The following is a 115455-nucleotide window of genomic DNA, read 5'->3' on the forward strand; positions in this document are numbered from 1 at the left end:
GAACCATCTTGTGGACTGATGAAAGTAAAATTGTTCTTTTTTGCTCGAAGGGCCACAGATAGTTTGTCAGCCGACACCCAAACTCTGAGTTAAAGCCACAGGACATGATGAAGACAGTGAAGCATGGTGGTGCAAGCATCATGATATGGGCATGTTTCTCTTACTATGATACCGGCCTATTTACCGCATACCAGGGGTCATGGACCAGTTTACATATATCACAATACTTGAAGAGGTCATGCTGCCTTACACTGAAGAGCAAATGCCCTTGAAATGGGTGTTTCAACAAGACAACAACCCTAACCAAAATTTTGTTTCCACTCCAACAAAATGGAGGTTATGGAGCAGCAAGTCCAATACCTGGACCTTAGGGTACATTCACACGACCGTCCCATTTTTGCAGTCTGCAAACAACGGTCCTGTGTTTCAACGGATGCATCCGTGGGACATCCGTGTGACAAGCGCATTCCTTCCGTTCCATTCCATATACGGTCTGTGTGCCTTTTTTTTTTGCGGACCACAAAAACACGGAAGGAGGGTTACATACAGTCTAAAAGTAGAAAGATAGATAGATGAGAAAGACATATAATGTCCCACTCCACTGAATTTTGTAATCTTGCACCCTTTAGTGCCTTTGATGTGGCACTAAAGGGTGTTTAGCCTGGTACGTGGCCAAAAAATAAATAATTAAAAAAATTATGGGGTGCCCCCAAATTGGATCAACAGCCAAGGTAAAGAGGACAGCTGTGGTCTGGTATTCTCAGACTAAGGAGGTCAATGATTATTGGACACACCCCAGCCTAAAAAAAAGCAGGCCGAAGCTGCCTCAGAAGTGGCGTATCCATTAGATGTGCCAATCCTGTTGCTTTGCATCAGCTCATCCTGTTGCCCTGGTGCAGTGGCAAATTGGGTAATATATGGGGTTGATACCAGCTGTATAAGGTCTGCTGGCATCAAGCACAGATTTAAGTGATGTCATGGCATCTATCAGATACCCGACATCACTAACCCAGTCAGTAATGAAAAAAATAAAGGACAAACAAATTTTTATTTGAAAAAAACAATTCCCAACACATTCCCTCTTTCACCAATTTATTGAAAGAAAAAACAAATCCGGGTCAGGTGTAATCCAATAAGAGTCTCCTACGACGATCCATACTCACTGTCACAGTCAGTGAAGAACAGAATGTTCCCCATTGACTGGGAGAGCAGTGTATTGACCTGAGCTAACATCATTAGGTCAGGCAGGTCACGGCAGGGCATGGCAAGCGCCGACGTCGTGAGGTTAGCTCAGTTAATTAGCTGCAGTGATGAACTGCGCTGAACCTCTGATGTTAGAGCTCATAACTGAGTTCAATGACCGCAGCGTTGGCATGAAAAGTATGGCGAGCAGCCTGTGATCTCACCGGTACTCACAGCCTCGGGCTGCTCATGAGACTTGAGGTGATATGGCTGCAAGCATGGAACTCAGTGATGACAGCTGACGTCACGAGTTCAACGGACTTCATCAGTACAGGTAATGAACTTTGCTAACCTTGAGACGACAGCGCTTATCGTCCCCTCAACTGCTTACACACTGCTGTGAGCCGTTGCGGGGCTGGCGGGGAGTGTGAGACAGACTGCAGGGGCACCGATAGACGAAAGCCACACAGAAGTACTTCCGTGTATCTTACGGGGATTTTGCAGACCCCTTGACTTGTGTTGTGTCACGGTCCGCATTTGCGGAACAGAATTGGATATATTGCATAGTAATGGAATGGACATACGGACACCAATGTGTATTTTTATCAAACTGATGGCACACAGAAGTACTTCTATATGGCATTCTATCCTACACAAAACACATTGAAAAGATGGTCTTGTCAGTAGGTCGGCAAAAAAAGGAACTGAGCAGGACAAACGGAATAGTGGTCTGAATGAGCCCATGATCCAATAGAACACTTGTGGGGTGACATCAAAAATGGTGTTTCTGAGGCAAAGCCAACAAATGGAAATAGATTATGGGATGTAGTCAAAGCATTCTGGGCTGGAAAAAGAGTTGACAGGTGTTAAAAATATACTCTTAAATATATTTTTCTTCAAATACGTAAAAGCGCATGAAAGAAAGAACTCCAAAAATGTAAAAAATAAATGTATTTTATCTATTTAAAAATGGTTGCCAGGGTTCAGTTACAGAAAGGAAAAATAATATACTTCATTAGCTTACGGAAAATAGTTCATTTAGTCCATACTGATCAATAGAAAATCTTCATCCATCTCTCCTTGGATTCTGAATGGCAAGGCAGGGGTGATATACCGTAGGCTTCTCAGCATGTGTTCATCTTGCCGCCTGTAAGCATTCTGGGACAGCTGACGACGTGCAGGAGCCGAAGTAGCCCCCTCCATCGTGTGTTATATGACAACTGTTCAAACCATATAGGGAAATTACTGCTGGACGCATGTCACATGGTGTAATCTCTAGAAACTTCCAAATGATATATATATCCTTCCATGTCAGCACTTATGTATATTCAATATGGATATTTTAATATTTATTCCTTATGAGAACTTTATCAATAAACTATGCCCTCCAACATAAACAGAACTGTGAACATATATGTCCTACTATAAAATATTTGATAACTAGATGTATTAATTTTAATGTTTTTACATCAGGTGCCAGTGACGCACCCATGGGGTCGGGTGCTTACTCGTCACCATGCCACGGTTCTTCTCCTGGGACGCCACGGTGGCCTCGCCCGGCGGTGTCAATAAAGCTTTGGGATGGGGATTATGGGAGTAGTAGTTTGTGAAGCCACCTGTGGTGTGAGGACAGTTATTAGCCACCGCTGCGGGATTGCTTCTCTCTTCTGAGGTGGATGACTACGCAGCTCAGATGGTACAGCTCTCCACAGGCAGAGCTATGCCCCAGGGAGGATGATGGCGGTAGTAGTCTCTGTCGATGCAGGAGCGTGATACTGGAAGTTCCAGCAGAAAATGGATGACACAGATGATGCAGTTCAAGGTCTTTTCTCTCTAGTAGCACACCGCTTTTGGAGCACCGGGCTACGCTGTGATGGGCTTCGCCGATCCCAGATACTTCGGAGGACGAGGCCGGTGTTTCCTTCTGTGCCTCACCTTTAGATGTTTTCCCTCCACCCCAGCTCCTGGGCCGTGAAATGGGTCACGGGTGCCTTCCACACTCCCCGCGTACCCTGGAATTCCCTTTCTTTCCTAAGAACCCGGGTTGAGCCTCCAGCTCCAGACCACGGGCCCCTGTCTGTTCGTGTCTTTGCTTCCTGGCTTGTCTGCTTCTGAGTGTGACCTCACACGGACAGTGTCTGGTGCTGACTGCCTATTGTGTGTTAGATGGCTCCTCGCTTCCCCTGTGGTTGCCTTGACTCCCGGGTCCCAGAACTAGTGGGCATGAGGTCCCATACCTCGCTATGGCTACCCCAGCACCTACCCTAGTCCGGTCCTAGTGGCAGTTCTCCCGTGTATATGTGTTGGTTGAATGTGATGGTGGTTGTTACTGGTGACGAACTCCTCCGTATCCATGATGAATACTGGACCTTAAGTGAAGTGCAGTACACTGTGGTGCCTGAAGCCGCAGGGGCGCCACATCAGAATTTGGTGACTATGCAACATAGATGGGAAGCAGTTCTAAAAAAATGGTTATGTAGCTAAATATTACGTTAGGGATTCACAGTAAATGCCCGGGTTAATAACTGCTGTTAACAAAATAGAATGTATTAACATTCCCGGGATAGAATGTATAAATAGAATATATTAACGCCCGGGATAGTAACTGTCTCTCTGTTTCTCACCCATTCTCTGTCTGTCTCCCCCTCTGATATATCTCTCTGTCTCTCTCTCTCTATCTCTTTGTCTGTCTGTCTCTTTCCCTGTCTGTCTCTGTCTCTTTCTCCGTGTGTCTCAATCTCTGTCCCTGTCTGTTTGTCTATCTATCTCTGTCACTTTCCCTGTTTGTCTCTTTCCCTGTCTGTCTCTTTCCCTCTCTTTCCCTGTCTGTCTGTTTCCCTGTGTCTGTCTGTCTCTTTGTCTGTGTCTGTGTCTTTACCTGTCTGTCTCTTTACCTGTCTGTGTCTGTCTCTGAAACTGTCTTTCTCTTTCCCTCTCTTTCCCTGTCTGTCTCTTTCCCTGTCAGTCTGTCTCTTTGTCTGTGTCTGTCTCTTTGTCTGTCTCTTACCCTGTCTATGTCTGTTTCTTACCCTGTCTGTGTCTGCCTCTTTCCCTGTCTGTGTCTGTCTCTTTCCCTGGCTGCATTGTGACACGCCAACATTCCATATAAAGGCGTGGCTGCGCATTCTTCTGAAGTTCTGGTGCACTGTGGCTCCCAGCTCCATTCGCTTTAATGGAGGCAGGTTTTTTGGCGAATAACTGTAAAGAGCGGGGTTAAAATTTCCCCTCAAAACATAGCCTATGACGCTCTCGAGGTCCAGAAGTGTGAGTGTGGAAAATTTTGTGGCTGTAGCTGCGACGGTGCGGATGCCAATCCCGGATATACATACATACACACATTCAGCTTTATATATTAGATATAGGCTCTTTGGAAGCTGCTAGTGAGTGACCTCATGCGCTCAGCAGAATAACCCTATATGGTTTGGACAGCTGCATATATAACATGCACATGTCGAAGCTGAGCCAGAATCTATCCAGCCCATGCAAGATGAAGTAACACATGCTGTCAGGCCTACAGTATCTAAGGCTTGCCTAACCATTCAGGAACCAAGGAAAGATGAATGAAGATTTCTATTGATTTTGTAAGAATTGGACTATTATTGAACTCTTTACGTAAGCTAAGAAAGAATACTATTTTTTTTTCCATTCTGTAACTGAACTGTAACTTTATTTTTTGGCAAACCTTTTACTAAATATAAAATATATCTATTTATTTTTACATTTTTTTTAAGTTCGTCTTTCATGCGCCTTATCACGTATTTGAAGAAAAATATATTTAAGGGATATATTTTAACACACTGGTATTTTTTTTTAACAGCCAATGTTCATTTTTTTATATTTTCTGTAAAGTAGTTAAACAATCTATAAATTTCTCGGCATGTTTTCATTTAGAAAACAGTATGCAACATTCCCAATGCATGGAAATAAAAACTATTATAACAATTTTGGCCTTAACTCATGTTAATAAACACATTATTATTTTGAGCACAACTGTACCTGGAAGGAGCACATACATTCTAGTGTCTTCAATAGTGAATTAGCTAGAATGTACAGGCTGCAGTCAGGACCTGGAAGGAGCCCGTATATCTGAAATCCTCAGTAATTAGACTGTGAACCCTCGCAGGCAGGGTGCTCTCTCCTCCTGTACCAGTCTGTGTCTTGTAATGTTCATGATTATAGTGCTTGTTTTTATGTATACCCTTTCCACATGTAAATGGCCATGGAATAAATGGTGCTATAATAATAAATAATAATAATATACACCTGGAAGGAGCCTGTACACTTTAGTTTTTTCAGTAAAGAGTGTATTGCAATGTACGGGCTGCAGTCAGGTCCGGGAAGGAGCCTGTGTATCTGAAATCCTCAGTAATATACACCTGGAAGGAGTCTGTACATTCTAGCGTCTTCAGTAGTGAAACAGCTAGAATGTACAGGCTGCAGTCAGGCCCAGGAAGGAGTCCGTACATTCTAGCGTCTTCAGTAGTGAAACAGCTAGAATATACAGGCTGCAGTCAGGCCCAAGAAGGAGTCCGTACATTCTAGCTTCTTCAGTAGTGAGTCAGCTAGAATGTACGGGCTGCAGTCAGGACCTGGAAGGAGCCCATATATCTGAAATTCTCAGTAATTAGACTGTGAACCCTCGCAGGCAGGGTGCTCTCTCCTCCTGTACCAGTCTGTGTCTTGTAATGTTCATGATTATAGTGCTTGTTTTTATGTATACCCTTTCCACGTGTAAATGGCCATGGAATAAATGGTGCTATAATAATAAATAATAATAATATACACCTGGAAGGAGCCTGTACATTCTAGTTTCTTCAGTAAAGAGAGTATTACAATGTACGGGATGCAGTAAGGTCTGGAAAGGAGCCTGTATATCTGAAATCCTCAGTAATATACACCTGGAAGGAGCCTGTACATTCTAGCGTCTTCAGTAGTGAGTCAGCTAGAATGTACGGGCTGCAGTTAGGACCTGGAAGGAGCCCATATATCTGAAATTCTCAGTAATTAGACTGTGAACCCTCGCAGGCAGGGTGCTCTCTCCTCCTGTACCAGTCTGTGTCTTGTAATGTTCATGATTATAGTGCTTGTTTTTATGTATACCCTTTCCACATGTAAATGGCCATGGAATAAATGGTGCTATAATAATAAATAATAATAATATACACCTGGAAGGAGCCTGTACACTTTAGTTTTTTCAGTAAAGAGTGTATTGCAATGTACGGGCTGCAGTAAGGTCCGGGAAGGAGCCTGTATATCTGAAATCCTAAGTAATATACACCTGGAAGGAGTCTGTACCTTCTAGCGTCTTCAGTAGTGAAACAGCTAGAATGTACAGGCTGCAGTCAGGCCCAGGAAGGAGTCTGTACATTCTAGCTTCTTCAGTAGTGAGTCAGCTAGAATATACGGGCTGCAGTCAGGACCTGGAAGGAGCCCATATATCTGAAATTCTCAGTAATTAGACTGTGAACCCTCGCAGGCAGGGTGCTCTCTCCTCCTGTACCAGTCTGTGTCTTGTAATGTTCATGATTATAGTGCTTGTTTTTATGTATACTCTTTCCACATGTAAATGGCCATGGAATAAATGGTGCTATAATAATAAATAATAATAATATACACCTGGAAGGAGCCTGTACATTCTAGTTTCTTCAGTAAAGAGTGTATTGCAATGTACGGGCTGCAGTAAGGTCAGGGAAGGAGCCTGTATATCTGAAATCCTCAGTAATATACACCTAGAAGGAGCCTGTACATTCTAGCGTCTTCAGTAGTGAAACAGCTAGAATGTACGGGCTGCAGTCAGGCCAAGGAAGGAGCCTGTACATTCTAGCGTATTCTGTAGTGAAACAGCTAGAATGTACAGGCTGCAGTCAGGCCCAGGAAGGAGTCCGTACATTCTAGCTTCTTCAGTAGTGAGTCAGCTAGAATGTACGGGCTGCAGTCAGGACCTGGAAGGAGCCCATATATCTGAAATTCTCAGTAATTAGACTGTGAACCCTCGCAGGCAGGGTGCTCTCTCCTCCTGTACCAGTCTGTGTCTTGTAATGTTCATGATTATAGTGCTTGTTTTTATGTATACCCTTTCCACGTGTAAATGGCCATGGAATAAATGGTGCTATAATAATAAATAATAATAATATACACCTGGAAGGAGCCTGTACATTCTAGTTTCTTCAGTAAAGAGTGTATTACAATGTACGGGATGCAGTAAGATCCGGGAAGGAGCCTGTATATCTGAAATCCTCAGTAATATACACCTGGAAGGAGCCTGTACATTCTAGCGTCTTCAGTAGTGAGTCAGCTAGAATGTACGGGCTGCAGTAAGGTCCGGGAAGGAGCCTGTATATCTGAAATCCTCAGTAATATACACCTGGAAGGAGCCCATATATTCTAGTTTCTTCAGTAAAGAGTGTATTACAATGTACGGGCTGCAGTCAGGTCCTGGAAGGAGCCTGTATATCTGAAATCCTCAGTAATATACACCTGGAAGGAGCCTGTACGTTCTAGTGTCTTCAATAGTGAAACAGCTAGAATGTACAGGCTGCAGTCAGGCCCAGGAAGGAGCCCGTACATTCTAGCTTCTTCAGTAGTGAGTCAGCTAGAATGTACAGGCTCCTTCCAGATCATGACTGCAGCCTGTACATTCTAGCTGCTTCACTACTGAAGAAGCTAGAATGTACGGGCTCCTTCCTGGGCATGACTACAGCCTGTACATTCTAGGCTCAACCGCCGCACACTAGATATATGGCTGCTCTGTGCTTACAGGACCTGTGATGATGTCACATGGAGGGGAGGAGTCAGGGTCACATGATCAGCTCCTCAGGTATGCAGGGCTCTGCTGTGCTGGTTGTCATGGTGCTGGATGAGGGGAAGTTTATGTGTGGGGTCAGGAGGGGTTTACAGTGTGGATGTAGCAGAGCCGTGTGTGTACGAGGTGTACGGAGCGGAGCCGTGTGTGTACGAAGTGTACGGAGCAGAGCCGTGTGCGTACGAAGTGTACGGAGCGGAGCTGTGTGTGTATGTGGCGCCCCTGAGTACATCAGGGTTCCACAGAGTACTGCATCCTTACCCAGGGTGCAGGGCCTATGCCCCATGGTTCCAGGTTCCTAAGAAACCAGTGTCACTACCAACAGAACCAGAAATCCCGATCAACACCTCACATCATGACCTGTCAGACACACCAGTGGGTTGGTCTAGCTGGAAAAGGGCCTGTCCACCTAGGGGTCTTCCAGATCAGAGCACAACATAAGTAATAACCTATACTAAAATGGATTTTATTTCTGTCCAACACTGATCACACATTTTTCCACTCCACATTTGTCCTGTTTGTCCCAGGAGTCCCACTTCTAGGGGGAGATCGATTGCCGCCTTTCTCTGCACCATGATAGACATTTGGCTCATAGCGCAATGTCGGGCAAACACCTTCTTTCACAGAAGTAAATCTTGAAGAAAATCCCTCACAATAACTATTGCACGGACGCTGCAAAGATCCACAGATCTGGAATCTTCAGACTGTTAAGCCTGCTTTACACCTTTCAATTGCGTGTGCGATCTCGTATGCGATCGCACGCGCCCCCATTGTTTGTGCGGCTCGTGCAATTTGTTGCATGAGCCGCACAATCGTTCAAAAGCTGTCACACGTACTTACCCGTCCATACGACCTCGATGTGGACGGCGAACATCCACTTCCTGGAGTGGGAAGGACGTTTGGCGTCACATCGATGTCACACGGCAGCCGCCCAATAGCAGCGGAGGGGCGGAGCTGAGCGGGACGTAACATCCCGCCCACCTCCTTCCTTCCGCATTGCCGGGCGGGAGCCGCAGGATGCAGGTAAGCTGCAGTTCATCGTTCTCGGGGTGTCACACACTGCGATGTGCGCTACCCTGGGTACGATGAACAACCTGACGTTCAATTTTTCAGAAATGAACGACGTGCATGCGATGAACGTTTTTTCGTTCAATCGCAATTGCACGCCGCTGTCACACGCTACAACATACCTTACGATGCCGGATGTGCGTCACTTACGACATGACCCCGCCGACACATCGTAAGATACCTTGTAGCGTGTAAAGCGGCCTTAATCCTGATAAATGTGATTATCAAAGAGAAAATGTTCATTCTAATACGTCATTCAGAGAATTTCAGAATCAGAAAATGAAGAGGAGGAAGGAGAACCAATAAGAAGGATATGAGAAGATCTCCAATACGGAAGAAGAAAAAATGAACTTGACGATGAATGAATTTATGGATATTTTATGAGTGTGTCCCGCTCTGAGGAGACCTCTGGTGAGTCTGGGATCAGAAGGTCACAGCACCTTATTGTTCACAGGTCTACAACTTGATTTGAGTGAATCTACTTTCTTTTAGTGCTGTAGGGGTTAAGGATTCTTTCCAATCTGGCTATCCTTTGTAGCCTTAATCTCAGGTACATCTCTTATGTGACCACTTCCCTTCAATATAAAAAGTCACGTGTTTTGCCATTTGATGCCAGTTATAGAGTCTAATTCTATGCTGACCTCTTTGGAAGGGGCCTGTGTCTGAAAGAAGCTGAGGAGTTGTGATTATTACTGCTGTGGTGTTTAGCTGCATTGGTACAGTTTTATATTGTTTTTGCTTTCTGTGTTTATTTTTCCTTTATCTCCTTTACCTGTTGTGCTACTGCAGTGATGAGACTACTGCTGGCTGTCTCAGTAGCCAGAGTGAATGAGTGCCTAGGCACGTGATAACGACAGGGGGGTGAAGGACCCGTGACATTATGGAGCATAGAGTATAGACACGGGTGAGTTGTCTCTTCTTCCTATCATCAGGGCCTTCCTTTTTTACCATTTCCATTGTTACCCTGGTGTTATGCTGCACGCTAGGTTTCTGTACGCTCTGGCGTGACATAATGTTGTGGTTTTGATACCAACTGTCTAAAGGCTACTTTACACACTGCGATATCGGTCCCGATATCGCTAGCGTGGGTACCCGCCCCCATCTGTTGCGCGACACGGGCATATCGCTGCCCGTGCCGCACAACATCGCCCACAGCCGTCACACATACTTACCTGTCCGGCGACGTCGCTGTGACCGGCGAACCGCCTCCTTTCTAAGGGGGCGGTCCATGCGGCGTCACAGCGACGTCACTGAAACGTCACTGAACCGCCGCCCAATAGCAGCGGAGGGGCGGAGCTGAGCGGGACGTAACATCCCGCCCACCTCCTTCCTTCCGCATAGCGGCCGGGAGGCAGGTAAGGGAACTTCCTCGTTCCTGCGGCGTCACACGCAGCGATGTGTGCTGCCGCAGGAACGAGGAACAACCTCGTTACTGCTGCAGTAACGAGATTTGAGAATGGACCCCCGTGTCGCCGATTAGCGATTTTGCACGTTTTTGCAACGATGCAAAATCGCTTATCGATGTCACACGCAACGGCATCGCTAATGCAGCCGGATGTGCGTCACGAATTCCGTGACCCCAACGACTCCGCATTAGCGATGTCGTAGCGTGTAAAGCCCGCTTTAACGGTTAAGCAGATCGGAGTCCTGCACAGATGGTTAAAGTTTGTCAGTGGCATTTTTTTGCTGATGATAGAAATGTTTCAAGTCAGACTTAAGGCCGCTTTACACGTAACATCCCGCCCACCTCCTTCCTTCCTCATTGCAGGAGGCAGCAGGTAAGAGGAGGTTCCTCGTTCCTGCGGTGTCACACATAGCGATGTGTGCTGCCGCAGGAGCGACAAACTACATCGTACCTGCAGCAGCAACGATAATTGGGAATAGGGGGGCATGTCACCGATGAGCGATTTTGAACGTTTTTGCGACGATTCAAAATCGCTCATAGGTGTCACGCAATGACATCGCTAAAGCGGCCGGATGTGCGTCACAAATTGCGTGACCCCAACGAGATCGCATGAGCGATGTCGCAGCGTGTAAAGCGGCCTTTACTCTAGTAATAAATTTACGTGTAATTAATTTGAAGGATTCTCCTCTGAACAAAAGACCATTGTAATGCTAAACTAATTGGATGAGGATCGTAATTTGGAAGAATTGGTGGGGGTCATGATGTTAAACCAAAGGTCTCAAACACTCATTATTATGCAGTAACATCTCGCGTACCATCATTAGACATGTTCCAGAATATGATAGAAAAGGATCAGTTGGCTCTGCCCCGTTATGTCTCCTCCAATAAAAATAAAATAGTATATAATTTAACAAGAAATCATTATATTGCCATCTGTAAACTAAAAAATAACAACTATTTGGTTATACGTAAGTCAGACAAGGCGGGATGTATATAGTGCTATTGGATGCCTCTTTATATAAAAAATGAGAATATGACATTTTGGAAAATAATACTACTTACCGTAGATTGCAATCAATCCAGCTGATGTCTGTTCTAAATCGTTATACAATATGTTGGTTGGCGGTTGGTTCTCTTTAAGATTCCTTCCTCAAATGCTTCTATTTTGAGAAATGTAGAATGGATCCATAGTTGTAATCCCTTAGTGTATGGGGTTGGAGAGAATATTCTGAGCTTCCTTATATAGTCATCCATGTTTTGGATGACTATTCCATCCCCCTTGTTGGCTTATAGAGTTACTATATCTGAATCATTGCAAAATAATTTTAGAACATCCTTTTCTTTTCCATGTAGGTTATTTTGGGAGTGTAATATTTCTGATTTTATTGAACTCTTCGAGCACCAAGATGAGGAAAGTGTCCAAAAAATGACCTTCGCTTTCAAGGGAATAAAAGCTCAATTTTGGAAAACATCAATATGTAGTCTTGTGTCATATAGAAATTACAAAATCCATAAAGACTCAACAAGACCCCTATACAGCTGACCCTCTCCTTTGGAAACAGGTAATTAAAGAGAATCCTCTAGCAGGTGTGAAGCCAATCTCAGCTTGAATTTACAAGAATGCAGAAAAGGACAGATTTATGAATGGTAGAGTTAAGAGCAGCAGTTGTACTGAAAAATAGCAGATAAGTTCAAATAATTTGTTTCCCCTTATAGAAAATACAAAGTAAGGTATAATGAACTGTATTGATATAATAGATATGAAAGTCATATGTTCGAATTTGTGATAAAACAGAGAATGCAAAGCATCGTTTCACATCATTGGGTTATGGTCGGGGTCTCACCCAATAGATATGGACCACATAGATGAAAATATCTATGCAATGTCTCCTATCTATGAACAGATAAAATCGTGACAGGAAAGATGCCAGAATATATCCCCCTTGGGACCTCCAGGGATGGAGATATTGTAAAAGTTGGGAATCTTATCATTTTCTAAGATTTAGACACATCCTATCGTTATCTGAAGTCCAGCCTTTTATGAGTCACCAGAGGGGAAGTATGTGGGTGTAACTTGGGTTAATAAAAAGCTGATGCCAATTATGATCCTTGTTCAATGAAAGGAACATTGCTGTGTGGGATTGTTCCACGTTCCTTTGGAGTCCTTCCCTCCAGAAATCTGAAGGAATTTCTGTGACCCAGGTTCATTTATTTTCTTGCTTTATTCCCTTTTATTTTATGTAATTGTATATACTGTATTGTTTTCCCCTTTGCATCATCTTTTGTATATTTTTATAAATACTGCCAACTTTTCAGATTAAATATATAACATTTAATAGCGTATGGCTTTGGGATGTGGTTTATAGATTAACCCCTTCATCCCCCAGCCTGTTTTCACCTTAAAGACCAGGCCACTTTTTGCAATTCTGACCAGTGTCACTTTGACAGGTTATAATTCTGGAAAGCTTCAACAGATCCCAGCAATTCTGACATTGTTTTTTCGAGACATATTGTACTTCATGTCAGTGATAAATTTAGGTCAATATTTTTTGCATTTGTGAAAACTTTGGAAATTTGGCGAAACGTTTGAAAAATTCGCAATTTTCAAAATTTGAAATTTTATGTCCATAAATCTGAGAGATATGTCACACAAAATAGTTACTAAATAACATTTCCCACTTGTCTACGTTACACCAGTGCAATTTTCGAAACAAAGTCTTTTTTCGTTTTGAAGTTAGAAGGGTTCAAAGTTCATCAGCAATTTCTCATTTTTCCAACAAAATGTACAAAAAAAATGTTTACCACATTTGGAATGACTTTGAGAGGCCTAGGTGACAGAAAATACCCAAACGTCACCCCATTCTAAAATCTGTACCCCTCACACTGCTCAAAACTACATCCAAGAAGTTTATTAACCCTTTAGGAGCGTCACAACAACCAAAGCAATGTGGAAGGAAAAAATAAAAATTTTACTTTTTTACACAAAAATGTTACTTTAGCCATAAAATGTAGCATTTTCACAAGGGTATCAGGAAAAAATGCACCATAAAATTGATTGTGCAATTTCTACTGAGTACACAGATACCTCATATGTGGTGGAAATCAATTGTTTGGGCGCACGGCAGGGCTTGGAAGGCAAGGAGCGTCATTTGACTTTTCAAACGCAAAATTGTCTGGAATCATTAGCGGATGTCATGTTGTGTTTGGAGACCCCCTGAGATGCCTAAACAATGGAGCTCCCCACAAGTGACCCCATTTTGGAAACTAGAGCCCTCATGGAATTTATCTAGATGTTTAGTGAACACTTTTAACCCCTGGAGGCTTCACAAAAGGTTAGAATGTTCAGCCGTGAAAATATATATATATATATATTTCTTTACCACAAAATTGTTATTTCAACTGGGTAGTTTTTTTTCCCACAAGGGTATCAGGAAAAAATGCACCATAAAATGTATTGTGCAATTTCTCCTGAGTACACAGATACTTCATATGTGGTGGAAAGTAATTGTTTGGGCACACGGCAGGGCTCAGAAGAGAAGGAGCGCCATTTCACAGCAAAATTGGTTGGAATTATTAGCGGATGCCATGTTGCGTTTGGAAACCCCCTGAGGTGCCTAAACAATGGAGCTCCCCCACAAGTGACCTCATTTTGGAAACTAGACTCCCCCATGGCATAAATCTAAATGGGTAATGAGCACTTTGAACCCTCACGTGCTTCATACATTGAACCATAAAAACAAAAAAGTACTTTTTTTGCAACAAAAATGTTATTTTAGGCTCAATTTTTTAATTTTTACAGGGGTAACAGGATAAAATGGACAGCAAAATTGTTGGGCAATTTTTCCTGAGTACGCTGATACCTCATATGTGGCAAAAAAAACACTGTTTGGGCGCACGGCAGATCTCCAAAGGGAAGGAGCATCATTTGACTTTTTAAATGGAAAATTAGCTGGAATTGTTAGCCGCACCATGTTGCGTTTGGAGATCCCCCTGATGTGCCGAAAACAGTGGAGCTTCCCCACATGTGACCCAATTTTGGAAACTAGACCCCCCCCCATACAAAAAAATTAGTTTGGCGAAATAAAAAATACAGACGTTAGTAAAACAAAATAAAAAATGAGCGCCTGCAATTGACACTAAGGCAAGTGCCACACGTGAGAGCGATGAACGAATCTTGAATCGCATCATCCAGCACAGCAACACACTCCTGTCTGGAAGAGAGCGACCGTGCCGGATGATGCGATGCGAGACTCATGCATCGATCTCATGTGTGGCACTGGGCTGACCCTTAAAATATTCAGTAAAAAATACTGTAGTTGACGATTACTACAGTATAATTTTACTGGCCCTAAACTAAGTTTCTTTGTATTTCCTTCTTAGTTTACAGAAAAAAAATCAGGACGCACGCACGGATGTGCTGCAAAAGGGGGGGGGGACTAGGTGAGCTGGAAAAAAGGATGGATGGAGGATGGAAGAGGGCGCAACGGATGCAGGAGTGGCGGAGGATGGGGGGATTGTGGAAGGGGAGTGAGATGTGAGATTGGGGATAGCTACCTTACAGGATGGATGTAGGCGGCAGGATCACAGCAGATGGAGAAGGCAGCAGATGGAGGAGGCAGCAGATCCGAGAGGGGGCAGCAGATGAAGAGGATGGGAGAGCTCGGGCAGCAGATCGGGGAGGGGCGCAGCGGCTGATGGAGTGCAACGGCAGATGCAGGGGGGCAGTGGCAGATGCAGGGGGGGGGGCAGAGGCAGATGCAGGGGGGGCAGTGGCAGATGCAGGTGGGCAGTGGCAGATGCAGGGGGGCAGTGGCAGATGCAGGGGGCAGTGGCAGATGCAGGGGGCTGTGGCAGATGCAGGGGGGCAGTGGCTGATGGGGGACAGTGCGGGAGCAGATGCAGGGGGAACGGCGGCAGATGCGGGGGGGGCGACGGTAGATGCAGGGGGCAGTAGCTGATGCAGGGGGCAGTGGCAGATGCATGGGGGCAGTGGCTGATGCAGGGGGCAGTGTCAGATGCAAGGGGGCAGTGTCAGATGCAAGGGGGCAGTGGCACATGCAAGAGGGCAGTGGCAGATGCAGGGGGGCAGTGGCTGATGCAGGGGGCAGTGGCTGATGCAGGGGGCAGTGGCTGATGCAGGGGGCAGTGGCTGATGCAGGGGGCAGTGGCTGATGCAGGGGGGCAGTGGCTGATGCAGGGGGGCAGTGGCAGATGCAGGGGGGCAGTGGCAGATGCAGGGGGTAGTGGCAGATGCAGGGGGCTGTGGCAGATGCAGGGGGGCAGTGGCTGATGGGGGACAGTGCGGGAGCAGATGCAGGGGGAACGGCGGCAGATGCGGGGGGGGCGACAGTAGATGCAGGGGGCAGTAGCTGATGCAGGGGGCAGTGACAGATGCAGGGGGGCAGTGGCTGATGCAGGGGGCAGTGGCAGATGCAAGGGGGCAGTGTCAGATGCAAGGGGGCAGTGTCAGATGCAAGGGGGCAGTGGCACATGCAAGGGGGCAGTGGCAGATGCAGGGGGGCAGTGGCAGATGCAGGGGGGCAGTGGCTGATGCAGGGGGCAGTGGCAGATGCAAGGGGGCAGTGGCAGATGCAGGGGGGCAGTGACTGATGGGGGACAGTGCGGGAGCAGATACAGGGGGAACAGCGGCAGATGCAGGGGGGGGGCGACGGTAGATGCAGGGGTGGCGATGGCAGATGCAGGGGTGGCGGAGGCAGATGCAGGTGGGGCGACAGCAGATGCATGGGGGGCGACGGCAGATGCAGGGGGGGCAGCAGAAGGAGCAGTGCAGCGGCGATGCAGGGGCGGAGCAGAGCAGGGGCGGAGGAGAGCAGCGGCGAAGGAGATGGAAGGCGGCGAATGATCTGGGGCAGTGGCTGCAGCGGTGGATGATCGGGAACAGCAGTGGATCGGGGGCAGTGACTTACCGATAGTCACCCACCCTCAGGGATCGTTCTCCTCAGCTTCCACAGATGGGCAAGCTGAGGAGAGCGATCACCTACAGATCTCCGACCCCAGATCCACGGTGATTAGAGAGATCGGTCACAAGGCCGATCTCTCCAATCAGAGCTGGGGGAGGGTGCAGCAAAGGTCACCCAGCTCCAGCCAATGATCAGTGCTACAGCTGCAGTGATCATAGCTGGATTTCAATGATTCAGTCATTTTCAATGGCTGAAACATTACACTGGCTGTGATTGGCTGTGCGGCGTTTGTCAGCCAATCACAACCTCCATAGGTCCAGGGAGGAGACACCACCCCTCCTGAGGTCAGGTACAGGTCCTTTCCTTCCCGAATATATATATCCGGCATGGGGCTTTAAGTACCAGGGCACCATGACGGATGTATCCGTCAAAGGTCGTGAAGGGGTTAAGAGGAATAAAGCTACCTCAAACGGGTGTCCAATCGACCTTGATAAGCAGAGACTGATTCCAGCGATGTGTCACTTCCTTGGCTGCTTGCTGAAGTTTTTATAAAAATCATTTTTATCTGCTTAAAATCTACCATTTCTCAAAATGCTGCTGTGTATAACCCCACTCACACCACTGATTGGCAGCTGTCTACAATGAGCATAGACAGGAAGCTGCCAATCAGGGGTGGGGGCAGGGTTATACAGAGCTTATGGAGATAGTCCTTAGGTGTCCGGCAATAGAAGGTCACAGCGTTTCGCTGCGCAACATGGTTCCTAACTTTCTATTGTTGCTGCTGTCAGTATTCAGTGTACTAGGTAGCTCCTCTGTTGGGTTTTTATCCTTTTCCCTTTAGGACCCAAGGGAGCTCCTTTTCCTTCAGCTGCTAATCATCTGTATTTCCCCTTAAATACTCATTTTCTCTGGACTTGTGCCTTACATTATCCTGATGTTTAATTAAGGGGCAAACATTTAGTGACAGAATCCCATTAAATTCACAAAACCCCAGCATAGGTATCATAAATGTTACTTGCTCTTCACAAAGAGATAGCTCTCTTTCAGTTCTGGTCTCTTCTACACCCATATTATAAACTGTAATAAAGGTTTGTGGGCAGAGACGAGCGAATCTAAATAGTAAAGTTCAGTGTTTATATCAAACGCTGATTTTATAGAAAAATCAGTGTTAGAATTCAGAGTTTTGGTGCTTTATGTATCCTAACTACTCGATCTAGCATCGGTGTGCTCGGGTACGCTCGGTGTTCGGCCCAGTGCGAGCCGCTTGCAGTGGTTGAACGGCTTTCACTGGGGGTAAAAACATCGTTATAGAATGTAGTGTGTAAAAGGGAAAAATCCGCCCTCCCTCTCTCCCTCCCTCCCTTCCCCGGAAATACTGTTTATAGCCGGTTGCATGTGGGCGAAAACTCAAACTGCCCAATGAATGAATTCTAATGGGGTTCAGGTCAAGTCCAGGTCCCGAACTGAACCTTATCTAAAGTCTGGCTGAAAAAGCCGAACCCAAACTTCAACGGGTCCGCTCATCTCTATTTGTGGGTAGCCCCACAACAAAAATAATCACTTGGATAGCAAACATATAAAATCCTTTTGTTTTTTGTCCATTATTACAATGATCCTTTGAAAAGGAACCATTTTTATAACATAAGGGGCCTATTTTATGCGGAGGCCACTCCTGATTGATGAAGTGGTGAATGCCTCTTCATGAATCTGGAGTGTGCCTCCTTGTGCTATGCTAGAAATATTACTCCCATCAGGGACTGGAGTGGGATTTCTGGCATAGGGGTACAGCTCGTCATGAATTAAAGGAGCTTTGCTATCACGCCCCATCCCACCCAAGCTCTGCCAATTTTGTAGTGAAAATGCCAAAGGCCACCAAAATTTCGCATGAATCTGAATTGATCCAAATTTTTTAGACTTTTCAAAGCTTGTATGACAATTTTTTTGGCATAAAAGCTTTGATAATTTGAGACCAGAGCATCTTAACTAGAGATGAGCGAGCACCGTAATATTCGTAATCGCTACACTCGTAACGAGTCGTAAATTTGTTCCGAATAGCGAGTACAATGCAAGTCAATTAGAAAAGCGAGTAATTTTCTGCTGGACCCAAGAAAGAGGTCTGGGGACCTGAGTTAAAGGCTGAAATGGATGGGGAAGGGATGAAAGTGAATGGGGAGAGCCTGGAGCATGCATTTCTGACTCACATATGGATTCTGATAATGAGGATGTGACAGTATTACGCCACTTAGTCTCTCTCGCTGTCTCTCCGCTTCATACTCACCGATCACAGGTGCCGCGCGGCTGTCACACTGCACCTGCTGCCTCTCTTCTTCCCTACCCGCTTATTAGCCTCATCACATAATCACTGCACCCGCTCATTAGCCTAATTACATATTTACTTCTTCACCCTGTGATTGGTTGCAGTCAGACCCACCCCCAAGCTGAGTGACAGCTGTCAGACTGCGAGCAATCACAGCCGCCGGTGGGCGGGTCTATATCGTACAGTAAAAAAAAAACGTAAAAAGCCGGTGTGCGTTCCCCCCAGTTTTGATGCCAAGATAAAGCCTCGCAGCTGAGGGTTGGTATTCTCAAGCTAGGAAGACCCATAATAATAATAATAAGTTTCATTTCTAGTGCGCCAACATTTTCCGCAGCGCTTAACAATTAAGAGGGGACATGTACAGACAATATGAGACAATACAAAATAACAAAATTAAGATACCAGGAGGAGTGAGGGCCCTGCTCGTAAGCTTACAGTCTATGAGGAAATAGGGGAGACACAAAAGGTGAATGGGGGGGGAGAATAGCTTGTCATATATGGTCCAGCCATCGATTTAATAGGGTATTCAAAAGCAGTTGCATGAACCCGTCGGTGAAAATGTATACAGGTACAGGGGACAAAAACTGGAAGTCATTATTTGAAGGGCAGAAAGGGACTAGATTAGATCAGGGCAGTGAGGTGATAGGCTAGTCTAAAGAAATATGTTTTTAGGGCCCGCTTAAAGGTGTGGATGTTGGGAATTAATCGGATTGCTCTTGGTCAGGGGTCCCCAAACTACGGGCCGCATCCGGCCCCTGGAGGCCATTTACCCGGCCCGCATCACAATCTCCTTGTGTTATATCAATTGTAAGCGCACAGGCGCTTACAATTGAAATAACCCGCCAAGCGCTATATGGGAAGTCTCGTTCCTGTGTAGACGCTCGTCGCTCGTCGTCCAGACCTAGAATGATCACGTCATGACGCACGACGTGCTCATCTAGACCTTACAGCCGAAGACAGAGGAGCCGGGACCACAGCGCGGGAGCGGCTGCAGTGCTAGGTAAAGTGTATTTTCACTTTTTTTTACTGGGCATGGAGGAGGATCAGAGAGCTGGATCTATATGGGGGATTGATGGGACCTATATGGGGGAGAGCCGGACATATATGGGGGAGAGACCTGGCCCCATATGAGGGAGACTTTGTCGCGGGCGGGGAGGGCGCCGCCGCTGCGCTCGCTAACGCTCGGGTCCGTCGCTGCTGCTATGGCTGCTTGGTGGCTCGAGCGGTGGGCCGGATCCGGGGACTCGAGCGGCGCTCCTCGCCCGTGAGTGAAAGGGGGTAGTTTGGTTTTGGGGATTTGGTCCGTGACGCCACCCACGGGTTGTGGTGAAGTTGGGCACCACCGCTGCTGGTAACGGGGATCCCGGGAGCGATGGCAGGGAGCAGCTGGGATGTTGTTTTCCCCTCCGTGGGTAGGGGTTGGTTGTCCCGGGGCTCGGTGAGGTGACGGGGAGGCAGGGTTGGCAAGGTACAGGGTTGCTTGGACTGCGCAGCGCGGTGCCGGATGGCACGGTAGTACTCATCAGCCACAAATGTACACAAAGTCTCTGGTAAACCAAACGGCTGGATGGACGGGTCCCGCAGCCGGCTGCTGTAGTTTCTCCCGGACGGTTGGTGGTGGCTGCCTTTCCCCTCACCTGTGTGTATGTTTGGTCCCGATGGATTCCCACCGCTAACCCGCTCCCCAGTGTGTATATGTGCCGGAGGAGCCCTTTTGCCCACAGGCTCTGGCCCATGGAACTCTAGCTGTGGCGGTAGCTGTATTTCCTTTTTTTTGCTGGTTGGACGGTTGCCTTCAATCGGATCTTGGCTGTTAGGAAACCCCTGGGGTTCCGGTCACTGACGGATTTGACCTCTAATGGCGACTCCAAGCCTGGTCGGAGTCCGTAGGCCCTGCCTGTGTGTGCTGGCTTCACTTCGCTCCCCAATTCGGTACCGGCGGGCCACCGCCCGTCCCCGGTCCTACGGTTCCGCGTTGAGCTGCCTCTCCTGCAGACGGCCACCACCGCCTGCTAACCTTGCTCTTGGTGCCCGGGCCACACACCCGGACACGGTCAGTTTGCTCCTCGACTACCACTTCACTCCTCTCTCCTTCACTTCCCTAACTGATCTCTCTCTGACTTCCTTTTCCCGCCTCCAGGACTGTGAACTCCTCAGTGGGTGGGGCCAACCGCCTGGCTCCACCCCACCTGGTGTGGACATCAGCCCCTGGAGGGAGGCAACAAGGATTTTGTGTCTGGCTGATGTGCCTGTCTCGGGGTGGGGGTGCATGTTGTAGTACCTGTGACGACCTGGCTAGTCCAGGGCGCCACAACTGCATGGGATCCTATATGGTGGAAGAGCATGGGACCTATATGGGGGGGGGGGCGTGGGACCTATATGGGGGGGGGGGCGTGGGACCTATATGGGGGAAAGAGCTGGCCCTATATGAGGGAGACTGCATTGGACCTATATGGGGGAGACTGCATGGGACCTATATGGGGAGACTGCATGGGACCTATATGAGGGAGACTGCATGGGACCTATATGAGGGAGACTGCATGGGACCTATATGGGGGAGACTGCATGGGACCTATATGGGGGAAGAGCATGGGACCTATATGGGGGAAAGAGCTGGCCCTATATAAGGGAGACTGCATGGGACCTATATGAGGGAGACTGCATGGGACCTATATGGGGGAGACTGCATGGGACCTATATGGGGGAAGAGCATGGGACCTATATGGGGGAAGGAGCTGGCCCTATATGAGGGAGACTGCATGGGACCTATGAGGGGGAGACTGCATGGGACCTATATGAGGGAGACTGCATGGGACCTATACGAGGGAGACTGCATGGGACCTATATGAGGGAGACTGCATGGGACCTATGAGGGGGAGACTGCATGGGACCTATATGGGGGAGACTGCATGGGACCTATATGAGGGAGACTGCATGGGACCTATATGGTGGAAGAGCATAGGACCTATATGGGGGGGCGTGGGACCTATATGGGGGAAAGAGCTGGCCCTATATGAGGGAGACTGCATTGGACCTATATGGGGGAGACTGCATGGGACCTATATGGGGAGGCTGCATGGGACCTATATGAGGGAGACTGCATGGGACCTATATGAGGGAGACTGCATGGGACCTATATGGGAGAGACTGCTTGGGACCTATATGGGGGAGACTGCATGGGACCTATATGGGGGAATAGCATGGGACCTATATGGGGGAAAGAGCTGGCGCTATATGAGGGAGACTGCATGGGACATATATGGGGGAGACTGCATGGGACCTATATGGGGGAGACTGCATGGGACCTATATGGGGGAAGAGCATGGGACATATATGGGGGAAAGAGCTGGCCCTATATGAGGGAGACTGCATGGGACCTATACGAGGGAGACTGCATGGGACCTATATGAGGGAGACTGCATGGGACCTATGAGGGGGAGACTGCATGGGACCTATATGGGGGAGACTGCATGGGACCTATATGAGGGAGACTGCATGGGACCTATATGGTGGAAGAGCATAGGACCTATATGGGGGGGCGTGGGACCTATATGGGGGAAAGAGCTGGCCCTATATGAGGGAGACTGCATTGGACCTATATGGGGGAGACTGCATGGGACCTATATGGGGAGGCTGCATGGGACCTATATGAGGGAGACTGCATGGGACCTATATGAGGGAGACTGCATGGGACCTATATGGGAGAGACTGCTTGGGACCTATATGGGGGAGACTGCATGGGACCTATATGGGGGAATAGCATGGGACCTATATGGGGGAAAGAGCTGGCGCTATATGAGGGAGACTGCATGGGACATATATGGGGGAGACTGCATGGGACCTATATGGGGGAGACTGCATGGGACCTATATGGGGGAAGAGCATGGGACATATATGGGGGAAAGAGCTGGCCCTATATGAGGGAGACTGCATGGGACCTATAAGGGGGAGACTGCATGGGACCTATTTGAGGGAGACTGCATGGGACCTATATGGTGGAAGTGCATGGGACCTATATGGGGGGGCATGGGACCTATATGGGGTAAAGAGCTGGCCCTATATGAGGGAGACTGCATGGGACCTATATGGGGGAAGAGCATGGGACCTATATGGGGGGTGGCATGGGACCTATATGGGGGAGAGAGCACACGTGTAGTGTGCATAGGGATTTTCATCGTTTTTCTTATAGTCCGGCCCTCCCACGATCTGAGGGACAGTGAACTGGCCCCCTGTGTAAAAATTTTGGGGACCCCTGCTCTTCGTAGTATGTTCCAGAGCTTAGGCGCAGCTCGTGAGAAATCTTGAAGACGGGAGTGGGAGGTTCGAATTGTTGAGGATGTCAGTCTTAAGTCATTAGCAGAGCGGAGGGCACGGGTGGGGTGATAGACAGAGATGAGGGAGGAGATGTAGGGTGGTGCGGAACCGTGGACAGCTTTGTGAGTGAGAGTGATAAGTTTATATTGAATTCTGTAAGGGATAGGCAACCAGTGCAATGACTGGCAAAGAGCAGAGGCATCAGTGAAGCGGTTGCAGAGGAAAATGATCCTGGCTGCGGCATTCAGAATGGATTGGAGAGGGAAGAGTTTAGTAACAGGGAAACCAATTAGTAAAGAATTACAATAATCCAGGTGAAAATGAATGAGAGCGACAGTAAGAGTTTTTACAGAGTCAACGGTAAGAAAAGGTCGAATTCTTGATATGTTTTTGAGGTGGAATTGACAAGAACGAGCAAGTGAACGAATGTGGGGAGTGAAGGCGAGATCGTAGTCAAATATAATGCCAAGACAGCGGCCGTGCTGCTGCGGCGTAATTGTAGAGCCACACACAGAAATGGTAATATTGGGTTTCGGAAGGTTAGGAGAGGGAGGAAACAGCAGAAGTTCAGTTTTTGACAGGTTCAGTTTTAGATAGAGGGAGGACATGATGTTGGAGACAGCGGACAAACAATCGGTAGTATTTTGTAATAGTGCAGGGGTGATGTCAGGAGAAGATGTGTACAGTTGGGTGTCATCAGCATAGAGATGGTACTGGAAACCAAATCTGCTGATTGTTTGTCCAATAGGGGCTGTGTATAGAGAGAAAAGGAGGGGGCCAAGGACTGAATCCTGAGGAACAGCGACCGTAAGGGGAAGAGGGGAGGAAGAGGATCCGGCAAAGGATACAGTGAATGAGCGGTCAGAGAGGTAAGAGGAGAACCAGGAAAGAACGGTGTCCTTGAGCCTGATAGAGCGGAGCATAGTGAATAGGAGCTGGTGATCCAAAGTATCAAATGCAGCAGAGAGATCCAGGAGGATCAGCAGGGAGTAGTGACCATTAGATTTAGCTGTTAGTAAATCATTAGAGACTTTAGTAAGAGCAGTTTCAGTAGAATGTAAGGAGTGGAAACCGGATTGTAGAGGGTAGAGGAGAGAATTATCTGACAGCGGATTAAACGGGAGTGGACCAGACGTTCCAGGAGTTTGGAGATGAATGTGAGATTAGAGACAGGTCTGTAGTTAGCGGCACAATTTTGGTCCAGAGATGGTTTTATAAGTAATGGGTGTATGCTGGCATGTTTGAAGGAGGAGGGAAAGACACCAGAAGAGAGTGAGAGATTGAATATTTTAGTTAGGTGAGTGGTGACAGCTGGGGTGACAGATTTAAGGAGATGTGAGGGAATAGGGTCACTGGTGCAGGTAGTAGGGCGAGAAGATGCTAGGAGCCTGGTGACTTCTTCTGTGACTGGATCAAAGAGTGAAAGTGAGCTAGATGAAGTGTAGGAGGTCAGACAATGTGTGGTGTTATGTGTGGTGTTATGAGCCTGGGAGGAAATTTCCTGGCGTAAATGGGCAATTTTTTCTTTAAAATAATTGGCCAGGTCATCTGCACTGAGGTTGGTGAATGGGGCCAGAACTCTTGGTCCTAGGAGGGAATGGAAAGTATCAAAGTGTCGTTTAGGATTGTTGGCTAGAGAGGTGATGAGGGTGTTAAAGTATTCTTGTTTGGAGAGGTGAAGGGCAGCATTGTATGTTTTGAGCATAAACTTATAATGGATGAAATCTTCGGCTAGATTGGATTTTCTCCACAAGCGTTCAGCGCACCTGGAACACCGCTGGAGAAAGCATGTTTGCAACGTGTGCCAGGGCTGCTGCCGTCTGTGCCGAGTTGCTCTGCGTGTAGCAGGTGAAGTTTCATCTAGGGCGCTCTGTATGGTTTCATTATAATGTTTTACAGCAGAGTCAGGACATGAGAGGGAGGATATTGGAGCCAGTGATGACTGCAACTTCTTCAGAAATTTCTGGTTGTTAATGACATGTATATTCCTATATGGGAGGTAAGTGGAGGTGTCCTGAGTGGGTTGACAGCTCTTGACCAAGAATGAAAGAAGGTTGTGGTCAGAGAGTGGGAGAGGGGAGTTAGTGAAATCATGCACTGAGCAGAGACGGGAGAAGACCAGGTCCAGCATATTCCCACCTTCATGTGTAGGAGAGTTAGTTAGTTGTGAAAGGCCAAGAGAGGAGGTTAGAGATAAAAGATGAGTGGCAGCTGGGGAGAGGGGATCATCAATGGGGATGTTAAAGTCCCCCATGACAAGAGTGGGGAGGTCACAGGCTAGAAAATGTGGAAGCCATGTGGCAAAATTATCCAAGAACTGACTTGTTGGGCCTGGAGGGCGATACACAACTGCTACTTGCAGGGAGAAGGGTCTGTAAAGCCTGACAGTGTGGACCTCAAAAGAAGGGAAGATAAGTGAGGGAACAGGAGGGTTGACCTGAAAAGTGCAGTTTGAGGAAAGCAACAGACCAACACCTCCACCTGATCTGTTGTCAAGTCTAGGGGTGTGAGAAAATTGTAGGCCACCATATGAGAGAGCAGCAGCTGCGGTGGTGTCTGTCTGCTGAATCCAGGTCTCAGTAAGAGCCAGGAGGTTAAGGGAATTGGAAAGGAAGAAGTCATGGATGAAGGAGAGTTTGTTACATGCTGAGCGCGAGTTCCAAAGGGCACAGTTAAAAGAGACAGAAAGTATGCAAGGAATATTAATGAGATTTAGGGGTTTTCTGAATATGCCAGGGAAGGAATTGAGCTTACTATTATAAGAAGGTCCTTGATTAGGTGCAATATCTCCTGCTAAAAGGAGGAGAATAGAGAGAGTGAGCATATGGATAAGAGATTTTTGAGAGTGTCTATTACGTTGCATGGTGGGTGTGAATGGATCTGGATGGTTTATAATTTTGAAAAGAGCATGAGGGCAGTACATAGGAGAGGAGAGAAGGGCTGATATAGATGGAGTGTACTGGGTGTGTGAAAGAGCAATAGAAATGAGGAATTGAAGCAGCTAGCATATAAATGGTACAAATACATAGGGTGGAAACATGTTGCAATACACCAAAATGTGTAGCAAGTTTGTTTCATTGTTTTGCATGCCTTACCTGTCTCCTGCCCTGTACAACTGCCATGAATAACTGCTGTGCACTTATTAAAAAAATCTGCACAAATGCCCCCTGCATAAATGCTTACCCTTAGCTAGGTTTACTTATATAGTAAGGTTTGTGCTTAGATCTCTGTCAGTTTAGCACGTTAATCAATCATCTAACTTTAAACAAAAAGAGGCAATAAGTTGTAATAACAACAAACATGCTTGTATGCTAGCAGGATCATAAACCTCAGGAGCAAGTGGGATGAAATTTAAACATCCAAGAAAAAGCTCAGTTGCAAATAATGATATATACCATTTCATTGCTATAAGCAGAAAGCGGAGTTAGAATTCAGCAGATGAGAGATGAGTTGATTATATATACCTGTATGAAGAGATGAGAGATGAATGTTAGATTCATGCCATGAATAACTGCTGTGCACTTATTAAAATCAGCACTTGTTTAAAATCTGCACAAATGCCCCTGCCTTTAAACTAACTTCTGAATGTTCTTTTCAAAATTTGAAAACCAAAACAATCCATATTCTAGCTGTGGCCTTACAAGTGATTTATAAACAGGTAACAATACGTTGGTATCACAGGATCTAATCTCTCTTTTTATACACCCTAAAATCTTGTTTACTTTTTCAGCTGCTGCCTGACATTGAGTACTGCTGCTCAGCTTATTTGTATCCTGATTACCCAAGTCCTTCTCCTGCTCTGTAGTCCCGAGTTTACTTCCATTTAATATATATGCAGCTATAGGATTTCTCCATCCTATGTGCATTAATTTACAATTCTTAACATTAAATCTCATTTGACAAGTGTCTGTCCATTCTGACATCTTTTTAATATCCTACATAGTTATCAGCAAAGATTGACACTTTAATATCAATCCATCCACAAGGTCATTAATAAAGAGATTAAAAAGGATCGGTCCTAGCACAGATCCCTGCGGTAACCCACTGCTTACTATAGCCCATTTAGAGAATATACCATTTATGACTACTTTTGTTTCCTATCTTTTAGCCAATTCCTTACCCATGTGCATATAGTTTCCCCTAGTCCCTGCTTCTGGAGCTTCAATATAAGGCTATTATGTGGTACAGTATCAAATGCTTTTGCAAAGTCCAAATAAATCACATCAACTGCTTTACCAATATCCATATTTGCACTTACCTCCTCATAGAACCCCAACATGTTAGTTAGACACGACTTATCTTTCATGAATCCATGCTGTCTGTCAGTTATTATATTATTTTCTGCAATATATTTTTACAAATTATTGGATAGTAGTTGCCTGGATCCACCCTCTTACCTTTCTTAAATATTGGTACCACATCAGCAATCCTCCAATCCTGAGGAACCAATCCTGGTACAAGCGAGTCTAAGAAGATGAGATACAGTGGTCTGTCAGTTACTGAGCTCAATTCACTCAATATTCGTGGATGAATGCCATCTGGCCCAGGGGATTTGTCAATATTTAATTTACTCAGATGCAGGCCTACTTCTTCTTGTGTTAAAATAATATCAGGTGGTGAACTTTGATTTTTGACTTGTTGAATGCTCCCTGGAACAGTCTGTTCCTTGGTGAACACAGATGAAAAGTTACTGTTTAATATCTCAATCTTTTCTTTGTCTGGTTATTATATTTTAAGGAACCCATACCATCCTTTGTTTTCCTTTTGGCATTAATATATTTATAAAAAATGTGAGATTTATTTTAATGTCCTTGTCCATTTTTGTTTCAGTAGCTAATTTTGCTTGCTTGATTTATTTTTTACATTTCCTTTTGAGATTCTTATACTCCTGAAATGCTATTTCTGTATTCTCAGCCTTCAAGATTTTGAATGCCATTTGTTTTTGTTTTATTATACTTTGTACTGTCTTATTTATCCATAGAGGTTTTGTTTTTATTCCTAGACATTTTATACCAGAAGGTATAAGTTTTTACAGGACTCTAGGAGTATATCATTAAACTTACCCTATTTATGTTTCGTATCCCCAGTAACCATGACATTGCCCCAATCGACACAATTAAGTTTTTCCTTTAATTTGTTGAAATCAGCTTTCCTAAAATTCTAGGTTTTAGCATTTCCCCTTTCAAATGCTCTATTGAATAATAATTTGAAGCTTACCATATTATGATCGCTGGTGCCCAAATGCTCCCAGACCTGTAGATCTGAAATTATAACTGGTCTATTTGACAGGACCAGATCTAGCAAATTATCTCCCCTCGTCGGTTCATCTACCATCTGAGAGAGATAATTGTCTTGAATTGTAGATAAGAAATTACAGCTTTTAGCACAACCAGAAGATTCTATGTCCCACCGAATGTCTGGATAGTTGAAATCCCCCATAATAAGAACCCGATTATTATTATTATTTGTTGCTTTTTCAATTTGTTGCAGGATTTTACCCACTACCTGTTCAGGTATGTTAAGAGGCTTATAGCAAACTGCAATTAGCAGCTTTCCGTTATTCCCCTCCCCATGTACATTTTCTCATACTGACTCTACATTGTTGCAGCTCCTCACAATGTCATCATTGAGCACAGGTCTTAGGTTAGATTTTATAAATATACCCCTCCACCTTTTTTGTCTTTCCTGTCTTTCCTGAATGTAGTATAACCCTCTACGTTTGTCACCTAGTCATGACTCTCATTCGTTTTCCGTAATGCCCACCACATCATAATCCATGATTGACATAAGAGTTTCCAATTCATTTTCTTTGCAAGACTATTTGCATTTGCCAGTAGATATTTAATACTATTAACACATTCCTTACTCCTTGCCTCCCTACTTTCCTTGCATGTCCCAGCCCCTCCAAATCTTCATTGACACCTACTGTCTCACTGTCTCTATCTGCTCTATCTATCCCTATTCTGTCTCTTCCTAGAAGCTATGAATCCCAAGCGCTCTAATTATCAGTCCCTTAGATAACTGTATGCTTGTACTCACACTTCAAAGCATCAACAGTTTTAAACGTCACCAGAAAGGATGACTTGTAGGAAGACCAGGAGAAACGCTGTAGTTTTCTTCTAGAATCTTGTATTAAGCACAAAGTAAAGGCAGGTGAAAAGGAATAATCTGTACAAGGTGTACACATGTGTCTTCAACAATGATTCCTCTAGACTAAACTGAGGAAGAAGGGAGGAGCATTCTGTACAGAAGCCAACTAAGGGAGGAACATAGGGACAAACTTCATACAGTCTAAATCTACCTAGTAACAATAAAGGAATTTCCTGATAGGAGGAAAAATACGCAATGCAAGAAATACTGTATATACAACAGTTTGTTCCCATTCATGGGACACAACAATCCCCTTATTTGCTCCACTACCCTCCCTCCCCCAGATCCTGGTTTAAAAGCTCCTGCATCCGTCTGACCATTTTCTCCCCCAGCACAGCTGCACACTCCCCATTGAGGTGCAGCCCGTCCCTACCATAGAGCCTGTAGCCAACTGAGAAGTCGGCCCAGTTCTCCATGAACCCAAACCCTTCCTTCCTGCACCAATTTATAAGCCACGTATTTATCTCCCTAAGCTCCCGCTGTCTTTCTAGTGACGCTCGTGGCACCGGTAGTATTTCTGAAAATACCACCTTGGAGGTCCTGGACTTCAGCTTCTCTCCTTGTTCCCTGTAATCATTTTTAAGGACCTTCCATCTGCCTCTAACTTTGTCATTAATACCAATGTGCACCATGACCGCTGGGTTTTCCCCAGCCCCACCCAGTAATCTGTCTATCCGACCCGCAATATGCCGAACCCGAGCACCCGGCAGACAACACACTGTTTGGCATTCATGGTCTCGGCGACAGATGACCCTGTCTGTCCGCCTAATTATAGAGTCCCCTACCACCAACATCTGTCTGGCCTTTGCTGCACTCCTATTTCCCTCCTTCCTACAGCAGTCGTTCTCCTGGTTGCTAGTAGCAACGTCCTACTGTAGTGATCCTAGTCCTGGGCCTGCATTCCTAATATCAGCCAAACAGGCATATTTCCATGTTGTGCCAGATCAGGACTAGGCTCCCTGACACTTTTCCCCCTACTTCTTCTTCTGTTACCCAGCTACCTACCTCTGGGTCCTGACCTTCCCCTCCTCCACCCTCCTCCATAGCACTGGCCCCAGCCAGAGCCGCTCAGTGAGCTCTAAACTCCTCTCCAGGTTTGCAATGCTCCTGAGTGTTGTGAGCTGCATATTTAGATCAGTTACCTGGGCTTCCAAATATGTAACACGCTGACATCGAGTGCAGACATATTCACCCTCCAACGGCTGCTCAAGGCAGGCATACATCTGACAAGACACACACCTGGCAGCATTGTCCATGGAGCCGCTATTAAATGGGGGTGAATAGTACAGATAAAAGCAAAAAAACAAAGGGAAACTTGTAAGGAAAACTCCAAACTCTGCTCTTGTGTCACACTATGATATTGTGTTTAAACTATGCACTTACCGGCCCCCTCAGACTTTACTGCCCCTCACAAGCTCAGTGGCCCTCGCTTACTGTGGCTGAGGTAAATAGTTCTGCTCGTACACACACGGCTCCACTCTGTACACGTTGCACACACACGGCTCTGCTCCGCACACGTTGTACACACACGGCTCTGCTCCGCACACGTTGTACACACACGGCTCTGCTACATCCACACTGTAAACCCCTCCTGACCCCACACATAAACTTCCCCTCATCCAGCACCATGACACCCAGCACAGCAGAGTCCTGCATACACTGAGGAGCTGATCATGTGACCCCTGACTCCTCCCCTCCATGTGACATCATCACAGGTCCTGTAAGCACAGAGCAGCCATATATCTGTGTGCGGCTCTGCAGGTGGAGGTAGGTGCAGGGTCTCTGTTATTGTGGGATCATTTTCATATTGTTTTGTACATGCAGTTTAACCCCTTTATGACCACCATACGGAGTAAAACGTCAGTAGTGAAGGGCACTTCTTATATATCTCCGTATTATAATGGCGGTAAGGTAACAGTGTATACCGCCTCCCAGCGTCGGATAATCTCCGGGGTGTCAGCTAGCAGGGGTAGCGGAGACCCTGGAGATCACGATTCGGGCTGTTTTTCCGCTCCCCGGTCACGTGGTCACTGGTATACACTGGAGAATCGTGATCACATTGCAGAAAAAGGAAGGGTCGGTAAATAATGATTTATCTCCCCCTGATAAAACATGTCACATGGGAGATAAATGTCCTCCCTCGCTGCCCCAGTGTGGCAAAGTGCCCCCCACCCTCGGTCCACCTCCCCCTTGCCCTCATGATCACCTAACATGTCCACCACATGTGTTGCGCGCCGGCTGCACGCGTCCTCCTCCACTGATTTCTGCCTCATCTGTTATGTCCCCGGACCCCTGACATATCAGATGAGGCAAAAAAAGTCATCCCCGGTCCCCTCGGTACCTCTCTTGCAGCGTCGATTCCCCGCCACTCCTGCTTCTCCTTGTCATCAGAAGAAATGTCAGCCGCATGCGCAGAGCAGCTCTCAGCCAGCTCTGCACACAGTGACACTGCGTTTATTGCAGCTCACACTGCCGTGCTGTGGACCGTGAGAGCGTGAGTGCAGTATTCTCAGGTCACAGCAGCCACACTGCTCACATGGAGTTCCTGAACGCCCAGAAAATGGAGGATACGTTCACTGAGTGTGCCCCCCATATTCTGGAATGAGGATACTCTGGTCACTCTGTTGGACCGGTGCAGTATGAGTGCAGTATTCTCAGGTCACTGCAGCCACACTACTCACGTGGAGTGCCTGCTCTTCCAGAAAACGGTGGATACGTTTCCTGAGCGTACCCCCATATTCTGGAAAGTACAGAATCGTCATGGGTCCACCAAAATGGATTGCAGCGGACCTGATTTTTTTTCTTTTCAATAAATTGGTGAAAAAGGAAATGTATTGAGGAGTGCTTTTTCAAATATTTTTTTGTCATCTTCATTTTTTTTTATTACTGACTGGGCTAGTGATGTCAGGTATCTGATAATGAGACTACAACAAAACTGGGTGGTATCCAAATAGTACCAGTAATTCCATATTTGTAAATAAGTCAAATATACACTGTGTGCAGAATTATTAGGCAAATGAGTATTTTGATCACATGATACTTTTTATACATGTTGTCCTACTCCAAGCTGTATAGGCTGAGAGCCAACTACCAATTAAGTAAATCAGGTGATGTGCATCTCTGTAATGAGGAGGGGTGCGGTGTAATGACATCAACACCCTATATAAGGTGTGCTTAATTATTAGGCAACTTTTTTTCCTTTGGCAAAATGGGTCAGAAGAGAGATTTGACGGGCTCTGAAAAGTCCAAAATTGTGAGATGTCTTGCAGAGGGATGCAGCAGTCATAAAATTGCCAAACTTTTGAAGCGTGATCACCGAACAATCAAGCGTTTCATGGAAAATAGCCAACAGGCTCGCAAGAAGCGTGTTGGTCAAAAAAGGCGCAAAATAACTGCCCATGAATTGAGGAAAATCGAGCGTGAAGCTGCCAAGATGCCACTTGCCACCAGTTTGGCCATATTTCAGAGCTGCAACGTGACTGGAGTATCAAAAAGCACAAGGTGTGCCATACTCAGGAACATGGCCAAGGTAAGGAAGGCTGAAAAACCACCACCTTTGAACAAGAAACATAAGATAAAATGTCAAGACTGGACCAATAAATATCTTAAGACTGATTTTTCAAAGGTTTTATGGACTGATGAAATGAGAGTGACTCGTGATGCGCCAGAGGCTGGATCAGTAAAGGGCAGAGAGCTCCACTCTGACTCAGACGCCAGCATGGTGGAGGTGGGGTACTGGTATGGGCTGGTATCATCAGAACTTGTGGGACCTTTTCGGGTTGAGGATGGAGTGAAGCTCAACTCCCAGACCTACTGCCAGTTTCTGGAAGACAACTTCTTCAAGCAGTGGTACAGGAAGAAGTCGGTATCGTTCAAGAAAAACATGATTTTCATGCAGGACAATGCTCCATCACATGCATCCAACTACTCCACAGCGTGGCTGGCCAGTAAGTGTCTAAAAGATTACAAAATAATGTCATGGCCCCCTTGTTCACCTGATCTGAACCCCATAGAGAACCTGTGGTCCCTCATATAATGTAAGATCTACAGGGAGGGAAAACAGTGCACCTCTGGGAGCAGTGTCTGGAGGCTGTGGTGGCTGCTGCACGCAATGTTGATCGTAAACAGATCAAGCAATTGACAGAATCTATGGATGGTAGGCTGCTGAGTGTCATCATAAAGAAAGGTGGCTATATTGGTCACTAATTTTTTTGGGGTTTGTTTTTGCATGTCAGAAACGTTTATGTCTAAATTTTGTGCAGTTATATTGGATTACCTGGTGAACATAAACAAGTGAGATGGGAATATATTTGTCTTTTATTAAGTTGCCTAATAATTCTGCACAGTAATAGTTACCTGCACAAACAGATATCCTCCTAAGATAGCCAAATCTACAAAGACCCCACTCCAACTGCCAAAAATATTAAGCTTTGACATTTATGAGTCTTTTGGGTTGACTGAGAACATAGTTGTTGATCAATAATAAAAAAAATCCTCTGAAATACAACTTGCCTAATAATTCTGCACACGGTGTATATGTGTGTGTATCTATATATATAATTGCCTTATTCTGTCTGTCTGTCTGTCTTGCTCCAAAATTGTGTCCTTACGGTGACAAACAGCGGATTGGCCGCTCGCCTCGCCTCCGCCCCCCGCACAGATTGGCCGCTCGCCTCGGCTCCGCCCCCCGCATGGATTGGCCGCTCGCCCCGGCCCTACGCACGCATCGCCAGACATAACCTTGCGCTGCTGGGATCGTGATGGAGCCGGTGTACGCTGGTAACCATTATACACATCGGGTAACTAAGGTCCCTTAGTTACCCGATGTGTATCATAGTTACCAGTATACACCGGCTCCGTCACGATCCCAGCAGCGCCAGACATAACCTTGCGCTGCTGGGATCGTGACGGAGCCGGTGAACGCTAGTAACCATTATATACATCGGGTAACTAAGGTCCCTTACTTACCCGATGTGTATCATAGTTACCAGCGTACACCGGCTCCATCACGATCCCAGCAGCGCCAGACATAACCTTGCACTGCTGGGATCGTGACGGAGCCGGTGAACGCTGGTAACCATTATACACATCGGGTAACTAAGGTCCCTTAGTTACCCGATGTGTATCATAGTTACCAGTATACACCGGCTCCGTCACGATCCCAGCAGCGCCAGACATAACCTTGCGATGCTGGGATCGTGACGGAGCCGGTGAACGCTGGTAACCATTATACACATCGGGTAACTAAGGTCCCTTAGTTACCCGATGTGTATCATAGTTACCAGCGTACACCGGCTCCTGGTACACATGTGCAGGGAGCCGGCATTATACTCCTCTCCTCTCAGGACTACTCCTCTTATTATAGTCCTCCTATTATACTCCTCTCTGAGTAACATTAAAATTGACAAATCACCAGGCCCTGATGGCATTCACCCTCGGGTATTAAGGGAGTTAAGTAATGTGATAGACAGGCCTCTATTCCTTTTATTTAAAGACTCTATAGAAACTGGGTCTGTTCCACTGGATTGGCGGCTAGCAAATGTGGTACCAATATTCAAAAAAGGGTGCAAAAAGGAACCTGGAAACTATAGGCCGGTAAGCTTAACATCTGTTGTGGGTAAAATGTTTGAAGGGTTTTTAAGGGATACTATTATGGAATGTCTCAATGTTAATAACTGTTTAACTCCATATCAACATGGATTTATGAAGGATCGCTCCTGTCAAACTAACCTGATCAGCTTCTATGAGGATGTAAGCTCTCACATGGACCGAGGAGAATCATTGGATGTCATTTATCTCGACTTCGGTAAAGCATTTGACACTGTCCCACATAAAAGACTGCTAAGTAAAATGAGAAAGCTTGGGCTCGGGGAAAATGTGTGTAGATGGGTAGGTAGCTGGCTTAGTGGTAGAAAACAAAGAGTGGTTATTAATGGTGCATACTCAGATTGGGCCAGGGTTACTAGTGGGGTGCCACAGGGGTCTGTATTGGGCCCCCTACTATTTAATATATTTATTAATGATCTGGTGGATGGTTTACAGAGTAAAATATCAGTATTTGCAGATGATACAAAACTATGTAAGGTAGTTAACACAAAGGAGGACAGTTTGCAACTACAGATGGATTTGAGTAAATTGGAGAATTGGGCTGAAAAATGGCAAATGAGGTTTAACACAGATAAGTGTAAGGTTATGCACATGGGAAGGAGAAACAGATGCTACGATTACTTACTAAATGGGAAACTGCTGGGGAAATCAGACATGGAAAAAGACTTAGGCATCTTAGTGAATAAGAATCTAAATTGGAGTGCCCAGTGTCAGGCAGCAGCCACCAAAGCAAATAGGGTGATGGGATGCATTAGAAGAGGTCTGGGGGCACGAGATGAAAACATCATTCTCCCTCTGTACAAATCACTAGTCAGACCACACTTGGAGTATTGTGTGCAATTTTGGGCGCCGGTGCTGAAGAAAGACATTACTGAACTTGAAAGGGTTCAGAGGCGGGCTACTAAAATAATAAATGGAATGGGTGCATTACAATACACGGAAAGGTTATCAAAATTAGGTCTATTTACTCTAGAAAAGAGAAGACTTAGGGGAGACCTAATAAATATGTACAAATATATCAGAGGGCCATATAGAGATCTCTCCCATGATCTGTTTGTACCAAGGATTATGACAAGAACAAGGGGGCATTCTTTTCGATTGGAGGAAAGAAAATTCCTACATAAGCATAGAAGAGGGTTCTTCACGGTAAGAGCAGTGAGGCTCTGGAACTCTCTTCCTGAGGAAGTAGTGATGGCCAACTCACTAAATGAATTTAAGATAGGAATGGATGCATTTCTTGTTAGCAAAAGTATAGAAGGTTATAAATAGCATAATCTTACAGGTAGATAGAAGAGCGACCTAGATTATTAGAGGAATGGGGGGGGCTGCAATACCAAGACAGGTTATTAAACTTGGGGTTAGTTAGTTAGGAAAAACAAAGGCTTAGGGGGATCTAATCACAATGTATAAATATATGAGGGGACAGTACAGAGACCTTTCCAAAGATCTCTTTACACCTAGGCCTGCGACTGGAACAGGGGGGCATCCGCTACGTCTTGAGGAAAGAATGTTTAATCATAATCACAGATGAGGATTCTTTACTGTACGAGCAGTGAGACTATGGAGCTCTCTGCCGTATGATGTTGTAATGAGTGATTCACTACTAACATTTAAGCAGAGCCTGGATGCCTTTCTTGAAAAATTTAATATTACCAGTTATGTATATTAGATTTTATGACAGGGTGTTGATCCAGGGAACTAGTCTGATTGCCGTATGTGGAGTCAGGAAGGAATTTTTTTCCCCATTGGAGCTTATTTGACACATTGGGGTTTTTTTGCCTTCCTCTGTATCAACATGTTAGGCTACAGGTTGAACTAGATAGACTTAGGCGGGCTTTGCACACTGCGACATCGCAGCCCGATGCTGCGATGCCGAGTGCGATAGTGCCCGCCCCCGTCGCAGCAGCGATATGTGGTGATAGCTGGCGTAGCGAAAATTATCGCTACGCCAGCTTCACACACACACTCACCTGCCGTGCGACGTCCCTGTGGCCGGCGGCCCGCCTCCTTGTTAAGGGGGCGGGTCGTGCGGCGTCACTGTGACGTCACACGGCAGGCGGCCAATCGGAGCGGAGGGGCGGAGATGAGCAGGATGTAAACATCCTGCCCATCTCTTTCCTTCCGCATATCCTACGGAAGCCGCAGTGAGGCCGGTAGGAGATGTTCCTCGCTCCTGCGGATTCACACACAGCGATGTGTGCTGCCGCAGGAGCGAGGAACAACATCGGACCGTCGCGTCAGCGTAATCATGGATTACGCCGACGCTGCACCGATGATACGATAACGACGCTTTTGCGCTCGTTAATCGTATCATCTAGGCTTTACACACTGCGATGTCGCATGCGATGCCGGAAGTGCGTCATTTTCAATTTGACCCCACCGGCATCGCACCTGCGATGTCGCAGTGTGCAAAGCCCGCCTTAGAGTCTCCCTTCAACCTTAAAAACTATGAAACTATAATGGGAGAACTATTATAGCATGGGGGATGGAGCACATGGGGGTGCGCAGCATGGGGGTGGAGCACGATGGGGGGTGCGCAGCATGGGGGATGGAGCACGATGGGGAGTGCGCAGCATGGGGGATGGAGCACGATGTGTAGTGCGCAGCATGGGGGATGCAGCACGATGGGGGGTGCGCAGCATGGGGTATGGAGCACGATGGGAGGTGCACAATTCCCCCCAAAACACACAAACACCGCCACACACGCACTGCACAACACACCACACACACACTGGGAACCACAAACACCGCCCTACACAGACACCCACACACACAGACAACGCCGCACACACACAACACCCAATACACAAACACCGCGGCACACACAAATATACGCACATGCTGCACAACACACACATTGCACAAAACATACCTCCCCCCAAAACACACACACCCCACACCCACACAAACCGTGCAACACACACACACAACGCTACAGACACACAGCGCTCCACAAACAATGCAACACACACAATGCAACACACAAACAACACCGCTCTCACCCCCCGCCACACCCAGAACATGTACAGCGCCCTACACAAACACTTGGTAACTACACACAACAACATCTATATATATAACAAAAATCATACATTAACTACACAATACGTAAATTCTAGAATACCCGATGCGTAGAATCGGGCCACCTTCTAGTGTGTATATATATATATATATATATATATATATATATATATATATATATATATATATATATATATATATATATATATATATATATATATATATATATATATATATATATATATATATATATATATATATATATATATATATATATATATATAATCAGCAATTGTGTGTTGGGAACTTTTTTTGTTGCCATGTTTATTATAATGAGATGCTGCGGTATTGTTAATTCCATCTGGGATTGCCTGCATCCTCTCCCTATATTGTTGGCATTTTTTCTTCAGGAACCCAGCTTTCTCACTGCTTCAATATGTGCGTTTAATTTTGTTCATCGTAATTACATGCATAGATGAATGTTTGGTTTATTGGGTGCTATTGATTTAGATACAGGAGACAAGTATTACATCTGTTGTCTCGTCTCTATCTGTATAGGCTGGGTCTGTATCAATACATCATTTATTGTATACTGGGGAATTATCCTTGATGTTATATTGATTTTTGTGAGAAGATGCAGTTGTGTATAATCCATTGTCATGGAATGATTTTAAATGTTTTTAACCCTGTACACACATGATTTTGATACAATAAAAATGTAATCTTTTGCACATGTTAATTCCAGCATATATTTGACTTATTTACCAATATGGAATTACTGGTGCCGTTTGGATACCACCCAGTTTTGTTGTAGTCTCCATATGCTAGCTATCTGGCACAGAATTCCTTGTAATTATAGGTGGTGCTCATATTTCCCCTCTTCTTTTCAGTCAGGTATCTGATAGACGCCATGACAATACTAACCCCAGGGATTGATGTTAAGTGACATTACACAGCTGGTATCTATCCCATATATTAAGTTTGCCACCGCACCAGGCCGAGGAATGAGCTGGGGCGAAGCGTCAGGATTGGAACATCTAATGGATGCGCCACTTCAGGGGCGACTGCGGCCTGCTAATTTTTGGCTGGCAAAGGCCAAATAACCATGAACCTTCCCACCCTGAGAATACCAGACCCCAGCTGTCCGCTTTACCGTGGCTGGTAATCCAATTTGGGGGGACCCCCACATTTTTTTTTCTAAATATTTATTTATAAATAATTTAAAAAATAAACAGTGTGGGGTGACCTCCAAATTGCATCACCAGCCAAAGTGAAGCTGATAGGTGGGGTCTGCAGCTGCAGCTGTCTGCTTTACTCTAGCTGGCTATCAAAAATGTTGGGAACCCCACGTCGTTTTTTTAAGTTATTTATTTTTTGGCCAACTATAAGGCTAAACACTAAAGATGAGCGAGGTTCAAGGCTCGCCAATTTCATGTTCGAGTGACTTTGGGGGTTTTTCGAGCTCGAGCTCTTTGCTAAAAGCTCGACAGTTCAAGTTACGTTCGAGAACAGTTCGATCACCAAAAGCGTGGCTTTTTACAGCTACAGTGTGCAGGGAGCCATCGCTGGCAGCCTGCGGTAAGCTGGTAACCAAGGTAAATATCGGGTATCCAAGCAAAGCGCTTTGCTTAGTAACCCGATGTTTATCCTGGCTACATGTGCAAAAATCCCCGAAAGCCACACAGAAGCACTTCCGCGTGACTTCCGTCGGATGCCGCTGCAGTCTGCATCCCGCTCCAGCTCCAGCCCCGCAGCTGCCCGCTCAGCAGTTCCCGCAGCTGCCCATGGCTGCTGTCACTGCAGTGTCAGCATATGCCCGCAGTGTACGGTGTCCGCGGCTGCTGTCACTGCAGTGTCAGCATATGCCTGCACTGTACGGTGTCCACAGCTGCCCACACTGCAGTGACAGCAGCCGCGGGCATGACAAGCGCTGCCGTCAGGAGGTTAGTGAAGTTCCTTACCTGCGGTGATGAAGTCCTGCCCTCCCGACGTCAGCGCTGTCACTGTCCTCTATGGCCGCCGCTTGTCACATCTCCTCTCGCTGCTGACCCGAGACTGTCACTAGCACTAGCGGTGACGTCACAGGCACCCGCGATACTTGGTTGTGAAGGCGGCAGTCATTGAACTCAGTGACAGCTCTGCTATCAGGAGTGCAGCGATCACCGCAGGTAATATACATCGCTATCCTCCTGACGGCAGCACTTGTCATGCCTTGCAGTGACAGCTCTGCTGTCAGGAGTGCAGCGATCACCGCAGGTAATGTACCTCGTTATCCTCCTGACAGCAGCACTTGTCATGCCCTGCAGTGACCTGGGCTGACCTATTGATGTTAGCTCAGGTCACTGTATTGCTCTCCCAGCCAATATGGAACATTCTGTTCTTCATTGACTGGGACATTGACTATGGTATGGATCGTCATCGGAACCCCTTGGATTACACCAGACCTGGATTTGTTTTTCTTTCTAATAAATTGGTGAAAGAGGGAATGTTTTGGTGAGTGTTTTTTCAAATAAAAATGTGTTTGTCGTCTATTTTATTTTTATTACTGACTGGGTTGGTGATGTAGGGTATCTGATAGACGCCTGACATCAAGAACCCCAGGGCTTGATGCCAGGTGACATTACACATCTGGTATTAACCCCATATATTACCCCGTTTGCCACCGCACCAGGGTAACGGGATAAGCTGGAGCGAAGCAACAGGATTGGTGCATCTAATGGATGTGCCACTTCTGGGGTGGCTGCGGCCTGCTATTTTTAGGCTGGGGAGAGTCCAATAACCATGGACCTCCCTAGTCTGAGAATATCAGACCCCAGCTGTCCGCTTTACCTGAGCTGGTGATCCAATTTTGGGGTACCCCCTGTGACGACATAGACTCTCATGGGTTAAAGTTTCTTAACATTCAGCCAGACTATTGTTCTTATGTGTGCTAAGTCATGTTTGCTTCGCTATTGCTCTCCAGACTTTTCCAGTAATCATTGTATTGTAGTTGTGTATTGATAATGTAATTACCTTAGTAGCCATTGTCTAGTCGGTGACTTGCCGACTCTATGTAGATATACTGAGTCTTTCTATGCACATCATTTAAATGAACATTATCCATGCAGCTTGAAATTCATCCAATGGGAGAAGCAATCTTGTCCAACCAATCGATGAGGACGCAGTGTATCCTAAGGGAAGGTTATGGCTATAAAAGGGACTTCTTTAAGCCACCAGGGTTGATGAAGGTTGATGGATGCTGATGGATCCAGTCTAAGCTCTTTGGAGCTGACTAGAGGATCAGGAAATCTTATGGCTTCAATCTAGGGACTCCGGTCCCGGTTGGAGACCATATCCACAGCCTAGGGATTTCGACTCCGGCTGCCAGGATTTTACCATCAAACCAGGACTACCTAAGGAGGACACTCAGGTTGGGACAGTTCAGTCACCTGTTACAGACTTTGCAGACCTCAGACAGCTTGGAACCAGTGAGGCATGGACATTCTAAATCCCTGGTGAGCCAGCGGAAGGGTGAGACTCTGTTGCCTGTTACATTTGTGTGTTTTGCTGGTTATGTGTTATGTGCTGTTAATTGTTTGGGGATCCAATCAAGTCTAATTATTGTGGTTTCCTCACCCTGTGTTGTCTGAGTAGTGTTACGCCCACGGTTAGGGAGGCCGGCGTTCAGTTGGGATGAGCCCTGAGCCACGCTGTCTTTCTAAAGGCGGCGGGTTTTAGTGGACGAGAGCGCCCACTGAGCCCCGTGTCTCCACAATTGGTGGCAGCGGTGGGATACTACTCAGCCTGGTTTACCCAGGGGAGCTGCAGCGGACTGGTGTTTTCGGACACCGTCCAGGGCTCAACAACCAGGGAGGCACATAAGCATACCCAGCAGGCCATAGGGGAGGCATTCAGGTTTCGGACGCTGCCATGTCCAACCCCACCAGCTCAGCCATGGGACAAGGACAAGAGAGGAGTTACGACCGCTGCAGTTAATGGATGCTACAGGATCTGTGCCAGAGGCGAAAGATTATCTACTGGAACGCTGAGACTCGGTCAGTCTTGATCCAGAAATTAGTCCGTTGGGATGCCCAGAATGATGCAGAGGACGATGAGGATCCCGTCGATATTGACCCAGAAGATTTAAACTATGTGCCACATCATGGATCTAGTGACAATCGGAAATCGACTTTGTCCAAAATGGCCCAAACCACAGCGTTGTTGGATGCATTGGGGCCTAGATCCTCAAGAGAAGAGAGGGCTTGGGTTATGGAATATGTTTATGGGATTCCAGCTGCCGTACTGCTAGCACCAGCCGGTCGAGAAGGATGGTCCCGCTACCCAGCAGAAGCTGCACCAAAACAAAGAGGCCGCATGCTTGGAGCCCATCTGCCAGTCCAACCAGTCAACATATGCCGAGATGAACCAACGAGACCTCAGGAATGCTACTCCCAAGAAACAACAATAGCTGAGGAAGTGGTTTATCCAGTCCACACCCTACAGCAGGTCGGACACCGTACACCAGCCAACCTCCATCCCTACATCCAGACAGTCAAGGTCGGTGATATACAGGCTCAGGGACTTCGATACATTGGATCTTCCATCACTCTGGTAAGCCCAGTTATTGTTTCCCCGGAAGACCCTGTACCGGATTCCCAATTATCCATCTCCCTGGCTGAGGGCCAGCGCTCAGACATTCCTCTGGCATGTGTACAGTTGGACCTAAGGACTGACCAGGGAGAGGTCGAGGTGGAGATTGTGAACAGCCTCCCCATACCTGTCATTGTGGAGACTGAGCAGAGCAAGGCTGATGTGGAGCTTATGGACACCGTCCCCACACCAGTTATTTCGGGAAAGGACCAGGGAGAGGTTGATGTGAGACTTGTGAACAGCCTCCCCACACCTGTCATTGTGGAGACTAACCGGAGCAAGGCTGATGTGGGGCATATGGACACCGTCCCCACACCAGTTTTTTCGGGAAAGGACCAGGGAGAGGTTGATGTGAGACTTGTGAACAGCCTCCCCACACCTGTCATTGTAGAGACTGACCAGAGCAAGGCTGATGTGGAGCTTATGGACACTGTCCCCACACCAGTTACTTTGGGGTCTGACCAGGAAGAGGTCCATATGGAGTTTATGGACAGCCTCCCCACACCTGTTGTTTCGGGGACTAGCCAGGAGGACGTTGAAGTGGGGTTCATAGATGGCCCCACCAAGCCTGTTGTTTTAGATCCCACTCAAAGGGAAGGGAAAGTGGGGCTTGTGAATTACCTGCTCACACCAGTCATTTTGGAGAATGACCTAGGACAAGGACTATCCAGTCAGTTTGAAGCAGCCGTCACCCACCTCCAAGCCAAGCAGGACCCTGATGTGGATCTTTCTAACATCTTTTCCAGGGATGGTTTGCATTCCCGGTCTCCATCATCCACTTCTGAGCCAAGAACCGTGAGTAAGCCTAACCACACTGTGGCTGTTGACTGGGGGAGGATTGATAGTGGGAGATTTGTGCAGGCCCAACTCATGAACCCCACCTTAGTGCTTGTCCGCAATATGGCTGCTCAACTTGGGGGAGGTAATCAGAGGGAGGTGAATAGATGCGAGCCTCTGTTGCTGACCTCACCATTAAAAAGGACAATGCCGTCAAGAGGAGAAGGATGATCGAAAGCCTATCATGTCTGGCTAATATTAAGAAGGGGGAGGAATGTGACGACATGGACTCTCATGGGTTAAAGTTTCTTAACATTCAGCCAGACTATTGTTCTTATGTGTGCTAAGTCATGTTTGCTTAGCTATTGCTCTCCAGACTTTTCCAGTAATCATTGTATTGTAGTTGTGTATTGATAATGTAATTACCTTAGTAGCCATTGTCTAGTCGGTGACTTGCCGACTCTATGTAGATATACTGAGTCTTTCTATGCACATCATTTAAATGAACATTATCCATGCAGCTTGAAATTCATCCAATGGGAGAAGCAATCTTGTCCAACCAATCGATGAGGACGCAGTGTATCCTAAGGGAAGGTTATGGCTATAAAAGGGACTTCTTTAAGCCACCAGGGTTGATGAAGGTTGATGGATGCTGATGGATCCAGTCTAAGCTCTTTGGAGCTGACTAGAGGATCAGGAAATCTTATGGCTTCAATCTAGGGACTCCGGTCCCGGTTGGAGACCATATCCACAGCCTAGGGATTTCGACTCCGGCTGCCAGGATTTTAACATCAAACCAGGACTACCTAAGGAGGACACTCAGGTTGGGACAGTTCAGTCACCTGTTACAGACTTTGCAGACCTCAGACAGCTTGGAACCAGTGAGGCATGGACATTCTAAATCCCTGGTGAGCCAGCGGAAGGGTGAGACTCTGTTGCCTGTTACATTTGTGTGTTTTGCTGGTTATGTGTTATGTGCTGTTAATTGTTTGGGGATCCAATAAAGTCTAATTATTGTGGTTCCCTCACCCTGTGTTGTCTGAGTAGTGTTACGCCCATGGTTAGGGAGGCCGGCGTTCAGTTGGGATGAGCCCTGAGCCACGCGGTCTTTCTAAAGGCGGCGGGTTTTAGTGGACGAGAGCACCCACTGAGCCCTGTGTCCCCACACCCCCACGTGTTTTTTTTTATTTATTTAATTTAAAATAACAGCGTGGGGTGCCCTCAGTTTTGGATTACCAGCCAAGGTAAAGCTGCCAGCTGTGGTCTGCAGGCTGCAGCCGTCTGCTTTACCCTAGCTGGCTATCAAAAATAGGGGGAACCCCACGTCATTTTTTTTTTTTTTAACTTATTTATTTTTTTGGCTAAATACAAGGCTAAGCTCCCCTTGGTGCCACATGAAAGGCACGAAAGGGTGCAAAATTACAAAATGCAGGCGAGTGGGACATTATGTGTCTTTCTGCCATTATAATGACATAAAAGACTGATATGAAGTGTGTGTACAAGCACAAGAAAATCACCAGAGCGCTCTACGCTGTGAAAAGCAGTAGAAAATGGCACTGGAGTGAACATGTGACCGCCTCATGTAAGTTGAAGCTATGGATCCTGGGTAAATTTATGTATTTTCCCTCCTTCAGTTTTTTTGCAGTACGCAAAAAAACAGAAGGCACACGGATGACAAACGGATGACATACGGACCGTATACGGAACAAAAACGGATGCCACACGGATGCATCCGTGAAAAAAACGGACCGTTTTTTGCGGACCGCAAAAACGGATCGGTCGTGTGAATATAGCCTTATTCTGATCTACCGTTTATGAACAGCAGGCAGAAAAAAGTGAATAACGCCCCCCAGCGTCAGAAAATCTCCGGGGTTTCAGGGGGTAGCTGAGACCCTGGAGATCATGATTCAGGACGGTTTTTCCCATATACCGATGATCACGTTACAGTAAATGACAGCGCCGGTAAAAAATTATTTATCTCCCATCTGGCATGAACAAACATGTCAGATGAGAGATAAATCTCCTCCACGGTCCCCTCCGGTCCCCCGGTGTCGCCAAAGTGCCCCCCTGACCCCATCCCGGAAATCCAAGATGGCCGCGCGCACAGCAGCGTGCCAGCCGCATTCACCCTACTCCTCTGATTTCTGTCGCATGTGTCATGGCAAACTCCTCCCCAGGCCCTGCCAGGTCACCCCCTATAACACCACCGGTGTTCCCCGGTGTCCCACGGTACCTGTGCAGCGTTGATTCCCCACGGCCCCCTCCTGCACAATAGACGCCGCAACTCAACTTCCTGTGTTCAGACACAGTGAGTGCGGGAACCATGCATATGTAAGCAACTGCAATGCCCTGCTCATGAGGTAAGGAACATAGTTTATCAGGAGAGCTATACTACATTTCCAAATGGAGGTATTTGATTTTATAGTTGCCCTGCTGAACGACTACCAAACATGAAAGTCCGTTATACGCCACAAGAAAACATATCTAAATAGCGAGCTCTGTTGTTTAGTATTCATTCAGCTGAATAACTGGACTTAAAGGGGTATTCCATCTCCAAGATCATATCCCCAATATATAGTAGGTGGAATAGCAATAATATCAGCAAATACCAATATTTGGAAATGTGGAATAGTTCTCCTGATTAGGCATGCCCTTACCTCATGAGCAGGGCATTGCAGCTTTGGTAGCAACAGTTACAACATGGACTCTGCTGCTGTGGACCCGGGGAGAGTGGGTGCAGATTCATTGCAACCACGCTCCTCACATGGAGGGTCTGCACTCCTAGAAAATGGGGGATACGTTCCCTGAGCGTGTCTCCCCATATTCTAGACGGTCCAGAGTCGTCGTGGGACCCCTTTATTTTTTTTTCCTTACAATAAATTGGTGAAAGAGGGAGTGTTTTGGGGAGTGTTTCTTCAAATACATCTAGTGGATGCGCCAATTCTGGGGCGCCTGCGGCCTGCTATTTTTAGGCTGTGAAGGACCAATAACTATGGACCTTCCCACCCTGAGAATACCAGACCACAGCTGTCCGCTTTACCTTGGCTGGTGATCCAATATGGGGGGACCCTACTTTTTTTTTGTAATTATTATTATTTATAAAATAATTATAAAAAAAGAGCCTGGGGTGACCTCCACATTGGATCCCAACCACGGTAAAGCTGCCAGCTGTGTTTTTCAGGCTACAGCCGTCTTCTTTACCCTAGCTGGCTATCAAAAATGGGGCGACCCCACGTCCTTTTTTTTTTAACTATTTTTTTATATAAAAAAAATTAATGGGCTTCCCTGTATTTTGATTGCCAGCCAAGGTAACACCAGGAAGATGGGGGTGGCAACCCATATCTGTCTGCTTTATCTGCGCTGAGAATCAGAAATACCGTCGAGCGCTACGTCATTTTTTTTAATGATTTATTTTTACAGCACTGTGATGTCAGGCAATCAAAATACAGGGAAGCTCTTTTTTTTTTTTAGTTATTTAAATAAATAATTAAAAAAAAAAATATATGGGCTACCGCTGCATTTTTTGTATTGCTAGCTAAAAGTAATCCAAGCAGCTACTAGCTGCTAACCCCCACTGCTTGGTGTTACCTTCACTGGCAATGGAAAATCCAGGGAAGCATTTTTTATTTTTTTTGCCAAAAAACTACAAAAAAAATATTTTTGTATGGTAGCCAGGTACAGCAGGCAGGTACGGCTGCCCCTAACCCCCAGCTGCCTATTTGTACCCGGCTGGGAACTAAAAATATAGGGAAGCCCTTTTTTGAATTATTTCATGAAATAATAAAAAAAAAACGACGTGGGCTTCGCCCCATTTTTTTGTCCAGCCAGGTACAGCTAGGCAGCTGGGGATTGGAATCCACAGCACAGGTTAGCCTGAGCTTTCTGGGCCCCTCTGCTGCGAATTGAAGTCCGCAGCCGCCCCAGAAAATGGCGCTTTCATAGAAGCGCCATCATCTGGCGCTGTATCTAATTCCAGCTGCCCTGGTGACGGGTGGCTTGCTGGGTAATAATGAGTTAATACTAGCTTTGTTTTACAAGCTAGTATTAAGCCAGAGATTCTTAATGTCAGGCACGTTTGACCCGGCCATTAAGAATCTCCAATAAAGGGTTAAAAAAAAAAAGACACCACACAGAGAAAAAGTACTTTAATAGAAATAAATACACAGACACACTTAGAGACTCCATGTTTATTAGTCCCTGTCAGCCCTCCATGATCCATGGTCTTCTGTCTTCTTTCTCCTTCAACCCATGCAGCTCTGCTCCATCAGCAGCACTGCATGGGAGGAAGACGCTGCTGCTCCCCGTGCAGTCTATTCACTTTGTGAGTGAGCAGAGGCTGCTGGCTGTAAGCGGTGACATCACCGCTGACAGACGGGTTACCATAGCAACGGTGCTCCGATCACGTGATTCCCGATGCCGCTATTTTCCGGCTGTGACAGCTAGTCCCTGCATGTGGCTGACTCTGTAAAGAGCGCCCACATGCAGGAACGGGGAGTCGACCATGTGCCAGAGCATTTCGCCGGTACACGGACATGCTCAAACGAGCACCGCGTACCGGAGAGATGCACTGACAGGACCTAGCATGACGTCATAGCCATGTGACCAGTCTGTAGCCAATGAGATAATAGACACGTGACTGGTCACATGCTATTTTGACATCACGATAGGTCCTATCATCAGTGCTGGTTACCGGGAGGATGCAGCGATTATCGGAAGGAAAAGCGGCGGGATACAGAGTGCAGGATGCGTCGCGGGGACCTGTAAGTATTATGGCAATGTTTATTAACTGTATGTGTACATGTATAATGTGTTTTTATGTGTTTGTCTGCCATTGGTTTCAATGGGGCTCCAGAGGTTCGTCGAACGGTTCGCCGAACCGAACTCGAACGGAGCCTCCGTTCGACGAACCAACCAAACTCGAGCCTTCAGAGGCTTGCTCATCTCTACTAAACTCCCTTTAGTGCCACATGAAAGTCACTAACTAAACGGTGTCAGCTTAGAATATACAGGGGGGTGGGACACTTATATATGTGTTTTACCTCTATCTATCTATCTACCCATCCATCCATCCATTCATACTAGCTTTTTAGGCTATGTGTCCATGATCAGTGTTTGCAGCGTTTTGGATGCAGAGTGTTTGGACTGCGTCCAGAACGCTGCATTGTGTAGCACAAGTGCAGTGGAAGGATTTTTGGAAATCTCCTGCCCACTGTGCTTCTTCTCTCTGTAGCATAAACTGACTTGTGGCGTGGTTTCCTGAGCCTCAGCATGTTAATTGTTTGCTGTGGAGATAAGAGTGTTCTCTGCAGTGACAATATAGCTAAGGACCGCAGCGCACTGAACCCTGATTGTGGGCATGGGCAGCTGCGTTCTCCTGTGGACAACATTCATATCTCTACAGGAGGGCTGGCACTGCGTCCTAGACACAGTGGCGCAGGATCATGGGCACATAGTCTAAAAGTGAGAAATTTGCTGCTTCAGCGACATTTTTATGAACTACCTGTGGATTCAAAATGCTTACTATACTCCTGATTAAAATCCTTGAGGGGTCTAGTTTCCAAAGTGGGGTCACTTGTGGGAGGTTTCTGCTGTTTAGGTACCTTAGGGGCCCTGCAAATGCGACATGGTGAAAAAACAAAAAGCTAGCACTAAATGTGCACTACAGCACTAGAAAATTCCAACTGTACTTATTATAAATTTGAGATTTTTGGCAAAAAATTGCAATTTCTTGAGCTACCCCGCCACGTCACGGCAAATCTCTATTGGGGCAGTCCTACGCTAAAATATTTTTATAAAATGTGCCAAACGGCCTCACATATGAAATAGCAGAACTGCTCTTAGCAGCACTCACCTGGTCTATTTCAATCCCGTACTCATGACTGAGTCATGGCTGTGGGCGGGACAGGTCCAAGCAAATGCTGCATGAAGTAAACAGTCTGTGGACAAAGCCTGATGACTGAATGTGAACAGTCACCAATCGCCAAAATCTAGATAGGTGGGATATATATATATTATTTTTTTTGGGGGGGGGGGGTTTACAGGTTTTTAGCAACAAAAATAAAACCAATATAATACACTGCAGTGTGGAGCTAAGATGTGAATACACTGAAAAGCACCAACAAAAATGGTAAAACGTGGCATCGAAGGGCGTTACGGAAAGGGTTAATGACTCCACACTGTATTGTGATTGTTTTACATTTGTTGTTAAACCTGTAAAAAAAAAACGGAAAAAAAAATCCAAATAAGAAACCGACTTCAGCCCTGAATAAGAAACTGGACCAATAAGAAACCAACTTCAGCATCGAGTTTTTATTGCTGATATTGAGCGATACTGGTGAGAAAATAAGGGAAATGTCTGTTTATTACCATATACCGTATTTTTCGGATTATAAGACACACTTTTCCTCTCAAAACTTTGGGAGAAAAATTAGGGGTGTTTCTTAAAATCTGAATATAGCATCTGTGTGGCCGGTGGTTGGCATCTTTGTGGCTTGCGGCGTGTATCTGTACGACCGCCATCCTTGTAGCAGGCAATGGCAGGCATCTGGGCAGCCAAGGACGGGGAGTACTTCAACTAATAGTGCTATTGGTGCCCAGAGTCGCCGCATGCACAGATGGAGATCTCAGCTCAAGCTGTCATTAGCGCAGGTGCCGCCATTTCTTTGAAGCCCCAGTGCAGAGAAGAGCAGAGCCCGATGCCCCAGGAAGAGCAGAACCCACAGTACCAGGATAGAGTAGTGCCACAGCCCGCAGTGAGTATCTGGGTCCTCCTCTGCACCACCCGCAGCATCGCCTACTCCAGCACTGCCCTTGCCTCCTGTGACCACCGCTGCCACACCCCTCCGGTAAAACACCACCGGGTTATAAAACGGACCCCATGTTTTTTTTCTTATTTTTTTTCTCTAAATTTGGGGTGCGTCTTATAATCCGGTGCATATTAAAAAAATGAAAAATACAGTATATACCCTGCAGCCCCCTACAGTGACTGACAGCCGCTCAGCATTAGAACCTGCTGTCAGTTAGTACCGAGAGCACGTATACAACCACTGATCACTGTATACTGAGCAATAACTAAAACCTCATCGGGGCCATCCCTATGACTGAAAGCCGGACACTGTCATATTATATGTTTATTATATGTTTATGACCACATGTAAATATTTCTTAGCTATTTTGTAACACTTATTATTTTGTATATGTGGCTGTTTTCTTTACCTGATTGGAGCTAATAAGATTTGGATTGACAGTGGTATATTCCTATAGTTCACACATTCGGGGGGAGGGGGTTAGTTCTGTATTTAAATATTTGTTATTTTCATCTTACTTCCCTTATAACTGGGGCTGATATAATGACTCAGCAGTGATGACATAACCTCTGTGTATGAGGGAGAAGGCACCATCAGTTTTTTCGACACTGTTTCCATGAAATCCTGAAAATAAGCCCTAGTAGGATTTTTGGGGCTTTTTTGAGTATAAAGCCCTTGTTCTGTCCTCCCTACATGGGCCCTGAGGCGTGTGAAGCTTGACAGGCAGCTAAACCTTTATCCACCATAGCTTAATAAGGAGACTGTTGCTTGAAGTCTGTTTTTATTACACATTGCTAAATGTGTTTGGTGAAACTAGGACCTGAACTTGACTTAAACTTCATTTGAAGTCATTTAAGAAGTTGTCCAGTTACCAAAACTGTTTTTTTTTTTTTCTGATAAATCTTGCTAATATGTGCCCCTCAACACATCTATTATGTTTTTTCAGCAAAATTACCTTTCATTGTGCACTAGCAGCACATGCTCATTGCTGGCTCCAGCTCTGATGGGGTTAATCTCTCCTCTGACTTCCTGTGTTCAGTTCCTACAAGTCCCAGAATTCTTTGTGGCTCTAGGGCGGTGTCTGGCTTATCTAACACACCCATTGTGTCTAATACACCCACTCTGCTCTCCGACCAAACCCTCCTCCCTGCCTCTTCCCAGTGGATGTGCACTCAGAGAAATCACAGATACAGCAGCAGCTCTACACAGCCAGGGGAAGAAAGTGTATGTGCGCGTATATACAGTGTGTGTGTATGTGTGCGCGTATATACAGTGTGTGTGCATATATACAGTGTGTGTGTGTGAGTGTGTATGTGTGTGTATGTCATACTCACCTGTCTGCAGGGTCCCGGTGCCATGCCTGCTTCCAGCCCCTGTCTCGGTCCCGCCGCTTCGGCTGTGTGCAGTCTCCCCGGTGCATGCACGAAGCTTGCAGGACCTGGCCGTGGATCACCTGATGCAGTCACCTGACGCATCAGCTGATCGTAGTCTCGCCGGCTTTTTCGCGCCCGGCCGGCTATCAGCTGATTCTGCCGTCAGGGGACTTCATCAGCTGATAGCCGGCAGCTCCTGTAGTGATGGGCCAGGATCAGACTCCGCTCCAGGAGCTGCCGGTAATCAGCACAGACGTGAGTATTTTTTTTTTTTTTTTTTTTTTTTGCACTGATGCATCAGCTGATTGTATAATCGGCTTTTATACAATCAGCTGATGTATGATGTGATTCACGTAGTTTAACCTGACACATCATCTGATCGCTTTGCCTTCCAGCAAACCGATCAGATGATATTGGATCCGGATTGGACGGCGCGGGACCCTAACCCAGGATTACTGCGGAGGGGGGTTTATTTCAATAAAGATGGAGTCACTAATTGTGTTGTGTTTTATTTCTAATAAAAATATTTTTCTGTGTGTTGTGTTTTTTTTTTTTTTTTATCATTACTAGAAATTCATGGTGGCTATGTCTAATATTGGCGTGACACCATGAATTTCGGGCTTAGGGCTAGCTGATAATATACAGCTAGCCCTAACTCCATTATTACCCGGCTAGCCACCCGGCATCAGGGCAGCTGGAAGAGTTGGATACAGCGCCAGAAGATGGCGCTTCTATGAAAGCGCCATTTTCTGGGGTGGCTGCGGACTGCAATTCGCAGTGGGGGTGCCCAGAAAGCTTGGGCACCCTTCAATGTGGATTCCAATCCCCAGCTGCCTAGTTGTACCCGGCTGGACACCAAAATTAGGCGAAGCTCATGTCATTTTTTTTTTAAATTATTTCATGAAATTCATGAAATAATTAAAAAAAAAAAAGGGCTTCTCTATATTTTTGGTTCCCAGCCGGGTACAACTAGGCAGCTGGGTGTTGGGGGCAGCCCGTACCTGCCTACTGTACCCGGCTAGCATACAAAAATATGGCGAAGCCCACGTCATTTTTTTTTTCTTTTTGGGTAAAAAACTGCATACAGTCCTGGATGGAGGATGCTGAGCCTTGTACTTCTGCAGCTTCTGTCTGCTCTCCTGCATACACTAGTGAATGGAGGATGCTGAGCCTTGTAGTTCTGCAGCTGCTGTCTGCTCTCCTGCATACAATGAACATTTTGAATAAGGAAATGACATCAGACCTTTTTTTATTTTTTTCATCAACAATCTTTAATGGCATTGTGCACTGATTAAAAACGCAGTGAGCAAAAACGCAGCAAAAAAGGCACCAAATCGCGGCAAAAACGTGACATGCAGCACCGCAGGTGACAGAGCAGAGCAAGTTGGTGACATGCTCTGCTCTGACACATAGTGTGCTGCATGTCACTGTATCCACTCTGGGACTTGTTGTGCAGGTGACCGGATGATACATGTCACTAACTGCCCCACTCTGTGATTTCTGCTGCATAGTACCAACTGTATACACTCTCACCTGCACAACAAGTCCCATAGTGAAGACAGTTAGTGACATGTAGCATCCGGTCACCTGCACAACAAGTGCCAGAGTGGAGAAAGATAGTGACATGCAGCACACTATGTGTCAGAGCAGAGCATGTCACTGTCTCCACTCCGCTGACCTCACAGCCCATACACGCTGCGATGGATGCAGGGGGACACAGAACAAGTAATCGGCCGACACTGGAGTCATCTGATTACTTGGGATGAATTGAGCAGTAAAATGCTCTGGTGCTCGATGGGCGAAGCCCATGCCGATTTTTTTTAAAAAAAATTCATTAAAAATAAAAAAACAAAAAAATCACATTGTTTGTGGGCTCCCGCTGCATTTTCTGTTGCTAAGGGTAACCAAAGCAGCTACTGGCTGCTAGCCCCCGCTGCTTGGTGTTACTTTCACTGGCAATAGAAATGCAGGGAAGCATTTTTTTTTTTATAAAGGTTTTTCCCTGAAAACGTTTTTAAGAAAATGACGTGGGCTTCGCCATATTTTTGTATGCTAGCCAGGTACAGCAGGCAGCTACGGGCTGCCCCCAACCCCAGCTGCCTAGTTGTACCCGGCTGGGAACCAAAAATATAGAGAAGCCCTTTTTTTTTTTTTTTTATTTCATGAATTTCATGAAATAATTAAAAAAAAAAATGACATGGGCTTCGCCGAATTTTTGAGTCCAGCCAGGTACAACTAGGCAGCTGGGGATTGGAATCCGCAGTGAAGGGTGCCCAAACTTTCTGGCCCCCCCGCTGCGAATTGCAGTCCACAGCCGCCCCAGAAAATGGCGCTTTCATAGAAGCGCCATCTTCTGGCGCTGTATCCAACTCTTCCAGTGGCCCTGGTGGCAGGTGGCACGCTGGGTAATAAGGGGTTAATACCAGCTATGTTTTACCCGCTGGTATAAAGCCCGAGATTCTTAATGTCAGGCCAAGGTTGACCTGGCCATTAAGAATCTCCAATAAAGGGTTTAAAAAAAAAAGACCACACAGAGAAAAATACTTTATTAGAAATAAATACACAGACACGAAAGGGACTCCATGTTTATTACTCCCTCTCACCCCTCCACGATGGAGAGATTTCTGTACTGACCATGCCAGGAGAGAGCGAGGGAAAAGAGAGAGAGCGAGGGGGGGGGAACAGAGCGAGGGGGGGGGAGAAGAGAGCGAGGGGGGGGAGAAGAGAGCGAGGGGGGAGGAAAAGAGAGCGAGGGGGGAGGAAAAGAGAGCGAGGGGGGAGGAAAAGAGAGCGAGGGGGGAGGAAAAGAGAGCGAGGGGGGAGGAAAAGAGAGCGAGGGGGGAGGAAAAGAGAGCGAGGGGGAGGAAAAGAAAGCGAGGGGGAGGAAAAGAGAGCGAGGGGGGAGGAAAAGAGAGCGAGCGGGGGGGAAAGAAAGCGAGCGGGGGGGAAAGAGAGCGAGCGGGGGGGGAAAGAGAGCGAGGGGGGGAAGAGAGCGAGGGAAAAGAGAGGGGAGAGGAGAGAGGGATAAGAGGGGAGCAGAGAAGAGGGGGAAGAGGGGAGGGGGAGAAGAGTGGGGGGAGAGAAGAGAGTGGGGAAAGAACAGGGGGGGGGCAGAGGTGCTCTGTCACCAACTGTCTCCACTCTGTGACTTGTGGTGCAGGTGACAGAGTGCAGACAGTTGGTCCCATGCAGCAGGACAGATGGCAGAGCACAGCGGTGACATGCCTGTCAGTGTCTTGCTGCTGGGAGGAGCACACGATCACACTGCCCGACACCGGCCGCTCTCCTGACATCGCAGCAGAGCGGGCGGGTGGACAGTGTGATCACATACTTACGTGCAGGGGGGGATTCAGCTGAAGAAACCCCCCCCTCACCATCTGCAGGACGCCGGTGTGGCGCCCCTGACCTGGTCAGGCACCACTGAGTACTGCACCCATGCTGGGGACAGTACAATACAGGTAATCCAGAAGGCTGACCGAGGTGTGACTACACAGGCGCATAGTGATCAGGTCTCACACATGTACCTTTGAGAGGACCCCTGGGGATCCCAGGAGGGGGCAAAGCCTTCACCTCCACTGGAATAGTGGAGGGGGCCAAAAGCCTCCATCTCCACTCAAGGGGTGTGGTAAGAGAGTCTGGTTGCTAGGTGGCGTAGGCAGGCACAAGAGGGAGAAGGAGGAGAACAGTCTGAAGCAGAGTGGAGAGGAGTGAGGAGCATGGAAGAGGAGCTCTGACAGGAGCAGCAGTGCAGGTCCCTCGAGTGAGCCGGTTCAGTGTGCAGTTCAGGGGAGAGCAGGAGCAGACCCCTGGGGCTGTTGCAGTCTGACAGCGTCCGCGCAGTGGCTACCGACGGGGGAGAACGGTCACCTAGTAGTGCTACCCGAAATCCATCTTCAGCTAGAGAGAGAGCAACGGAGTGGGAAGTAAGGAGACTGCTAGGGAGAACCAGGCCCAAACGGGCGGCAGATCCTGGAGCGGGGATAGATCCACCTTTCCTTGCTAAACCTGCCAGTGTGGGGCCCTCAAAGCCCACACCACAACACTACAGAGTCCGCAGCCACGTAGCCACAGTTAGGGCCCATAGTTCACAGGAGGCAAGCAGCCGGAGTGTCCTGGTCCAGGCTACAAGCAAACGGGCCAAAACGAAGGGGAGAGAGGCTTCAGCAACTTCCCTGGGTGACCCCCATAGGGACTAAAAGTCGGGGTTACCCCAAACCACCAAGGGCTAAGGAAGGCGAGTCGGTAGTCACCCTCATCAGTCAGCCTGAAGGACACCTGGTTCCAGCCTGGTTCATCCCAGCTACGCCCGGGTTACTCACTCTGCCACCTTCCGTGAGTAAAACTCCTGAAAGACATTCTGTTGGTGTGGAGTTATTCTGCGCCTTGTGGTTCTACACACCTACACAGGGCCCTGGGGCTTGCCTCACTCTCAGGAGGCTATTACAACCGACTGCACCCACCATCAGCCCCAGGCATCCCTTAATCTGCAGTGGCGGTCCCCACTGACCGCAATTCTGAGAGTGGCGTCACGACAAATAGAAGATTTCCTACCGGTGACAGGATCCAGCTGCGTGGAGTCCCTGAAGGTAATGCACCGACACAGCATTAGCGGGGCTCCACATCTGGCGTCACGAACAGGATAAGGACTAGACCTGTTCAGACAGGTGACCATGTGCCTGGGCGGTCCGCTTGAAAAATTGGAAGCGCCGCCATATTGCCACCATGAAAAGCGCGCTGAAAAACAACAGCAGCCCGCGCTGGGAGAAGTTACCGCCCACGAAGAGGTGTGGCTACCCAGAGATCCCCTGCAGAGTCCTGACCTCGCAAGTGATGAGAGCGGAGGCGTTCAGAGACGTCGGGACAGAAAGGGAGCCAGAAGCCTGCTGTGGAAGGAAATGGAGTCTGAACACAGAGACCCAGAGCCAGGCTCCGCTGCCTGGTGGTGTCGGGAGCTTGCCGAGTTCTGCGATCAACTGGAAGCCAGGATCGGAAGGCAGATCAGAGACGGACGTATGGAGTTCCTGGGGATGACCGCGGCGGTTCAGGCCTACGAGGAGAGGGCCACGCGACGAGTGCCAGACCGAGCGGCGACGACTCAGACCCCGATGCTGCTACCGATGGGTGAGTCCAGTGTTGCCCCTGCCAGCACGAGTGCCCCGACCCCTGCTGCCACGCCCGCAGTCCCTGAAGAGGCGCCCGGCGCGGCGACGCCGAACCAGGCCGCAGCCACGCCAGGTGCGGCCCGCCCAGCCCAGGCCGCCGCAGCGATGCCCTGCCCGGCCCGCAAAGAACCGGCTGCCACCGCGACCCTCATCCACGCCGCAGGTGTGACGCTGACCCAGGCCGCCGCCATGCTAGGCCCGGCCCGCCGAGACCCCACCGCAGCAGCAACGCTCGTCCGCGCCGCAAGTGAGGTGCTGAACCAGGCCGCAGCCACGTCCGGTGCGGCCCGCCAAGCCCAGATCGCTGCAGCGACGCCCAGCCCAGCCTGCACAGATCCCATCGCAGCTGCGACGCCGATCCAGGCCGCGACAGCGACGCCGATCCAGGCCGCCGCAGCGATGCCCTGCCCGGCCCGCCAAGAACCGGCCATAGTAGCGATGCCCGCTAAGACGCCAGCTGCAACAGCGACGCTGATCCAGGCCGCCGCCATGCCAGGCGCGGCCCGCCAAGACCAGGCCGCCGCCATGCCAGGCGCGGCCCGCCAAGATAAGATTGTATCACCATTTACCCCGGCCTGCAAGGCCAGAGCAGACACCGCTCCCCAGTCCAAGGAGGTCCCTGCTAGGCAGTCTACGCTGGGGGAGGACCCCGACTACCAGAAGCTGAAGGCTGACCTAGAGGCCCAGTTCCCAAAGGAGATGGTGGACCGGTATCTGCTCCCTCCGCATACCCCTCAGAAGACTCTGGAGATGTCCACACCAAAAAGTCCGCCGCCCGGGCCAGCTGATGAACACTCATCCCCAGCGCTGCCACCAAAGGAGTGCTCAGAAGAACTAAGGGGGAGAGGAGGCCAGGAGGCTGAGGAGCTGACCCCGGAGCCATCAGCAGTGGATCCATGCCCAGAGCCAGAGATGCTGCCATATTCCCGCTGGGATGAAGAAGACCCGATACCGTCTGCTGAAGAAGATCTGCCCAAAAGCCTCACCTGGGAGTTTGTAAGCTGTACTCTGCAGAATCCAGCCCGCAAGACACGGCGCCGTAGCAGAACACAGTTTTCCCCTGCACCACAGTCTCCAGAGAAGAAAGATGAAATAACGGCCAGAGACTTGAAGGAGAAACGGTTCCTGAGAAGGTCCAACGCCCAGGTCAGAGGACCCCTTTGTCGAGGAGTAGTGGAAGATTTCAGCCTAAAATCAGGATACGGCTTCATAGTAGCACCTGGTATGAAGGAGGGCATTTTTGTCAACAGAAGAGACGTTAGAGCTCATTTGCCCAGAGGACATCCTGGAAGGAACCTAAGGATGGGAGATTCAGTGCAATTTACAATGCATCAAGGAGAAAGAGGCTGGTATGCACTCGATGTGACACCATGTCCTAAAGAAAAAGCAACAGACACAGAAGAAGAAAGGAAAGACAGAGATAGAGAAAGAACAGATAAAGAACCTACTGATGAGACCACCACGGACGATGAAAGAGGTCAAGGAAGCAACAGGTGCCGCAGCCCTACAGGCCCAAGCCCTGGTGAGGAGGAATCCACATAAAGTAAAGAAAGAAGTACAGAAGTTACCAGTTTGACAAGTTTGAAGTTTTGCAACGTTAAATGTTCAAGAATGTGCCCACATAAACTAATGTGAGAAATAAACCTTAAGGCTATGAACTGGCTATAGCCACAAACTCTCGCAGTGTAAATAGTTACACCAGAGGGTACCACCACCAGAGCCAGCCTGTTTAGGGGCCTGGCTCGTCTGCAACCAGGGAGCACGTCCGTTTATGGGGCCTTGGCTCACCTGCAACCAGAGAGCATGCCTGTTTATGGGGCCTGGCTCTCCACTACAAAGAGGGTACCTGGTCAGCACCAACTGTGGAGGCCGCCTCTACATCCTGCCAGAAGAGGCTGAAGGCGCGGCTCCACCATGCCAGGTATACCCTGAAACCACCAGCCCATGAAAGCCGCCTCTACATCCTGCCAGAAGTGGCTGAAGGCGCGGCCAACGGGAGAGGCAGATTGGAGGAAAGGTCTGGGGAAACGGATGGCCCAGACCTGGTTACCAAAAGAAACCGGTGACCTGCCTCCTGAGAGGGTTTTGGGTGGGTTAACGGACTTGTGGGTGGAGGGTGGTGATGTATGGTACCAGGTGGTTTTAAAATGTTTTACCATGTTTTAATGTTTTATGCATTTTAAAATGTTGTCTTGCAGCCCGAGGACGTGCTGGTGATAACTAAGGGGGAATGTGGCGCCCCTGACCTGGTCAGGCACCACTGAGTACTGCACCCATGCTGGGGACAGTACAATACAGGTAATCCAGAAGGCTGACCGAGGTGTGACTACACAGGCGCATAGTGATCAGGTCTCACACATGTACCTTTGAGAGGACCCCTGGGGATCCCAGGAGGGGGCAAAGCCTTCACCTCCACTGGAATAGTGGAGGGGGCCAAAAGCCTCCATCTCCACTCAAGGGGTGTGGTAAGAGAGTCTGGTTGCTAGGTGGCGTAGGCAGGCACAAGAGGGAGAAGGAGGAGAACAGTCTGAAGCAGAGTGGAGAGGAGTGAGGAGCATGGAAGAGGAGCTCTGACAGGAGCAGCAGTGCAGGTCCCTCGAGTGAGCCGGTTCAGTGTGCAGTTCAGGGGAGAGCAGGAGCAGACCCCTGGGGCTGTTGCAGTCTGACAGCGTCCGCGCAGTGGCTACCGACGGGGGAGAACGGTCACCTAGTAGTGCTACCCGAAATCCATCTTCAGCTAGAGAGAGAGCAACGGAGTGGGAAGTAAGGAGACTGCTAGGGAGAACCAGGCCCAAACGGGCGGCAGATCCCGGAGCGGGGATAGATCCACCTTTCCTTGCTAAACCTGCCGGTGTGGGGCCCTCAAAGCCCACACCACAACACTACAGAGTCCGCAGCCACGTAGCCACAGTTAGGGCCCATAGTTCACAGGAGGCAAGCAGCCGGAGTGTCCTGGTCCAGGCTACAAGCAAACGGGCCAAAACGAAGGGGAGAGAGGCTTCAGCAACTTCCCTGGGTGACCCCCATAGGGACTAAAAGTCGGGGTTACCCCAAACCACCAAGGGCTAAGGAAGGCGAGTCGGTAGTCACCCTCATCAGTCAGCCTGAAGGACACCTGGTTCCAGCCTGGTTCATCCCAGCTACGCCCGGGTTACTCACTCTGCCACCTTCCGTGAGTAAAACCCCTGAAAGACATTCTGTTGGTGTGGAGTTATTCTGCGCCTTGTGGTTCTACACACCTACACAGGGCCCTGGGGCTTGCCTCACTCTCAGGAGGCTATTACAACCGACTGCACCCACCATCAGCCCCAGGCATCCCTTAATCTGCAGTGGCGGTCCCCACTGACCGCAATTCTGAGAGTGGCGTCACGACAAATAGAAGATTTCCTACCGGTGACAGGATCCAGCTGCGTGGAGTCCCTGAAGGTAATGCACCGACACAGCGTTAGCGGGGCTCCACACCGGCTCCACACAAACGTCCTCCGGATCCTCCCCTCGATGCTGAGCTGTGACGTGCGGTAGTCACCGCCCACAGCCCTGTCACTCAATCTGAGTGGCGCCGGCATCCTGTGACGTACCCGTCTTGTTTGAGAGCCCGGAAATGCCGGGACGTCAGAGGATGCCGGCGGCCACAGCTCCAGGGGGTCATGTCACAGGCACTGAGCGTGCAGGATAGCGCCGCTCAGTGCCAGAACTGGAAACAGAAGCCAATGGAGAAGACGCCTAGAAAGGTAAGTAGAACTCATACAGAAAATAAAAAAAATGGGTGAACCACCCCTTTAATTGGGCAGTTCGCATCTCCACCCACATGCAGCCATAAACAGTTCACGTCCATAGGAGAGTTGGTTAGTTTATTTTCTATTTTTTATTTTTTTTTTGGGGGGGTGCACACTACTTCCGATCATGCTGTTGTTACCCCCAGTGCAAGCCGATAAACACTGCAAGCTGCTCGCACCGAGATGAGCACCGAGCGTACCCGAGCACAGCGATAATCGCGAGAGTGGTTTGCATATGTAAAGCATCCACTCTGAGTTTGTACCGGACACTGAACTTCAGGTTCACTCATCTCTAGTGGTGAATAAAAATCACTTTTCTAGAAAAAATCAGTTTGTGTCGCCATTTTCTGACATCGGTAACATTATTCTTTATGCGTCGATGGAGTTGAGTGAGGACTTGTTTTTTCCTTGATGAGCCGACTTTTTCATTATTATCATTCTAGGTGCAATATGGATAATTCATCACTTTTCATTGTATTTATATTGCTATAAAAATAATGTTCTACTTTTATCAGTCAGTTTTACTACTTATATAGCACATTTCATGTAGATATTTTTTTCCTACTCAAGTGATATCTCACCTCCCTTATTATCTGCAGTATTTTACATATGGTCTCATCTCCTTCCCATTCAGGTCCTTATAATTTCAGATCCTCTCAGTGGTTTTAATCTATATAAGAGAATTCTCCTCATTGCCCCGTGAAGGATGGATATGGACAGGGACAAGATGGCGGAGAGGATATTACACCTCACCCTAGAGATCCTCTTCCGGCTTACTGGAGAGGTGAGAGATTCTGATGACGTCACATTACATCATTCTTATCTATGGGAATAACAGATGGACAGAACTGGAGAGGTGAGGACTCTGGAAATGTCTGGAGTGAGATTTATTACTGTGTCTCTCCATAACCAGGATTACACAGTAGTGAAGAAGACCTCTAGTGAGCGCTGTCAGGCCCCTGTGTCTGAGGGATGGGGAAGACCCCTGAGTCCAATCACGGGGCCTCCATCTCACCCCCCGATACATGAGGACATCAATGACCAGAAGATCCTAGAACTCACCTACAAGATGATTGAGCTGCTGACTGGAGAGGTGACACTGCTGGGAATGCTGGGACATTATATAGTAACGCTATGAAGGGATCGGGGGTGACGGTATCATTGTATGTGTCAGGTTCCTATAAGGTGTCAGGACGTCACCATCTATTTCTCCATGGAGGAGTGGGAGTATTTAGAAGGGCACAAAGATCTGTACAAGGACGTCATGATGGAGGTTCCCCAGCCCCTCACATCACCAGGTAATAGACAGGACTAAATACACACGGCCTATAATTATCTGTATGTAAGGAATGAATTCAGTCCCTGTATGTGTCTCCTCCAGTTCTATCCAGTAAGAGGATAACACCAGAGAGATGTCCCCGTCCTCTTCTCCCACAGGACTGTAACCAAGAAGATCCCGATGTTCCTCAGGATGTGTTTCCTCCAACTCTATCCTGTAAGAGATATCTACTCATGTACTTTCTGCACTTATTTTGTATTTACATTTTTAGACTTTGCTCTGTTTTTTTTCAGCTGTATTTTCTTTGCTTCTGATTGTTCTGCTGTTTGTTTCTAGTCCCTTCTCTATGTTGTTGTGAAGGCAACTCAAAGACCTGCAGAGGGTTCGTGAATACCCTATTTCCCTGAAAATAAGACCTACCCCAAAAATAAGCCCTAGTATGAATTTATGGGATTTGTGAAGAATACTTGAAAAATAAGCCCAACTCCAAAAATAAGCCCTAGTTACAGTCAGGGCCAGCTTTGGGAGCAATTTTTCAGGAACTCCACTGTCTTAGGAACCCCATCAGTGTTATTCTGGGACGTCTGATGACTTCAAACTCATGTGACATGATGTAACGAAAGGTCTACTAATTGCAGGAGTCTAAGGGGTACTTTGCATGTTGCGACATCGCTACTGCGATATCGTCGGGGTCAAATCGAAAGTGACGTACATCCGGCGCCGGTAACAACGTCGCAACGTGTAAAGCCTAGATGCGCCGATAAACGATCGCAAAAGCGTCTTAAATCGGTGATCTGTGTAGCGTCGGACATTTTCATAATGTCGCACCAATAAGAGATACGATGTTGTTTCTCGTTCCTGCGGCAGCACACATCGCTGTGTGTGAAGCCGCAGGAGCGAGGAACATCTCCTTACCTGCCTCCACCGGCTATGCGGAAAGAAGGAGGTGGGCGGGATGTTTACGTCCCGCTCATCTCCGCCCCTCCGCTTGTATTGGCCGCCTGCCGTGTGACGTCTCTGTGACGCCGCACGACCCGACCCCTTAGGAAAGAGGCGGGTCGCCGGCCAGAGCGACGTCGCAGGGCAGGTAAGTTCGTGTGAAGCTGCCGTAGCAATAATGTTCTCTACGGCAGCTATCACAAGATATCGCATGTGCGACGGGGGCGGGTACTATCGCGCTTGGCATCGCTAGCATCGGATAGCAATATCGCAGTGTGCAAAGTACCCCTAAAGAACTGAAAAGAAGACAGGCTGGCATGCAGGACTGGCATTAGGGGAAAGGGAGAACAAAGTGGGCAATTTCACAGGGCTCCCATTCTCCTAGGTGCCCCAGTGTTTATATGCCGATTATAGGACTGCTTAAAAACCTTTTCGACATCACGTCATGTGACCAAAGGTCTTAATTGCAGGAGTATGAAGGTGAAGAGGAGACAGGCTGGTGTGTGTGTTCACGCCAATTTCAATCAGCTTTGCCAAAATGAGCAAAGCTCAGCCAGAACAAGGGTGTGATGCCACGGTTTCTCTAATTCATACCAAACTGGGACATTCCTATGCCAAAAATCTCACTCCAGTCCCTGACGTAATTTTCCAGTGTACATCGCCACAATCGTTGTCCCGGACAACCCCGTTAAATATCTGGTATCTGTCTGTAACTATTTTATTTTCGAAAAAAAATCTCTGAAAATGTCTATGTTGTGGATCACTGTTGCAAGGAGATTTTTGCAGGTTTGCCAACTGTCATGGCGGTGTCAGGATCTATGGAAATTATAGCTTCTTATACATTGCATGTTAACTTCTCTGATGTCTGTGAGCAGCCCAGGGAGACACAGGCGTCGAAACACACACTTAGGCAGGCTAACAAGAGTTATTCTCTGCGGGGCTGCTTGTTAATGTCTTTGATCACATGCTGTAGAGTAGAAAGTATCATTTGCTCCCCCTCCTGTATATGCTGGCTGGACTATTTCATTAATGCCAGCTATAGCTTACCTATACTGGTCTGGTCAGGTGTTGTGATCCAGACTTACGGGTGGTTGTTGTGGATTATTACTGTGAGCTGTTGTGGTGTTAACCCTTGTTGTCTTTTTATTGCTGCTTTCCTGCTGTTTCTTTTCTCCTTAGTCTTTCACTGTTTGTTTCTGTGAGTTTGCGATGTGTTTCATCTGTCTTAATATGTGTTTCCCGTCTGTCTTATTCTGTTTCCATCATATTTCTGCCCTTTCCTTCCTCTGGGGATTACAGATTAGATCTCATCAGCAGAATAGTAAGGCACGAGACTCCAGCATCTCCATCTTCAGGGGTATTCCAGAGGTTAGGAATAGCTTAGGGTCCTCTAGCGTGAGGGACAGTATAGGAGCCCCCTGTCCCTCATTATCCTGCAGTCACATTGTGACAATCAGTCAGATTATTTACTGTAGCACATTCCAGAGAACTGGTGCTAAGAATGGGAGATCTGAATTAACGAAGAAGTAACAGATGTCAAAATTGGCCAACAGATTAAGAATACATTTTTTTCCTAATTTAATTTCTGATGTTATGGTTTAAAAAAATAAATGAACTTTTAAGATAATATGATTAAAAAATAATAACATTCTGTTTATTTTTAGCACGTGACTGTATTGGGAGTTCAGATGGATCTCTAATATCTTCAGAATTTATAACCGATAATGACAATATCACACATAATACATATGAAGAACATGATGTTGTCCCAAATTTACCTCCAGTCCTTCTTCGGAAAGCTCTGTCATCTGATCTTTTCAAACAAGACCAAAATTCCAATCATCAAAAAACTCTCACTGGGGAGAAGCCATATTCATATTCAGAATATGGGAAATGTTTTATGCAGAAATCAAAACTTGTTGGGCATAAAAGATCTCACTCCAGGGAGAAGTCATTTTCATGTTCAGTGTGTGGGAAATGTTTTATTCAGAAATCAGATTTTGTTAGGCATCAGAAAATTCACACAGGGGAGAAGCCATTTTCATGTTCAGAGTGTGAAAAATGTTTTAGTCAGAAATCAAACCTTGTTACACATCAGAAAATTCACACACGGGTGAAGCCATTTTCATGTTCAGAGTGTGGGAAATGTTTTATTCAGAAAAAAGAACTTGTTGGACATCAAAGATCTCACACAGGGGAGAAGCCATTTTCATGTTCAGAGTGTGGCAAATGTTTTATTCGGAAATCAGAACTTGTTAGACATCAGAAAATTCACACAGGGGAGAAGCCATTTTCATGTTCAGAGTGTGGGAAATGTTTTATTCAGAAATTAGAACTTGTTTGGCATCAAAGATCTCACACAGGGGAGAAGCCATTTTCATGTTCAGAGTGTGGGAAATGTTTTATTCGGAAATCAGAACTTGTTGAGCATCAAAAATTTCACACCGGGGACAAGCCATTTTCATGTTCAGAGTGTGGAAAATGTTTTATTCAGAAATCAGACCTTGTTAGACATCACAAAATTCACACAGGGGAGAAGCCTGTGTGAAAAGGCTCCACCATGAGTGGTTCTAACCACACAAGGGGTTTCACCAACAGTAGATATAAGAAGACTAGGTTTCATTAGTTCAGTAGCATTCTACGGATCCTAGTGTGTCATCTCCAATACTAGTCAGTGTTAAAGACAATAGTTCACAAAACATTGACCAAGCGATCCCTCCTGTACGGACCACTAACTACCCCCCTACAGTCCATGAGAAACACTCATATCTTCCTCCTTCTATTGAGGTTAATAAAATACACATTTCTTCTTCTATTGCTCCTATCACTACTAATACAACGCTTATGGGGACAAATACTCTGTCCTCGGATGGTAATAAGGTTTTTCATACCAATACAGACAAATTGAACACTGATACAGAACAGGATTTGGCTATCATTCAGACGCGAATCGATAAATTGAGGAAAGCGAGATCTGTGGTTTCTTTGATGGCAGCTAATTCCAGCTCCTTTAAGGAGATTGGAATAGTTGACTCTGTATCTAAAGGCCCCGTTACACGCAACGACATATCTAACAATATGTCGTCGGGGTCACGGAATTCGTGACGCATATCTGGCGTCGTTAGCGGCGTCGTTGCGCGTCACAGCTCCGAGCGAGTGTTAACGATCAAAAATACTCACCTTATCGTTGATCGTTCATTTCCAAAATCTCGTTGGTCGTTATGGACGTAAGTTGTTCGTTGTTCCTGAGGCAGCACACATCGCTACGTGTGACACCCCGGGAACGACAAACAACAGCTTACCTGCGTCCTCCGGCAATGAGGTGGGCATGTCGTTAATGCGGCTGTTCTCCGCCCCTCCACTTCTATTGGTCAGCCACTGTGTGACGTCGCTATGACGGCGCACGAACTTCCACCTTAACGAAGAGGTTGTTCGCCACCCACAGCAACGTCGCTAGGAAGGTAACTATGTGTGGGGCCTAGCGATATTGTGCGCCACGGGCAGAAATTTGCCCGTGACGCAAAAACGACAGGGGCGGGTGCTTTCACGAGCGACAGCGCTAGCGATGTCGGTGCGTGTAAAGCCCCCTTAAGCCTCTGGCATCTGATAGAAATATTAACCCTCTAGTATCTAATACATGTAGCAATACTTCATTTGATTTGCTTGATCTCACCATTCATGATAATACAGAGGATTTTACTGCAATCCCTGGTTCATCCTCTACTCTACCTGATCATAATAAACTTATCACTATTGATAATTCCACTAATGCTGCAACATTGGTGCTTTTTTTACCCAAGGCCACCCCCAGTCAGAACAATGGGATAACCAATTATCTAACTCCCAAGTCGGTAAAAAAAAAAAAGCGTTACAGAGGGACCAGAGCTGGAGCCAAAACAAAGATAAAAATGGAAAAAAGTTCATCTGCTGGATGCTTAAATAAGACAAATAATATATTTCATCTTTCAGATTATACACCTACTACTGCTGAAATTTCTTTACTTAATAAGGGCCTTTCTTTTTGTCCCACTTTTAATAAAAAATAATTTGATTTATTTACCGATCTACAGACATTTATTAGAAAATTGACTCTGCAGAGACACTATACCATTATGGCGGGTAGGGCGACATCCAATAGTGCACTTTCAGGTGATTTGGTCACCGATCTATTCTTACACACTGACCTTAGAAGGACCTCTCATTTTTATCCTACGGAAAGTAAAGGACACAATTTACACACATTCTGTGAAATTGTGCTTCAGGATTTCAGCCTGTTAAAAACCCGATGCGGAAATATTCCTTATAACGTATCCAGATCTGAAAAGAGGGCATTAAACTCTCAAAAAGGGAATAATGATATCATCAGACCAGTTGTAAAATAATGAGTTTATTAAAAATGATTATTTGAACTCATTAAATACAGGCCTTTAGCTTGTATGAATGTATAGACCCCTCATCCCTAAGATGTGTGTTTGTGAGTTTGAAGAATTTCTAGCCAAAACACCTGACATGATAAATCGCTAACTGGCTGACAGCCAGTGCTATTCTTTATCTGGTCTCTTAGCAACGGTCTGTAATTAGCCATGAACAGCTTATATACAGTTAGGTCTAGAAATATTTGGACAGTGACACAAGTTTTGTTATTTTAGCTGTTTACAAAAACATGTTCAGAAATACAATTATATATATAATATGGGCTGAAAGTGCACACTCCCAGCTGCAATATGAGAGTTTTCACATCCAAATCGGAGAAAGGGTTTAGGAATCATAGCTCTGTAATGCATAGCCTCCTCTTTTTCAAGGGACCAAAAGTAATTGGACAAGGGACTCTAAGGGCTACAATTAACTCTGAAGGCGTCTCCCTCGTTAACCTGTAATCAATGAAGTAGTTAAAAGGTCTGGGGTTGATTACAGGTGTGTGGTTTTGCATTTGGAAGCTGTTGCTGTGACCAGACAACATGCGGTCTAAGGAACTCTCAATTGAGGTGAAGCAGAACATCCTGAGGCTGAAAAAAAAGAAAAAATCCATCAGAGAGATAGCAGACATGCTTGGAGTAGCAAAATCAACAGTCGGGTACATTCTGAGAAAAAAGGAATTGACTGGTGAGCTTGGGAACTCAAAAAGGCCTGGGCGTCCACGGATGACAACAGTGGTGGATGATCGCCGCATACTTTCTTTGGTGAAGAAGAACCCGTTCACAACATCAACTGAAGGCCAGAACACTCTCAGTGAAGTAGGTGTATCTGTCTCTAAGTCAACAGTAAAGAGAAGACTCCATGAAAGTAAATACAAAGGGTTCACATCTAGATGCAAACCATTCATCAATTCCAAAAATAGACAGGCCAGAGTTAAATTTGCTGAAAAACACCTCATGAAGCCAGCTCAGTTCTGGAAAAGTATTCTATGGACAGATGAGACAAAGATCAACCTGTACCAGAATGATGGGAAGAAAAAAGTTTGGAGAAGAAAGGGAACGGCACATGATCCAAGGCACACCACATCCTCTGTAAAACATGGTGGAGGCAACGGGATGGCATGGGCATGCATGGCTTTCAATGGCACTGGGTCACTTGTGTTTATTGATGACATAACAGCAGACAAGAGTAGCCGGATGAATTCTGAAGTGTACCGGGATATACTTTCAGCCCAGATTCAGCCAAATGCCGCAAAGTTGATCGGACGGCGCTTCATAGTACAGATGGACAATGACCCCAAGCATACAGCCAAAGCTACCCAGGAGTTCATGAGTGCAAAAAAGTGGAACATTCTGCAATGGCCAAGTCAATCACCAGATCTTAACCCAATTGAGCATGCATTTCACTTGCTCAAATCCAGACTTAAGACGGAAAGACCCACAAACAAGCAAGACCTGAAGGCTGCGGCTGTAAAGGCCTGGCAAAGCATTAAGAAGGAGGAAACCCAGCGTTTGGTGATGTCCATGGGTTCCAGACTTAAGGCAGTGATTGCCTCCAAAGGATTCGCAACAAAATATTGAAAATAAAAATATTTTGTTTGGGTTTGGTTTATTTGTCCAATTACTTTTGACCTCCTAAAATGTGGAGTGTTTGTAAAGAAATGTGTACAATTTCTACAATTTCTATCAGATATTTTTGTTCAAACCTTCAAATTAAACGTTACAATCTGCACTTGAATTCTGTTGTAGAGGTTTCATTTCAAATCCAATGTGGTGGCATGCAGAGCCCAACTCGCGAAAATTGTGTCACTGTCCAAATATTTCTGGACCTAACTGTACATTACATTAGGTTAAAGGTTAACTACCCTTGTTCTGGTAAACAAGTGCTGCGCATGACATATACATACAACTTAGAACTCATATTCGATGGTTACATCATGCAAAACCAAGAATGGGAATGAGGTGTATATTGGGTTCCGAAGACACTGCAGAACCATGTTTAGTCAGTGGAGTGAGTAGCGCTGTAGCAAAATAGTATATAAGCTGGGTCATATTCTTTGGGTTCAGAATGCCCCCACCATTCTCAACCAAAGACTGATGGAAGATTGCCGTGACATCACAGCTATGTAAGATAAATGGATTCTTTCTTTTTCTTCTTATTACTCAATTTTAATTAAGCCAAGCATTCTTTTTCTGTAATGATTTTTAACTCTAAATAAACCCATATGTTTTGCACCTAATTTTCTCTCTAAACAATCATTATATACTGGCTAAGTATATATGCCAATCCTAATTTTTCCACATTTGGCGAGCTTCAGCCTGATTGATTGAGAGGCACAGGTGTCTTTCCCGTTTTGGCATGCGTGGTGAATTTTCACTTTCACGTTAGTTCTTGCTGTTTTTTTGTTTACGGGACTTTTCTTCCGTTACACTTCCCTGGCCTTTTGTCCAAAGAGGGGGGGGGGGGGGGGCAGTGAGGAGGAGTAACGTGTTTGTTCAAAAGACTGTAGGAAAAGACCCACACTGCGTCTAAATCAAAGGGAACCTTAGAAGAGTGACAAGAATTGACGTAATTCCACCGCAAGAAGGTCGTATGAGTCGTGCCCTGATGGACATCTGAGGATCCATCCAGGACCATCAATCCAGGAAATCCCCAGGAGAATCCTTCCAGGACACAAAGACCATCAATCCACAGACGGTTGGACCCATTCCAGGACAAACGCATCTACATCTACATATAGGTGAGAAAATGGATTTTATTCATGATATTTCTAAGAAAAGTAATGTGGAGTATACATTTGATCATAAGCATAGTGATGCTCAATTATGGTCAAATCTGTGCCGGCAATGTGAAATTGAGAATACTAAGATAGATAAGAAGATCTTTACTGTGAAAAAATTGCAGAAAAATATACAGAATGTATTAGGCATGGTTTATACTTATAACTCCATGGTGGGTGGGGCACAGCCAACACACACCATCTGCATGGTTACAGACATATCCAATGCAACGGACACACACATAGCAGATGCAGAAACAACAGATTGTCCAAATTGTTCAATATTGGCTGAACATATTGAAAATTTGGAAGATCAATTGGAAACTAGAGCAGACTTAATATCAAAATTACGTAAAGATATAAAACATGTGTCTGCCAATACATGACAACAACAAAGGGATGCCTCAGCATCACCTGCCTCAGGTTCAGATGTTCCTGAACAGTTGAACACAACTGTGGATGAGGGTCTGAATGAGGAAGAAATACGTAAAAAGAAATTACATGAAAAAGCAGCCTGTCTTAATATTAAAATCCATGACCAATTAATAAAAATCATAAAAGACATACCCAAATATGATGATAAAATGGACGCCTTCCATAATGCGGACATTTTTGAATCGAACGCAGATGAATACAATCTTACGGATGATCAAAGGAATAAAATATTTAGGGTATGGCTTCCCTCTCATATGACAAAAAGGTTACAAGCCACACCTAGGACAAATGAACACAATGACCTGATCCATGATACAAAGGAAGATAGGCTGAAACAGTTAATTCTATTCACAACAGGAGAATGTACCCCAACTGTTGAAATTTTAGAAAATCTTAAAACACACATACAAGAGAATCCTTTTGTTTTTTTGGTCAAATTCGAACAAGCTTACCGAATGATAATGGAAATCGGATCTGAACAAGAACCGACTTCCATGGTTAAAGCTTTTGTTAAAAAAATTAAAAATTTTGACCCTGCTTCATTCGAAATCGCTTCTAGGATGGACAATCTACAGGAGGCCACGACATTTATTGATAGAATACGGAGACAAATGAAGCAAAATCAGGTAAAGTCAAAAATAGCCATGATAAAGGAGACAAATGATGACAAAACAGTATCACAGAAAAAACAAAATAATAAGAACAAGAGACCCATACTGAATTCTAACAACAAGGGTTCAGGGGGGGCAAGCAAAAAAAGCAACATTCATTGCTTCTTCTGCAGCCTTCCTGGCCATCTTAAGTGGGAATGTAAGAAATTCCTAAGGGCGGGAGCTGAGGAAAAGCTGGGTAAAGAGAATGGACTGATGCCAATTACATCAAGCGCACCTCCCCCATCTTCAGCGCCTCCTCCTTCATACACACCCACTCATACTGACTACAGGAATAACCAATCACCATATGCACCACTGACCAAACAAATTAGGGAAATGACCATAAAGGAGTTGGATGCAAGGAACAAGACACCTGCTGTTCTTCTTCCTTCTCCATCTTCCTGACTAGCAAAGCCAGTCCCCAGACTTCATCCACTGGAATTTGTCACTCGAGTTTCAATGGATAGCTGTGGTCGACCATTTTTAAAGGTACATCTTAACGGCCAGGAAGTAATGTTTCTCCTTGATACAGGTGCGCAATTGAGCATAACAAATGTTGATCTACATTTAAAGCCAGATTCCCCTGTATGTGCAATTGTTGGTTTCAGTGGCAAAAATGCAACAACGGTAACTTTAGCTCAGGATGTTTTTCTGGAAATACCTGGTTCTGTGGAAACAAAAATGGATATCTGGTGTTGTCGGGATACTGAGAACATAATTGCCACTGATTTTATGGAAAAGCATGGCTGGATTATTGATTTGGGTAACAAAACAATTTGGAAAGACTCTAACGGTTGTTTGAACGATGTAGTGTCCTCTGATCATTTGTGGCCTGAAACTGGTGGTAATGAAGTATTGACTGAGATAGTACAACGGTTTCCTTCTCTATGGGCTCAGTACAGAAATCAAGTAGGAACTATGAAGGATTTAGTGGTGAAAGTGGAAGGGCGGGATGCGCCTCCACAGCGTCAGTATAAGTTGCCCCCAGAGTCAATTGCTCCGATGTCTAAAATTATTCAGGAATTGTTGGATCAAGGTGTCATACGTAAGGCAAATTCTGTTTGTAACAATCCATTGTGGTGTGTACTGAAAAGCGATGGTAGCTATCGGATGATATTGGACTTACGGATGTTCAATAAATTTACTCCCAATGTTGCACCGATTGTAGCTGATACACATAACATGATGTCAAGATTGAATGCAAAGGCAAAGTATTTCTCAGTATTGGATATCAATAATGTTTTTTTCAGTATACCGATTGAGAAAAGTTGTCAATATAAGCTTGCGTTCAACCATCTGGATCAACAATACATGTTCTGTAGGCTACCTCAGGGGGCGCATATGTCGCCAAGCATTTTTCATCAGGCTCTAGCAAAACTTTTGTCAAAATTTTCTCATCTGGAATGTATATTGCAATATGTGGCCGATATGTTGCTATGTACAGAGGATGAGGAATTGCATATTTCTCTATTGGCAGAGTTGTTTGAGCTTCTGCATGATGCAGGATTGAAACTGAATACCAAAAAGGTCAAACTGATGCAGACTGAGGTCAGATTTTTAGGAGTTCTGCTAAGTCCAGCTAAAAGGCTACCCCTACAGGACAGAATAGAGGCAATAGCATCCCTTCCAATTCCAACATCACACAAGGCACTAAGACATTTTTTAGGACTTGTAAATTATTCAAGGGATTTCATTGAAAATTTTGCTGACAAATCCAGACCTATGTATGATCTTTTAAAAGGTGATAATGATGATTATTTTGGTCCCTGGAGTGTCGAACAGGAAAAAGCCTTCACACAATTGAAACATGATCTACAACACTCACCTGCGTTAACTATGGTGGAAAAGAATGCACCTTTTGCGCTCCAAGCACACACTTCAGAGACAAGAATCTCTGTGGTTTTGCTGCAGCTGCAAGGGGGGGAATAGAGAATCTTTGGTTACTTCTCTAAGCTTCTCTCACCTGTTGAGAGGGGGTTCAAGGTGCGCGCAAGACACCTGGTGGGAGTGTATTTCGCAATAAAAATAACAGAACATATACCGTATTTTTCGGACCATAAGACGCACTTTTTTCCCCCCAAATGTTGGGGGAAAGTGGGGGTGCGTCTTATGGTCTGAATGTAGGGCTGCGTGGAATGAGGGTGCTGCGGTGGAGCGGGTTATCGGGGGCATGAGCAGGCTGTAGCAGCGCCTGCCGTGACCACGTGGACCTGCTCATTTAATATGCACGCCCATCCTCCCGCCCATCGTCTCTCAGCGCTGACAGGTGGGCGGGTGGATGGGCGAGGGATAAACAGCAGGCCCACGTGATCACCCCTGGCAACTACAGCCTGGAGTGATCATGTCCGGTTGTATTCACTGCCCCCCGTGCATCATCATCAGCGCCGGATGCAGTGAATCAGTACACTCACCTGTCACCGTTCCCCTGCAGTACTGCGATCTCCTCCTGGCTGCCGGCGGCTGCTGAGTGGAGCCGTCCCCGTTCCCCTGCAGCACCGCGATGTCCTCCTGTCTGTGCGGTGGCCGCTGAGTGGAGACTAGCGGTGCGCACAGCGATGACGTCATCGCTGTGCGCACGTGTCCACATGCAGCCGCTCGCAACCAGGAGGACATCGCGGTGCTGCAGGGGAATGGGGACGGCTCCACTCAGCGGCCGCCGGCAGCCAGGAGGAGATCGTGGTACTGCAGGGGAACGGTGACAGGTGAGTGTACTGATTCACTGCACCCCGCACTGATGATGGTGCACGGGGGGCAGTGAATACAGCCGCACATGATCACTCCAGGCTGTAGTTGCCAGGGGTGATCATGTGGGCCTGCTGTTTAACGGGGACGGCTCCACTCAGCGGCGCTGCCGCTGACACAGGCGGGGGGAGGAGCGATGCTGCAGGGAGTGAGGTGAGGTAAGATGAGTATGAACGTTTATTTTTTTTATGTGCCACAGGATGCGGGCCGTATACCAGCATGGGGGTGTATAGCAGGATGTGGGTATGAGCAGGATGTGGGTATATTATGAGCAGGATGGGGTATATTATGAACAGAATGGGGGTATATTATGAGCAGAATGGGGGTATATTATGAGCAGAATGGGGGTATATTATGAGCAAAATGGGGGTATATTATGAGCAGGATGGGGGTATATGAGCAGGATGGGGGTATATGAGCAGGATGGGGGTATATACTGTATATACAAGGCAGGAGGATCATTACCAGGATGGGGTATCTTAGTAGAGAATTTGGGGATATTACCCCCATAAAAGTGTCAGCAGCAGATCCTCACCCCAGTGTGTCATGACTCCATTTTTTGCTTAAAATGTTATTTTTCTATTTTCCTGCTCTAAAACCACGGTGCGTCATATGGTCAGGTGCATCTTATAAGAAGTAACAAGGCACTCCCAGGTTGTGATGAAAAAGTATATTTATTGTGCTTGAAGAGAAAGTGGATTCCGCGCCTGCAGTCGATGCTACATTCCTCCTCACATTTGGTAAGCACCTCGGCGTTTTCACGTTTGATTCATGTCATGCTTCGGTTTCCTCTCAGCCTTCTCTTCTGACGGTTATTTACTTCTTTACAGATCATCCATTAAATCCTTTCCCTCTCCTTCACAATACTCATATCTAGTCTTCCACTTTCATTACACAATACTTACAATTCCTATAAACATTCTCCCACACACAGCGCTCACATCCATACTAATCCACCTTACTCTATAATCATACTATCACATCCTACACCCCTGATGGCTATACACATATGCTATCCACTGGTCTCTCCCTGTTACCATTCTCATCCACCCATATAGACATTTTACTACAGATCTTCCTCCCTCCCTCCATTAACCCTGTACAAACCAACATTTTCTTCTTTTTCTTCTTTTTCTTTTCTCTATGGTTCTTCTTCTTTTTCTTTTCTTTTACTCCCCTTTTCTTCATTTTATTTTCAAAAATTCTCTGAGTCAATATGAATCTGTTTATTACAGAATGATGTATATATTGTCACATATATGAAATGAATATATGTATGAGACTTTTCCTGTCAAAGAATATGAATTTGAATATTATAATGTACACTGTCATTTATTTGAAACTATTTTGTTTGCCCTCAGTGTTATATACATCTTATGTATTTATGTTATTTATTACTGTATTTTATTTTTATGCTTAGTGCTACTGAGGAAGGTCCAATTTGGGCCGAAAACGTTCTCTTCAAGCACAATAAATATACTTTTTCATCACACCCTGGGAGTGCCTTGTTACTTCTTGTATTATGGCTTTGGAACCTGAAGTGCACCCCGGCATCTTTTGAAAATACATACGAAGGAAGTGCCGTTTTCTTCTTTATATCTAAGGTGCATCTTATAGTCCGAAAAATACGGTAATTGGGTTCAATCGAATTATTCTCCAAACGCCACATTCCACACTAAAGCTCCTCTTTGAGAAAAATATTCCAGGTGTGTCACATCAGAGATTTGCCCATTGGTTACTCTCATTGTCTCAAAATCAAATTGAGGTACAGTAGATTATAAGGCCAAATATGTTCTTCCTCAATTGATGCAATATGAAGTACAAACCCATGATTGCCTACAAACGTTCCAAGAACCAAGTCCATCTCTCTTCAGACGTCAGTCGGAAGACACAGATGAACCTGTGTTTGTAGACGGTTCTAGATTTTTCAAGAGGGACACTTTTACACAGGATATGGAATTTTCTATTCCAAAAGAGGACAAGTGGTAAAGCACAAATTACCAAGTCATTTCTCAGCTCAATGGGCAGAGCTAGAAGCGGTAAGAATGGTCCTACAGCTGAATGAAGCTGATGACCAGGTTCCAATGGTAATTTACAGGGATAGCTCCTATGTTGTCAGGTCCCTAATCGATTATCTGCCTATCTTGGAGAGAAGAGGTTATGTGGATTCTTCCAACAAGACCTTGGTGCACAGTGACACTTTAAAAACAATTTTTGAAATAGCATCTAGGGCCCCAAATAGGTTTGCTATAGTGAAAGTCGCTGCACATAAAAAATCTGATGAGTTATCTGTAGGAAATGCAACCGCAGATGCTTTAGCCAAAGAAGCTGCCCGGACTGGAAAAGAAGTGTTTGACTCTGAACCTTCTGAGATTTCAGCGGTTCAAAGAGCAGATACATACATACCTTCATTTGCAGAAGAACAGATGAAAGATCCTTCTCTTGTTACTTCTCAGGATGATCCAAAACCTCCTTTTATCTGTGAAAATGGGGTTTTGTGTCACAATTCAAATGGAGAATTGCGTCCCGTTGTACCAAAACATCTACAGGTAGAATTCACTCGATATAACCACGAGAGCTTAGGTCACTTGGGCCAACAAAAATTGTTAGTCATTCTCAAAGAGAAATTTTATTGGGAAAAAATAAACGAAACAGTTCAAAGTGTTGTACTATCATGTCTCATTCGTGCCCAAATAAATCCAAGACCTAAAGAACAGAAGCCACCACGTCTACAAATCGCACCTGCAGATGGTCCATGGTCTATATTACAAATAGACTACATTGGTCCTTTACCCTCAGGTAAACATGGTCTCAGGTATGCATTGATTGTGGTAGATGTGTTCTCAAAATGGGTAGAAATTTGACCTGTTAGGAAAGATGATGATTTGTCCACAGCAAGGGAATTGGTACAACATGTCTTTTGTACTTGGGGGATCCCAAGGATGATTACCTCTGATCGAGGAAGCCATTTCACAGGTAAAATCATGCAAACTGCTTGTGCTATTCTAGGGGCACGACAACAATTTCATGTCCCCTATCATCCACAATCTGCGGCAATTGTGGAAAGAATGAATAGGACAATCAAATCCAGAATTGCAAAGATGCTTTTGGATAAAGGTAACACCTGGGTTGATAAGGTACCCTTCATACTAATGAGTATAAGAGGTTCAATCTCCTCTACAACTCAATTCACTCATTTTGAGTTGATGACAGGAAGAAAAATGCCATTGTGGTTTCCACATGAGCCATTTTTATCCACTCCGCAAAAAGATGCCATCTCAAGGTCCCAATGGTTGAGAACACTACAGGAGAACCTGAAAGCAATTCTGCCATATGCGGCATCAAGAATGCAAAACATGGAGCCACCCTATGAGTCCAAATTCAAGAAAGGTGCTCTAGTGATGATCAAAACCTTTCGCAAGAGTAGTCCATGGGAGTGTAATTGAAGTGAAGTCTTTGAGACTATGGGACAAGTCATGATTCTCGTGTAACGAGAATCCAATGTGGTAAAAATACCCGCAGACAACAGAAAGTGTGGGTCCACATTGACCAGTGCAAATTGTTTGTAACAAAATAATGATACTGCATTTCTTTACAGAAAGAAATGGATTCCGATAAGAACTGGAATAAGAAACCTAAAGACTTTGACGGAAAGATGACATCAAGCCTTCCGGAAAAAGAACATTTTCCCAAGCTCAAGAAAAGCTTCTATGTGATGGGAACTACTTTCCTGCTGCTTTGTCTTATTTCAATCATTATCTACAAGGAAGACATGTTACAAGGAACAATCACCAATGATGTGAATGAGCGGACCAGAGAGATTCAACATTCACGAAGACCAAGAGGATCAGTAACACTGAACTTACTAAAAGAGAACATCATGGATGATTCTGTGGAGATAACAGGAAATAACTGCATGGGATATGGAACAAAATGTTGCATTGAATTGCATTTTATACACAACACAAATATAACATTAGATGCTATTGCAGGACCTAAAACTAGATTCACACAATTACAAGGAGAATATGTACATAATAATAAGACAGGTACATGGGAATGTTCTCCTACTGATGTACTATACTGGAACATAGAGATCAGAGGTGATGAACCTGCTGTATGGTCCGGTGATATTACAAATGATATGATTGCTAGGGGAAAGTTTGGAAGATCCAAAACAGAAATTTTGTTAAAAACACAGGTTTTTGGGAAAATTTTGGATCCTTCATTACTCTCCATTACAGAAGGAGATAAAGATTGGGTCAAAACATGGAATTTCCAGATAACACGGGAACCTGTACAAGTTCAGGTATCTGTAGTGTTTACCGTTACCAACACTATATGGTAGTTCCAGAAATAAGGGTTTCACCACAGACAGTCCATAATAAAGAAAATACATCCCCTATAATGTTAAAATGTAACACAAGGTTGACATTGCCTTCTGAGTCTCTGTTGACATGGACCAAAAATTCATCATTTTTGGGAAGTTTTTTAAATAGTCCAACTAATGTCATTCACAGAGGTCAGATTGGTAATATCAGATGGATGGATGATAACTTAATTTTTTCCATAGAAAATCCATCTTCCAGGGACTCTGGAATTTACCAGTGTTGCGTTGTAACAAGGACTCATTACAGACAATGTAAAGACGTTAGTGTGAATATTTGGTCAGCAGCAGATAATGCATGCACAAACACAAGGTTTATGCCATCTACTCCTCTCCAAATCAATCAGTTTCAGTCTAAGTCTTTATTAAGGGATGGAGAAGTTATGACAATGTTATGGACTTTCAATATGTCGCATTGGAAAATCTCTACCAGGTTTCCTCAGTGTCAATCACATCTCATAAACATGGAGATGGGGATAGAACAATGGTTTGGGAGAAGAACAACTCAGACTAGAAGTAAGAGAGAAGTGTTAGAAGGAATTCTGGGAGGAATTGGGACAGTGGGAAGTCTGACTAATGCCATGAATACACAGACACTTAAGTCAGATTTGGATAATATTGGTTTTATTGGAGGAAAAGGTGTAAAGATTCAGAAGAGTTTGAATCAACTTCTTGAAAAGATGGTTATGAATACAGCTGCTGTACTAGGGTCTTCCGTGTCACATCTACAGGATGCTACATTAGCTCTCGTGGAAAGCACACACGAAACACAAGTAGCTAAAGCGTGCCTGGAGATTCAGATCGAGTATTCCACCAATCTGAAAATGATTGCTCAGGCTTTACAGAGTGGAATTACTCCACTGGGAATACTGCGAAATTTACCTGTAGAGTATGATTTTGCATTGAATCATACGGATTTGTGGGTAAATAAGTGGTTGGGATGTGAACGAAACATTTGTGTTGGCACATCGCTAATCCCAGTGATCAGAAGAGAGGGAACTATTGTTCCTGTGACAGTTTTGGGTATACCTGTGAGTAAAACACAACAGGTGTTCTATCAACTGCAGTACACAGATTTTGCATTTGATGGAGTGAACACTGAACAATTAGACATTTCTTCATGTTTACATTTTGTTTCTAAAGTGATGTGTCTACCTGGACAAGATAAGGTAATCTATCATTCATGTTTTCATAATCGTTCCTCTTGTCATGCCAGAATAGAGACTGTACAGACACTACATGATCTGGTGACTCCAGTAAGTCCAAATAAGATTTGTTTCCAGGTCATGTCTGAGACAGAAATGGTTTCTGCTTTCTATTCTACTTGTGTACATAAGGAAAATCTACCTATGGGTTTGTATTGTATAGAAGGAAATGTGAGATCTCTTTCAAAGAAGGAAGGAAATTTTAATATCACTTCTATAGGAAAGAGAAATCTAACGGCATTTCCCATACAATTCAATTTATCACAAATAAATGATTTCCCTTGGGATATGTGGACAAGTGAAATAAAAAAAGATAAGGGTTTGTTAGATTTATTAACGAAACAGTTAAAGGATGCAGAAATTATATTCAGGCATGAGCAAGGTGAATTAAATGATATTGAACACGAATGGAACGGAATGTCAGGTAGAACTTGGAAAAGTTTTGGGAAGTCAGTACATTGCTGGTCTCAGTCATCATTTCAGACAGCGGTTGGAAATGTTTTATTTAATCCCATCATAATCATATTTTTATTAGTTTTGATGTGTATTTTTTATCAAGTTTTTGTGATGTGTACAATTCAGAAGATATATAAGAATATAAAAATAGAAATGAAACAGGAAGATAACATTCTTAGAGGAATGTTAAATCGTAAGATGACTTTTTGACATAAAGTTTCAGATTGGTTTATCCAGTCAGATATTGGTCTAGAATCTTCAACAAGAATGTATGTGATACGAATGATGACACGAATGAGTGATTCATCAAATCTTCAAAAGGGGGGATTGTAAAATAGTGAGTTTATGGAGATTTGATTCATAAACTTAATTACATTCATTCATAAAATGGGTGTATAGTAATGGACTGGTCTTAGACGTGTGTTTGAAAGTTGGAGATTTCACTGACCAAACCATCTGACAAGGTACATCAAAGTTGACAGCTCAGTGCTATATTCATCTGGTTTCTAGGCGATGATCTGAAATTAGCATTGAAGTCTTTCTCAGTGTTACACTAAGGTCAAAGGTCAGCAAGCTTCAAAGAGTTCTATACATTCTATGGTTAAGGGTAAAGTGTTTGGTTTTAGAAGTCTGTACTGCGCATGAGACTTAAGGGGGCTTTACACGCTACGACATCGCTAATGCGAACTCGTTGGGGCCACGGAATTAGTGACACACATCCGGCCGCATTAGCGATGCCGTTGCGTGTGACACCGATGAGCGATTTTGCATCGTTGCAAAAACATGTAAAATCGCTCATCGGTGACATGGGGGTCCATTCTCAAAAATCGTTATTGCAGCAGTAATGAGGTTGTTCCTCGTTCCTGCGGCAGCACACATCGCTCCGTGTGACACCGCAGGAACGAGGAAGCTCTCCTTACCTGCCTCCCGGCCGCTATGCGGAAGGAAGGAGGTGGGCGGGATTTTACGTCCCGCTCAGCTCCGCCCCTCCGCTGCTATTAGGCGGCCGCTCAGTGACGTCGCTGTGACGCCGCACGGACCGCCCACTTAAAAAGGAGGCGGTTTGCCGGTCACAGCGACGTCGCCGGGCAGGTAAGTATGTGTGACGGGTCTGGGCGATGTTGTGCGGCACGGGCAGCGATTTGCCCGTGTCGCACAACAGATGGGGGCGGGTACACACACTAGCGATATCGGGACCGATATCGCAGTGTGTAAAGCGACCTTTACTCTGCAGATTTTGGATCACGTGAGACTGACATAATGCCATAGCTAAAAATGATAGTGAGTTCTTGAAATAATGTTCCAAAACCATGTAAAGACACAAGGAGAATCAGAGGGAGGAGTTTGAATTGTATTTAAGCAGACCATACTTCAAAGAGGTTAGAATGGGACCATTCTCAACCAGATGAACCAGAGAGAAGACGGCTTATCATAACATCACAGCTATGTAAGATAAATGGACTCTTTTTCTCTATCTTCTTATCTTTTTCTCTCTTAACTAACTAAAGCCAAAACATTATTTTTCTGCAATGATTTTAACCTTTACTGAATAAACCCACATATGATTTTGCACCTATTTCTATTCAATCGTTAATATACTGGCTAAGCATATTTTACGTCAAATCCTATTTTTAACAATCTCACACAGGGGAGAGGCCATTTTCATGTTCAGAATGTGGGAAATGTTTTATTCGAAAATCACATCTTGTTACGCATCAAAGATCTCACACCGGGGAGAAGCCATTTTCATGCCTGGAATGTGGTAAATGTTTTACTAGGAAATCATCTCTTGTTGACCATGGAAAGGTTCACACAGGAGATAACCCATTTTTATGTTATAAATGTGGAAAATATTATTCTCAGAAATCGGATCTCATTAAATATCTTAAGAAGCCGCACAGGAAAGGAACCTTTTTCATGTTATGAATAATTGAAATGTTTAACTGGTAAATCAATTCTTGTCGACCATGAGAAAACCCACACAGCAGAGGAGCCACTCTTGCATTCAGAATTTGGCAGATGTTTTTATCATTAATCCGGTCCTGTTGTCAGATGAGTCACATGGGAGAAGGCATCCTGATGTACCGTGAGTCAAAGGGTTGTATCCAAAAATCAATTGCTCCACTAAGAATTGGTCAGGGAAAGCACCATTTTCTTTCTTTTTAAACTTACTGTATTAATATGACCATAAGACGCACCTAGGTTTTAGAGGAGGAAAATAGGGAAAAATATTGTAGCAAAAAATGTAGTCATGATGACCTGTTATGGGGGGGGGGGGAATCTGCTGCTAACACTGTTATGGGGGTAATATCCCCCAATTCTGTACTAATGTTCCCCATCCTGGGCCTCTTTTAGTTATATGTTTCGATCATTCTGGAGTATATGTTGTTCTTCCTGGTAAATATGTTCCCTATGTTTGTCCTATCTTGGCATATATGGTGTATATGGCTCGCATCCTGGTATATATGGCCCTCATCCTGGGCTCATCCTGGTATATATGATCCCTATCCTGGTATATATGATCCCCATCCTGGTATATATGGCAATCATCATGGTATATATGGCCTTCATCCTGGGCTCATCCTGGTGTATATGATCCCCATCCTGGGCCCATTCTGGAATATATCTTTTATCCTTGTATATATGATCCCCATCTTGGTATTTACAGGTGAAAATGGGCCCCCTTACTTCTTGGGCTGCAGGTTGCACCAATGATGTGTCTGTTTCTGCCGTCATCCTGGTATATATGTCCCACATCACGCTGCAGACATTAAAAAAAATGATTATACTCACTATCCCTCTGTTTACGGTGTCGTCTTTGATGATGGCAAGTGAATAAAATCGTGTAAGCGGCACATCGCGTGACGTCACTGCAATGCACCTGCAGTTACACGCGTACATCAGCTTCCGAACTATTCACTGCTCCCCACACCTGGGATTATGGACTTGGGGAGTAGTGAATATTCATTCTCTAAAAGCAGACACACGTGATCACCCAGCTGCAGCATTAAGTTGATGGCTGGGTGATCATGTGTGCCTGCTATTAAAGAGGATGAATATTCACTGCTCCCCACACACAATTCTACCCACCCCTCGATGCCGGCTTCAGTGCTGAGAGGTAGACGGTATTATGGGAGTGAGGAGCAGTGAATATTGAAGAGTCAGTATTGAAGTATATCACATTGTATATAATTGCATTTCAAAACTTGTTGTTTTGTTAATAAATGCTTGTAAATGTATATTATTCATGCCTGTCTTTCTGTTGTTTAGATGTGATGATTTTGCCTCAGAACCTCTGGAGTTGGCGCAGACCTGTAGGCATTTCACACAAAAATAGTGAGGGGAGAATTGAATCACACTGCATCCTAGTGTCACGCTAGGTACGAGGAAGTACCAAGCGCACGGCCGAAGGGAATGGAAGGGAAACCCTGCGTCTAGGAAGATGGTGACCCCTGACTAAACCTACTGCTGGTCCCTGGGGTCCCTCATCACCCAAAATAGGTTTTGCACCTATGCGCCAAGCCGGATACCTGACCCTAGGTATCCCTAATGCTGGGCCCTAAATAGGGAACAGATGGGATGAGCTCTTTATCATTCCCACTAAACAACTATAGAAGACACAAGCAGGACACGAGGAAATGCATGAACTACTTATCATTAGATGACTCAGGAATGAGTTCAGCAGGGCTTTTGTCGCGGGCGGAGGAGGGGACGCCGCGCTCTCCCACTGCTCGGGTCCGGCTGCCGCTGCTGCCGCGCCCTGCTGCTGCTCAGTGGCTTGAGCGATGGGCCGGATCCCGGGGACTCTAGCGGCGCTCCTCGCCCGTGAGTGAAAGGGGTTTGGTTGTGGGGATTGTTTATTGTCCGTGACGCCACCCACGGTTGTGGTGATTGTGTGGACACCACTGCTGCTCTGGCTGGGGATCCCGGGAGTGGTGGGATGGAGCAGCCAGTTGTTGAATTGCCCCTCCGTGGGTAGGGGATTGGTGGTCCCGGGGCCCAGTGATGGGGTTGGAGGATGGTGGACAGGCGGGTTATGGGGCCTGTGGAGGTGCAGGGGCGCAGGGGCAGTGCTGTGCCGCACGGCACGGAGGTACTCACTCAGCCAGTAAACACGACACAGTTCTCGGTAAACAAACGGCTGGTTGGACGGGTCCCTCGGACGGTTGCGGTGCTGTTGTTCCCTGCAGTTGACGGCGACTGTCTCTTCCCTGCACCTATGTGTAGTCTGTTAGTAGCGATGGATTCCCACTGGTAACCCGCTCCCCAGCTTGGATATGAGCCGGAGGAGCCCCTCTCTTGCCCGCAGGCGCTGGCCCTGGGAAACTGGTGCCTTGGCGGTGTCTCCCCTTAACGGTCGGACTGTTGCCTTCAAACGGGACTTGGTTGTTGGGAGACAGTCGTCCCCTTTACTGACGGATTTGGCAAATTATGGCGACTCCTAGCCTTGCCGGGATCCGAAAGGCCCCTGCCCTGGTGCTGACTGTTCTTTGTATACCGCTCCGGTACCGCCGGGTCACCACCCGTCCACGGTCCTTTCGGCAACCTCCGAGCAGCCTCTCCTGCAGACGGTCACCGCCGTCTGCCAACCTTGCTGTCTCAGTCCGGGACACACACCCGGACTAACTTCAGGCTTCTTGCTGTCACTTTCTTCACTTTCTACTTCCACCCTGTCACTTGCTCCTTTACCACTTCCTTCTACTCTCAACTCTAACACTCATCTGCCTGGTTTTCCCGCCTCCAGGGCTGTGAACTCCTCGGTGGGTGGAGCCAACCGCCTGGCCCACCCCCTGGTGTGGACACCAGCTCCTGGAGGAAGGCAACAAGGATTTGTGTTCTGACCTCGGTGTACCTGTAGGGACTGTGGGGTGCGTGTTGTGTTGTGACCTGTGACCCCTGGCTTGCCCAGGGCGTCACACTTTCAGCAACAGCACCACAGAGGAGTACAAGCCAACTTCTTGCAACCACGGTTCGAAGGAACGGAAAATATCACCAGCACAATCCAAAGGAAGGAATGGGAATTTAAACACTAAGGGAATACTGATAATCAACAGCTGGGTGGAAGGCGAGCTCCTGCTGGGTCCAAAAGGGAGACAGATTAATCCAGCAGGAAAACATTCTGTACGGACGCTATGACCATTGATGGCAAGAAACCACATGACTGTCTGTCACCCGTGACACCTAGATATGTGGAAGTTATTAAGACACTCTGGTCCCAATTCATCAAACTTTTATGCCAAAAAAAGGTCACACAAACTTTGAAAAGTCTCACAAATTTGGCTTATCTCAGAGTCGATGAAGCGCAAGTAACATGTATGATACCTATGCTGGGGTTTTCCTGAATGAATGGGGTTCAGTCACTAAGTGTTTACCTCATAATTAAACATCAGAATAATATAAAGATAGTGACTCTGATTCCAATGATGTGTCACATACTGGGCTGCTAGCTATAGTTTTGATAAAACACTGTATTACCGCTAGGGGATTATCACTGGAGAACTAGTAAACCTGCTGCCATGTATTCTCGCTCTCCATCAGCTCTGTATAACCCCACCCCACCCCTGATTGGCCGCTATCCATTTATATACTCATTGTACACAGCTGCCAATCAGTGGTGTAGGTGGGGTTATACACAACAGGATTTTGAGAACTGATAGATCTTAAGCAGAGAAGACTGATTTTTATCAAAACTTCAGCAAGCAGCCAAGTAAGTGACACATCGCTGGAATAAGGGTCTTTGCTTATACAGGTCGATTGGACACACGTTACAAGTAGCTTTGTTCCTCTTAATCTATAAATCACATCCTGAAGCCATACACTATTAATTATATATATTTAATCTGAAAAGTAAGCAGTGTTTACCTCAGAGGTGGGGAACCTCAGGCCCGCGGGAAGCATGCGGCCCACCATGACCTTTTCTGTAGCCCCTGGGCAGATTGCGGGGGGCAGCAGTGTTCAAGCCGCCACTGCTGTCTTGCAGTCCACCAGCCCTTTAAATCCCCACATGCTCTGCTTGTGCATACTAGTGGGTTCTCCTACTGTCCAGTGCCAGCTTGCTTAGGAGTTATTTTGTGGGCAGGTTTAGCGCTCTGTGATTCCATCCCACAGCAGCTTCATAGCTTCCAGTGGTGTGTGCCCGCCCTCTGGTGGTGTGCCCGCCCTCTGCCCTCCGGTGCTGTGAGTCTGGCGCTGCTCTGTGTCCAGCGCCTGCCCTCTGCTGCTGTGTTCCCCGTCCAGTGCTTTGTGGCCGCCCCCCTAGTTCTGTGTACCACCCCCCCTCAGAGTTGCATGCAACCCTCAGTGCTGTTCCCCCCAATGTTGTGTATCCCCCTCAGGTTTGTGTCCCCCCCAGTGATGTCAGGGCTCCGCAAGTGCTGTGTGCAGCCCCCCAGTGATGTCTGTGCCTCCCCCCAGTGATGTCCGTGCTCCCCCCAGTGATATCTGTGCCTTCCCCCCCAGTGATGTCTGTGTTCTCCCCAGTGATGTCTGTACCCCCCAGTGATGTCTGTGCCTCCCCCCAGTGATGTCCGTGCTCCCCCCAGTGATTTCTGTGCCTTCCCCACAGTGATGTCTGTGCTCTCCCCAGTGATGTCTGTGCCATTCCCAGTGATTTCAAATATATAGGTGTACGGCACTCCTGGGGTTATGATTGGTTCTCAGATAGGGTCCAACTCTGTATTCATATAGAAAGAAGAATCCGGCACTCAATATTGTAGTGAAAAAAAGATCCCTTTAATTGGTATAGTGGATATCAATAAAATCGACGTTTCAGTCTATGACCTTCCTCATGTATACACTGTCAAACATGCTGAACACAAAGAAGACAGATAATCAGGTGTGAAATGCTGTGCACAGCAGGTGAGGGATCTGTGATGAGAAAGAGGCAAAATGGTGAATACATTATGTTAAAAAGTATAAGCCAACCATGGTTATTGCAGGAGTCACTGGAGGGAAAACACTTACCTGACCAGGTTGAGAAAGTGAATACTGCACGCTTGCGGATAGCGGTGTCGCTGTGGTGAATGGCGTGACTGAGCTGTGATAGGGCGGGCTTTTTAAACCTCCAAGTGAGCGGTGATAGGTGCCGCGGGACCGGAAGTGACACGGATCCTAATGGCAGCGCGCATATACATCTCGCTGAAATTTTTTTTTTGAAAGATAGGTGCAAAATTTATATATATATTATATATATATATATATATATATATATATATATATATATAAAAACAAATTTCACTATTATATAACCAAATACATAGGTATACGAATGGATAAAATGTACTATCTTTAGTTAAAAGCAAGAAACTCAAAGTCATTGTTTAATCCATAAGGCTTAAGAGTATTTAATTCAAATATCCATTGGCTTTCTGCTCTCGACATTTTTTAATAACCCCCCCCCCTCCTCCTCTCCAGTCTTCCATTATTTTTTGGATCCCCCAAACTTGTGAACTAGAGAAGGATCCTCCATGTGTTTTCATATAATGTATAGAGAGGGGGTGTTTGGTACACTTTTTCTTCACATTTCTGATATGTTCCCCAATTCTTTTATACAGGGGTCTAATTGTTCTGCCAATGTATTTTTCCTGACAGGGACACTCTATACAATAAATTACCCCTTTCGTCTGACATGTAATTAAATCACTAATGATAACTTTTTCCTTACCTTTCATAAAGTTTTTTCTTTATTTGTTACGTTTTTGCAAACAATACACTTTTTACAAGGCTAGTAGCCATTCGTATTACAGATAGCACCCTTATTACACTGAATGTTATTAGGTCTTCGTATGGTAAGTGCTATCAAATTCCCCAAATTATTAGCCTTTCTATACACAAATTTTGGATAAAGAGGGATTAATTCCCCTATTATTTTATCTTCCTTTAATAAACTCTAATAGTTTTTTATTAAAAAAAAAAACAAAAACAAGAAAGCCAGCTAAACTCAAAATAGCATGTATTATAAGGTGTGCACTGCACTAAAAATTCCAAACTGTACTATTATAAATTTGAGATTTTTGGCAAAAAAATTGCAATTTCTTGAGCTACCCCGCCACGTCACGGCAAATCTCTTTGGGGCAGTCCTACTTTAAAATATTTTATATATAAAATGTGCCATACGGCCTCACATATGAAAAAGTAGAACTGTTTATAGCAGCACCTACTTGGTGCTTTTCAATTCTGTAGCCATGACTGAATCATGGCTGTGGGCGGGACAGGCCCAAGCAAATGATGCATGAAATAAATAGCCTGTGGACAGGGCCTGATGGCTGATTGTGAACAGACACCAATTGCCAAAATAAAAAACAGATGAAAAAACATACCAAACTGAGGTACATGGCAAGGTGGGGGTCAGCCACTTTTTTTTTTATTACATTTCTTAAAATTTTCGTTTACCCTGTATACTGTAAAATTAAGGGGATATCTAGGTTTTCAATTTTTTTCTCACCCTCATTTTTTTCTTTTCTGTTTAAATAAATTGTCCCTTTGTATTTGTTTTATTTCTGTATATACTTTATTTATGAACCCTTGATTATAACTTTTTTCCTCAAATTTATTTACCAGTTTTTTCGCTTCAACTTCAAAATCTTCTGGGCTACTGCAATTTCTATATGCTCTAATGAATTGGCTTTTGGGGACATTTAAAAGCCAACTCGGAAGATGGCAACTTGTTAAGGAAATAACAGCTGTTACTATCCGTGGGCTAATTATATGTTTTGGTCTAAATTTTTCCATTTTCAATAAATATACTTAAATCTCAAAAATTAATAATTTTCTTACTAATTGTAAATCTAAAGTGTAGATAAAACTCATTAACACTTAATTTTTTGCAAGAGTCGTAGTACCTGGATACTAGCCTTAAGATATGCCGGCAATAATGAAACACATTTTTGGAGATGTGTATCAATATATTTGGATAAATTGTCTGTCAGACAGCCGATCCCTGATATTATAGGGCGTCCCAGAATACAGCTGTCCTAGGGGTCTGGTTTTTAATATATGTAGCTTCTTCCTTATTCAAAATTTTTAATTCAAAACCTTTTTTAACTAAGGCATTTAATTCTTCATTATACTGACGTGTAGGGTCCTTTTTTAGGACTTCATATGTTTTCCTATCCCCCAGAAGTCAAGCTAACTCCTTTTCATAATTCTCTAGGTGCCTAATTACAATACCACCCCCTTTGTCTGCTGGGCGGTTAACAACACGTCTGAATAATCGTTTTGAGGATGAAAATTTGATTTCCCTTTTAAGTCAGTATGTTTCACGTTAGAATTTGAATTGTTAGGCATTTGATTCAATATAAGATTTTTCATGAACATTTTTTTAACGCTAATTTCTTCATAAATTGTTTAACTCCAATAACGGCTTGGAATCGATTTGAAATTTGTGGTGGGTGCAAATATAATAATGATGTTTTATTTTTGGTTAGATTACATTGACTAAGATTAAAAAAATGTTGAGGGTCCTTTACTATCTGGTTGTCTGTTTTCTTTTCGGTGAGTTTCCCTCCCCTACAGCCCCTCTTGCGTTTTTTTCTTCCCACTATGAAAAAATCCAAAGTGGTGGGTTTTGTCTTTCTTTATTTTATTTGAATTATTGTTGGCCCCCCATATGTTTTTGTATTCCTAGGGGGAAATCCTCGTGTTTTTATTACGCGTATTAATATTAACATTTTGTGATGTACTTGGTTCATTTGCATCTCCTAAATTAGGAGTACGTATGTCTATATTAATATCTTTATTGTTAATTTGTTGGGTATTGGAATCATTAGTTTGAATTACAATGGGAGTTAGCGGTATATTAGGTATATTATTATTTGTTTGAGGGCTCTACAGTAGGAAGTCCACCGAGGTTTCATGTACAGAAAAATCTAATTCTTCCACCTCACTTTCCCTTTGTGGGGAACACTCTTTCTCGTCAATAATTTCATATTGATTAGTTTCTATTGTACTCCTCCTATTGTGCACTTCGGATGCCCCTAATCTGAAATTTGTTTTATTGCAACTTTCGGATGAACCTAAGTCTCGTCAAAATTTCTCTTTTTTTTTTCCATAATTTTTTTTCTTTTTTAAATATATACGTTTTGAGATCTTTTTGGATAAATTAACATCTGGGTGGTTTTTATATGATTTGATCTCTTCGAATAATTGGAGGATCAAATTTTTACTCCTTTTTAATTGAGTTTTTCTTTTATCAATAAACTGAACTGCCTGTCTTGAGAAACTTTTCAAGAGTTAATATTGACATTGATGGAAATTTGTTCAGACTTTGAACAGTTAAAAAACGCCATTTTTTTCAATAGTTTTTTTTGTAAAAATGTAAATGATTTCTTAATTTATTTTTATTCAAAGATTATTTCCTGCGACTATTGAAATATATGTAATATCATACTGTGTATTGCAGCTATCAGCCACTGGCCGGGGATTTTATTTGTGTGCACATATAATTTATTTGTAGCTGTGACACAAATATTTTACATGCGCATCATTTAGTTATTGATCTTTATCAAACAATTGATTAATAGTTTGAGTGTCTATAACTATTTTTGGTGGAAAATAAAGAACAAAAATTAAAAAATTTAAATATTTCCGTTTGGTCTAGTTACTCTATTTTACTCTATCTATATCCTTTTTGAATAATTTGAAGTGGCGCAGATTACTTTAAAATTATTACTTTATTTCACTTTTATACTTTTCTTAAGAGCAGCTACCACAGAACTATCAGGGAAAACAAGAGGAGACAACCACCGCAGACCACAGCCAGGAACAACTATAAACCACACCGAAGGCACCAGGGTGAGGTTTATAAAGGAAGTCAGAGGCTGGCAACTGAGAGGAAAAACCTGACAGGTTCCCAGGGTCATAGAGTCCGCTGCTGCAGAAACAGAGAACTGTCAGATAACAACACATGCTGCCAATCTCTGGGGTTTTCCAACACTTGCTGCCAATGGATTGTCAGCTGACCGAGACACCTATGTGACAACCCCTCACTATTTTTCTGCGAAAGGTCTACAGCTCTGCCTCAACTCCAGAGGTTCTGAGGCAAAATCATAACATCTAAACTATAAAGATAGGCATAAAGAATATATATTTTACAAGCATTTATTAACAAAACAGCAAGTTTTGAAATGCAATTATATACGATATGATATATTTAAGAGTTCCTATCTCCAATCTGGGGATGCGCTTTTTGGTAACTAAACAAATCAAAAAGGTCCATGGAGCCTCTGTCAGGAGTCTCGACACAGAAAATAGCCAGATATCCCTCCTGGAAGGACCTAGCCAAGGAGTGGCTCTTTTTAGGAGACCACCATATTAAGTGGCCCTTTTAGTCAATATCCAGCTCTTGACGAGTTTAAAGATATGACAAGGGAAATACCAAGGCGGGGTATTTCTGGCTATTTTATGTGTCGAGACTCCTAACAGAGGCTTCATGGACCTTTTTGATTTGCATACTTCTCAGGGGGCAATGCACCTAGGATTTCACTGTGTTGAGCGCCCTGGCTGGCTGCCGGCAGTCTTTTCTGGCTGGTCTTCCCGAGATCAGTGATTGTTTGATCTTTTTAGTAACTAAAGCAGTGGGCAACCTCAAATTAGTCAATTTTACAAATACAATCCAGTATCAAAACATTTTACAAATTTTACTAGCAAAGTTGAGCCCGAACGTCTAGTTTGTGGGATCTCCGTGTGCAGAGCGGGATCCCACAAATCTCTGCAGCTGCTCTAAACACGAGAAATTCCTCTGTCAACTAATCCAGCGAGGTCCCTTACTTTAAGGTTTTAGTGAACTGCTTAAGAAGGATGCCGCAGAGCTGGGGTCGAAGAGCTCACGCTTTCACGATCAGTGATCGCTGAGGGTTGTGGGATCTCACAACCTAGAAGTTCCTTTTGGGGAACATTAGGGGCACTTCCAAAAATTTTGGTACTGGATTATATTTAGAAAGTTCACTCATCTGCAGCTCTCCACTGTATTAGTAAATAAAAAAAGGCAGCCACAGATTTGTGATAAGCACTATTTAAAGGGAAAGCCATCATTGCGCTAGAAATTGGGGGAGAGTACCCCTATAACAGTGTCAGCAGCAGATCCCCCCATATCAGTGCGGCATGACCACATTTTTTGCTTCAATCTTTTCCCTATTTTCCTTCTTCAAAATCTAGGTATGTCTTCTGGTCCGAAAAATACGATAAGTTTAAAAAGAAAGAAAATGGTACTTTCCCTCACCAATTCTTAAGGGTACTTTACATGCTGCGATATCGGTACCGATATCGCTACAGAGCGTACCCGCCCCCGTCGGTTGTGCGTCACGGGCAAATCGCTGCCCGTGGCGCACAACATTGCTTACACCCGTCACACGGACTTACCTTCCCTGTGACTTCGCTATGGCCGGCGATCCGCCTCCTTTCTAAGGGGGCGGTACGTGCGGCGTCACAGAGACGTCACACGGCAGCCGTCCAATAGAAGCAGAGGGGCGGAGATGAGCGGGACGAACATCCCGCCCACCTCCTTCCTTCCTCATTGCGGCCGGCCGCAGGTACGAGGTTGTTGCTTGTTCCTGCGGTGTCACACATAGCGATGTGTGCTGCCGCAAGAACGACGAACAACCTCGCTACTGAATACACAACAATTTTTGGTAAGTGAACAATCTCTCACATACCAACGATTTTTGGCTATTTTGCGATCGTTTAAGGTCGCTCATACGTGTTACATGCTGCGACGTCGCTAACGACGCTGGATGTGCGTCACAAACACCGTGACCCCGACGATATATCGTTAGCGATGTCGCAGCATGTAAATGGCCCTTTACTTGAGCAATTGTAGCCGATTTTTGGATAAAACCCTTTGAATTATGGTACATCATGATGGCTTCTACCATGTAACTCATCTGACAACAGGACCTGATTAATGATGAAAAACATTTGGCAAATTCTGAAAGTAAGAATGGCTGCTCCGCTCTGTTGGATTTCTGATGGTCGGAAAGACTTGATTTACCAGTTAAACATTTCAATTATTCACGACTTGAAAAATGTTCCTTCCCTGTGCGGCTTCTTCACATATTTAACAAGATCTGATTTCTGAGAATAACATTTTCTAAATTCAGAACATAAAATGGTTAATTTGTGTGATTTTTTTGATGGTAAACAAGACCTGATTTCCTAGTAAAACATTTACCACATTCTGAGCATGAAAATGTCTTCTCTCCTGTGTGAGATCTTTGATGCCTAACAAGATCTGATTTCTGAATAAAACATTTCCCACACTCTGAACATGAAAATGGCTTCTCCCCAGTGTGAGATCTTAGATGTACAACAAGGTTTGATTTCTGAATAAAACATTTCCCACATTCTGAACATGAAAATGGCTTTTCCCCTGTGTGAGATCTTTGATGCCAAACAAGATCTGATTTCCGAATGAAACATTTTCCACACTCTACACATGAAAATGACTTCTCCCCTTTGTGATTTTTCTGATGTCTAACAAGGTGTGATTTCCGAATAAAACATTTCCCACATTCTGAACATGAAAACTGCTTCTTCCCAGTGTGATATTTTTGATGCGCAACAAGATTTGATTTCTGACTAAAACATTTCCCACATTCGGAACATGAAAATGGCTTCTCCCCTGTATGATATCTTTGATGGTTAACAAGATGTGATTTCCTGGTAAAACATTTCCCACATTTTGAACATGAAAATGGTTTCTCCCTTGTAGGAACCGTTTCTTGGTCGACATCCCTTCTGTAACTTTTATTTTGCTTAAAATTCTGTGATAAATCAGAATTTTGGACTTGCTTGAAAAGATCAGATGATAGAACTTTCCGAGGAAGGACTGGAGGTATATCTGGGACAACAGCATGCTCTTCATATGTATCATGTGTGATACTTTTATCATCTGTTAAACATTCTGAAGATATTGGATGTCCACCTGAACTCCCAATACAGTCATCTGCTAAAAATAAACACAATGTTACTAGTTTTTAATGATATTATCTTGAAAGTACATTTATTTTATAACATCAGAAATTAAATTAGGGAAAAATTCATTCTTAGGGGTACTTTGCACGTTGCGACATCGCTACTGCGATGTCGTCGGGGTCAAATCGAAAGTGACGCACATTCGCCGCCAGTAACGATGTCGCAACGTTTAAAGCCTAGATACACCGATAAACGATCGCAAAACCGTCGTAAATCGGTGATCTGTGTAGTGTCGGTCATTTCCATAATTTCGCTGCGACAGGTACGATGTTGTTCCTCGTTCCTGCGGCAGCACACATCGCTGTGTATGAAGCCGAAGGAGAGAGAAACATCTCCTACCTGCCTCCACTGGCTATGCGGAAGGAAGAAGGTGGGCAGGATGTTTACGTCCCGCTCATCTCCGCCCCTCCGCTTCTATTGGCCGCCTGCCGTGTGACGTCGCTGTGACGCCGCACGACCCGCCCCCTTAGGAAGGAGGCGGGTCGCCGGCCAGAGCGACATCGCAGGGCAGGTAAGTGCGTGTGAAGCTGCCGTAGCGATAATATTTGCTACGGCAGCTATCACAAGATATCGCATGTGCGACGGGGGTGGGTAAGAGTTACATTTTTGTTAATTCAGACCTCCCAATCCCGTCTCCAAGATATCTCTGCCGTAGCACCAGTTCTCTGGAATGTGGTACAGTAAATAATCTGACTGATTGTCACAATGTGACTGCAGAATAACAAAGGACAGTGGGCTCCTATACTGTCCCTCACGCTAAGAGACCCTAGGGCTATCCCTAATCTCTGTAAGGTGGAGATGATCTCCCTGATGATCTCCCTGAAGGTGGAGATGCCTTTGTCAGTGATCTCCCAGGGAAGGAAAGTGAAGGACTATGATGGAAATACAGATTAAGACAGACGGGAAAACTAAAACTCAGGCACACTGCAAACTCACAGAAATAAACAATAAGAGACTTAAGGGTGCTTTACACGCTGCTACATCGCTACCGATATATCGTCGGGGTCACGTCGTTAGTGACGCACATCCGGTGCTGGTAGCGACATCGCAGCGTGTGACACAAATGACCGACGATCAACGAGCAAAAAAACGTGAAAAATCGTTGCTCGTTGACACGTCATTCATTTCCTTAATATCGCTGCTGCCACAGGTACGACGTTGTTCGTCGTTCCTGCGGCATCACACATCCCTATGTGTGACACCGCAGGAACAATGAACATCTCCTTACCTTCGTCCACCGGCAATGCGGAAGGAAGCAGGTGGGCGGGATGTTATGTCCCGCTCATCTCCGACCCTCCGTTTCTATTGGTCGGCCGCTTAGTGACGCCGCTATGACTCCGAACGCACCTCCCCCTTGAGGGAGGGATTATTCGGCGGTCACAGCGACGTCGCTGACAAGGTATGTGCGTGTGACACTGCCGTAACAATAATGTTCGCTACGGCAGCGATCACCAAATGTCGCACATACGACGGGGGCGGGTGCTATCGCGCTCGACATCGCTAGCAATCACTAGCGATGTCACAGCGTGTAAAGCACCCTTAAGGAGAAAAGCAAGAGCAGGAAGGCAGAAACAAAAGGACAACAAGGGTTAACACCACAACAGTTCACAGCAATAATGCGCAACAACCACCCGTTAGTCTGTATCACAACACCTCACCAGTATAGGTAACCTATAACTGGCATTAATGAAATAGTCCAGCCAGCATATACAGAAGGGGAGAGAATGATACTGGCTTCCTGCAGCATGTGATCAAAGACACTAACTAGCAGCCCAGCAGACATTAACTTTTGTTAGCCTGCCTGTCTGTGCTTTGATGCCTGTGTCTCCCTGCACTGCTCACGGACATCAGAGAAGTTAGCAGGCAGAGTGTAGTTTCCACAGATCCTGACACCACCTTGACAGTTGAATAACCTGTCAACATCTCTGTGACATTGGTCCACAACATAGACAATTAGGCTTTGTGCAGATAAACATTTAGGCTCCAATTCATCAAGACCGGCGATGGACACTGCAAAATGACATCAGGGACGGGAGTGAGATTTCTGACATAGGGAACGCCGAAGTTTGTTACGAATTAGAGAAGTGGTGGCATCAAACCCTTGTTCTGGTCAAGCTTTGCCAATTTTGGCAAAGCTGGTTAAAATTATTATTATTATTATAATATAAACACTGGGGCCCCTAAGAGAATAGGGGCCTGTTAAATTGCCCAGTTTGCTCTCCCTTTCCCCTAATGCCAGTCCTGCATGCCAGCCTGTCTTCTGTTCAGTTCTTTTAGACTCCTGAAGTTAAAAGACCTTTGGTTACATCATGTCATATGACTTTGAAATCATCAAAGGTCCTTAAACAATTAACCTTAGAATACAACTGATGGGGACCCTAAGAGAGTGGGGTTCCTGAGAAATTGCGCAGTTTGACTCCTCCCAACTCTGGCCCTGACTGTAACTAGGGCTTAATTATGGAGTAGGTCTTATTTACTGGGAAAAACAGTAATCATAACCCTCTGCAGGTCTTTGAGTTGCCTTCATAATGACATAGAGAAGGCACTAGAAACAAATGTGACGCCCCTGGACTATTCAGGGTGTCACAGGGTACTGCACTTCCTATTCTTGGTGCAGTATTCAACCCCTCATGGTTCTGGGTACCAACCTGTGGTACTGCCTCCATCAGCATCCAAAATCCCAACCACACCTCACACCACACACTGTCAGGCACATCAGTGGGCTGCTGAGCTGGAATAGGGCCGCCCACCTAGAGGTCAGGCAGACTGTTGGGAGGTGACAGAGTAGTTGGCCCTAGGGGAGCAAAGGGAGAGGAAGTAGAGAGAGTTGAGTGGTAGCCCTCGAGAAGTGAGGGGCTGGGGAGTGTGTGGGTCCCTGTTTGTGGCAGGTTGGGTCACAGACGGTGGTCTGGAACCGGAGGAGTCGAAGACCCAGTCGCAGGGTATTGAGGCTGGGTGTCTAGACCTGGTCTTGGAGGACAGGAAGCATCAGAGTCTAATAACCAGTCTGGGTCCGAAAGCACAGCGGGGTACAGGACCCTAGGTCGGGGAGTATCTTCAGGCAGCCCGGCAAGTAACCTGTAGAGGATAGTGATTTTATGAACTGTTCCCATGAAGTTTAGAGATCAGGGGTACTAGCGCAACGAGGGGAATAGGACTTTCCAACCCAAGCATCCCACAGAAATCCCACGCGTGAGCCCTTCAAAGCACAGCTCCACTACCCAAAAAGGAAGGAGCAGTGCCCGGACAGCTTTACGCATATGGGCCACCAGAACACTTTAAATTTGCGCAAGGAGGCAGGCTCTGGATCACCCGGCAGTACTACAGGGAAAGGACACCCGGACGGGCTCCCCCAAGAGGGCAGCGGCACCCAGAGACTTGGTTTACCTTGTTGTCAGAGTCTGCTTTGCAGTCGCACCATCACCGATGCTGCCTGAGTACATGGTCGTCCCCTGCTTCCGACTGGCCCTGCGCACCCCGCTCCATCATTATCCAGAGTCCCGGGCCCTCCCCTACCTGTGGAGGGAACGTCATCAGGCTACCCCACTCCATCTACCCCGGGCACTCCCATCAGCAGCGGCGGTACTCCCTTACGGGTGGCGTCAAGAACTCTTACCCCCTGTAAATAGTCCCCCCCCCCCTTCACATTGAAGTGGCCGCAAGCCCTCGAGCCACAGCAGTGACCCTGGATCCGAGCGGTTCGACCCCTGCAGGGGCGGCACACAAACAGCGGACTTGCACTGATATTCCATTTATCCTCCGGAAGCGCCGAAAGGGATTTTGTCTTTACACAAACAGCGGAAGAAGCAGAAGGAAAGAAAATACAGCTGAAAAAATGCCACAGCAAAACGCCTTAAAATGTAAACACAAAATTAGTGCAGAAAGTACATGAGTAGATATCTCTTACAGGATAGAGCTGGAGGAAACACATCCTGAGGAACATCGGGGTTTTCTTGTTTACAGTCCTGTGGGAGAAGAGGACGGGGACATCTCTCTGGTGTTGTCCTCTTACTGGATAGAGCTGGAGGAGACACATACAGGGACTGAATTCATTCCTTACATACAGATTATTATAGGCCGTGTGTATTTAGTCCTGTCTATTACCTGGTGATGTGAGGGGCTGGGGAACCTCCATCATGACGTCCTTGTACAGATCTTTGTGTCCTTCTAAATACTCCCACTCCTCCATGGAGAAATAGACGGTGACGTCCTGACACCTTATAGGAACCTGACACATACAATGATACCGTCACCCCCGATCCCTTCATAGCGTTACTGTATAATGTCCCAGCATTCCCAGCAGTGTCACCTCTCCAGTCAGCAGCTCAATCATCTTGTAGGTGAGTTCTAGGATCTTCTGGTCATTGATGTCCTCATGTATCGGGGGGTGAGGTGGAGGCCCCGTGATTGGGCTCAGGGGTCTTCCCCATCCCTCAGACACAGGGGCCTGACAGCGCTCACTAGAGGTCTTCTTCACTACTGTGTAATCCTGGTTATGGAGAGACACAGTAATAAATCTCACTCCAGACATTTCCAGAGTCCTCACCTCTCCAGTTCTGTCCATCTGTTATTCCCATAGATAAGAATGATGTAATGTGACGTCATCAGAATCTCTCACCTCTCCAGTAAGCCGGAAGAGGATCTCTAGGGTGAGGTGTAATATCCTCTCCGCCATCTTGTCCCTGTCCATATCCATCCTTCACGGGGCAATCAGCAGAATTCTCTTATATAGAAGATCTCCACTGAGAGGATCCGATATTATAAGGTCCTGAATGGGAAGGAGATGAGCCGATATGTAAAATTAATGGAGATAATAATGGAGGGAAGGTATCATTTGGGTAGGAAAAAATGTTTATCATGAAGTGTGCTATGTAAAATAGTACAACTGTAAAAGTAGCACATTATCTTTATGATAAAAAACAAAATACAGCAATATGAACAGAAAAATAAAAAAGTAATTGCTCCTGGAATATGAGTAGGAAAATACAAAAGTGCGAAAACAAAAAATTTCCCAGTTTTTCGGTTAAGACCAAGGCAATGGAATAAGGATTCAATTTTTTTGTTTCTAACGGAAGAAGAGGGGCCACACATACGGATCTGTGCACTCGCTGACACACACAATTTACCACCCATTTCTTGTATGAAGGCAGCAAAAGAGTGAAAATTATCCAAATTACAAAATATGCCCACATTATATTTCACTCCTAAACTAGAAAAATTATGTAAATAAAAAAGTTTAGATTTTCTAAATTGGTTTCGAAGCTCGTAGACTTTACACGTCCGGGCCATCTGACTCCTACTCTGCAGTGATGTTCTACAATGTGATTATATAGCAGAGCATCTATACACAAACATGTAGCAACGGAGAGGAAATCCGTCCATCTCTACATAAGGCAGAGACGGTTTATTACTGCCTCTGCCTTCTGTCACTGTATACACAGCTCTGCGGTGCAATGCAGAGGGAACAGTGAGGGACCTGACAGAGACACTGATCTCTGTGTGAGAGCCCATCCAAGATCGGTATTTACCAATTGTAATTGTTTGGGGTCTGGTAAGTGCGATTTTTTTTTGGGGGGGGGGACATCTTCTTTCTTTTGAGGGTGTCCGCTATCTTTTGTGGTGTCTGCTTTCTTTGATGACGAGTCCTGCTGTACTCTTTTTAGCTGCTTGGACACTTCCCTATCGAACCGCAACTAGGGCTTATTTTTGGAGTAGGGCTATATTTTTAGTCTAGTCAAAAAAGCCCTAAAAATCCTACTAGGGCTTATTTTCAGGGTTTCAAGGAAACAGTGTAGTAAGAGCTGTTGATGATTTCTCCCCCACACACAGAGGTCATCTGGTCACTGCTGAGTCATTATATCAGCCCCAGTTACAAGGGAAGGAAGAGGAAAATAAAAGTACTTAAATACGAAACTAACCCCCCCACCCTCCAATGTGTGAAATAAAGGAAAATACCACTGTCAATCCAAATCTCCGTTATTAGCCCCGACCAGGTAAAAAACAGCCATATACAAAATAATAAGTGTTACTAAATAAATAGCTAAGAAATATTTACATGTGATCATAAGCATATAATATGACAGTGTCCGGCTTTCAGTCATAGGGATGGCCCCGATGAGGTTTTAGTCATTGCTTAGTATACAGTGATCAGTGGTTTTATACGCGCTCTCAGCACTGACTGACAGCAGGTTCTAATGCTGAGCGGCTGTCAGTCACTGCAGGGGGCAGGGTATATATTTGGTAATAACAGACATTCTCCTAATTTTCCCACCAGTATCACTCGACATCAGCAATAAAAAACTTGATACTGAAGTTGGTTTTTTATTGGTCCAGTTTCATATTTGGGGCTTAGGATGGTTTCTTATTTGGATTTTTTTTTTTAAATAGGGGGGCTTTTTTTTCTTTTATTTCAAATAAGATTTTTTGGGTGTTTGTGTTTATTTACTTTCACTTACAGATTACTGATAAGTGTGTCTCAGACGCCTGCTATCTCTAATCTAGGGCTGTGGCACCTGTGGGCTGCTATTAACTCCTTATTACCCTGATTGCCACTGCACCAGGGCAACGGAAGAGCCGGGTCCAGCGCCAAAATTGGAGCATCTTATGGATGCGCCACTTCTGGGGCGGCTGTGGTCTGTTATTGTTAGGATGGAAAGGGACAAATAACGATGGTCCTTCCCACCCTAATAATATCAGCCCTCAGTTGTCTTCTGTACCTTGGCTGGTTTCAGCAAACTGGAGGGGGAGGGGGGGGGGGCGGCTCCACGTCTTTTTTTTTTTTCTTAATAACTCAAATAATTTAAAAACAAGTGTGGGATCCTCTTTATTTTTCATAACCAGCCAAGGTACAGCAGACAGCTAAGGGTGCAGCCCATAGCTGCTGCTGTTCCTGTGCTGGATATGAAAAATGGGGGGGACCCCATTTCATTTTTTTTACCCCCAAAAATTAACAAAAACAGCTGTTTAAGTGAGCTATCCCTCAATCGAGTTATTCTGTTATTTCTTGCAATCTATTATATATATTATATATTCTAATTTTTCGATCTGTTCTTTCTATCAATTATCCTAGTCCTATCATATTTAATTACTCCTTTAAAAAACATTAGCAAAATGCAGCAAAAACGCAGCATCATTACAAGAGTTTTATTACATTTCCATTCTCTCTGGGACAAGGGGCAGTTTTGGTTGAAGTTTGTGTGCAGAAAAACCTGCAGCGTGCGCATAGAGCCTTACATGACTTTGGGGGACTGATTTCACCCCAACATTATATAGTGATGTCTCATATCAAAGTCTGGTCACTCCAGCCGGGTCCAAATGGGTTCTGGGCATCAGAACTGGCACCAAAGAGGGCAAATAGACAATTCACCCAGATTTACACAAGTAACTGGTGTTTTTAAAGTTCACGTCACTTTGTTGGTAAAAACCTGTAAAAAAAAAAAAAACTATGAGGGGCTGCTGATAAGGTTTTGGCTTTTTGATCTTTTTTTGTTTCTATGGTAACGAATGTTACATCAAATGAAATCCTTATGTGTCTAATATATGATTTCAAAATTTTGTGTTTGTTGCTTATGGCAACAGTGTTCTACGCACGCGGGAAAACAATGGCGGAGTCTAATACGATATTCACACCAGCTGAGAGCAGAGCAGGGATAAAATTCTTGTTTCTGTGAGGAAAGTCAGCGAAGGATATTCATAGTGATATGTCGCAGATATTGGGGGATCAATGCCCTTCATATTCCACAGTTAAAGGGAACCTGTCATCAGGAATTTGGCTTTCAACCTAAACGTTTCCCCCTCTGCAGCTCGTGGGCTGCATTCTAGGAAGGTTTTTGTACTTTTTGTGCCCCTTTTTAAACCAAAATAAACACTTTATAAACTTGTACCTTTCTGTTTGAAAATCTTGTTAATTTTCCATGGGGGCGGGCCGTGTGGCGTCCGTTGCTGTAGCTTACGCCGTCCCCCATGCTCCAAATCATGCCTCATAACGCCGCCCACTGCGCCGAGGTCCCGTGCACGCCGGGACACCTAGTGACGTGGTCGCAGGCACATGAGTATGGGCGGCGCTGTGATTGCATCGCAAGTGCGCGCCCATACTCTCGTGCCCGCCCTTTCCCCCACTGCCTCCAGCGTTCTGCGCCGGCCCGACGTCACCTCCTTCCCATCGTACCCTGCAGCAGGAAATAGATGGGAGGAGCGGAGCACAGGAGAAGCAGAGGATCTGAGCGACGTACAGAGGGGAGAGCGCGCACACGAGAGTATGGGCGCGCACTTGCGATGCAATCACAGCGCCGCCCATACTCTCGTGCCTGCGACCACGTCACTAGGTGTCCCGGCGTGCACGGGACCTCGGCGCAGTGGGCGGCGTTATGAGGCATGATTTGGAGCATGGGGGACGGCGTAAGCTACAACAACGGACGCCACACGGCCCGCCCCCATGGAAAATTAACAAGATTTTCAAACAGAAAGGTACAAGTTTATAAAGTGTTTATTTTGGTTTAAAAAGGGGCACAAAAAGTACAAAAACCTTCCTAGAATGCAGCCCACGAGCTGCAGAGGGGGAAACGTTTAGGTTGAAAGCCAAATTCCTGATGACAGGTTCCCTTTAAGAACTGGGTTGCTGTTTTACCACGTATTTAAAGGGATTGGATACAGCTTTAAAGAAGGCGATTCATTTTGTAATGATTAAATGATTACAGAAAAAAGGAAATAGTGTGATATTGCGTACACTCTTGCATAATATAAATCACAAAGGTAAAGTACTTACATTGCACACTACATCAGAAAAAACTACACGCATCATCTGCCCGGAAACATCAGCTGTGAGAAGCAAAACAGCGAAGACAGGGAAACTCCTGGGATCCACACTGTGGTGTAATGGGCATCCCCTCCACAGGTAAACAGGCTTCCGACTTTGCTGTAATCCTCACCAGTCTATATCTCACTTGAGAACAAATTGCTTGCGTAACTAAATGTTACACAAACTCTAATAGGTTCCATTTGTCCAATATAGTATCCCTCTTCTGAGTGGCCAACTCTTCAGAAGTCACCTTACACCGGACAAATACGTCACCGGATGAGACATGCCAAAGGCTCCTGGTTTTAGATGTTTTACAATACTATAAACATGCACATTCTCAGTAAACATTGATAAGAAAACTATGTGGGACTGAGTGATACTATAAACAGGTATTTTCTCACTAAAACTATAATTCCAGGTGTCTGGGAAAATTACAGAAAAAAACAAGCTAATAGAAACTACTGCATAACTGTATATTAATAATACTGTATAACTGTTGCAGTCTAATATCTTAGACCCGCAACACACATCCGTGTAATTTGTACGTGTGCGGTACGTATTTGCACGTACCGGAGACACGTACACACGGAGACCCATGTTAATCAATGGTAGATGGCACACACACGTAAAATCGCACGGAACGTGTGTCCGTGAGGTAAGTACGTGTGTGCGCTTTTCTACACGGACATGTCCGTTTTTGGCCGGCAGCACGCAGGCACGGACCCGCTTTAGTCTATGTGTCCGTGCCTGCACGTACCGCACACGGAGTATGTCCGTGTTCAGCACGTTTCGTGCGTGTGCGTTTTTACACTAGCGATCTTATTTTTATTTTTTTTTAAATTAAATTCAGTATACTTACCTTTTTCATGATGTTCTCAGTCATACTTACATTGGCGCTAGGTTTTTTTCTTCCCCCGGATCATACCGCTCCCCGATCACTGTTTGGGCCAGGCTGGAGTGATCTGAATTTGATGTGTGGCATCAATAGGTATGTAAATGTGGTGAGAGATCAGTGGCCCAAAGCCATTTAACCCCTCAAAAACACCAGTTACTTATTCAAATCTGTGAAAACTGGCCATTTGCCCACTTTGATGCCAGTTCTGATGCCCAGAACCTGTTTGTGCCAGGCTGGAGTGAACTAAATTTGATGTGTAGCATCACTAGGTATGTAAATGTGGTGAGAGATCAGTGGCCCAAAGCCATTTAACCCCTCAAAAACACCAGTTACTTATTCAAATCTGGGAAAACTGAGGTTTTGCCCAGTTTGATGCCAGTTCTGATGCCCAGAACCTGTTTGGGCCAGGCTGGAGTGATCTGAATTTGATGTGGGGCATCACTAAGTATGTAAATATGGTGTGAGATCAGTGGCCCAAAGCCATTTAACCCCTCAAAAACACCAGTTACTTATTCAAATCTGTAAAATCTGGCCATTTGCCCACTTTGATGCCAGTTCTGATGCCCAGAACCTGTTTGGGCCAGGCTGGAGTGATCTGAATTTGATGTGTGGCATCACTAGGTATGTAAATGTGGTGTGAGATCAGTGGCCTAAAGCCATTTAACCCCTCAAAAACACCAGTTACTTATTCAAATCTGGGAAAACTGAGGCTTTGCCCAATTTGATGCCAGTTCTGATGCCCAGAACCCCTTTGGGCCAGGCTGGAGTCACTTAAGTTTGATTAGAGGCATCACTAGATAGGCAATTTTGGTGTTAGATCAGTGGCCCAAAGCAATTTAACCCTTTCACTAACATACTTTGGTGCCCACTTTGATGCCTATTTTTTTGCCAGTTTTATAATTTTCGCAGCTGATTTTGAGTGTATTTATATTAGGGCTCATCAGTGCATTGTATTTTATTATTGTCATGTGTCATTTTTGTTGATAAATGCATAAAAAACTTAAAAAACTAAATTGCCGAATAAGAAACTGCCGAATAAGAAACTGACGAATAAGAAACTGACGAATAAGAAACGAACTTCAGCATCGTAATGAAGGAGAGGAAAATACTAGAGACCCTGCACCTACCTCCACCTGCAGAGCCGCACACTAGATATATAATACCCTGCACCTACCTCCACCTGCAGAGCCGCACACTAGATATATAATACCCTGCACCTACCTCCACCTGCAGAGCCGCACACTAGATATATAATACCCTGCACCTACCTCCACCTGCAGAGCCGCACACTAGATATATAATACCCTGCACCTACCTCCACCTGCAGAGCCGCACACTAGATATATAATACCCTGCACCTACCTCCACCTGCAGAGCCGCACACTAGATATATAATACCCTGCACCTACCTCCACCTGCAGAGCCGCACACTAGATATATAATACCCTGCACCTACCTCCACCTGCAGAGCCGCACACTAGATATATAATACCCTGCACCTACCTCCACCTGCAGAGCCGCACACTAGATATATAATACCCTGCACCTACCTCCACCTGCAGAGCCGCACACTAGATATATAATACCCTGCACCTACCTCCACCTGCAGAGCCGCACACTAGATATATAATACCCTGCACCTACCTCCACCTGCAGAGCCGCACACTAGATATATAATAACCTGCACCTACCTCCACCTGCAGAGCCGCACACTAGATATATAATACCCTGCACCTACCTCCACCTGCAGAGCCGCACACTAGATATATAATACCCTGCACCTACCTCCTCCTGCAGAGCCGCACACTAGATATATAATACCCTGCACCTACCTCCACCTGCAGAGCCGCACACTAGATATATAATACCCTGCACCTACCTCCACCTGCAGAGCCGCACACTAGATATATAATACCCTGCACCTACCTCCACCTGCAGAGCCGCACACTAGATATATAATACCCTGCACCTACCTCCACCTGCAGAGCCGCACACTAGATATATAATACCCTGCACCTACCTCCACCTGCAGAGCCGCACACTAGATATATAATACCCTGCACCTACCTCCTCCTGCAGAGCCGCACACTAGATATATAATACCCTGCACCTACCTCCACCTGCAGAGCCGCACACTAGATATATAATACCCTGCACCTACCTCCACCTGCAGAGCCGCACACTAGATATATAATACCCTGCACCTACCTCCTCCTGCAGAGCCGCACACTAGATATATAATACCCTGCACCTACCTCCACCTGCAGAGCCGCACACTAGATATATAATACCCTGCACCTACCTCCACCTGCAGAGCCGCACACTAGATATATAATACCCTGCACCTACCTCCACCTGCAGAGCCGCACACTAGATATATAATACCCTGCACCTACCTCCACCTGCAGAGCCGCACACTAGATAGATAATACCCTGCACCTACCTCCACCTGCAGAGCCGCACACTAGATAGGTGCAGGGTATTATCTATCTAGTGTGCGGCTCTGCAGGTGGAGGTAGGTGCAGGGTATTATCTATCTAGTGTGCGGCTCTGCAGGTGGAGGTAGGTGCAGGGTATTATATATCTAGTGTGCGGCTCTGCAGGTGGAGGTAGGTGCAGGGTATTATCTACCTCCACCTGCAGAGCCGCACACTAGATATATAATACCCTGCACCTACCTCCACCTGCAGAGCCGCACACTAGATATATAATACCCTGCACCTACCTCCACCTGCAGAGCCGCACACTAGATATATAATACCCTGCACCTACCTCCACCTGCAGAGCCGCACACTAGATATATAATAACCTGCACCTACCTCCACCTGCAGAGCCGCACACTAGATATATAATACCCTGCACCTACCTCCACCTGCAGAGCCGCACACTAGATATATAATACCCTGCACCTACCTCCACCTGCAGAGCCGCACACTAGATATATAATACCCTGCACCTACCTCCTCCCGCAGAGCCGCACACTAGATATATAATACCCTGCACCTACCTCCTCCCGCAGAGCCGCACACTAGATATATAATACCCTGCACCTACCTCCACCTGCAGAGCCGCACACTAGATATATAATAGCCTGCACCTACCTCCACCTGCAGAGCCGCACACTAGATATATAATAGCCTGCACCTACCTCCACCTGCAGAGCCGCACACTAGATATATAATACCCTGCACCTACCTCCACCTGCAGAGCCGCACACTAGATATATAATACCCTGCACCTACCTCCACCTGCAGAGCCGCACACTAGATATATAATAGCCTGCACCTACCTCCACCTGCAGAGCCGCACACTAGATATATAATAACCTGCACCTACCTCCACCTGCAGAGCCGCACACTAGATATATAATACCCTGCACCTACCTCCACCTGCAGAGCCGCACACTAGATATATAATACCCTGCACCTACCTCCACCTGCAGAGCCGCACACTAGATATATAATAACCTGCACCTACCTCCACCTGCAGAGCCGCACACTAGATATATAATACCCTGCACCTACCTCCACCTGCAGAGCCGCACACTAGATATATAATACCCTGCACCTACCTCCACCTGCAGAGCCGCACACTAGATATATAATACCCTGCACCTACCTCCACCTGCAGAGCCGCACACTAGATATATAATACCCTGCACCTACCTCCACCTGCAGAGCCGCACACTAGATATATAATACCCTGCACCTACCTCCACCTGCAGAGCCGCACACTAGATATATAATACCCTGCACCTACCTCCACCTGCAGAGCCGCACACTAGATATATAATACCCTGCACCTACCTCCACCTGCAGAGCCGCACACTAGATATATAATACCCTGCACCTACCTCCACCTGCAGAGCCGCACACTAGATATATAATACCCTGCACCTACCTCCACCTGCAGAGCCGCACACTAGATATATAATACCCTGCACCTACCTCCTCCTGCAGAGCCGCACACTAGATATATAATACCCTGCACCTACCTCCACCTGCAGAGCCGCACACTAGATATATAATACCCTGCACCTACCTCCACCTGCAGAGCCGCACACTAGATATATAATACCCTGCACCTACCTCCACCTGCAGAGCCGCACACTAGATATATAATACCCTGCACCTACCTCCTCCTGCAGAGCCGCACACTAGATATATAATACCCTGCACCTACCTCCTCCTGCAGAGCCGCACACTAGATATATAATACCCTGCACCTACCTCCACCTGCAGAGCCGCACACTAGATATATAATACCCTGCACCTACCTCCACCTGCAGAGCCGCACACTAGATATATAATACCCTGCACCTACCTCCACCTGCAGAGCCGCACACTAGATATATAATACCCTGCACCTACCTCCACCTGCAGAGCCGCACACTAGATATATAATACCCTGCACCTACCTCCACCTGCAGAGCCGCACACTAGATATATAATACCCTGCACCTACCTCCACCTGCAGAGCCGCACACTAGATATATAATACCCTGCACCTACCTCCTCCTGCAGAGCCGCACACTAGATATATAATACCCTGCACCTACCTCCACCTGCAGAGCCACACACTAGATATATAATACCCTGCACCTACCTCCACCTGCAGAGCCGCACACTAGATATATAATACCCTGCACCTACCTCCACCTGCAGAGCCGCACACTAGATATATAATACCCTGCACCTACCTCCACCTGCAGAGCCGCACACTAGATATATAATACCCTGCACCTACCTCCACCTGCAGAGCCGCACACTAGATATATAATACCCTGCACCTACCTCCACCTGCAGAGCCGCACACTAGATATATAATACCCTGCACCTACCTCCTCCTGCAGAGCCGCACACTAGATATATAATACCCTGCACCTACCTCCACCTGCAGAGCCGCACACTAGATATATAATAACCTGCACCTACCTCCACCTGCAGAGCCGCACACTAGATATATAATACCCTGCACCTACCTCCACCTGCAGAGCCGCACACTAGATATATAATACCCTGCACCTACCTCCACCTGCAGAGCCGCACACTAGATATATAATACCCTGCACCTACCTCCACCTGCAGAGCCGCACACTAGATATATAATAACCTGCACCTACCTCCACCTGCAGAGCCGCACACTAGATATATAATACCCTGCACCTACCTCCTCCTGCAGAGCCGCACACTAGATATATAATACCCTGCACCTACCTCCACCTGCAGAGCCGCACACTAGATATATAATACCCTGCACCTACCTCCACCTGCAGAGCCGCACACTAGATATATAATACCCTGCACCTACCTCCACCTGCAGAGCCGCACACTAGATATATAATACCCTGCACCTACCTCCACCTGCAGAGCCGCACACTAGATATATAATACCCTGCACCTACCTCCTCCTGCAGAGCCGCACACTAGATATATAATACCCTGCACCTACCTCCACCTGCAGAGCCGCACACTAGATATATAATACCCTGCACCTACCTCCACCTGCAGAGCCGCACACTAGATATATAATACCCTGCACCTACCTCCACCTGCAGAGCCGCACACTAGATATATAATACCCTGCACCTACCTCCACCTGCAGAGCCGCACACTAGATATATAATACCCTGCACCTACCTCCACCTGCAGAGCCGCACACTAGATATATAATAACCTGCACCTACCTCCACCTGCAGAGCCGCACACTAGATATATAATACCCTGCACCTACCTCCTCCTGCAGAGCCGCACACTAGATATATAATACCCTGCACCTACCTCCACCTGCAGAGCCGCACACTAGATATATAATAACCTGCACCTACCTCCACCTGCAGAGCCGCACACTAGATATATAATACCCTGCACCTACCTCCACCTGCAGAGCCGCACACTAGATATATAATACCCTGCACCTACCTCCACCTGCAGAGCCGCACACTAGATATATAATACCCTGCACCTACCTCCACCTGCAGAGCCGCACACTAGATATATAATAACCTGCACCTACCTCCACCTGCAGAGCCGCACACTAGATATATAATACCCTGCACCTACCTCCTCCTGCAGAGCCGCACACTAGATATATAATACCCTGCACCTACCTCCACCTGCAGAGCCGCACACTAGATATATAATACCCTGCACCTACCTCCACCTGCAGAGCCGCACACTAGATATATAATACCCTGCACCTACCTCCACCTGCAGAGCCGCACACTAGATATATAATACCCTGCACCTACCTCCACCTGCAGAGCCGCACACTAGATATATAATACCCTGCACCTACCTCCACCTGCAGAGCCGCACACTAGATATATGGCTGCTCTGTGCTTACAGGACCTGTGATGATGTCACATGGAGGGGAGGAGTCAGGGGTCACATGATCAGCTCCTCAGTGTATGTAGGGCTCTAGTGATGGGAAATCTAGTTCACTGAAAAGATTAGTTCATTTAGGGTACTTTCACACTTGCGTTCAGCGGAGTCCGTCACTATGGAGAATACCGCAGTCCGTTAACGCACTGCGCTACTCTCCATAGACTTTTATGGACAACGCACTGTAACGAAAGTGTCTGCGTTGCATCCGCTGGGCGACGCAGCATAGTTATTTTGACACTGCGTCGGGCGGACGAAACGCAGCATGTAACGTTATTTTGAGCAGCGCAATCCGTAGGATTTCACTGCGCATGCTCTTTTTTTTTGTTTTTTTTTATAAATCACAAACTTTATTTTGTCTGTCGGTGGCCGAACGTTCAGCTGAGCGCCCGCCCGCCGGCATGTGAAAGCACTCAGCTGAGCGCCCGCCCGCCGGCATGTGAAAGCGCTCAGCTGAGCGCCCGTCTGCCGGCATGTGAAAGCGCTCAGCTGGGCGCCCGTCTGCCGGCATGTGAAAGCGCTCAGCTGGGCGCCCGTCTGCCGGCATGTGAAAGCACTGAGCTGAGCGCCCGCCCGCCGGCATGTGAAAGCGCTCAGCTGAGCGCCCGTCTGCGGGCATGTGAAAGCACTCAGCTAAGCGCCCATCCGCCGGCATGTAAGAGCGCTCAACTGAGCGACCGGCCGCCGGCTATTGAGAGCGATCAGCTGAGCGACTGGCCGCTGGGTATTGGAGCGATCAGCTGATCGTTCACAATAGTCTTCTGCCGGTAAAACTGTAAAGAAAAAAAAAAGAAAAAAATAAAGAAAAAAAGCTTTCCGTTGTTTTCTATGATCCATAGCATACGTTGTGCCACTATATGCAACGCATCCGTTGCATCCGTCACACAACGCAGTGCTGCGGAAGCCGTCCAACGCAAGTGTGAAAGAAGCCTTATTTCAGTATTTCTCTCCACTCTATCCTGTGAGGAGCTGACAGGAAATGCATCATGTGACCTGTGAACTAAATGAACTATATGAGCTGCTAAACTAAATGTTCTATTGAGAATGAATCAGGACGGCCTAGTTCAGTCTGATGCATCTCACTGAGCCCAGCAGCGCCCCCTGTGGTAGTGTAGAGTACTGACTCATAATGAATGTGTATGAGGGAGCCCAGCAGCGCCCTCTGTGGTAGTGTAGAGTACTGACTCATAATGAATGTGTATGAGGGAGCCCAGCAGCGCCCCCTGTGGTAGTGTAGAGTACTGACTCATAATGAATGTGTATGAGGGAGCCCAGCAGCGCCCCCTGTGGTAGTGTAGAGTACTGACTCATAATGAATGTGTATGAGGGAGCCCAGCAGCGCCACCTGTGGTAGTGTAGAGTACTGACTCATAATGAATGTGTATGAGGGAGCCCAGCAGCGCCCCCTGTGGTAGTGTAGAGTACTGACCCATAATGAATGTGTATGAGGGAGCCCAGCAGCGCCACCTGTGGTAGTGTAGAGTACTGACTCATAATGAATGTGTATGAGGGAGCCCAGCAGCGCCACCTGTGGTAGTGTAGAGTACTGACTCATAATGAATGTGTATGAGGGAGCCCAGCAACGCCCCCTGTGGTAGTGTAGAGTACTGACTCATAATGAATGTGTATGATGGAGCCCAGCAGCGCCCCCCTGTGGTAGTGTAGAGTACTGACTCATAATGAATGTGTATGATGGAGCCCAGCAGCGCCCCCCTGTGGTAGTGTAGAGTACTGACTCATAATGAATGTGTATGATGGAACCCAGCAGCGCCCCCTGTGGTAGTGTAGAGTACTGACTCGTAATTAATGTGTATGAGGGAGCCCAGCAGCACCCCCTGTGGTAGTGTAGAGTACTGACTCATAATGAATGTGTATGAGGGAGCCCACCAGCGGCCCCTGTGGTAGTGTAGAGTACTGACTCATAATGAATGTGTATGAGGGAGCCCAGCAGCGCCCCCTGTGGTAGTGTAGAGTACTGACTCGTAATGAATGTGTATGATGGAGCCCAGCAGCGCCTCCTGTGGTAGTGTAGAGTACTGACTCATAATGAATGTGTATGATGGAGCCCAGCAGCGCCACCTGTGGTAGTGTAGAGTACTGACTCATAATGAATGTGTATGATGGAGCCCAGCAGCGCCCCCTGTGGTAGTGTAGAGTACTGGCTCATAATGAATGTGTATGAGGGAGCCCAGCAGCGCCCCCTGTGGTAGTGTAGAGTACTGACTCATAATGAATGTGTATGAGGGAGCCCAGCAGCGCCCCCTGTGGTAGTGTAGAGTACTGACTCATAATGAATGTGTATGATGGAGCCCAGCAGCGCCCCCTGTGGTAGTGTAGAGTACTGACTCATAATGAATGTGTATGAGGGAGCCCAGCAGCGCCCCCTGTGGTAGTGTAGAGTACTGACTCATAATGAATGTGTATGAGGGAGCCCAGCAGCGCCACCTGTGGTAGTGTAGAGTACTGACTCATAATGAATGTGTATGAGGGAGCCCAGCAACGCCCCCTGTGGTAGTGTAGAGTACTGACTCATAATGAATGTGTATGATGGAGCCCAGCAGCGCCCCCCTGTGGTAGTGTAGAGTACTGACTCATAATGAATGTGTATGATGGAGCCCAGCAGCGCCCCCCTGTGGTAGTGTAGAGTACTGACTCATAATGAATGTGTATGATGGAACCCAGCAGCGCCCCCTGTGGTAGTGTAGAGTACTGACTCGTAATGAATGTGTATGAGGGAGCCCAGCAGCACCCCCTGTGGTAGTGTAGAGTACTGACTCATAATGAATGTGTATGAGGGAGCCCACCAGCGGCCCCTGTGGTAGTGTAGAGTACTGACTCATAATGAATGTGTATGAGGGAGCCCAGCAGCGCCCCCTGTGGTAGTGTAGAGTACTGACTCGTAATGAATGTGTATGATGGAGCCCAGCAGCGCCTCCTGTGGTAGTGTAGAGTACTGACTCATAATGAATGTGTATGATGGAGCCCAGCAGCGCCACCTGTGGTAGTGTAGAGTACTGACTCATAATGAATGTGTATGATGGAGCCCAGCAGCGCCCCCTGTGGTAGTGTAGAGTACTGGCTCATAATGAATGTGTATGAGGGAGCCCAGCAGCGCCCCCTGTGGTAGTGTAGAGTACTGACTCATAATGAATGTGTATGAGGGAGCCCAGCAGCGCCCCCTGTGGTAGTGTAGAGTACTGACTCATAATGAATGTGTATGATGGAGCCCAGCAGCGCCCCCTGTGGTAGTGTAGAGTACTGACTCATAATGAATGTGTATGAGGGAGCCCAGCAGCGCCCCCTGTGGTAGTGTAGAGTACTGACTCATAATGAATGTGTATGAGGGAGCCCAGCAGCGCCCCCTGTGGTAGTGTAGAGTACTGACTCGTAATGAATGTGTATGAGGGAGCCCAGCAGCGCCACCTGTGGTAGTGTAGAGTACTGACTCATAATGAATGTGTATGATGGAGCCCAGCAGCGCCCCCTGTGGTAGTGTAGAGTACTGACTCATAATGAATGTGTATGAGGGAGCCCAGCAGCGCTCCCTGTGGTAGTGTAGAGTACTGACTCATAATGAATGTGTATGAGGGAGCCCAGCAGCGCCCCCTGTGGTAGTGTAGAGTACTGACTCATAATGAATGTGTATGAGGGAGCCCAGCAGCGCCCCCTGTGGTAGTGTAGAGTACTGACTCATAATGAATGTGTATGATGGAGCCCAGCAGCGCCCCCTGTGGTAGTGTAGAGTACTGACTCATAATGAATGTGTATGAGGGAGCCCAGCAGCGCCCCCTGTGGTAGTGTAGAGTACTGACTCATAATGAATGTGTATGAGGGAGCCCAGCAGCGCCCCCTGTGGTAGTGTAGACTACTGACTCATAATGAATGTGTATGAGGGAGCCCAGCAGCGCCACCTGTGGTAGTGTAGAGTACTGACTCATAATGAATGTGTATGAGGGAGCCCAGCAGCGCCCCCTGTGGTAGTGTAGAGTACTGACTCATAATGAATGTGTATGAGGGAGCCCAGCAGCGCCCCCTGTGGTAGTGTAGAGTACTGACTTATAATAAATGTGTATGATGGAGCCCAGCAGCGCCACCTGTGGTAGTGTAGAGTACTGACTCATAATGAATGTGTATGATGGAGCCCAGCAGCGCCACCTGTGGTAGTGTAGAGTACTGACTCATAATGAATGAGTATGAGGGAGCTGAGGAGCAGTTCAGCATCCACCATTTTGAGAACAGAACAGGAGCCAGTGGTAAAGATTTTAGCAAGACTGATCTTCTAGGCTCCAGGAGGCTGATCCTATCACACAGACAGGTGAGGGGCATGAACCACGCTCTCTCCCTCATACACACATATGAGCTGTGTCTGTCTACTGTGCAATTTCAGTTTTTATTAATATTATTATTCTATTTGTATTTGATGTGTGGTATAGTGTTACTCCCTTCTTTTCCAGCATCAGGAGCTATAAAGGGCCAGTGTGAGAGCAGGAGCCTCCTGGAGCTGTAGAGGATCACTCTCTGTCACTTGCTGTTTAGTTCATAATGAAGTAATCTCTGTCAGGATGGTGACTACATGAACTAGTTCACTCTGAAGATTAGTTCATTTTGAACTACTCACTCACGAACTACCCATCACTACACAGATCAGTGGCCTAAGGCCATTTAACCCTTTCCATATCGCCCTTTGATGCCCATTTTTGTGCCAGTTTTATCATTTTTGTTGCTGCTCTTCAGTGTATTCACATCCGAGCTCCGCACTGCAGGGGATTATATTGTTGTCATTTTTCATTTTTGTTAATAAACCTGTAAAACAAAAAAAAAAAAACCCCGAATAAGAAACCGACTTCAGCCTCATCATAAAGTAAAGAAACAATAAAGACGACGACAGGAACATGAAAATGAAGGAGAGAAAATAATAGAGACCCTGCACCTACCTCCACCTGCAGAGCCGCACTCTAGATATATAATACCCTGCACCTACCTCCACCTGCAGAGCCGCACACTAGATATATAATACCCTGCACCTACCTCCACCTGCAGAGCCGCACACTAGATATATAATACCCTGCACCTACCTCCTCCTGCAGAGCCGCACACTAGATATATAATACCCTGCACCTACCTCCTCCTGCAGAGCCGCACACTAGATATATAATACCCTGCACCTACCTCCTCCTGCAGAGCCGCACACTAGATATATAATACCCTGCACCTACCTCCACCTGCAGAGCCGCACACTAGATATATAATACCCTGCACCTACCTCCACCTGCAGAGCCGCACACTAGATATATAATACCCTGCACCTACCTCCACCTGCAGAGCCGCACACTAGATATATAATACCCTGCACCTACCTCCACCTGCAGAGCCGCACACTAGATATATAATACCCTGCACCTACCTCCTCCTGCAGAGCCGCACACTAGATATATAATACCCTGCACCTACCTCCACCTGCAGAGCCGCACACTAGATATATAATACCCTGCACCTACCTCCACCTGCAGAGCCGCACACTAGATATATAATACCCTGCACCTACCTCCACCTGCAGAGCCGCACACTAGATATATAATAACCTGCACCTACCTCCACCTGCAGAGCCGCACACTAGATATATAATACCCTGCACCTACCTCCACCTGCAGAGCCACACACTAGATATATAATACCCTGCACCTACCTCCACCTGCAGAGCCGCACACTAGATATATAATACCCTGCACCTACCTCCACCTGCAGAGCCGCACACTAGATATATAATACCCTGCACCTACCTCCACCTGCAGAGCCGCACACTAGATATAT

At 46.0% G+C, this 115455-nt stretch overlaps 2 protein-coding genes across 3 annotated transcripts; both read left to right on the forward strand.

The window, feature by feature from the left end:
• The first annotated feature begins 9093 nt into the window (after nt 1-9093).
• LOC142265843 (uncharacterized) lies at nt 9094-67220 on the forward strand. Of its 2 annotated transcripts, XM_075332286.1 has the most exons (8): nt 9094-9463; nt 9842-9956; nt 11811-12019; nt 60945-61094; nt 61224-61403; nt 61485-61608; nt 61692-61805; nt 64193-67220. In XM_075332286.1, exons 4-8 carry the CDS (start codon nt 61017-61019, stop codon nt 65074-65076), a joined length of 1380 nt encoding a protein of 459 aa, XP_075188401.1. In that variant the 5' UTR covers nt 9094-9463; nt 9842-9956; nt 11811-12019; nt 60945-61016; the 3' UTR covers nt 65077-67220. The 2 variants fall into 2 exon arrangements, with proteins under 2 accessions (XP_075188401.1, XP_075188402.1); XM_075332287.1 differs by lacking the exon at nt 9842-9956.
• A 2268-nt stretch (nt 67221-69488) lies between these two features.
• On the forward strand, nt 69489-80437 carry LOC142265841 (uncharacterized). Its single transcript, XM_075332284.1, has 2 exons — nt 69489-69684; nt 77152-80437. The coding sequence occupies exon 2, from the start codon at nt 77823-77825 to the stop codon at nt 79809-79811; it is 1989 nt and encodes a 662-aa protein (XP_075188399.1). The 5' UTR covers nt 69489-69684; nt 77152-77822; the 3' UTR covers nt 79812-80437.
• Nucleotides 80438-115455: the final 35018 nt, after the last annotated feature.

This window comes from Anomaloglossus baeobatrachus, unplaced genomic scaffold (assembly GCF_048569485.1).
Source record: "Anomaloglossus baeobatrachus isolate aAnoBae1 unplaced genomic scaffold, aAnoBae1.hap1 Scaffold_2781, whole genome shotgun sequence".
Lineage (NCBI taxonomy): Eukaryota > Metazoa > Chordata > Amphibia > Anura > Aromobatidae > Anomaloglossus > Anomaloglossus baeobatrachus.

Bases quoted from the DNA above. Each gene is read 5' to 3' on its own strand.
- LOC142265843 (XM_075332286.1), top strand. From the start codon at position 61,017: ATGGATATGGACAGGGACAAGATGGCGGAGAGGATATTACACCTCACC. The intron at 61,095-61,223 runs GTGAGAGATTCT...CTCCATAACCAG, and splicing joins TCTTCCGGCTTACTGGAGAG to GATTACACAGTAGTGAAGAA. The intron at 61,806-64,192 runs GTAAGAGATATC...GTTTATTTTTAG, and splicing joins GTTTCCTCCAACTCTATCCT to CACGTGACTGTATTGGGAGT.
- LOC142265841 (XM_075332284.1), top strand. From the start codon at position 77,823: ATGGAATTTCCAGATAACACGGGAACCTGTACAAGTTCAGGTATCTGT.